Consider the following 143,577-nt stretch of genomic DNA (forward strand, 5'->3'; position numbering starts at 1 on the left):
CTATGGCTCCGCTTTGTGTTTGTTGTGCACAATTTTCGGGTGACGAAGTGCAACTGTGTGTGGTCTGGTTCTCTGAATTTTTTTTTTCTTCCCTGAAATGGGAGCGACAGGCCGCTAAACACCGGGAGCGCGGCGGGCATGACCCTCTCAGCGCCACTTAGCCCGTTACAGCGGCACCGGAAGCACGGAGCCATTTACTGCATGTATAAAACGGCCCCGCTCACATGCATTAGCATTTGATTGGTTCGGCCAGCGTATGGGCATGGAAACAACACGACCGCTGAGCCGTAAACTTTAATTGAGCGTGTGTGTGTGTGTGTGTGTGTGTGTGTGTGTGTGTGTGTGTGTGTGTGTACGCATGCTCAATTTCAAATCCAGCTTGATTTGCCAACGTTTCGAGATTCCGACTGACTGATTTGTATCACATCTCAGCGACGAACCACCCCCCGCGCGCTCCCTAAAACTCGTCAATATGTTAATTAAAAGTCTATTCAACAAACTTTGCTTTGGGCCACAAGCAAACAATAGAAAAAAAATGAAGTCCAGATGTTGACAAATTCCCGTTGTTAATTAAATGCGCCATCTGTCATGATCAATATTTTTGTATTGCGCATTTCCTCCCTTGAATGGTCCTCTGGTTTCCTGCCCGCTGGATGTTTCCGCTTTCCTCTGTTGCCGTGGAAACCAAAATATTGGCGAGCCTGCAGCGAGAGTCATCCCGTGTTTAATTCAAAGTGTTTTTATGATCAGATTCTCCCCAAAAATGCACTTTTGCCCTCAAGTATGTTCGTAGTCTTTGAGGACAGTAAAAGTCCGATTTGGATCATTCTCGATATGAATTTTAATAAATGTTTGCCTATAGTAAATCAAATGACAATGATTTGACGACTCTGAGAATGCAATCCAAAAACCTGACTTGATTAGTTGATTTTGATTTTTTTATTTTTCCTCATGAAGAGAAGTCTGAAAATAATTTCAATGAACTTCTGACTAGTTTCAATTGGAATGCCTTGACTGAGCTTTTTTTGAACGGAATGTTCTCTTCGCGCATTCATTCGCCCATCGTTGATGTCATCGATGGGCTTCAGTGATGTAACTGCTTGAATTCGCTTGATTGATTGATTGAGCATACGCGTGCAGTCCAAGATTAAAAATCAAAATCGGAAGAACGAAATGTCTAAAATGATATTTTCTTGTTGTAATGGAAAAATAAATAAATGAAAATGTCTCCTCCTGTGCTTCCTTTAGTTCGGAATCGAATTATGAAGCCTGAACGGGCCTGGATCGACGTTCGTTCGCCGCACATGCGGCTTTGAAAACAAGTGAAATCAATATCAGTAGAAATGATCTGAGTGATACTTGAGCGGGATTTGATTTATTGTGCGCTGCGCTTGTTTCTTTTTACTTCATATTCATCAAGGACAATGACTGCCCTTGTGTATGAATGCATGACGTGCATTTGTAGAAATCCATTAAAAAAAATTGTTTTTACCCAAAATGAAGCCGACTCAAAGCACAATTCAAGACCCCGGTGATGTTTTATTCATCTTTCCAGCGGTGGCTCACATGACGCAGAGCAGCTTGACTTCACATTTAGCAACAGAACACCAAATAAGAATCCGTTTTTACGACATGCTTACACTCCGTTGAGGCCAAGATACAAGAAGCAACTTGTGACACGCTCGACTCCCACCAGGCGTCAAATGATTTGTCCGGCTGGGTTATGTCAGAGGATCTCAAGTCTCACACGATGATCAACAGATGCGTTCCGACAGGACGGTTGATTTGTTATCGACACTTGCACGGAGCCGGCGAAGCGCGGCGGATTGGAAACGTAACGACCGTTCAGATGGACAGATAGCTAATGCTAGGTTAGCGCCACGCGGGGCATGACACGGCACGTGATCGACACAATTATGAGTTTTTCACAGTTACTGTTAAAAGTCAGCACGATGATGTCATTTTAAGGCCTTTTTATTTTATTATTTTTTTCTTTTTTGAAAGAGCAAAAGGTGCATTATTACAGGAATGAAGTCTCAGTGTATTTTTTTTTTTAGTAGCCAAAGAGTAGGGGTTTTTTTCCTCTTTTTGTTCAACATTGTCCTCTTCGTTTCTTCATTTTTCAGATCAAAAAGGCATATTCTTCCGAGACACGAGTCCTACTTTTCCTCCAGAGCAGAGGTATGTGGAACAGAACCAAAGTTGTCCTTTTGAAATTCACTCGTTAACACGTGACTTTCCCTTGCGAAACAACTTGTGACTTTGTCTTGGGAAAATACAACTCGATTCTCACGATGTCGGAACTTGTTTTTTTTTTTTTTTAACATTACGGTTTTATTTTTACATTAGGAGCTTTTTTTGTTTGATAAATTAAAAAAATAAATAAATATAGATATGTTTTTTTTTCTAAAAAATGAATTCATTATGGTGACAGGAGTTTTTTTTTACTGGAAAGAAAAAAAATAGAAATATATTCACACTTCTTTTTCCTAAAAAAAGAATTTGTGAGGGATGACATTAGGAGTTTTTTACTTGGAATTTATTTTTAAATAATAATAATAATAATTTTTTTTTAAAAGTCCTATAGCATTTAAGTGTTGACGCAGCGTTTGTGTTCAGTTGGCATTTGTATCATGAGAGGACCTTGATAAAACTTCTTCCCTGTCAGGGGTCCCGGAACCTATAAAATTCGCCAACCTGGAGCGGGTGCTTCGAGTGGACAAAAGATTGTGAAACGTCAAAGAGTTTTGACTCGTTCGGCTCATTCAGCTGTTTGGCTCAAGTCGTGATTGTACTTCACAAGAACTTTGTATGAGTGCAACAATCTCTCTTTTGTTGTGCTCTCTCGCCTCATGATTACCCCCGAGAGCATGTTCCCATCTTTTTTGGAGCAGCGGCGAGGGCGCATAACAAGGGCTACCACAACGGCAGAGGACACATCAAGTCTCGTCAGCCCTTCGGGGATGTCTGAGTTTCTTCCCACATGCTTCCTGAAATCAGATGCTGGAATTGTTGAATTACTCCACTCTCCGGGTAAAAGTATTGGGGCACTTAATGTCTATTTTGGACATCATTTTTTTTTTTAACTCATTCACTCCCAAAGACGTTTTTAAACGTCTTTTCAGAAGCTTTCTCAGTAAACATTCGTCCCGGACTTTGCGGTGTGAAGGCCGTCGGCCCCACTTGCGCGTTCACCCGCACGCGATGTCGTGCATGCAGCAGAAGATCTCCTTAAAGGTTTTCCTCATCTCCTGGCTCCTGAAGGCGTAGATGATGGGGTCGATGACGGAATTGCACATGATGAGGATGAGGTACATGTTGAAGTGCGACATGAAGCAGGTGCAGTAGGGGTTGCGCGGGCAGCTGATCATGAGGATGAGGTGCAGGAAGAAGGGCGCCCAGCACACCACAAAGACGCCCAGCAGGATGGTGAGCGTGATGGCGCCCTTCATGTTGGCGCGCTGCTGGACCGGCGCGCGGCCCGGCAGCGCGGCGATGCGCTTCATGTGCAGGCGCGCCAGCAGGAACATGTGCACGTACAGCGAGGCCATCAGCACCAGCATGGTGAAGAACATGCTGATCAGGCAGATGAGCACGGTGGTGCTCTCCGAGTAGACGATGAAGAGGACGCCCGACGCGATGCAGCCGGCCCAGATGCCGCCGATGACCAGCGTGGCCCTCCTCAGCGTGACGATGTTGTGGTAGCGCAGCGCGTAGAAGATGGTGATGTAGCGGTCGATGGCGATGGCCAGCAGGCTGCAGATGGACGCCAGCAGCGAGCTGCAGATCATGGAGTCAAAGACGTTGTCCATGTTCTTGACGAGCCGCGCCGGGATGTTCAGCTTGCCGGCGTTGATCAGCGCGATGACGATGGTCTCCGACGCGTTGGAGGCGCTCACCAGCATGTCGGCCACGGCCAGGCTGCAGATGAACAAGTACATGGGCGAGTGCAGGTTCTTGTTCTTGACGATGGCCACCACCACCAGGATGTTCTCCAGCAGGCTGATGATGCCCAGGGTCAAGAAGACCTCGGTGGAGATCAGCAGCTGCTCGTAGCACCCCTCCGAGGAATCCCGCTCGTCGGCTGCGGTGGGTGACGCTTGGCTCCGGTTGCGCTCGCCCGGGATCAGTCCCTCCTGCCCCGTGGCGTTCATGATTCTTCCTTCTTCCCTCCTAAAAACCTTCGTTCTGTCTCGCACCCATTTTCAAGAGGGCCACCTCACGTTCAGGGGCGCATCGAACGATCTCCTCTCAGGTTGGTCCTCGCTAGGGGAGCAGGAGTGGCCAGAGCAGAGTCGGAATGAGCTCCGCGAGCGAGTGCAGGGTGGGCAAACTTGGAGATGGTGATTGCGATCCTCCCACTTACCGCTGTTATACTTCCTCAGCTCACACACACACACGCACCACTGCCCCCCCCCCACCCCTCGCCGTCCATCTTTCCCATTGGCTGGTGACGGAGATGTGAGTCAGGCCAGAAAAGGGGAGGACGTTAATGAATGAAAACATTGAGAGAAGAAAGACGTTGTTGCTCAGCAATCGTGAAAATGGAAAAAGAAGATGCAGGCGAACACATCGCCGCTCCCTGTAAATCGTCGGCATGTAAAAGTGAAGAGGCTTTCTGAACCCGAACAAAGACTTTCGGGCTCTTAAGAATGCATTCAAGGCCGCGCGGGGGATGAATCTCCCTCCCTGCAGCGGCTCGACAAAACTGCCTCGAAGGACGAGTTCTTCAGTCAAAAAGTTTTGCCGCCTGCTGCATTTGGACGACCTCGCGGGTTTCTCAACGTCGTTCACGACAGCCGAGAGGGAAAACAGGACAAAAGACAATCACTGAGGAGGTCCGATGAGCCGTGTCGAAAATGACTTCAGATTCACTCCTTTCAATTGAGTTATGCCGTATGACAATAACAAACGAGAGTTAGTTGCAATCTGTGGAAACGCTACAGCTGGTGGATTTCAGGCTGGCACAAGATATTCATTAAAAAAAAAAAAAATCACCATGATGTGACGTGTAACTTGTACAACTAAAGTAAAAAAATATATATGTATAATGTATAAACACACACACACGAAGCAAAGTAAAAAACAAAACAAAACAATTGAGTCGATGTGGTTGCATAAGTGTGCACACCCTCTGACCACCGGAGATGTCGCTGTGTTTAGAACGTGAGCGCATTTTGCGCAATCGCGTTTTCTCTTTTTTTTTTGTGCAGTTGAGTTGTACAGGTTACAGGTGACAAAAGATTTTGAAATGATTGCTCTCGGTCTCCTTTTCAGAGACAGAACTTTCAAGTCATCATCATGACCGCTGCGCACATTGACATTCATGCATGCGCGATGCCAGCGCCACAGGAGTGAGTGTTATGCAGGAACAATTACGAGCTTTCATAAGGCTGGAGCATGCAAATTGATCCATACATAAATAGGTGAATGGTTGATTGTGCACCTGTGCGTGCATACACTATGTCTTGTTGCAGAGGGGGGGGGGGGAAGAAAAACCCAGTTAACTTGCACATGACACCCCCCCAACCCCCTCCTCCCCCGTCACCCCTCCCTCCCATGAGCCTGTCAAGGAAAATCCTTAATGTCACATGTTTGCTTTGCTTCATGGACGTATTCTTGTGAATGGAGCGGCACAGGGGGGGCGATTGTAAGAAATGTTGTCAAGAATGTCACATGTCCACAACATAGTCGCTGACGTCAGTCCAAAGATGTATTTGTTTGAAGGATGTCGTTTGAAAGCGAGTTTGTCCCTCAATGTTTTTTTTTTTTCTTCGCTCGCAGTGGTCGCGCGAGACTTTGCGACATCATGAGTTGCGCCCTAACGAGCGCGTCGTAGCTTTTTTAAGTGGCCGTTCATGCCGGCGAATGTGATGCGAGCTTGCGGGAAATAAACAGGGCGTCAACTCTGCCGAATCATCCGACAAATAAGTGCAAAGTGGTGAATATGAGTCGTTGTGTATGCGAGGCGCGGCTTGATTAACCTTCTTCACTCGGCGCTTCGGCGGCGGTTGCCGAGTGACCAAAAAAATAATTTTATACTGTATATTTTTTTGAAAACAAGGTGAAGATTTGCTAGAACATTAAAAGCTAATTTACTGCGAGTCCAATGGAGAGACAAAAAAACAGTGTGTGACCCCACCGAATACGATCCCGAAAAGTACACAGTACATCAAGTGGACAAAATGATGCTTTGGAACCGCGAAAAAAAAAACAAGCCATCGTCTCCACTACTTGCGGTTGTGGCCAATAAGTATATGCCGAAAGCTGCTCTCAATCAAATTGCATGGAGACAAAAACAGCCTCCCCGCATTTTCATCATTGAGGCCAAGCACGTCGAAAAATTGTTTCACGAATGCAGTTTGGGGCTTGTTTCACTCCGACGGTTTCGTCGGTGGAACAAAACAGATCACATGAAATTCTCCGTTCTGATGATAGCTTTCAGACTGAAGAGCCTCGGTGCCCCCCCTCACCCCCACCCCATGATTGTTCTTCCACCGAAGATGTTAGGTTCACTTAAAGTCTTCACTCCTCATCCCTGGAAACACGAAGTTGTCACGCTGCACTCGCAGAGGCAGCACAGCTTGTTCCCGCTTTCACCGCGAGTGATCAAAAAATAACAACAGCAGCAAAAAACATCTGTTTATTTATTTATTTTTAGCTACTGTCATAAACGGAAGTTGTTTTTGTTTTTTTGTGTTTTTTAAAATTCGCAGTTAATACCAGTTCCAGCAACGGACACAACTTTTGGCAGACATGTCAATCATAAATAGACCCATTTTGGAAATCCAAATTAATTATTGTGACTCTTTTTTTTTTTTTTTTGGACGGGGTCAGATGGGGTTGGGGTGATAAAATACCTTCTGGGCTAAATGCTCGATTGTGATTATGCGTCAAAAGTAAACAAAGGTGTGTGAAGTGCGCACTTTGGGAGCAGGGTGGACACACGTGCGCGTCGAATAAGACTATTTGGTTTCCATAGTAATTCGAGAGATAATACACGTGAGAGGATGAGCAATTGCACTTCTCTCAGTACTTGTCACCCTTCAAACTAGTGAATTCAAAATTTTTTTTAAAGGCAATAGTTTTGGGCTGCAGGGGCTCATCTCACAGCAAGGTCCTTGACCGCTTGTCTTTTTTTTTTTCCTTTTGGTGACATTCATTCCCTTTGCTCAGCAGTCCAACTGAGTGCATCGTCAGTGACCATATGAGGAATATGTTGCCAGGCGCCAGGGATTTTGAGTTACTGCACAAAGGCATCAAGGTCAATAACTGGCACAAGATGCCAATATATATTTAACATTTGATGTGTAGTTTATTAGGCAATGTGTTAATTAACAGCAACGACATGAATTAGACATAATGCAATGAAAAATGAGAGAGCAATAATTTATCCATATATTACAGCTTCCCGTGTCTCTGAACAGGATAAGCGCAACAATTAAAGATGAATGAATAGATTTGATTTGTCACTAACGCGCTGGCCCATCTGTTTGTTTTTATAAATAAAATGTGGCCCTTCAGTGAAAAAGTTTGCCCACTTCTGAAGAAGAAACTTCTTCTGGGAGAATATCTGATTCGTCATCAATGCTCCTGGGATCAAGGCAAAACCATTTCGCGCGAGGTCAGAAAACATTATCAAAGAGCAACTGGATGAAAAGAGAACCGTTTGTGACTCCCTTGGACTGTACGTTTTTGCATGCTCAAAAAAGGAGCTGCAAAACTAATTTCCTTCCTTTATTTTTTTGCCTGTTATAAGGGAAGAGATGAGTCAGGCTGCAGGATGGTGGAGAATATGAACGCCCAGCCATCACGGTCACACATCAGTACTCGGATTCCAAACAACAAGTACGCACAGTTCAATTCCAACCAACCAATGGACATAATGGGGAGCAGTCCACTTTTCTCAAACAAAGTCAGCTAAGCCTCCAGTTCACCTGGCACCCGAATGAGGAGGTTTCCATACATGGATGAATTAGCTAATCAATAAAAACAGATTATACAACAACATTCCCCAAAATATCCATGAGATTGATTGCGGTCTGAATACATCAAAAGTATTTACATTCTTTCTGTGCCACCCGGGTTGATGCCGCGAGGCGCAAAGCCATAGCATCGCCTGGCGAGATGGATCAATATGGAGTGCGGTGAGTGTCGTGGATTTCCGCTGCGAGAAACCCTCCCCGAGTTCTTAAAGAATGCACAAAACTAATAGAGCCCGAAGTAGTCAATGAACTCGACGGTGTATTTCATCCTCCCTGGATGCTCCTTTGTGCAACCCATGGAAGTTGCCATAGTAACGCAGCTTCAAAAATGCAGTGTGATAAATGTTCTTCTGCTACCCTCTAGAGGCTACCAAGTGAAATTACATCCACGTGTTTTGCTTATTTTCTTTAATGTACGCAGTTGTGTAGTCGTACGTCACTGCAAACATTAGACGAATGCTAAAGCAGCACATCCATGATAGTTTCATAAGGAATGAATATTGTTGTCGTCAACTCAGATGAGTATTTTATACAGTAGCTCCTCAAGATGTGCATTGTGTACCCAATATTTTGTCCGTCGATCGAAGTGTCGATATCAAAGAAGACTCGTTCCTGCCCTCATTAAATGATTAAAATGACTAAAGACCGTGGTGACCCCATGGACTCACCTATATATAATGTGTGTGTTGTGAGTTTTTTATGTGAGTGTGTTTTGTGTTTTTTGTGTTTTTATGTGTGTCCATGTCCATGACAGGCGCGCGCGGGTACAGGCATACAGGAAGTAAAACATCACAACGCCTTGTCATTGGCCAATCACTGAAAGAGAGCCCTTTGATTGGTCCATCGATGCGTTTTATCATGAACATTCCGACTGGAAACACGGAAAGACTCGTTTTACCAGACATTTGTGATAACCCGTTCACGTTCACCCTGTCCACATTTTTTGATTTATTCACGTTACGAAAATACTTTGGTGAGGTGGGTTCCGAACCGTTCAGTATTTAATTGTTAAGGTAACGTATTTCAAGTATTCTTGCTCGGTGGTGCGGCGAGCTTGCTAGTATGTTGGGTCGCTAACGTACCGATGATGTTCGGGGCTAGTTCTTGCCTCGCCGCTTTAACATTATGTCTGCATTTCTCTTTTGATTGTCATTTAATTATTGATACGCTGGACTGTTTCTGTGTTTTTGGCATCTTCATGGTGGTTGTATAAAAATCACGTTATGCTTCATAATTTGTGTGCTGCTGTCGTTCTCTCCTACGTGTTTGTCGAACTATTGAGGCGAAAAATAACTTTGTACAATAACAATGAAAAGATCCACTGCTATGTTGCGTGACATTTGTTACGTTGTTGTTCTTCAATGCATATAATATTCCGACCACTTTTTTCCCCACCCGACAGACATGTCTTTCCATCAAGACTCTGGGGTACCCAGGGGAGCAGTGCCCTGCGGGCAAAACTACAGAGCCCCCAGACTGAGGCCCCCACCGCCTCTCCCCGTTGTACCCCCTCACAATTATGACCCTCAAGCTGCCACAATGCCGGGTTTCCACGGGAACAGCGGCGGCTACATGCCACCACATCCTGACTTCATGTCGTACCCGCCTCCAGTGCCTCCCCCGACGCCCGGCTCTCTTCACCCTTTTCCAGTATGTCCACCCTTCGCCAAGCCGCCTAGCTTTCCGCCTCCCCCCTTGCCCGGTGCCCCCGTAGCCGGCTCCCTGATGGCGCCGAATGCCTACCACCCTTACATGATGCCGCCCGTGCCCCCGCCGCCCTTGCCGCCCCCAAAGTCGTCTACATCTATGACTTACCCCCCTCCATACCACATGGGATACCCCCATCCTCCCCACCCCCCTTTCCCTCCCCCTCCCTTCAAACCGGAACACATCCAGAGCCCCGGTCCATTCAAACCGGAGCAGAGCTTCCACCATAGGGGAGAGTACAGGTACGAGAAGTCCAGTGCTATCGGCAGGCGGTCCCCGGAGCGAGAATATCACCATGATGATTACCGGAAGCGGGCCTATAGTGGCCGTGGCGACAGGCACCGTCTGGACATTTTTGGCGAGCGCAAGGACCGCGGCAGGAGCCCGGACAGGCACGGCCGGATTGAGGGCTGCAGGTACAGATCCGAGTATGACAGAGGACGGTCCCCTGGCAGCTCACGTCGGAGCCGCGATAGCAGCAGGTAAACGAAACTTCCCCCAAGGCTTAAATGTACGTTCTGCTTCGTGTTAATTTCTGGGGTTTAAAAAAGGTTTGTTGTTTAAATTTGAGCCCTTCTGCCATTTTCTGGGTCCAATTGGCCCATTTAAAAGAGAAATACAGTTTAAAACCAAATTCTTTTTCTCCGTGTAATCAATGAATTCACTAACAATTGTTCATTCCACATATTTTGAGTGAAGTGGTTTCATAAAACTAAAATCAAGTAAAACTACTCAATCTTTGTCATAAAAATCAGGTTTAAGGATCAAAAACAAACCCTCAGAGGTAGTAACTCTTGCTTGAAGTTTCTCAATTTCTTGATTTTTGTGTGCGCATAGAGAGCGCTACCGCCACCGCGAGAGTCGGAAATCCCCGTCACCTGACCGACACCACCGAAAGAGGCCTCGCAGGTATGCAGGATCCGCTGGGCTGGATCGTATTTACTGTTGATGTCTCGACCTCGTATTGAACATCACCCCCCCCCCCCCCCCCGCCCCCTCCACAGTCGCTCAACCAGCAGAAACAGGAAGCGCAGTCGCTGGGAGGAGGAGCGGGACCGCCGATCCGAGTCCTCGTCGGCCCCAAGCCGAGACCGCGGCCAATCTTTCGGCCGCGGCAGAGATTCCGAGGAGTGCGCCAGCGGTGTTGAGAGAGAGCCAGGAGAAGCCGAGCGGGACAAGGACCGAGGCGAGGATGAGGCTGAGGATGATGATCTGCTGAAGCCCGCCTGGATCCGTTGCACCCACGCCGAGAGCTTCTACTCCAACGACCCCATGGATCAAGTGGTATTTACTCAAAGTGTGACAATTCCGCTCGTCTCTGTGGCTTTGACTTCATGCACTTGTTTTCTTTTCCCCGGCAGGGAGATTCGACTGTCGTCGGCACGAGTAAACTGCGGGAACTCTATGAGCGCTTTGAAGAGGAGCTGGGAAAGCGGCAGGCGAGAGCCAAGGAGTCTCGACCCAAATGGGAACCGCCGCAGACCAAACTGGACGAGGATCCCGGTATGGTTACTATTGAATAAACTAGTGATTGCCAAGCACGAATATATCGTGGAAAATTGGCCCTAAAATTATAATTTCATACAAATTATGTATCTGCGTTCATCTGTCTATGCCAGTGATTTATAGCGACAGGCAGTACAATTAAACGCCCCTGCCAGAGGGTATAATTAACGGAACCACAGTCATTGATGTCACTCACTTGACCACGCCCCTTAATTAATGGCACCCATCAACACACAAATAGATGTACGTGTTTGTGACTTGGATTAATTACATTTTATTGAACCAGTTGATTTCTTCACATTTTCACTTTTGTGTTTTATATTTAGATTTTACAATACATCGGCATCATGGGTTTTTTTGTGTCACCCCCCCCCCATGTGAACTTGAACTTGCGCGTTTCAGGCAACAGCAGCAGCGAGTCGGAGTGCGAGTCGGACGAAGAGGGAAGTTCTTGCTCCAGCAGCTCCGACTCAGAGTTGTTTGACGTCATTGCCGAAATCAAGAGGAAGAAAGCGCATCCGGATCGACTTCACGAGGAGCTGTGGTACAACGACCCGGGACAGGTGGGCTCGTCCACGTCCTCGTCCTCGTCCTCCCCCTCAGTTTTGTCCCTTTGGCATTTCGGTGCGCATCTGATCTACTGAACTTTTTTACCTTCGTCCAGATGAACGACGGCCCCCTGTGCAAGTGCAGCGCCAAGGCCCGACGCACCGGCATTCGTCACAGCATCTACCCAGGGGAAGAGGTGAAAGGAACAACCCCCCCGCCCGCCCCCACCCATTATGCCATCTTCAGTGTGGCTCATCATAGCATCTTCATTATGGTCTTTCGTGCCTCAGCAAAAACAAGACAAAACAAAAAAAATTAAATATTGCAGTGATTGTCAAATTGTTGTGGCTTCCTCTAGTGGTTGGCCAAAAATTACAAATGATCCATGAGGTGCAGGATGTTTTTAAAATGGATACACTTTGAACTCAGAGTGACTAATGTAGCAGCCTAGCACAAGTCACAATTGACCTCGTGATTTTCCAAGACTATTTGCCAAAGAAAAAAAACAAAGGTTGATTTTATTCAGTTTTGTGTTGCCTTACTCGCTTGTGATTTTGGTCGGCTTGAACGTTGGGGATTTTGTGTTTTCCAGCCTGTCGAATCATGTCGGGGGCTCAACAACAACGCTGGAAAGTTGTTCCACTACCGGATAACCGTGTCTCCGCCCACCAACTTCCTGGTATCAACTCGATGTCAAAACACCCACATTTGCCAGCCCGCCGAGCATTGACATGATCGAGACTTGTGTGATGTTTGTAGCGTGAATTTTGCTCTTTCTGTGTCCTTGCCCTGCACTTGCGTTCCAGACGGACCGTCCCACTGTGATCGACTACGACGACCACGAGTATCTATTTGAGGGCTTCTCCGTTTTCTCCCACACTCGTCTCACCAGTGTAAGCGCAGCCGTCACCACGGCACCGTAGACTCTCCGCGTACTCTACTTCATGCTAACTTCAGCCGAGCTATTTCGACTTTTCTTAACACATGCATGAGGGACCACAATAATTTGCGCACCGCTTGATCATTTCTTGTATTAATCGTTTAAACTGTAAATAGATCCCAAACGAGACGAAACTCGGCTCTGACCCAATTTACAGGACACCACTCGTCGAGCAGTCACTTTAACATAGTTCCTTGTCGCCAAGATGCGCTGCCTTGCAGAGTCACAAATTCAATTGTAAACAGAATTTTTTTTGGGGGGGTCATGAATGTCCCCTGCTTTTTCTTAAAGTGAGAGGTTTGATGTCGTTTTGAGGGAACTCTAGAAATATAAATGAATTTGTGAATTGGTGGGCGAACACTGTCTAACAGGAGTGTGCAACGTAATGTCCGTGGGCCACACGGTCCATTACTATGACGCCATACCAGTAGCCCTGGAATATTTGTTCCATTCATGAAGTCGCTTTTTTTTCCCTTGACATTTATATGTTCCTTAAAAAAGTATAATGCTCTTCTTTTTGAACAGCGAAAAGGTCAGTCCGAGCCGAGCGAGGTCACCTCGAGTACAACCAGGTGACGCAGAAGTTCATCACCTGCCGCGGTTTCACGCCAATTTGAATGTTCAACCTTTCGGGTGCATATTTCTCGCAGCAGGGGTGTCCTGAGCATTAGCCGCGATTTCAACTGGATCATTTCAGGCGTTTCGCCTTTTAAAACCCGGGTTAAACGCTTCGTAGCAGCTCGGGGGATTAAAAGGCTCGGAGCTGCGGCGTTATTCGCCCCGCTTGCTGGTTTGCGCCTTGGATGTGTCTCGCAGGTTAATCTCTCAAAGTGCCCCCGCTCGGACAGGAAAAGCGGGTGTAACCGAGAGATTAAAGCCACGGGGATCGGTCAGGCTTATCTGTTTAGTGATATTTGAGGTGTCGAAATGTCGTGAGCGTGAGACGTTCCACGACGTCCCCGGGTCGCGCTGCGGCGCTTTGCCAAAGTCGAGCTTTTTAATGAGTTCCCTTCGCAAAGCCGTCACCTCGGCCTCGCGCGGCGCTAATGAGTCAGCGCTTCCCTTTTCTTCACGGCCTCCTCTGCTCCTTTCATCATCCCAGATTCCATTGTGCCGGGTGATCCGCTTCAACATAGATTACACCATCCACTTCATAGAGGAGATGGCGCCCGAGGTCAGTGCAAGCTCTTTTTTTTCTATCTCGCAGCCTTTTTTTTTGTTTTTTTTGTTTTGTTTTTATCTGGAGTGTCTGAGCCGCTGAGCCACGCGTCGCCTCTCACACCTCGGCGCCTCCTGAGCCGAGGTGCTAATCCTTTTAGAAGATGCGAGAGGGATGATGGCGTCGATAAGGTGGCTTATGCGATAAAAGTTGGAACATTGCGTTGGCTGGCATAAAAGGCGGTCTTCATTGTGCGCCTACGCCGAGTGTTTCACGCTCATGCTGGTTTTCTCATCTGCAGAACTACTGCGTCCAAGGCCTGGAGCTGTTCGCCTCCTTCCTTTTCCGGGACATTCTGGAGCTGTACGACTGGAACCTCGCAGGTACCTTGGAGTTTGGCCTCAAGATCAGAAAGTTGCTCCACATTTCCCAGGCTGCGTTCCAAGAGTTGAATTATGCGGAGCAACACTTAAGATTGGCCCAAATGGCCCTAAAAATAACATCATGTTTTTAAATGCATTTTTTACTCTACCTCTTCAAAAGTGACAATGACATTGGTCAAAATTCATTTATTTTTTGACCTTCTGGGATTTGCTTTTCTCCTAATACCCAAACAAGCTTTGAACCAGTTTATCACCCTGCATGTTTTTTATTTATTTATTTATTTATTTATTTTAAAGAACCTTCAAAACAATACAGATTTTTTTTCGTGAGGAATCTTAAGCGTTGACAATGTCTTGCTGTCTTTGACCAGGCTCCAGGGGTCAGAAAAGATCCCAATATATCAACCACATTGCTCAATTCACAATAGTGACCGTTTTTAAATGCCCCACCCAAAAACTGTTTCAAAAAAAAAAAAAAAAAAAGTCATCGCAGGCAATTAAAATAAAAATATAAAAACAAATCGATGAATCGGCCAGACATAAAACAATGCCACACTGTGTAAAAGCTCCCCTAAATCGCTATCAAAGCTCAAAATCCTTCTCGATAAAGCTTTTTAATGATTGCTTTCTAATCACACTTTTTTGTGTGTTTTTTTTTTTTTTTGTTGCATCTCGTCTCCAGGCCCAAATTGGGAGAATGTTGGCGGATGCCAGCGCTTCCACTTCATGCCTCGTTTTGTTCGATTCCTACCCGGTGAGTCGTGAATGTCACTACTTTGTCCACTTTTTTTTTCTCCTCCTCCTCTGGTGGCCTTCAGGTTTCCAGGTGGGCTGGAATCTATCACCAGCTGATTTTGCGCGAGAGTAAGATACATCCTGGGCTTTCACTTGCAGGGCACACATCAATAGAGGGCCAATAAACACTGACAAGAATTCACGCTGACATTCAGAGGGCTCTAAACAAACCTTTTGCACTGGTGTGCATCATTGCTTTGACCACCGCAGTATTTTATTTATATTTTTTACACAATATTTCTGCATGCCTTTTTTAAGCAGTATTGACCAGTGTGGTCATCATTCAGTTCTTTCTTTGAATCACAATTCCGCAAGACGGATAACATACTGAAAATTCTTAGTCGTTGCCCCAAACCTCAACCCTGTCAGGTAGCTGTGCCAACCAATATTCCACCCAGCAGATTTTCCATCTCAGTTGAACGTTGTTACTGAAAAGAGCGCATCACCTCTTTTGCTCACTAGATGGCGCAGCTGCACTGCCACACTTCTTTCTCTCGCTGACCGCTTGTTTTGGCAATGGAGCCGCCTTCCCATCAATAAGCAATTTCAACCCCCCCCCCCCCTTCATTCACTCAGCTGGCCTTTCACACTTATACGCTTCTTTTTACAAAAAGCACAAGACTACTCCAATGCAGCGTTTGTGTGTGTGCACAGTGAGAGTGTGTGGGCATGCATTTATTAGCGTCCGAATGCATTTCCAGTTGCAAGTGCCGAGGGTTCGTGTCCATGTGCAAGCACACGATATGCAGGTCAATCAATGTTGCATACGTGTCTGTTAAAGCCCACTCTACTTGACCCACGTGCGCACTCTTTTGCATTTAAGCATTCCCCTGCATTTTATCTATGTTTTTGTTTGTGTTGTGTGAGTGTGCTCATCATGGGGTCGACATTGTGCTTGAGCTCACTCATGTAGCCGCTTGTCAATGCGCTGACTTTTTTTTTTTTTTTTTGGTTGATGCTAAAGTGGCGAGCAGCAGCAGCAGCGTCAGCCTTCATATGGAAAATAAATAATACAAGAAATGTGAAGAAAAACCCCGTGTGAGAATTTCTCAAATATTACACCTTGCTTTGTGGGAATTCGTTGTTTACTTTCAACAAATGAAATGCATATTTAATTTCATATTTGGTTAATGTCAAACATGAAAAAGTTTTTTTTCGCCGTGCTTGAGGCACCATCTGGATACTCCCTTCCCGGTTCACAGTTTATGACGTGACATTAGAGCATTGCCTGTATTGTTAACCGGCTGTATTGTTCAACCTGGAAGTGATTACCGGTGTTTGCATGATTTCCGTTGGGAGCCTTTCTTTTGAAATCCGGCTCAGACGACGTTGGAGCTGCTGTTGAACTCGAGAGGTTCCTCTGTACGTTGACACGCACGCACACACGCGGGCGAAGTAACGACAAATCACTGACGCTATGCGGTTGCACAAGTGTGCACACCTTCTTGTTCAGATGTGCTAGCATGCTTTCTGTGCTTATTTGAAACTGTTCATTGAAGACTTTTTTTTCTGGGTTGTTTGGGTGAATGGTAAAAATGTCGATTTCTCTTGGTCTCTTTTTCAATTTAACAAAGGACCGAGGATTTGAACAGAGGTGTGTCGCCTTTATATGTCCACTGTACTTGGATAAAAATAGCGTCGCGTTGTGTCTTTTCAACTTGTACCTCTAAAATTGGAAGTAAAATTGCTTGTGTAGCGTTCGGCTTTGAGCTCATAGTTGTGCTTCTGCAGATGGTGGCAAGGAGGTGCTGTCCATGCACCAGGTGCTGCTCTACCTCCTGAGCAGCAGCAAGCCTTTGGTCCCCGAGGAGCAAATCGCCGATATGCTGCAGTGGGAGGAGCTGGCGTGGCAGAAGTATGCGGAAGAGTGCAAGGGCATGATCGTCACCAACCCGGGCTCGGTCAGTAAGGCTTTGTCTTGTCTCTGGCCATAGGACGCCAGTCCAAGGGCATCCGCAACCCGTCGTACCGTTTGTCCCGTTAGCCCGTGACACCGGCACATTCACCTCTTCTCCCCAAGGGCGTCGGTTGTCACTATCGTCATGCAGTACTCCCCCCACCCCCCGCCGCACCCCTCCCGCTCCACGCACTAATGTCACCGTGGCGCTGGCTCACCTCTGTGTCGCACCAGCCTTTGAGGGGCCGTATAGTAATTTTGTCCGGGTGAAGGTGATGCGATGTCACGGCCGGCTTAAAACGTTGCATACCAACGACCTTTTGGCAAGCGTGACTTATTGAGTCAGCTCCTCCCCGAGGCAGCTCTGAATGGTCGGTGTCAGGGTTGGTGGCGGGAGGGTGGGGGGTTTCATCATCAAATCATCTCGAAACATTCGGCCGTCCGAGTTGATCCTATGAAGATATCACTTCCACTGCATTATTCATCTATTTGTCAAAGTTACCAGGGTGATGTCCATTCATTTTCGGTCACGCGTGTCCTCATTAAGAGTTACAAGTGAATGAGATTTTCCGGACCGGTTCATCCTGGGCGAAATTGTGACCATTAAAATTTGTCTCACTAGCATTCCCTTGAAAATTCAGCCTCCCCCCCCTCCCCCCAAAGCCAGTTTCACTTTCGACTTGAAATTTGGGAGGCATGTCTATCACGACCGGGCCCATAAAAGAAGTCTCAAGAAGCCGTGGCATGAAAAGCCACAGGGAGAGCAACGTTTTCATTTGAGGCGGCCATTGTGTGGTGTCTTTGACCATTTCCAGGGTGTCTTCAGACAGAAACTTATCCTTAGTTAAATTCAAACCATGTGTACTAGGCAGATGGGCAATGCTAAACAACCCCCCCCCAAAAATAGACAATTTTCCTCATGACAATTTGGTCTTGACACCACACAAACGCTTCTCTCTTCACCTGGGCTTCTCGTCTTCTTCCAGTGTCCAATTTTTGCAGGGTGACCTGGCGCTGACCCGGAAAATTCCATCAGAGCAGAGAGGCATGAGATCATAAATTACAGACTGTTGCTATATTTATATCGGAGCAAATGTATTGGGATACCTTCCACCTGTGTGGAAGTGAAAGGAAATCGGCAATACTTGTTTGTCCATATATCGCATTTTCTCCTTCGTAGTTCTCAATATTCCTCAATTTCGATTGTTGTTCAGTATAGGATTAAGATAAAATAAGATATCCTTTATTTGTCCCACACTGGGGAAAGTCTACAGCAGCAAAATTGGGGGGTAGAAAGAAGAAAAACTAAGTGTTTGCATGCACAAAAATAAATGTTTCAGCTCTCTCTGAAACATTTATTTTTGTGCATGCAAACAACAACAACAACAAAAATTACCCTCACAACATTGATAATGTATTTTAATGTGTGAAATAATCATCACGATATTCTTCTGACGCTGCTACCGTCTTACTGCATGTATAGATCGGCAGATATTTGCTCCATCAATGTTAGCGTACACTCATTAGATAGACATGTCCTCTGCTGTGTTTGGCCAAGGTCTCATGTGATCGGGGGCGGGGTGGGGGGAGTGGGGTGGTTAATCAGCTGTCAATCAAAGGGTAGTGGTTATTAGGAGCATTCACATTGTGGACGTGCAAGGGCACTGCGTTGGATGAGCGGCATGGTTCCAGGAATTATCCCTGGTGATGTTTGCATCAGAGGTGAACTTAACGGCTGCAGCAAGTGATACGAAAGCCGAAAGCCTTATCCTTCAGATTTCAAATGAGCTACAAGATACCGACGAGAATCAAGTTGAGTTTTCAAGCAAGTCAAGTCATTAACGACAATAATAATTAAAAATAAAAAGAAACCACGCAATCCTGTTTTTTTTCTCTTACTTTGTGTGGCGTGAATGCGACTATTGCAAGGTGAGCGGCGGGTCTCCAGCCATCTGCCGCCGAGTTCCTCACGCCGCGTAGGCTGCGGTCACCTCGTCTGACCTCGCCAAAGGTGCAACAGGCTACCTGAGGACGCTTCTCCCACTTTCGAGCGTCGGCGGGTCCGCTTGCCACTTGCCACTTGGCGTCCCGTGCGGCGAATGATTGAACGATGGCGCCCGGTCGCCGAGCTGGTTTACACCCCTAACACGCTCACCCTCCCGTGTTGTCGCTCCCCAGAAACCGAGTTCGGTGCGGATCGACCAGCTGGACCGGGAGCAGTTCAACCCAGACGTCATCACTTTCCCCATCATCGTTCATTTTGGAATACGGCCTGCCCAGCTCAGCTACGCCGGAGACCCTCAGTAAGATCTGTCGTTGCTTTGTACGTGCTAAGCGGCTGCTTAACTTGACTGATGATTGCGGATGTGACTATTCCAAAGACATTTTTGTCTGCTTTGTATTTGCTTGATATGAGTACAAGTTATCACACGGCACAATAAGGCGGGCTCAGTGGTGTACTTTGTGTGTTTTGTTTGTTTCACATTTCGTGTATTATGTCATTATGACTCTACCACTGCATTTCTCGGAGGCAAGTTATAACTTAAGTCCAAATTCAGCTGGTCTCGCCGCCGTAGGTACGTAACTGTGAACTAGGGACCCTCAGTGCCTGCTAATGGAAAAAAACAAACAAACTGAAAGAGACTGCGGTGAACAGTTGCTCTATGGACTTAAACTTGACACAACATGCAATTTGCTGAATATGAAAGGGAAGAGTGTCAACTCAGATGCCAATTCCTCAAAATCAAATCCTCTTAAAGCCATTTATTTTTGAAGGGCGGCGATAGAAGATGGGTTTGAAATTTGACAAATTGTCAATCAAAATACTCTCCTGCTTGGTGTAAACGGAACTGAAGGTGATTCTTCCAGTAATTCAGGATCATCATTTCACGGAAACTGAGAAACAATGTGGTCGGACCCAAGATAAATGTCATCCAGCTCCTTTTAGCTTTTTTGCCTCCCTTGTTCCCACTCCTCCTTATTCAGCAACAGTCTCCCATGACGCCGGGCGCCCCCCCCCCCGGTGTGCTGCGCCGCTATCAGAAGGTGGAGAGTTTGCGGAAGGCAAAGTGCGGGCAGACTGATAGATTAGGGAAGGGAATAGATGGTGGTAAGGATGAGCGCCGTGACATTTTCGCATGCGTCGTCACGGGTAACGCTTTCCTCTGTCGGGTGGCTCCGACACGGGAGCCCGCGCGGTTTATTTCCTGAACATAGTGATGCTGCGTACACGACACAGGGCCCGCAGGTGGGAATAGTGTATTGTGCTGCTGCATAATTAACAAAAGCGGTGCCGAAGATCATCTGAGCTGCTCTCCCTGAGGAGTTGTGATGCCAAAAAGTTGTGCGAGTTGACATGTATTGGCTTTTCAAGGAGACAATTCATCATTTAAAACGTTTCCCCCTTGCCTTTACTGCATGTACAATATGTGACATTTTTTCATCTAAATACTGAAAAGGATCAATGATAGATTTGTATCGACTGAATATTTATCACTTGTGTCTCAACAAGCATTCCTATTCACATCTATGGACAATTTAGTGTGGCTAACATGGAATGTGAGAGGGGAAAAAAAACCCTTGCAGGAGCTGGGATTCTAACCCTGAATGTCAGGTCAGTGGGGCAGACATGTTAACCAGTAGTCCACCGTGCTGCCCATTTTCTAGAATATGTCTTTAATTCTAATGAACACAATTTCTCCTCTTTGGCCACAGTTGGGAGGCACCATGAGGATGCAAACAGGAGGTCTATTAGTCAGGACTAATTTGTGCTCCCTTTGCCCGACTCGCCAGTGTCCTCACCCCTCGCCGCCTGCCCACAGAGCGCTTTCATCCATCGCACGCCCTGCCGCCATGTCAAATGGCTCCAAGTGGCACACAGCGACAAATTTATGGACAGACTGGGATATCATTAGTGGCTTTGGCGCATAGGCTTTACCCGACACCGTTAATGATCTGTGGCGCTGTGGAGTCGACGGCGAGGCCATGGACGCAGCATGCGTTATTAACTCGCTGGACTGAAGATGCCCTGGTGTGTTGTCACCCTCGCTGGACCCTCAAGCCTCCTGTGTGGCGTGCACGGAGGTGACAAGTCAAAGGCCAGGGAATAATGTGGAGGAGGAAGTGGCCGCATGGGAGCCGTAACATTTTAACGTGAACATTACTGGCTATGACGTCAAGACACTTAGAACTGAGAGAGGCTGGACCAGGTTCTTTGGTGGGAACAGAACACTCGGTAGTCTCCTACTACTTCATATGGGTGATTGGGTGATATCATGTCTTGATAAAAACAATAGTATTTTTATTCTTGGGTTTGTAAAATGCAACTTGCATGATGTGGCCCTGTTGCAGAGTACAACCCATCAAATGAGCGCTCGGTCTCCTTCATGCGTCCTTAATATGCACACCGTGGCAGCAAATACGTTGAAATCAACCGGGGCCCCAAAATTGAACCCTGTGGAGCACCATGCGACAGTGAGGCAGAGCGGGACTCGGAGCAGCCAAGGCTAACACAAAAAGTCCCGTCTGCCAAATAACAAGGCTGACTCCGCGCTCTGCAGCATTTTCAAAGCTGACTGGAAAACCTCTATGATGTGCGCATCATACTTTTTCCAGATTTTTTTTTTTCTTAATTAAAGGCAGGTATTGGGGTCTAAAATTCGACAGCACACTTTGATCAAGACCAGGTTTCTATGAAAGACGCAGGGCGATCTACGTACAGGACGTTCTGAGCCCATATTCAAGATCACAATTTGACTGACGCTGAGAGACATGAGAGCTGCAGCTTTTGAATATTCCTAATAGATTCTTCTACAGATCGAGTAATTGGGTACGACTCGATTTTGCATGAACAAGCAACATTTAGGGTTCCGATCCCCTCGTTTGATCTCTGTTGTGACTGTCAAGTGTCACTCAAGATGTGTAAGACAACTTAATGAGGAAGGCACCAAATAACAACCTTTCAGGCTAATAACACCGTGTGCAGAGGAAGCGTTAGCATATGCTAATGTAAGCTTGGAAGAGGCGAGTGCGCCGCAGAGAGATCAGGTCGGATCTCCCGGAAAGGTCACCGGCGCAGACTGGGGACGCCTGGGCCTCCCAGGCTGGATATTCGTCCCCTCGCATTCTCCTTTTTCTGCTCAGGATGCTTCCGTGCGGAGGCGGGGAGCTGATAATCGCAGCCGTTAAGCCGTCTCATTCCCTCGCCTCGGTCTCTAATGAAGTCTCCGGTATTAAAGCTCTATAATTCTTCTATTCTCCCCCACCTCCACTGCCTTCCTCTCTCACTCACGCGCACGCATACACACTCGATATATCTCTGCGGATGTCTCTCGCCCTTTCACTTTGTCCGATCGGCCAAGCCCGCGCCACCTTAACTCGCCACCCCACCAATCATAATTGAATAATTCTGGCTAAATGAGGAGAAAGTCTGCTGAATGGGAGCAGAACGGTCACACTCGGTGCATCAATCAGAAGGCCTGATTGAAAATGTGGGGGCACGGGTGTGGTGGGGTAAGAGGTGGAGGGGTGAGGAGGGTGGGGGGGGTACTCTGCGGTGGCTCCATGTCACCTTGCCGATAACACCCGACTCTCTTTTCACATGCAAATGAGCGCAAAGACAACGGAGAATGAAAGTGAGGAGCAGCCGAGGTGAAAAAAAAGGAAAGTCCGAGGCAGGTGAACCAGACTCTGAGTTCAAGCGGCAGACACGCAAACCTCGGACGTTTGCCGCCCCCGAAACAAAAGCAGCTAATGGAGCCCCGTCTGCAGGCTACTCTCCAATTAAGTGAAATATCAGGCGGGGCCGTGGATGAAATATTGATGTGTTGTTGCGGAGTTGGAGTTGGAGTTGGAATCCTTTTTAGCCTCATGGTTCCGCATTTCCTTTCCCGGTTTGCCAGGTACCAGAAACTGTGGAAGAGTTACGTGAAACTGCGCCACCTGCTTGCCAACAGCCCCAAGGTGAAGCAACTGGATAAGCAGAAGCTGATGCAGAGGGAGGTGAGCTCGTGCACAACAAAAACAAACACGCGAGGGTAGTCAGAGTTCAAGAGTCTGCATTTTTCCAAATCGAATCATCCCCATTGTTTTGAAGGGGACTGTGAAAAGTGTGATCTCAAAAATTAATTGCGACCACGGTGTGGAATACTCACGGTTGAAACTTAATGCTTCATGTCGACATTTCCAAAACATTCTGGCGTTTTTTTACACCATTCGCAGCGGGGCTTGGTCCCGATCCTGTCATGTCATTTTTCATATCTGCCCCGTAACATCCTAAGTTGGCAGCGACGCCGCTTTTGATGAAGGAACAAATGAAGGAGTTTGCTCTTTGTGGGCTTCTCTAAATGCCACCAGCTCATTTCCAGTCCTCTCTCATTTGCACGTGACAAGCTTGGCGCACTCGAGCGCATCTCGTAAATATCGCTCGTCTCTTTTCAATTAATTGTTGCTGCTCTTTTTTTTTCTCGATTTCTTTTTTTTTTTTTCTCCCCACTCACTCTCCTTCAGCGTGTACAGCTCCGCTAAGTGCCTTGTACGCTCGCCGGCTCGTCATTTTTAGATGCGTTTAAAGCAGGGGTGGGCAAACTTTTTGGCTCGGGGGCCGCATTGACTTTTAAAATTTGACAGAAGGGCCAGGTCAGCACGAGCTATGGTACATTAAAAACAAACAAACTGCATTTGTTGACAGTCCATATCAAACATCAACAGAACAAAAGCATGAAAGTACTGTATTAATATACTTTTTTAAATGACAACAGTGTTGTTGATGACCTATTTTAGCCTGTGCATTGCTGCAGATGGGTTGTGATCAGACCAGTAGAAGTAGAGCGATACAGAGGTCCTAGGTGGTCGAAAAGACCCCCCCCCCGTGTTCTGCAACTTCAAGTCAATGCGCCACCTGGCGGTGAAATGACGGTCATTACAAGTCCAATTGAAATGAATGCAATCATTCACATCGAACCTTAATTGTGGACCAACCTTCGGCGGGCCGGATTAAAAAGACCAACGGGCCGGATTCGGCCCGCGGGCCGTAGTTTGCCCACCATTGGTTTAAAGTCTTGACTGCGAAGGTCAGAGCAGGGCCGGGGATGGCGATTTGTTGTGTTCAGGTGATATTCAAAGACTTCAACACCCCCCCGCTCCCCTTTCACTCTCTCCCTACACCCTTCAGGGACTCCTTGTAACACCTCAGCTGCACGTACACATCCTGTTTGACACAAGCACACCCAATAAAGGGAGCGAGAAGTTGGGACTCAATTAGTTGCTTTCCTTGGTCGCTCTATCCAACAGGGCCTGAATGTCCTGCTGTCAAACTGCAGCAATTACACACACACACACACGGCTAGGTAGAGCACCGTGTCTTCAGCTTGCGTGTGTTAGCTGGCCCGTCAGGACACATTACCTCCCCCAAGGAGGCTATTTTTGGTCTAGCGGGTTTCCATGTGCAATATGTATCGTGTGTCTATATGTCAAAAAGTAGCTTTCGGAAGGAAACACGCACGGTCTGACTTCATTGTTTAAGCACTGTTCTAATCCCCCCCACCCCCCACACCCCCAAATACAAAAGCATGCGATAAGGGGGTCACACAGGGTCTTGTAGCTTTCTTTTGTGACCATGAAATTGACATTTTTCCCTCTTCTTTTGGTTTCAGTGGTCATTTGAATAACTATCACGTCCGCAGTCAAGACTGTCAATGTCTCTCAGCTCAAGACGACAGGATTTTTTTTTCATCGTTTGCTCAACAGCAGTCTCTCTCATTTCGAACGGGATGCTGAATGTTTTTTGATGATGCACTCGACTTTTGATAGTTTGCTAGTTCCAATTTCGCTCTGGATTTACACTAAATGCTTCTGCCCCCCCCCCCCTTTTTTCTCCAAATGTCCAGTATCTGACCCATCTTAGATATCTCACGTCATGCAAATATACCAGTTGGTGACGTGTACATACCTGCATCTGCACAAATGAACACATTCTTACGGGATCTGTGAGACGTCATATGTGGACAAAAATAAACCTTCAAAAGCCCTCATAGGTGTATTTTAAAAAAAAAATCCCTTACATGACCGCTTTCTCTACTGGCCTTGTAATTTACACTAATTAGTCCTCATGACCTTCCCCGTGCCCATGCAGCACAAATATTTCCATGTCATTTGCAACGATGCAGCTGTGCACGGCACATACGTCGGGTGTGTGTGTGTGCGCGCGCGCGCATGCTTGTGGCGGCGGCGGGGGCGGGTGTGTTCACTTTGATGCAGAGTTCAAAGTCGGTTGGCATTATTTATTCATGCCTTTGTTGTTCTTATTTCCTCGGCGAGGCAAAAATTCCTGGCGTTCCATTTGCAGCGGCTCACCGGGAGTCGATTGCGTCTTGGGCTGAATGCAACTCACACACACGCGCGTACGCACACACACTTGTATGCTGATGTGCTGCTATATGTATATAATGACTTGAGTATTTTCCTGGGGGCCGGCGTGGAGGTCTGAATACGCATCTGAACATCTGACCGCGTCCTCCAGTGGTTCTCCCAATTTTTTTACTCCATAATAGATGACATGGACGCACAGTCAAAGTTGAATCCAACTGAATTGTAATTAACAAATGGACTGCACTGGATTTTAAAAAGTTAACTATAACTAAAAAAACAAAAAACAGTGGTGTTTAATGTTCCACTAGAAGTAGCCAGCATGCCACACTTAAAAATGCAATTGGTTGGTCGACGCCATTTCGACACCCAAAGTGTGTATGAACAAACCAAGACACAAAGCCAGCCATGATTTTTGGCCTACCATTGGCGATTGTATAATTATGGGGGAAGGCGGTCACCTTTATAACGGGGATTGACACCTGTTGTCACCTCATCGGAAGCAGGCGCATCTGCTCTCGCTCGGCGCTGAAGCGTCAATACGAAAGCCCGCTGGCAGCGCAAGCTGACCAATGGCAATGCCTCCGTTAGCGGCAATGCTATCAAGGTGTGCGGCACATGCCACCTGTGAGCACAGCGTGAATGAAACGGGTTGAGATTAGCATGGGAATAAGGGGGCGTTGCGTGTGCGTTCTAGGGATGATTGCTGTCCCCGTCGGCTTTGCTGCCATTGATCAATAATTGACCGGGTGCTTGTTTGGCAGGAAGCTCTTCAGAAGATCCGTCAGAAGAACACCATGCGCCGCGAGGTGACAGTGGAACTCAGCAGCCAGGGATTCTGGAAGACCGGCATCCGCTCTGACGTCTGTCAGGTAACTCGGATTTGTGCAAGTCGTGTGCATTGACACTCACTGTTACCAGCTTTCAAGTAGGGTGTGTGTGCGTGTGTGTGTGCGTGTGCGTATATATATATATATATATATATATATATATATATATACACACACACACACATACGTGCCCATATTAATAGCTTAAACCAGTGCCTGACCGATCAATCAATCAACCGGCCGATACTAGTTACAAATCCAATAGATACTCAGCACAAATCAAGAAAAAAATCCCAGCAGATACGATACGAACACGGCAAGCTCACTGGTCAAGTGGGTTGTGGCACGCTGTCAATAATGTAGCGCTTGGTGGCATTGAGACGCGACAACACACGCGGGTGAGCTGAGGTTGACTGCTCAGCCGCACTCGAGAGAGACACTTGTGATGTTGCCACGTGTTGCGTCATGCCCCTTGCCCGAGATGCGCGCGGCCAAAGTGGACTCCCCGCTGCGCCTGTGCAACCTCGCCCCCTTCATTAAGGCCCCGGCCATGCCTCGCGCGCCGACACTTTTGCTCATAGACAACTTGACTCCCGTTTGGCGAGACCACTTAAGTCCGTCTCGCGCTCACATCGACTCTCGTCTCCATGCGTTTGCTTCAAGGCAAACACTTAAGCACGCATCTTGAACTATTCCCCTGACCTCAAGAGCGATTTGGAAATGGAAGAAACAATCCTATGCTGTTGTTGTTTTCTATAGTTGAAAATAAATCCAGAAAACTCAACAAAATTCAAGACAGGGATGCATGCAAACTAACGAACCTCATTGCTGCCCATTCAGCAGTTCAGAGTAAGAAAATGACATCCCAAATCTAAGATTATGGGGGAAAAAAATTAATAATCTAGATTATTTTGAACACAATTATTCCTTTAGTTCAAAACGACCAAAACTCAACATTAAATAAAGAGAATAAATTCTGTTCCTGCATTATGCGCCTTGACCTCGTAGGGGCAGCGCGGTGCCATGCATGCATGAAGACGCGCGCTTACATGAAGATTAAAAAGAGTAGAAGAAGAAAGTCACGCTGGGTCTTATTATACTTCAGCATTCAGCTAGCAGACTTTTTTATGTCGTTGTTTTAAACGGACAATGTGTAATTATCTTTGGTTTGATGTTTTGTTTGACAGTAAACATGAACTGGGTAGCTTGAAGCCTCAAAGTGAAATGTCTGGCACTCTATTCTGGCTTTCTTATGCCTCAGTTGCGAGTACACAACCGCGTTAGTTTGATCAAATATCACACACCATTCAGCATGATCAAAAATGGATTCATCATACCCGGTCTCAGACCTAAATGGGTCTGCGGTGGCCAAAAACGGCAGTCGCTCATAAATGTGAAATGTCACGGTGTCGTCTGCTTTTTATTTTTGCTGCTTCTTTCTCTCGTTTTTTTGTCTCCCAATTGTGGCGCCCGTCAACTATAAAGCAATAATTGTCAGCCTGGCGGTCTTGCGCGAGCTCGCATGCAATCGCCTACAGCCGCTGCTCACGTTTGGAGAGGCATGACAGGAAAGTTCTTGTCTCATAAACCAGACCTCTCTTGCAGCAAGGTCTACCAAAGAGGATCCGATCCATAATTGCCACCCAATTATATTTGCTTCAAGCTGGACTGCTGCGACTAATTGGTTCATGAATAATTTCAGGAGCTCCGCTCTGCACCGTGCGTCGCACCGCAGAGAGATAGCGGCAGATCTCGTGCCCAAACTTGCTTTATTCTACACCCCCCCCCCCCCCCCCCCAAAAAAAGCAATTCACAAATGGGCCTCGCTTGTGATTGACATCGCTCGACACCACCAAGGTTGTTTCACTTGAAAGGCGCTTCCAAGGGCTGGCCTTCACTTTTCAGGCAGAGAATTTTCACCCTTTTTTCACTCGCTGTTGTCCTCGGCATTGTGCGTCCTTCATGACGAGGCATGCGAAGGCTCTTCGGCATTCACAGGAAATAGAAGGAAATGAAGCTTGTTTAGTTTTGTTTTGCAAGTTGAAAAAGAGGCGCGCGCGCGCACCCGCCCTCATTCAGCCCTCGGCTGACAATTTTGCACATGTGCAGGAAGTTCCCATGTTTGACGGGAATTCATTTTTCTTATGTCGAGGGTAAACCGTAACAGTGTTCTTCTGGCTAGAGTTAAACTGCATGTTCCAAAGTAACCCAATGTGATTTGGTCAGGGTTATGTCAAGGTTAGAATCAGGCCTCTTCCAAATGTGCGTAAAAATCCAACATATGTATCAGATTTGGGGATGTATCCGGATCATGGCACCAATTAACTCATTCAGTACCAGCCAATTCTGGACCAAGTCTGAAAAGACGCTTAAAAACGTTTTTGGGAGTGACTGAGTTAAAAGGTTCCGAATGAATTTTCACCCCGGTCCTTTTGTCTGTCATGCTTACAATCCAATACAAATAGTAAATACTATTATATTGTTTAGTCTCAGTTGAACAATTAACTCATTCAGTACCAGCCAATTCTGGACCAAGTCTGAAAAGACGTTTAAAAACGTCTTTGGGAGTGAATGAGTGCAATGGCTGCCAGAAAGATCAAGATGTGTAGCTTTTTTCTGACAGGTGCGAAAGAAGGTCTTATCTGTCCCAAAATGGTTCCTGCGCTCGGATTGTCTTGGCTGCCCCCCCACCACACAGGAAGGTGACACTGCCGGGATTAAAGGTTAAGCGTCATCGACAACCAAGAAAAGTCCAGTTGCCTCCATTCAACTTTTGCAGGATAGACATTCTGCAACCAATCGTATCAGTCAGTTAGGCTATCAGACAAGTTCGGAAGCTCAATGCGACTTGGTTAATTGGCTCTTTAAAAATGTCCAACCCCCCCGTGACGGCCCCCAGGTTTCCTTGTCAACACCTGTTGGCGCCACCGGTGTCGCCTTGCCCCGTAGCGCTAATTAAAACATGGGCGCTGAGCTCCTCTCTCATGCGTGGGCTGGGGGTTAATGTTGTGAAAACCGCCTTTGCCATCTTGAGTCTCGCGGTCGACTCGCCGTGAACCATCGCTAATGACCGAGCCTCTTCGCCGACCATCGGCTTGCTTTTCCCCGCCGCCATTATTTTCACGGTCTCTCTTCAGAAGGCTGTCAGGGGATGTGTGAAAGTAAGTGTGTCAACACAGCCAAATGGGCTACGATCCCTCCGCCCTGCCCCAAGGTGAATTTTCCCTCCTGTACGTCATTCCCAACCCCCCTTCACGCCGCTGCCATCGGGTTTGTGATTATTTCATCTATGTGTTGCCTGGCGCCACTTAATAAATAATGAGTGTCTGATTGATTTCTGCCCGCTATCAGCTCTCAGCCTTTGCTTCTGACAATCTCTTCATCTCACATTCCCCTCCAACATGTTCGCGTCATTCCTCTTTCATATCAGACATGATCCCCACTCAGGTTCGCCCCTCCTGAGCCGCCTCTTTGAGAATTCTCTTTGTGCTCCCTACAGCACGCCATGATGCTGCCCGTCCTCACCCATCACATCCGCTACCACCAGTGCCTCATGCACCTGGACAAGCTGATTGGCTACGTGTTCAAGGAGCGCTGCCTCTTGCAGGTAAGTCGCCCGCTGCAAAAGCACACGCTTGTCAACTACATCTGGAATGATAAAGGTCGCAATGGAGCTGCTGCACAAGCTCATAAAGTTGTCATTTCCGTTTTCAGGCCCGACGCGCCTCGAGCGCTGCGGCCGAATCTTACTGAATGTTGGCGCAAATGCAGCTATCTAGCTGTCTCGCTAGCTATACATCTAGGCGTCCATATTGTCATCCGCGAGTGTTTGGTTTGCGTTGGCCCTATGGGTCATTACCGACTGTGCTGCTGGCCAAAATTCAAGATTCAATTTCAATTCCATTTTTCTGTGGGGTTCGAATAAGAATACCTTGAAACCCATCCAGTCGTCAGGGTTGCCTCAATGCTCAGGATCCGTACGCGCCGGGCCGTATTGGACTTTAGACGAAGTTGGAGATGGGAGAGTGACAGAGTGATGTGACACCACCGTGACACAGCTGTATTATTTAAAGGCTGGCATAGTTAATAACTGCAACAAGACAAAAGCCCCACATGCTGGTTTGAGGCTGCCTGCCTGCCTGCTGCCGCGGTGAGATCTGGGCTTGTATGCGCACATCCAGTGAGGCAGCAGACTCCTCGTTATTTGGACCCGCACCGCCTCTGCTCAGACAGTTCAGGCGGGAAGAGCGGCGCCCAGGAAGTCACTTAAGGTAGCCGGCGCCGACCCAAGTCACAACTTTGCTGGGTCCGCTGTGTCTTGCGGTGACAGTACATTCCTGCCAAATACCAGCTCTGCCCTGTCACAGACCTGGGTAGGTGTGCAACCCCCCCACACTTTAAAGCCCCCACAACGAGACCGAGGAGGTGACATCAGCGAGGCATGAGAGAGCGCAGCACTGTGCAGTTTTGATCGTTGAACTCATACCTCTCTTTTTTGTGTTTGTGCGAGAAGCCCGAGCGCTCCCGGTGCCTCAGCATGCCGGAATTTGCACATATCGATCGGCCATTTGTCAAGTGTGCCATGACGAGCTGTCATAATGAGCGATAAAAAGGAAACGCTGGCCAGCTAGGAGGCTCGCCGCTGGCTGACAAGCACTCATTCAGAGCCTGACATCACCTCCTCTCTCTCTCTTGGGATCGTGTACACTTTAGACGATTCGTAGTTCAACCAAAAGAAGTGGAAAAGTGCCCCTGAATTCATACAAATTGCATTCTGAACAAAGTAATGGGGTGGGAGAGTCATACAAATAGACTACAAGTTTGAGTAAATCTATGCGTAAAATAATAAGACCCCTGATTCGACTCGGCGGTAATGTGTCTGTCACTTGCGGGGGTGTAATGTACAATCAGTTCCAAATGAAAAAGTTATTCTCTGTTCACCAACTTTGTCCTTTTACTCAAGTTACCGCTCTCGGTTCCTTTATACAAGACGGAATCTGAAAAAGATGGCGGCGTGTTGACGATGGCGTGAGGCAACTGACAAGAGCCTCCGTGCTGCGCCCCCCCCGCCCCACCGCAGGCTTCCAAGCTCTTCTTCTGAGAGGCTCCCTGTTAAACATTTAGCATGTAAATAAATGGGACGGGGAGGGGGGGGGCAGGGTTATCGCAGTGTGTTAGACGGCCGCACGCGTGCGCATCCATCAAGGCCGGCCTTCATCCTGCCCACCCCCTGTTGATTCAGCCCCCCACTCTTCACTTTGGACCCACGCTGGCACAATGAAAGGCATCACAGAAGATCTCAATAATTCAAGTGTACACGTCCCCGAGCCCGCTTGTGTTGTCACCCCCCCTGCCCTGATGCGTGCGATTGTGCATGCATTGCGATTTTATTTGTTCTTATTCATGGCTCTCACCACGACATTCCGCCAGGCCTCTTGTTTGGGCCCGCATTACATTCTACCGCATTCCGGTCTTTTTTCTCTCTGTCTGTCTAAATGATAAATGGTGTTTGGCGCCGCCTCTTCGCCAATCCCGGACAGCGTGCGGTCACCATGGCGATGATGTTACAACCGCCGCGCCGGTCACGCAAGCGGAGTGCAATGCCGCTCGCTGGACTGCACGTCCTGTAACATTGACGGAGTAACTAATTCATGGTTATTGCAAACATGGACTCGCATGTTATGTTGTCGTGGCTACTTACGTTCAGAAGTAATGCGACTCGTCAGGCGCTACGTTAAAATACTCGCCTCATACATATTCATGAGTTGCTGTGTTATGAAGTCATAAAATCTCAAGTCATTTGTGTTGTCATGTAATACAGTAATAATGAGCATGCTTTTAATGTAATGTTTTGGTCAGTATAATCAGCATCCTATGTTTGAAAACACATAAGGAATTTGTAGATGCTAGTTGGTTTCTTGAGTACTGTGGTGAGATCCGAGTGCCCCCACTGCTGAATTTTTTTTGGAAACACGGAAAGAAAAGAGGCAAAAAAAAAAAAAAGAAAAGCAGCAGCAACTTGTTTTCTCTTCTTTTCTTCCAAAATTGTATCCAACTGTCATTGTGCAGCCGAGGCGCCAAAGAAATCCGCTCATCTCGCACAGACGCCAGATGACAGAAAGTACAATGGCGGTAAAATTTTGTCGGGTGTGTTCGCGGCTTGAAAGCAGCGGGACACTTGTGCCGTGCTAAATATTGAAGCACTTGCGTTCACGTTTTACATATACATCTCATTGGAGCTTGAAATTGATTTGAAGTTGTCTGAAAGGAGACAAGTCGACAGGGGAGATCAGCTGTGTATGGGGGGGCTGGCATTCACCCAATGCAGGATTGATAAATGCTTGTTGCATCTTTTTTTCCCCCCAAAATTTAAATCTCACACGCTTTGCAGGCACAGCTAAATGTTTTCTCGTGAATGGGAGGATCAATGTTTCTGTGTGAAAAGTGCCTTGTGATTAGCTTCCACCCCCCTTAATTATTGTATTTTATATTTGATGTTCAGCCCTTTGGTACAGCTGCAACTGTTGTTAAAGTGCCGTGTAAATAGTTGAGCAATATCCAAAATTTGTCAGGCGAATCTTGCACCGGATCAGGCCAAGGACAATCTCAAGGGTTTTTGTTGTTGGTGGATAATCCATGAATTGAATTATCAGTCAGCAACAGTGCGGATAGAGTTCAATATACCGACTGACAAAAAGTCGCCTTTTTAGCCCATTCTCTGAATTTTCACGATGACTCGCCTCACCCGCGGTTTGGATTCTTGTCAGCTAGAATGACATTTTGGTTTTTTTTTTTTTTTTTTGTGTGTAAAATGACATTTTGAATCAATAGCTCAATGTGTATCTAATTGACGGTGTGGTATGTATGCCATAGAAAATCTTGCTTCTTTCGACAAAGTCAAGGTTTGAAGATGACATGAGTCCATTTTTGTGGCTCATATGCTTAAAAAAAAAAAAAAAACTCACTCTTTTGCCATCAGCACATGTCCCAAAAAAGAATTTGCTTTACACCAAGCAGTACAAGTTGAGTTGCGTTCCACGACGGCGAGAATCTGGTGAAGCTTTTCGAAAGTTTCTCAAGAGGGATCGGAACTGTGCGATGGAAATAGTTTGCCATTCATGCCGATCTTCCTCTTCCTCAGTTGGCCATGACGCATCCCAGTCACCATCTCAACTTCGGCATGAACCCCGACCACGCCCGCAACTCGCTGTCCAACTGCGGAATCCGCCAGCCCAAATACGGCGACAGGAAGGTGCATCACATGTACATGAGAAAGAAAGGTGAGGAGCTTGGCGACGGATGTTTCCTCCTACCCCTTCCTTCTTTCACTGCACTTTGACCGGGGGCACCCTGCTGCTTTTTTTTCCCCTTATAGGAATCAACACTTTGATTAACATCATGTCCCGTCTGGGCCAGGATGACCCGTCCCCCTCCAGGTTAGGCCGCCTGCCGCCGCACAAATGCGTCTTCATGCTATCGCTAACCGCGGGCGCAATCAAAAGGTAGCGGCCTCGTGATTAAGATTCCCGGCAGGCCTGCTGACAGGAAAATTAACTCGTAGTCACGGAAGGACGGGAGATCTCGTCGTAAATGAAATGAGCGCGTTTTGAGGGCGGTCCAAAGCCCACTCAGGATTACTTTCGCCGGGGAGGTTTTGCCTTCGTATCTGATTGTCGGCAAGATTAAAAAAAATAATAATAAATTAAAAGAAACTTTGTGTCGATATGAACATTTTGATGTGCCTGTGGGATCTTTATTTTAATCTTAGCAACAATTCGTGACCATTGACATCATCAAATCGGAACGTGGTTTGCTTATTCTCGAAGCGAAAAAAAAATCTTGAAAATCCCCCATTATTTTTTTGACAAAAACAATCTGCGTTTTGAAAGGTAAGGCCATTCACCAGATCCCTTTTCTCAGCGTATTCACGGCAGAACAAGCAAGCAGACGTGTCGACCGTTTCTGGAGTGCCGGCCGTCGTCCTTGCGTTCTTTCTCCTTGGCAGCGAGCTCAGCAGTGGGGGAGGAGTGTCTCCATTATCTGCCGTTTTGGCTCGGCATCCATGCGCTGCTATTCTGGTTGAGTGCGCTGCGTTGCGTTTGTTCTCTCGGGTGTTTCATGTTGCTCTCTTTCATCCCTCGTCCTCAGGATCAATCACAACGAGAGGTTGGAGTTCCTGGGCGATGCTGTCGTGGAGTTCCTCACCAGGTGAGGGGGGAAAAAAGGTCTTGCCGCCACTCCTGATAGACGCAAGCGCTAATTGAAGGCGACGGCAAGACTGTCAGCCGTTTCCTTCCTACCACTTCACTCCCCTTTTTCTCTCGTCTTTGGGTGTCTGTCACGAACGAGTCTTCTCTGCACCTTTGACGTGCGGAGACAGTGATTTGCTGGTAATTGGAAGCGAGGATGTAATTCGTACCTCCCCCAAACATGCTGCAATCTTTTTTTTTTTTGTTTTTGCGCCGGCCTGCTGTCATGACAACTTGCAATTAGCTGTCTGCAACGCTCAGCGTGTTATTGACTGCTGGGTGCACGCAGTCGGTCACTACTGCCCGCCACTTAGCCCAGCCTTGGACTAATTATACGTGGCCATTATTAATCGAGCACACCACCTACGACGACCAGCATGGTCCTCGAGCAGGATTTGACCACAAAATGGGATGATTTTTTTTCCCCCCACAAAATAATATAGTTGGTAGAAAAAGCATGAAATGGGATCTGATCTTTCGATTGGAATCCATTCAACTCTGTAATTTAAAACAAATGAACAAAAACAAGTACTAATATAAGACAGTGTTTTTGCATTGAAATAAGACTGAAAAAGTGGGGGTCGTCTTATATTCGGGGTCTAGACATTCGACCCATTCACGACGCTAGATGGGGCCAGATACCATTGAAGCGAATGCTGAACTTGACTCCCCAGGCCAAAGCAAACCCCTGTCACGAAGAATAAAAATGAAAATAGCGGTAGCACAAATAAGAAAAATAAAAAATAGCGGTAAGAAAGAAAAGAGAAGGAAATAATAGAAGAGATAACAGAAAATGGAGAAACGTAGCGACAATCAGGAGATTTTCTGATTTTGACTTTTGGCCTTTCGAACATCGGCCAGGTTAACCGGCAGCTGAGGAGAAGTTATGAGAAGTTATTTACATTTCAAAAACCAGAAGCCATTCATTTATGAATGTGATTGCACTTTAGTTTATATATTTAAATGTTCGGACATGAAGATTTGAATGAGGCAAAATAACATGCTTTTTCTCTCAAATATATTGTTATAATCATTTGTTTCAGATGTACAGTACTGTATTTTATGTATAAAAATTAATTTGGTGTTCAAAAAGTCTATTTTCAAACTTGAGTCTTGAAAAAGAGGGGGTTGTCTTATAATCAGGGCCGTCTTATATTTGGGCCAATACGGTAAAAGATTCAAGAGCAGAGCAAGATTCAAAATGGCTGTTTCGGACCCCGTTGTTGGGACGCATTCACCCTTCATGCACTTTTAGACTCAAGCGTCACCCTGGACTGGTCACCAGCCAATGATTGGGCATAGAGATGAACAAACAACTGACATCTGTGGACAATCCAGAGTCTTCAATTGACCACGCATTGTTGTTATTTAGAATGTGGGAGGAAGTAACAGAAGAAAACCTACGCGAGAAATTGCCTTTTTCTTGATTTGTTCCCCCCGCCCCATGCTGGCTTAAGTGCAGATGGAAAAAAAATGAAGCATGTCTCATTGGTTCACAGCCTCTCACTTTGTGAGACAACAAAGAATTGCCCAGCACTTCCCGTCTTGCCATCCCCTGCCCACGTCTTGGATTGTTAGCGTCGGATGAGACATGCTCAGCCTGCGTTCTGGCTCTCTGAATTATTTATCAGCCTCTTGTCCAGTTAAATGGCTACAGCAGATCTAACCAAATGTCTGCACCCCTCAAAACACACACACACATACACATACACACACGCTAACGCACACACAGCATGCCGCCCCTCGGAGGCCATCTGAACCGGTGATGTCCAGCCAGCAGAATATTCTGCGCATGGGAGCAGCAATGCGGGGCCAAGCCCGCGTGGCGACGGGTTCTGGTAGTACTGTAGAGGAAGTCTGGAGGACGCTTTTAAAAAGCAGATGATGTAAAAGAAACAAGTCCTCTTGCAATATTTGCAAGCAAAATATTTCAGAGGAACGAGCGAGTCGAGTTCAGTCATAAATCATAGAAAGTAGCTCCGAGAGCAAGGGTGTGTAAACGTAAGTCTTCAAGTACTCTTTGGATTAAAAAAAAAAAATTCATAGAAGGGCCAGGTGATTGATTAATTTAAAAAAATGCTACAATGTTATAAAATTATATTTGTATTTCTATTGTATATAAGACAACTAAATATATGTAAATATGGTTTAATTTGCTCATAGTTTATGATCCATTACTGGACTCCTCTGACCTCAAGTAAACTTTCAATCATTTTCCATGGAACTGTGTTTTTTTTTTTTCATTTCAAGCGCATTGTTTCCCGGCAAACATTCCAGCACAAATTTGGGCAAGGGAACGCCACCTGCGTTCCCGTGCCGCCGTTAATTACAAATGGCAGAATTAAACGGCTGCCGATGATTGGGATGAAATCAAAACGACACGCCGCAGGTTTGGCCAACGCCGGCTCGTAATGAAAATGGAAGCGTTTGGCTGCGGAAGCCAGCTGTGAAACCGCCGATGCGTCGGCTGGCAAACTCCAACCAGCTCGGGCCTGGAAACGCCTCGTAAAGTCATCTTGAAAAGTTCAATGAATGAATCACGAGGGAGAATAACTCAACCGCCTGCCTTAAAACGACCGGCGACGGGTTGGTGTCCGTTGTGGATTCCGATGCCAAAGAACTTTTCAACCATTTTCGATGGCGCTTATCAAATTTTTTTATGGTTGACGTCACTGGTGAACTTTTTTTTCCCCCCGTAATTCTTCAAGGTATATTTGGCTCATCCTCAACACCACGCAAAAAAAAAAAAAAAAAAAAGCCTCCACTGAAATATCTGACATTTTTGGGTGGTTAATCAAGTGTGTGCTGACTTCCATTTGACATGAGGTTGAATGTGATTGTTGACACGTCCTAGTTAGAAGAGGGTGTGCTTCTTATTTCCTCGCTCAAAAAGAAAATGAATGTTGAATGTAGTTAAAGGTCTTTTTTTTTTCATGCAGAAGCTCTTGAAATGATTTCTGTTGGTCGGAGCTTTACAGGCATTTGAACAGGGTGTGTAGACTTTTTATGCTCGTTGTTTCGGCTAACAAGCGTTCACATTTACAATTAGGGGCAATTTTTGGCATGGGAGGGCAAACCTTTGTCATTTTTCAAATGGGCAGATAGGCCATTTAAAGATGAGGTTAAAAAAAGTTTTACGTCTGCAAATTTATGTTGAAGATCATTCGAATTCATTGCCTTGTAATTGTTGATACCCTGAAAACTGTGAAGCAGACACGCAAGCCACTTGGGCCCCGTGCTGCCCTATGAAAGAACTTAATGGAATGTGCGTGTTTGTTTTGGCAGTGTCCACTTGTACTATCTTTTCCCCACTTTGGAGGAAGGAGGTCTGGCCACCTACAGAACAGCCATCGTGCAAAACCAGCACCTTGCCATGCTCGCCAAGGTGAGGAATCCTGTCAAGTTTGCCATCCCCCCCCCCCCCCCCCCCCCTCCTGCATTTTGCCCTTTCAGGTTTGTAATTGGAGTTAAAAGGTTGTTGTTTTGGGAGAAGAGACCAGGGGTCCCGGGGGAGCCCCTGTTCGTCTTCCGGAAACACTATAGGGTTCAAACCTCGGCAAACCGTCATCCCTTCCCCTCCTCGTGCTGGCTGAGCTTGTTGGAGTGGTTCGCCAACTCAAGTGCACAACAGCAACGGCGCGAGAACGCAATTAAAAACTTGCATCTTTCATTCAGCTCCCCGTTGAATACAAAGATGCGGCCGCTCCAATCGGCGTTAGCGCAGCATAGCCGTCCGCCTCGTTTCGATTTGCCGCTCGTGCTAACGTGCGAGCGCCGTCCTGCGCCTCGCCCATTGCCAAGTTAGCGAAGCGTCTGCTGGAGAACGCTCGTAATTATGTGTTCAAAAAATACTGTGTGTCTATCTGCACAATCCGCCTCATGGAGGACTTGAAAGTAGGGAATGCACACTCGGAGTTGGAGCCTTCGTGGAATGCGGCGTTTGAGTCACAGGGGGTGGCATACCCCCTACGGTTATCTGCCGTAATTAAGTGGCGCCCTGGCTCTTTGGAGGCACTTTAGAGCAAGTCAAGTTGCAGTTTGGAAGTTTGCAAAAATGTCGCACCTTATTTAAAGCCATATCTTACAGCCTTCAATTTGTTCTGTGACCACATGAATGATGAAGAATCTTCTTTCACGGAACCACTGCACAATAAGTTGCTGGAATAGTATTCTTTTTTTTTTTAATAGAAAATAAAGAATATATGCCTGTGAGTATTATCTGTCTACATGTGTTGCTCCACCACATGTGTTGGTTACTGAAAAGGTTTTGAAACCGCAGCTAACGATGGAAACTGTTAGCATGTCAGAAAATGCCCTTTTTAATACAGATGTTGTTTGAATAGTATTCTTTTTTTTTTTAATAGAAAATAAAGAATATATGCCTGTGAGTATTATCTGTCTACATGTGTTGCTCCACCACATCTGTTGGTTACTGAAAAGGTTTTGAAACCGCAGCTAACGATGGAAACTGTTAGCATGTCAGAAAATGCCCTTTTTAATACAGATGTTGTTTTCCAGAAACTGGAGTTGGATCGCTTCATGCTCTACGCTCACGGGCCGGACCTGTGCCGGGAGTCGGACCTGCGGCACGCCATGGCCAACTGCTTTGAGGCCCTCATAGGTGAGTCTCTTTCACTAACAGCTCGACTAACACTTCAATTAACATTCCTGATGAATCATGCAGAAATAAGTCAATTGCGTTGTCAAATAATAATTTGCGTCGCAAGCCAACACTTGTTTTGAGAAAGCTTCAAATACGGCGTCCTCTTGAGTAAAGTGAAAAAAAACCCAAATCAATCTTACTTAACATGTTGCGATGCCTCTTCAACCTCGGTCAAATCTTGTTGTTGTCTTTGTGTCGGATCTTTTTTCCATTCTGTTCCCTTAAAACCTTACTTCGTTTTAGCTATTAAGATCTTTATCCCGAGGATAGGTTCCTGTCGAGGCGTTAGATCCCGGATGGCGTATGGACCTTTATTGACCTCGGGAGATAGTTTCACCTACGGCCGAGCGGGCAGGCATCCCCCTTATTGCCCTTGCTCTTCATTGCCTCGCGCACACGCGCGCGGCGGTCCCGGCGAGCTAAGATCGGCTCCTGGAGAGCTGCAGCGTCGGCAGCTTTTTCTTATCTTATCTCCATCCTGATTGCCGCGCTCGGCTACAGAGAGAGCGCATCGGCTTTCAAGAGATCTTCCTCCTCCTCCTTCTCCTCTTCCTCGCGTCAAGCGGTGGAGGGGGGGGGGGGGGAGAAGTGCTGACTGGCACAGTGGCCCCCCTGTCGGCCGCGGGGCCCCCGCACTTGTCACGGGTTCATTATCGACCCAGACAAAGTAGTAATCTATTCTGTCCCGTGGCTGTCGGCGGCGTTCTCATTGCGGCGCAGATCCGAGCAAGAGCGGCATGCTGGAAGCCTTCTCGCTTTCATCCTCTCCGAATCCCCCTCCCATCTCCAATTTCAACTTAATAAAAGTGATGAATAAACACGTTGTTCTGAGGGAACCTGCGTGAGGAAAAGTGCTGTCAGAGACACACTGCCAAACAAGCCACACAAAAAATAAAAAGAAACGGCAGACGTGAGGAAAAGTGACGCGCCTTTGAGGGCGTCACTTTCCCGTCTGATGTCGCCCTTTTTTCTCTCACTGGGACTTTTTGTCATCTTCATTTCAGTTTTGGCGCTCAAACGCCTGCTTCGAGACTTTGTTAGCGAGCCGTCTCCGACTTGCTCCGCGTGTCTTTTTTTTTTTTTTTTTGCTCTCGCTCGGCTTGCCTCGTTTCCGGCACTCTCATCTCTCGGCTTTTTGGCTGTTATTAGCTGGGAGACGTGCCACGCGCACGATGAGTCATGCTGTCACTTTTGCCCCCCCCCCAAATAACAAATAACACTTTCCCCAAGTCTCAGCAAGCAGTCGAGACTATGTGCAAGACAAGCACACTTTATTTACCTTCCGAGATAGAATTTGTTTTCAACAGCAGAAGGTGCGAAAGCATTTCTGGCATGGATTTAATAATCCACATTGCTGCCCCCTATAGAACTGAGAGGAGACCCCGGTAACCTCAATAAACATCGATTTGATTTCTTCTGGTAAAAATAATTCACACTCTTGTTGTTTTCTTTTTGCCGCTTTTTGTTTCATCCTCCATCCTGTTGAGGCAGCACATACGTTTGCCTTCAATTAACTCATTGGGTGGCGTTGAAGTGAAATGTCATCAAGGGGAAGCCTAACGAGCAGCGCTAGCGACGGAAATTGTCGTCAAATGACATTTTTCAATGAGCGTGGGCGGAGAAAAGTCAGCTGTGGTATGATCTTAAACCTGGGAAACATAATAACTAAATAACTATTGCAAGCAGAGGGCAGCATTGAAACTAATAACATGATGTACAAGCACACACACACACTACTAAATACTACTACTACTCACTAGCCTGCCAATAGTTTGTAAAGTTTTGAGCAGAATCGGTGATTTGGGTGTAACCAACCAATGTTCTGCAGCTGTTCTTAAAAAAAATAGCGAAAGAAGTTGGAATCTTTTTATTTTTATTTTTGTAGATGAAACAAGAGAGTCTCAGCTTTCATTTGGTAGTTTCTGTTCACAGCATAAAATAGTAGTTCATGAGCCTTGAAAGTTGAGTCAGAATGCCATAAATTGTGCGTGTTCTTATTTACGTTTCAGATAAAAACCATTGACCTTTGCTTTTTTGCTGGTTTTTTTTTTTCCCTTTGGGCATGTCGAGGCGGCACGCCTGTTGAGCCTGAATTCATGAATTGCTTCGTCTGCATTTTTTTACAACGCACTTTGTTTCAGTTAAACAATCGCCTGTCTTTTGGTTTCCTTCTGCCGCCCGTCCAGACAGTGCACCGATTGGACGCTCCTTCCGTTTCAATCGAACCCGTTCACTGTTTTCTCATTTCTCCTGAAGCCTTGTCGAGCCTGTCGCCGGGTCGTGATATCGACAGCCTCACGGCGGCAAATATTAATTAAGTTCTCCACGATGGACACAATTCCTAATTACCCGATTGATTCGTCAAGCCCTCCCCTCGCTGCAGGGCGCACACGTGCGAATTAGAAATGCGCCTGGCGCTTTTCCTCCTTTCTGCGTTTTGAAAGTCGCCGGCCCAATATGACGCGCTCCTAACATTTTGAGCTTGCCTGGCGGCGGCGGGCGCGCTAGCAGCTTAGCGCGCGTGTTTTTTTGACCTTTGTTTTATTTGTTTCTCTGGCGCGGTGACCGCTGAACCTGCGCTGCGTTGCAAGTGGCAGATAATCTGCTGCTTTGCATGGGCGCAATGGAGAATGCGTCCGTCTCCCGAGCCGGCGGCAGGGCAATTCTCCGGCGGAGAGAAAGAGGTAGAGAGAGAAAGGCGGCGAGGCAGCGAAGGAATGGAAAGCAAAGGCATCTGCAATGCAAATGGGTGCCCTGCAACCCTGAATAAGTGTTGAATGGAAATCTTGCTTTTCTGATCCTCTGTCATTAACTTTTGCCAGAGTGGGCCATTCTCATTTGGGCTCTTTTGGCCTGCACGCCGTCCTGTTCTCCAGCGCCCACTTTACCTCCTTCGTCTGCAGAAAACCCACTCGACGTCTTCATAGAAACCCCTCACCCTCCTGTTTTGCCTCTCAGGTCCTTGACTCCGATAAGCCCTCCGCGGCTTCCTTCCGACTGAAAGGAATCGAGAGAAAGCGGCGGTAGCGGCGCAAGATGAAGAAAAGAGGGTCTCTTCTCTGTTTTTATGGCCCTAATTTCCTTGTACAGTTGATCTGTGGATTATACGCTGCCAGCAGCCATTGGGGATACAGATGGTGAACCTTTTGTGAGGGCTCTCTCTAAGCCCTTCCTATTAAAAGAACGGAGAGAAAGGATTATCTTCTGCTTGCTGAATATCAGATTCGCGCACAATGCATGCGGTGTGTTCACTGAGCGGGCGCCGTTCCTTTTGTTAATTGCAGCAATTGTAGCTGCCGCTTTTTGGGGGGGGGGTAGGGTTGAGGGCTTGTTCCTCTTGACTTTTTGAAAAGCAAGATGTTTGATGTTGCAATGGCCCCGGCTCCTTTTATTATTATTATTTTTGTCGTCGCTCGCTCGGAAAAGTTTCTTTAATGTGTTGTTTTCCGCATCCGTCTGCTGCTTCAGCCCCCATTGAGCTGAGAGGGAGCTTAATATATTATTTGACGGATTAGAGTCTGAGCGTTTTTGAATAATTCATTCCGGGTTATTAATGTGACTGTCAGCCGCTGGTGTTTCGTACGTCCCCGACTCGCGCTTTTTAATGGTCACGGAAGGCTCTCAGACGTTGGAAAAATCCTGTCCCAAACATCGAACAGCCAGGCTGGCACGGCGGAATGAGGCTTCTGACAGATGTGGACATTCGTTAGAGGGAAGGCTGCTCCTGGAAAACTTGCCGTGTGTTCTCACTGACCTCTATCAAACGTACATGCTGCACTTGCTCACTGCTCCACTTTTGGCTCACACTCTCACTTTACTGACTTGTCTGCCCCCCCCCCCCCCCCCCCACCCCCTCTTTGACCCTTAAATCCATATCTAAGCATTGTCTGGTCTGTTGTCCAAGGGCACCCGGCAAAATGAGAGTCACTTCAGCGTTCAACCTGTGTCTAATGCTTTAAATGGCCCCACAGGTCAATGCCCCCTTTTTTTTTTTGTCTCTGGGTTGAGAAAAAGCAAGTAGCTGGCAGATCAAGTCAATGGAAAGCTACACTCTATGATCTCAAGATCAACACAAGAGTGCAAAGGTGTTTGTGAATCGGAATATTGAATCTCCAACTGTCAATTAAGACTTGGGGAAAATAGACACAACAGAGCTAGCTAGCTAACTGCACCGAGCTGTTGAACGAAGGCAATCAAGTTGATCTCAAGAAGGCGAGGGGAGACTCAGGCTGGACTCCAAAGTGCGTCACATGGACCCCATCTTAGCCCCCCCCCCCCCCCCCAACATCCAGAAACAGAAATGCTGAAAAATAGTTTTGTGTTATCGCCACAAATGAATACTTTGTATTTGGCAGCGTTTGAGCGTATTCAGTAAATATCTTCAAACATCTCATGGATCCCCTTGCCGGGTTTCCGCAATGCATTGATAACAAGGGATGTCCTGTGGCAGTAACTCGGTCCAGCTGTGGAAGCCGTGCGGTGGTTTTGGCCCGGTCATGCTGCTGCCGCCGCTGCAAACGCGATGCCGTCATCTTAATTGCTAGCACCTCTTTGCGGCTGCGTGCCGCGGCTGGCAGCTGCAGCTCGGCAGGCTGCCGGGCCGGACCGGAGCGCGCGCGAGCACGTTCTCCGTTTAATGATTGCACCAAGTTGTGCAATTTATTGGAAAGCTTTGGGGCACCCTTTTTTTTTTTCTTTCACACCGACAGCCTCCTTGTCAGGGCCGCTCCGGCGTGAATTAACTGCATATCTTGCTTTCTTCATCCAAAGGCCCTTTGATTGACACCAAAGGTGTTGCTTTGAGATTTTTAATACCTTTTCAAATCCCCTTGGGGGCTCCACTGGTTTCTCCCACACGCTTTACCACCCCCACCTTCCTTCATGGTAGAACTTTTGAAAATTTAATCAGTGGCAAAAAGTTTGTGTTTCAATGACTTTGACGCATCCGTTTGGGAGCTTTCCAAATGCGCCCTGTCATCAAATAATGAAGTTAACTGCCTCCTGGACACACACCCTTCGACTCATCTCGCTGGCGCGCACGCACACACAAATATATGATGAGCGGTAGTTAAAAGCCATTGAAATGCTTTTCTTACAGCTGGTCTCCAGAGGCAACATCTGTCATGTAGCAGCATCTCAAACTCTGCAGAAACCACAAATCCCCAGTGCCGACACTTAGCGGAGAGCATCCCGGGAAGAGGCCCCGAGAGCTCGATGCGGTCGGGACTTGCGCCCTCCTCCCCAACCAAAATTACACTTGACTCGCAGCACATCTGAAAAGATTTAAACAGTGAGCTGCTTTTTTTTTTTAACGCAGCGTTTACGTTCAGGCCACATGTGCCGAGTGACTATTTATATCAACACTTCTTCTCCGGACACAGGGGGAGAATACCTCAACCCACGTTGAGTTTGGAAAAAAATGTTGGGGGGGGGGGTGCGTCGACTGTGGCAAGCCAACACGTGATGCCTGAACAGCTCTCTGAAAAATCTGAAGAAAGCCACTTTTGGGAAATGCACGATCACAAAATTGCTGAATGGAGGAAACCATGATCGTGATGACTGCGGAGTTTAACATTAAAATGAGAAGTCAAGTCAAAAATTACAGCAACAATAATATGTGTTATATCCACTAGTTTGCCGGATATGAATTTAGCAGCATCCACCTCCCCTTTTTAAAATTAAAAAAAAAAAAAATTTTAGTTGACAGCAAATGGCAAAATGGCCGCCCCCTAAAATGCTTAATTCATATTTCACAAATGCAATTAATCAGAATGCCGTGTAGAAACGAGTGGAGCCGCAAAGAACATCCTTTGACATTTTGAATCACTCAATTGCATGAAAAGTGCTTTCCACAAAGTACAAATCTGAATTTTGCTGGAACTCCAAATTTTACATCCTCAGTCTTTGCACCGAGTGCGACGTTCTAACTTAAAAACTCAAGGCCAGATGCTCATTTATCAAAATATGATGTTGACGTACTTCTCAAAAGATTTAGACTGCGTTTGGTTTTGAGATTATATTAGCTCTCATTAGATTTACTTATTTTTCCCCAACTCTTGCAACCAGTCCCGGGTTTTTCCTGCCTCTCGGCCAAACTTAGCTAACCGCTGCAACCCTTAATGAGGACGAGCGCTGTCCAAAAACGATGGATGGGTGAGCTCTCTGCATCTTGAAAGTCTGAAACGACTTTCGAGATGTGATTTCCCTTTAAAATTAGAGCGGAGAGAAATGAACTTTGCCGCTTTTAGTCTTGACACAATTTTCAACCTCAAAGCGAAGGCCGCGTGACAATTATGTTTTTAAAGGCGGGTATTGACGTGATCGCGAGCATATTTAGACTACGCGTGGTGTTAGGACGGGTCGAAATGACCCGTTTGGCCTCCAATGTTGTCCTTTTTAGCTTTTGGGCTCGACGACCCGTGTACACAACAAGTGAGCCGCGGGCTGCGTCTCACCGGGTGAAAGCAAGCCGTCAGTAGACTTAATCACATTTGAACAACATTTGTTCCACGCCAGGACACACCAGCCCGGCGTGCGCGTGCCGTGTTCTATTTGTGTTTGCCCTTGTGTGTTTGTCTTATGTTTGTATTTCTTGATGGGCTTTTGCCGCGCGGCGCTCCAAATGGCCCGTTTGCCATCTGAAAGCACTTTTCCTTCCCAGATGATGAATCCCTCATATGTTTTTGATGTCTTCCATGAAAGCCGCTCGTGCCTTCCCCCCCCCCCCCCCACCCCCCGCCACTGCCGCACGCCCATTCCCCGCGCCTCATTTATGCGCGTCATAAAAAGGGCCCGCATGATTGTATACCCAATTTGCCAGGTGCTTATTACTTTTCCAAATTGAATGAGCCGCCCTAAGTGTGATGGTTGCAAGTTGCGCGCCGCTTAAAAGCACTCTGATAGTTGCAACGAGTTAAAAAGAACAAAAGCGGCGGAGGAGAGCTGACTTGCCGGTAGAAGAAAGATGAGCCAGATGCCGCAAATCATTCCCGCCGAGAGAGAAAGAGAGAGCGAGAGGCACGTTTGTGATGTTCACCCTGCCAGCAGCGTTCCTACATTCCGGACCAATCCTTTAGTCCAATTTATTTTCTCTTCTTCCTCTTTTTTTTTTTTTGGTGTCGCTTGGATGTTCCCTGCTTGCATAAAACCGTCTTTTGTTTCCAACGCCGATAAACAAAGTCGTGTGTTATTTTATGTGTTTAAATACTTGCTGTGACTTTTATTGTCCATAGTTGGAAAAATCGGAGTCATTTAGCGTGGGGTAGTGTTTTTATTGCAGTGACATGCCTTCTTCCGCTTCATGCAAGCCTTGAGGTCATTTTGCATCCCCCCCGCCCCAAAAAATAAAAATTCAAAGCAATATGAACAATCATGCTTCCAATGGAGCAATATCTCCGTCCATTTTCTCCAGCGCTTGTCCTCATTAGGCTGCCGGGTGACTTTTCGTCACTAGCCAATCACGCGCGACATGAAGATGAACCTTGATGCTCGCATTGATGCGCAATTTTGTGTCCTCAGTGAAATGAACATGCATCCTTTTGGAATGTGGGAGCAGCCCAATGTAATCGTTGCGAATGATTTCAATTGTGTGCTTATTTATGAAGTTGTAGCATGAATCAAGTCTGGATGATGTCTGGCGCAGGTGCCGTTTATTTGGAGGGCGGCTTGGACGAGGCCCGGCAGCTCTTCGGACGACTGCTCTTCAACGGACAGGTAATTTTTGCCGTCTCATCTGGAGCCGCCTGTTTTTCTCTTTCCTCTTGTCAGCCGTGTTTTGTTTTTCGTCACTCCCAATCAAGCCCGACGAACGTTACTCCAGTCTTGGTCAAAGAACCGTCATAAACACCGGCGTTTCATTCGCGAGTAAAACTTCACAGGGAGATGAAAGTTGGCCACGAGTTGACACACGGTACGATTTGCCAACGCTGCTTCACAGCTGGTACGTCTGCTCTTATTATTTTAAGCAATGCATCCAGACATGAAACATGGCTCACATTTGCATATTTATTTTCAACCAACGCTATTTGACTACTGATGCTCTTGGATAAAAAGAACGAAGTGTGTGTGTGGGGGGGGGGGGGGGTGTGAAGAGGGGGGAGCATCTGAAATGTTCGGCACTTTGAGATGGAGATTTAATTTAGTTGTCTTGCTTTTAGTGGCTTTCAATACACTTGTCAATAATGCAAAAATAATAATAATATGCACAAACACGGCCACAACATCTAAAGCCTGGAACCTAATGAGATGTCGTCCACAAGTTTTGCCTTTACAAAGTGCTCAATTTGGATTGAGACTGTCAGCTGTGCTTCCATTTTGCCAAATAGGGGAACCAAAATATGAGGCAGAAGCTCTCAGTGCAAACGGGTCCTCGCTTCCCGATAAAAATCGGGAACTGCGCGGGAACGGAGATGAGTTCGAAGGACATCAGAATGTCACGAGGGGAGTAATCGCATGTATTCACTGACACCTGTGTGAATGAACGCCCTGACAGGATGCTGTGATTAAAAAAAAAAAGCAACACAGCCTCACCCAAAATATCTAGGACGAGCACGTTTTTTGAAGTACACCTGAAAATACCCCAAATTGCCTCTCAAATGGCAGCTTCAAACCAAAATGGTCGACTTCTTATGTCTTTTCAAACATTGGTTCTTTACACTTTTTTGGGGTGGAATTCCTGGACGTGACTCCTTGGGCTCGCTTGCTAAACTGAAACATCACAATGGAAAGAAGTCAAAAGTGAAATATATATGAAGTGCAGAGGGGGAACATTGCAGTGTGCAGCAAGCTGTTGTGTGAGTGTGTGTGCACATGTCTGTGCGCGTGTGTGTGATTGTCAGACATGAATAATTGATGAATTCTTTAGTATTTGCATTTATCTTGGTCCTGAATGTTATGAGTCAATTAAACGACTGCGGCAGATCTCAAATAGGCACACACAGAAACCCACACAAGACACGAGGCGGTCCAGCCAAGTCTTTTTGATCCAGACCTGAGAAGATGTTTGACGCCGCACATCAAAAAAGTTTGAGGACTAAATATTTGAACATCCCACAGCACAAAACTAAGGAGGGAGGGAAATGATCATGAATTATGGATCGCTTCTCCCAAAAGTCAAAGCAGCTGGAGATCGCTCCAAGGATTAAAAGTGATCTTCTTAATTCAACTGAAATGTTTCAATTTACCACTTCAACTCCCCATCTTCATTATTTTCTTTGGGCTCCCCTTTTTCATCCGTTCTTATTAAACTTTAAACGTCGGAGACATTTGAACTTGATAAGTATGCCGATATTCCTCTTCGGTAAGGACGTATTCCATCCGTGCTCATTAAAGCTTTTATTGTTTGGCTTTCCTCGACACTATCACAAAGGTAATCCCTTTTAAATAGGAGTGTTTTTAATCTGACGCGGATTAGCCTGAGATTTATAGGAAAGAAGCATTTAAAATAGTTTCATTAGACAGGGGGGAAAAAGTCTTTTTAACCTACTTTCCAGAGGTAGCAGTCTTGAATTTGAACACGAACGTGGACTCAAAGGGGTACCAGGTGGGACTCCACATTTTCTTCTTGTAAAAATATGCCATTGCTCATTTCTGAAAATACCGAATGCGATCCACTCATTTATGTCTCTGTACTGCATGTTACAGTCGAGGTGTATTTTCATTTAATGAGGCATTAGAGGTGTCGAGACAAAAATATGTTCGATCTAATGTGTGTAAAATCCAACCTGAGCGCATCCCCTCAAAAGACCAAACAAAATTCTGCTGTGCGAAAGTTGTACAACTTGAAAGTTAGCGTCGGCGCCCGCCTGTGGATTGAGATGAGCTTGACTTGTAACCCCCCCACGCTGAATCCTCCTGCTGGCCGCCCTGCTGCACAAAGCTGCGAGTAGCAGACAGATGGACGCGGCGAGCAGGCAGGCAAGGCGGCCGGGTGGTGTTGCGGGCGCGGTGGGTTGGCGTGGCCGTTTGTTTTCGGGTGGTGGGGGTGGCGGCGGCGGCGGGGGTACGTGGTTAAGGAGAACCCTTGGGCTGCGTGCAAGATCCATTTCTGTGCTCTGCATCCGAGTGAGCTTCATTACCAAACCAATGAGATGCAATCGAAAAGAGGCAGAGTACACATCTTCCCCCATTACAGTGGAAAATGTCTCCTATTTGTCAATAAGGGGGTCCGTTCACACCTGGCTGAGTGGTCCCGCGCTTCCCTCTTTTGTTTCTAACAACACCGATTCACACGTGGATGCGCCTCCTCACAGCAGCATTCTTCTTCTTCTTCTTCTTCTTGCAACAACAGCAGCATGCTGGTTATGGTTACCCTTGAAAATGTTTTGCGCTGCTTCTCTCCTGACGCCTCTAAACTAGTTAGTTAGTTGTTTAAAAAGTGTGGCGCATGTGTAATTTTGAGAACTAACACATTTGACCCTTTCACTCACTTTCTTAAATTTCCTAATTTAGAGGTTCTCAACTTTTCTGGACCTCTTACGGGGGAGACATTTAACCAAGGACTCACTAATAATCAAAATGTCATTTTTTTGTTGTTGTTAATTTCAACCTAAATTGTCATGACCTGTTTAAAAGAAAGCGACTTGATCAAATTCAGCAATAATCTGTCACTGACATGGCTGCAACTAGAGACGATCTACTTGACAAAAACACAGTCACGGTTGCCAATGTAAAAAAAAAAAAAAAAAAAGATGTGTTGAATTTACTCCGTTTTATTTCATCAAGTGGTTGCCAAAATTAAATAATCTGGTTCCAGATCCATTTTTTTTAGTACTTGTTTTGTCTATCTGGATCCAGATGATTTTATTTTGTGCAACCACTTGATGAAATAAAATTGAATACATTCAGCAAAAAAAAAAAGTGTCTAGCTGAGGCTTGCTAACATGTCAAATTTTGGTTTGCAACACAAAGCAGAAAATCCACTGACGAATCGTAACCCGGCGGGCAAAGTAATTACTCTATTTGATACGACATCATGGATTACAAATTATTTTAGCGGATCTTGGGTCTTTTAGGTCCACTTTTGCCCGGGCTAGCATGAAGGAACGCATCTGTTAGTTGTCATCGCTTCCGCATCGCATCACCTTTTGTTTCCAAACAAAGCAGGCAAACAAAGTTTAGCTCCTCCCGGCGGAGAGGCGAGATGCTAATTGGCTAATGACTGCACAGTGGAGGTTATTAAAGCCTTGGTTGGGGAGAATGACAGCCAAGGCATTGGAGGGCGGCGTGTTCTCTGTCGCTCCAGTCCAACCTGGACTGAGTCGTAATTTTGCAGCGGAGATGTTAATGCCACCGCGCCGTCCTCGGGGAATTCCCTCTGTGGAGGAGCAATCATCATCCTGATGAATTCACTTTGTGCCCACTGGCCAATCTTCGTACTTTCATTAATTCTCTCTCTCTCACGCACACACACGCAGGGAAAGTTTTCTTTGACAACTTTGATGTGCTTAACGACAAGTCCTGGCAATGCCCTGCAGATATCTTCTCTGTTGCACCAAAATCGCTTTTAAAGGCATCTCGGGGAACATTTATGCGACGACCACCTGGTAAGAGAAAAAGTGCTAGTTTGCAGCCATTTTACAAAAAATAAAAAAATTAAAAACGCACACCAAAAAAATAAAAAAACGGGGAAATTTCTTATAAAGGTGGACAAAAAAATGTCTGATTGATCAACTCGGTGAGAGACATTCCAGTCTCGCCGTTCGGCGCGTCAGTTTGTTAATTGCGGGCATACCTTAAACCCTTGTCCAGCGACAAAAGGCTCTTATTTGCAACGCCCGAGCGAGAAGTTCTGCACTCTTTTTGTACTCGGAGTCCTTGCTTTTGTCACGGCAAGGCGAGCGAAGGCATTGGCTCGCGATTGTCATGCCACATTCTTGTTTCCCGCCCACACGGCGCCGCGCGCAACCAAAGACGACAGGCAAACGAGTCCAAATGAGTTTTCACCTTGATCATTCACTGACAAGCAGACTCGATTAGGCGCCCGAGTGTAACTTTTACCTGTGTATTGATCAGCCGGGCTATTTCTTTATCGATCGCTCTGCCGCACTACCCCATTTGATGGATTGATTGGCAGCGTGCGGCGAGAGACCAATTTGTCAGCGAGCATGGAACCTTGTCAGAGATGAGCGCTATTATGTCGCCATCATGGCTAGCCCCCCGGTCCCCACGAGAGCCCGTGGAGAACGTCCAGCGTTGCCCGTTCACGCTCGGCTTGGCATCCGTGTGTGCCGGCTGGTTCTCTCGGTGGGGTTTGTGCGCCACTGATTAAAGACCCCTTTGATTGAAACTCCATCTCGACATGGAGTCCAGACAGGTAGCTTCATCTGGCGTGTAATTCCAGCTCCGATTCAAGTTGTTGAAACACACATGCATGCGCTTGTTTCTTCCATTTAATTTTTTTATTTTTTTTGTAGCGTTGCCGCAGATGATTTGTGCACCCGGTAATTGCAGCAGTCTCGGGGGGGGGGGGGAGAAAATACAAGAACAGAAAACGTTATTTTTAAATCCCCACTCTGCACCGGCTTAGTCATTGTTTGCCTCGTCTTGGCGAACGGCTGTAATTGAAACATTAGCTGTTGGGGTCGGCGCAACCACTTCATTAGGCACACCTACGCAGTCTCATTCCAGGGCTCTTGTCGCTAAGTGCTAATGCTAAGTTGAGTGGCTCCCATTTCGAAGCGGCTAAGATACAGTATGATGCCGATGCGCCTTTAAAAAGATAATAATACTCCGTTGTGATGGAATCGGTTTTTCACAGCATTGGGGAATGTGTATCCTATTAAAAGCAATAGACATAAGTTGATTGATAGACACTAAACAAAAATGTTGTTCTTCACATAGCTCACACATACTGTATACTATCGGTCAAGCGTTTTAGAACTCCTAATGTTTGTATTTTTTATTTTTTCAAAGTGAACTCATTCAGTACCAGCCAATTCTGGAACAAGTCTGAAAAGACGTTTAAAAACGTCCTTGGGATTGAATGAGTTAAGCAGTGACTAGCTTGACAAAAATGGCAAAAACCAAGACTACTGGTGAACTCGAACCCCCATTGAGTTGGTTTGGGATGAATGGGACCAATGAGTGAAAGCAAAGTCACCACACTTTCATGAGGGGAAAAAAAAAACAGAAAGAAAGACCAGCAACATTTGAAAATCTCACCTCGCGTTGTCATGGGCAACAACCCAAGACCCCCCTCCCTCACCCCCCACCAGCGCTCCCATCTAGATCCCCCAGCGGGTGGTCTATTTTAGGTGTCCCCCCACCCCCACCCACCCAACCGGGCTTGAAAATGAGATGCTGAATGCTTTCTTGTCATTTCACTCCTAATCATCCCCGCCCATCCATTGCTGAGGATGATGGCACCAGCGCAAGCACGTGCTGGACTCAGCAATCCACTGATGCTCACCTTCATTTTTTTTTTTTTTTTTAATACATTTGGAACCCTCGGAACATCAACGGAGTCCTTTTTCATGGGGGGCTTTCCCTGATTGCTTCGGATGTTTATACATTTAAATATTTCGTATCAGCAAGCCAATTGTAATATGCCACAACCAAGGCAACACAAAATGACATTTCTAATTGATGATGACTTTATTAAGAGAGAAGGGGGGAAAAAAAAGTCAAGCCCTCTCCTGGCACCATGTGAAGAAGTAATTATCTCCCACCCTTGTTAAATCAGGAGGTAACTATAATTAACTACAGTTTTTGAATTCGGTTCCGTTACACACCCTGGCCTGATTACTGCCTGAATTTCTTTTTTTCAAATCCAGAAATCACCTTAATAATGCCTGTCAGACAAACTGGAGGGAAAAAAATGTCCCAATTGAAAGAAATTACTGAACAAATGAGAACCAAAATGATTGCAATCGATGAGTCTGGAAAAGTTTACGGCGCCTTTTTTCCAAGGCGTCGGGACTCCACGATGACGTGAAACATTTCAGAACGATAAATGGACAGGCAAAATCTGACAGGATTTGACTCTCGATTTGTTTCGCGTCACTGACGACTCACTGAGATTGTCAGGGAACCTGACCTATGATAATTTATCGGTTGAGTTCCGAATTCTTTTGACCATGCAATCCTTTAGGCCGTGGCGCCACCTTTCTCTAATTTGACGTATCAACACTTGTGACCTTCCTTTTTATACAGCTTCCTCTCCTTTTGATTGCAGGACCTGCAGGACGTTTGGCTCCACTACCCGTCACACCCGCTACAGGTACCAGTGCCCTTTGATTGATTGTCGTTCCTTCAATCGACGTTATATGATTTCCAAAAAATATATATATAATAAACAGGCTCTGAGGTTTTGCCGACCCCCGGCTGACATCTCGTACCCTTTGCAAATTTTTCACCCATGTCATCGGTCCCATTCGCCCTAGCCTTTTGCATCTGAAACACTGCACATGTCAAGGGTGTTTGTTTTGAAATTAGGATTGGGGAGAGCAGATCAAAGATGCCGTAACAGGATTACAGTCCCGGATCACCCGGACCCCACAGGGATCGCCGGGCTTCCTCCTCTCTGATGTGCTGCGGAGGAGCGAGCGTTTCTTTGTGTCTGTGCCGAGGCTCGTTTTGCCGCGGCATGTTCTTCCCCTTCATCTCCCCGCGTATGGGCTCCACGCGTTGCATTTTTTTGCATATCCGCGTTTGGCCCAAAATAACGGGCGCTCTTGTTTGTTTTCGTCCCCAAACACGCCACTTGTTTTTCTTTTTTCTCGCTGGATGCAAACAGTTTTGCTACCGAGTTGCGGGCCGTGTGGTCAGGGTGGAACCCCCCCTTCCTCCCCCCAGTGGTGCGACTGGTGCCTCGGCGGCTGTTTTCAGCCTGCGAGCGCAAAGCCTCATTACCGCGACGAACGTGCAGGGCGGAGGTTTCCTCCGGGTGGTCGGTCCTCTGCCATCTGTGGAACAACGGCTGATAAATTATGGCGAAACCTTTGATAGGATGACGCCATCGCGACCTTCCGATAAGGAAAAGCTGTATTCCCTCGCCGGTTCAGTTTTATTGCCGCGGCTTTTATTTACTGCACTTTCTATGAGGGCGTTGCAAGCAGTTTAATTCTCTTCAATTCATTTTCTGTCTGCAGAAAGTGCGAAATATTTCCTCTTTACATCTTCCGCTTGCGACTTTTTTTTACGGAGTGCATCTTCTTTTTCGTTTTTCTTCCCCCCCCCGGCGTCATTTTCAGGTAGCGTCTTCTTTGGTTCATGTGTGCTTCGTTTTCCCCGTCTTGTTTGGTTTAGTGTCTTCCTCGGTTCGTGTCTTCTTCCTCTGTTTGCTGTTTCGGTGCACACCAGAGAATACTGCTCTCAGAGGAGTGAATTAAAACATTAAAACATCAAGTACTCACCGAACATCAGTTTGCAAATCGTTCAAAAAGAACCAGCCGAATCTGCATCCACGTTTTGTCGAGTATTTTTACGAGATTGACTTTGTTGGCGTCTGCTTCCTCTTCAGCTTGCAGTGTGTGGTGCGCTTGTTGCATTTTGTTCCTTCGGATCAAATTAAGCAGTTGAGACTCCCGCAAGTGGACCGCTGGGCCAGTGGTTAGCGTGTTGACCTCACAGTGCAGAGGTACCGGGTTCAATTCCAGAAAAAAAATGGACTCTCCCGGCTTGTCGTGTTGTGAAATGAATTGACGATTTATTGAATAATTAATGAAGGCCTCTCCGTGTTTGCGGGTTGAACCCGTCCGCAGCTGTTGTGAGCGCGATGCGCCTCCCGTCAGGAAGAAAGTCGAGAGAGGCGAGCGAGGCCTCACCTTAATGAGCTTTGAGTGCGCAGCCATGGCGGCTCGCCGCGGTATTTAATTACGCCCGTGCCCATCTTTGGCGTACACGCATACGTTAGCTTAGTATAGCGACGTGCCCTCGCAAGCGCGGCGGGACGCGGCATGCTCGACGCCTTCGTTCACATCATCGCCTGCAAGCGCGGCGGGATAATTAACCGCTGCGCCGCTTACCTGCGCCAGCTTTTCAAAATGTCTCCTTTTGCTTTCGTCGGCGCCGAAGCAGAGTTGGACCTTTTCGACCGTGAATGTGAGCTGGCAACTGTACCGCTTTTCACGAAGTTCCGACGCTATTTTGTCTCCGAGCGAGACAGCGACGGGTTTCATTTTCCTCTAAAATCCCGGGTTTGTAAAAGTTTTCCAATTCTCAATGTGATGCTTCTCGCTTCAATTTCGGTCATTTCATCTCCGATTTAATGTCAATCATACACGGGATTTTACGGTCAACCCTTTCAGTGGAACTGTTGCCGACTGTCAAAACAGGAACATTTTAGCCGCCCAGGACCCAACCTGGGCCACAAATGTTACTTTTGACTTTTTTTATTTTTTTTGCAAAACGTCTCCTTTGCTTTCGCCGGCTTTTTGGACTGTGGATCCTGTTCTGCCTGGATTCCGGCCTGAGTTGAAAGTGAGGCTTTGAAGCTGTTTGAAAAGTGTCTTTTTAAACATTTTTTCCCCCCATAACTGCCGTTCACCCCTCCCCCACCCCTCCGATCCCTTCCTCACCCACCGCGTTTGAAGCCTCGTCGCTGACCATTACCCCGAAGGATAGCTCGCGCCCGTGAGCGCTGAACTCTTCAGATGTCGTTAGTTGTGATGCGTGACATTTAAACGCCTTCCGTTAATTACCGCAAGGGTGGGGGAAAAAAAGTGACGGGAATGAAATGTTTCTTCTGACATGTCGGAAGATGGAGTCGTGACATCATTACCGTCAGGATTCCAATTAAAAAATACGCCGTTTAAAAATACACCTCCCGCTCTCATGGCAAGGAGGCGTCGAGTCGTTTATTTGCAATTTCCACCTGGTAACGCAAAAGACAAAGCCCGAGGATGAGGGAGGCGCCGGGCGATGTTTTCTTGTTGATTGCTGCGCCGCTTTACCGCTAACGGCTAATGAAGCGAGCCAACAAGGTCACCGGAATGTGCCTTATTTTCTCCCAAAAGGATGTCTCGGTCAAGCTCGCGGTTGTAGCACGCTGAGACCAATTAGATGTCTCTCGTAGCCTCATTAAGGGGCCCATAAGGACGGGAACTTGATTAAACAAACACGCATATACATATTTTCTTAGCATATGACTTCTTTTTCTAATGAGCACCGCCGCGAGCCAAAGCAGCTTGCCCCCCCCCCGCCCCCCGTCTTTGCCGGACTCGGCGGGCCCTCGGGCTGACGTTCTAGAACAATCTGCAGTGGCCAACCCCAGCATGCTTTAAAGCCTGATCAAGGCTCGGATCTCCTCGCTAAAGTGTAACGGAGAGCAGCGCCAGTATTAATGGAGTGTTTTGAGTCGCCCGCTCCGGCGAAAGGGAAAAGGGAACTGTTTGACTTTGCGCTTAATGACTACCAGATTCCATCTGCTGCCGATCTTTTGAGTTTGTTTTGAAGCGGAGGGTAAAAAAAAAAACACCCCACAAAAAAACCCACACACACTCTTAGCGGCGCATGTTTGATTTAAGGACACTCGCGGAGGGAATTACTGCACCGAGGAAGTCACTTCTTCTCTGTGTGTTCGCGCTTGGAGGAGTCTCCCAGTTGGCCTCGCTGCTTGTGACTAGACATAAATCTGGTGAATTAACAGTATCGGCGTTATTGATATGACAAATATGAATGCGGTTGTTGATACAGCCGTTGTTGTGTCCATTGCCCCGCCCTTGCTGACCAAAACCTTCTTCGGTAACCACAAACCAGTCTCTTGTATTTGTTTCTGGGGATTTTCACCCGGTGGTCGACTGGTTAGCGCGTCAGCCTCGCAATGCAAAGGTGTGGGGTTCAATTCCGACTCCGGCCTTCCTGTGTGGAGTTTGCATGTTCTTTCCGTGCCTGCGTGGATTTTCTCCGGGTACTCCGGTTTCCTCCCACATTCCAAAAACACGCACGGCAGGTTCAGGGAACGCTCCAAATTTCGCCTTGGTGTGAGTGTGATTGTGGATGCTTGTTCGTCTATGTGTGCCCTGCGATCGGCTGGCAACCGGTTCAGGGTGTCCCCGACCTACTAGCCCGAAGACAGCTGGGATAGGCTCCACGCCCCGTGTGACCCTTGTCAGGATAAGAAAATGGATGGATGGATTTTTACCCATTCCTCCAGTAGTCTTTTGTTCTCGCCACGGACTTGACTGTCATTCTACTTGTGACATTTGACTCGGTGTACTTTGTGTGTGGACATAACGCAAACCAGGTCCAGGAGCCTCTGACGGACCGGCAGCTCATCGAGACGTCGCCCGTCCTGCAGAAGCTGACCAACTTCGAGGAGTCCATCGGCGTGCTGTTCACGCACGTGCGCCTCCTGGCCCGAGCCTTCACGCTGCGGACGGTGGGCTTCAACCACCTCACACTGTAAGTGCAATCGCAAAGCCGTCAAAGTACACCGTCGAGCTATTCAAAGGCAAAGCGGGTGCCAATGAGCCAGTCTCGTGCCCAACCACGATAAGGCCGAGTCCAGTGCAACGCGCACCAATTTCCAAGAGCATATTTTTAAACACAATGTTTATCGAGCATTGTCATCGTTCGCTCGGTGAAAGTGCCTTTGTTGTGTTGCGACAGTAAGCAAAATGCACTTGTACGTTGTGTTTGCCAATGATTGTCTATGATTATTCACTGTTAATTAATGTTTCTCGGCGAGGCTGCGCTGATTTCGGCACCTCCCACCCCCCCACTCACCCCTCCCCACTCCTCGATCAACAAGCTTCATTGTGCGCCAGCTTGTTACCACGAGTGGATTGCGTTGAAACGCTGATAACGAGACAGTTCACGCTTGTTTGTGTCGCGACGGATGCTTAATTCGCCGCGCCGTCCCGACTTTGACAGCTAAAGCAAATTAGCGTTAGCAGCACACCTGAAATCTTATTGGCAGATGGCCGCTCGCCGGTGTAATTGCTTGCTTTTCTTTAACTCGCGACCGCGACGAGACATGCAACACACCTCCAGCGGGATTTACTTTCCGCAAGAACATATTGTTTCTTATTTACGCGATTAATCTGTGTTGCCTAGCTCATGATTTGACTTGGTGATGCATCCTTAAAATTAAATCTCAGATTTGCCTTTCACAAAAATTGGATTGGTTTTCATTGAGAGAAAAACCAAATGATAATCAAATGTGTCCTTTGTTGAGTTTGATTTATCTCTGCTCCTCGCTTTGAATGTTGTTTTTAATTAGCATGAGCGTCCACAAAAATAACAAGTCTGTCTGTTTAAAAAAAAAAATCTCATCCAGGGGAGATAAAAAGTCTACACACCCCCAAATGCCATTTTTTTGTGAGATTAAAAAAAAAAGACCCTTTCCACCATCAAGCTAACCTGCAAAACAAGCAAAATCGTTTCAAGAGGGCAAGTAAATCCAAACAACTGAGAGACAGTCGTTGCGCAAGTGTGCACACCCTCTTATAACTGCGATATGACATTTCACATTTGACCATTGCACATTCAAACTCGCGTTAAATGGAATTCAGCACACTTCTGCCACCGTCTTTAAAAATCAAGTTCAGCTGTTCTCATTGGCTTTGCGTGATATTTATTTGATTTTTTTTTTCAAAGCCAACAGAAAAATAGGGTGAGTCTGTGAATTGTAAACCACACATAGGCAGTGGCTCACTGTGTTTTCTTGATGTTCATTAGCACTACACTGGCCCAAGGTAGCTCGACCTAAATAGAGGACATTTTCTCGAAGCCTGCAAACCTCCCCAAAGAGCAAAGGTTACCGTAAAGTGGGTCGAGCTGCAGTGAAAGCCGAGCAGAAGATGAAGAAGAAGAGGTAGAAGGTGAGATAAGATAGAGAAAGGTCAGACAATCAGGTAGGCAGCAGATGAGGAGACAGGACGCCGTCTGACCTCTGAACCGCTCGCCTGGCGCAGAGGACAAAGTGACCTAAAAAAAAATGGCGAGTGTGGGAGGTGACCCCGTGGAGAGGCGGCCCCTCGACTTCTTAGCTCGGCAGCGTTGCACCAATTTCACCATCTCTCGCGCCGTTGGTCTCCACACAGTGGTGGCGTACTTAGAACGCGGGATTGATCGTGATGGGATCCGGGGCATGGGAGAACTTTTTTCCAAAGGCCTAACTTTCATGCGGACCCCAAAATGCCTTTGGAATGATATATTTTAACGTTTGAGCGGAATCATTTATGACAGAATTCAATCCAATCCAATTCAATCCTGATCCAGCGTCGCGAGCTCACGAACAGAGAGGAGCGAGGTCACCAAAGCACAGTCAGTGTTGACAACTTTGCAACCAACCTAGTTTTCGGAAAATGTTCTTCTGTATCCTGTGGATTTAAACGTTAAAATAGGATTGAGGCAAACTCTGCTGTGGTGCTAATTATTTGCATTGTAGCACAAAGTGACAAGGGGTATGTTTGCATTGGTTGTTAGCTAATTAGCCTCCCGATTTGTTTATTTTGTCATGTTGTTACTTTTTTTTTGGGTGAAGATTTCACGAATAATACTTTGCCTGGGTCGACCGTAAAAAAAACCATTCCAGTGTGCCAATTTGGTTGTTTGTATGCTAGTTAGTTTGTACGATAATTAGTTTGTTCATATACCAGATAGTTTGCTAGACAGCCCTCCGTCTTCTTCTTTTTCTTCTTCTTGTCCTTCTCTCTTCTCCTTCTTCTTTGTCATCTTCTTCTCCTGTTTGCCGCACTTTGGTCCCCGTCTCTCCCCTCCAGCTCGCTGCCGCATTGTGCCAGTGAACAAAGGATGAGTGTTCACGCAGCAAAGCCTTCCTCTCTGACCTCCCTTTTTCCTCGCTTCCAAGGCATCGTCACAACACCCTCCTCCCCACCGCCCCCCTCCTCTACTTGTTCGCCTACACTTCTTCTTGTTGCTTAGGAAATGTGCCGCCGCTTTGAGAAAACCACCACGCCTTCCTCTCCACTCGACTATTAGTCATTTTAGCATGGATGTGACAAAGTTCCATCCTCTGAAGCAGTGTTACCCAAACCACTTCGTTGTACAACTCCCCAAATTTTGTTTTCCTATTGTGCGGAAAAAAAATCACCACCCCCACCCCCCATAACTCTACATACACCTTGATGCGTGTGTGATTTTTGCACCCCTCCCCGAAGAAGAAATGTCACTGTGACGGAATGACAGTTAAATGTAAAACATATCTGTTGATTGAAATTAAAAAAGTCATGATCGAATTTCCTCAGACGTTGCAAATAGGAAGCCCGCATCTTGAGCACACCCCCAGTGCGAGGAGTGACTCAGCGGGGGACTTTGATATGATACAAAAGAAATCATTTGGAGCTGTTTTTTAATTAAAAAAATGTATGTGGCCCTGAGGAAAAATCTATTGTTTTTTAAAAATAATAATGGACTTTATCAGACTTCATGAAAGATGTGGCAAGTAAACGGGAACCCAACTATTTGTTGTCAAATTCAATAAAAAAAAATCTGTGCAATTCAAAAAAAATGTGGAGGTCAGTGAGTGCTACACGTCCTCTTCTGAGGTAAACAGAGGAAAAAACATTTACAGTGGAGTGAGCAAACCAAGAACACGTCAAGCACACTGACTTTGACTCTCACGTTTTTTTTCCTTTTTTTTCCTTTTGTGACACCTCCAATTGTAAAACAAGATTGAGAAAGGACCTTTGACGGCCAAATAATTTATTGACATATCTGCAACTAAGAAACGGCCGTGAGCAACACTGACTCACTGCGTGACTCCATTTGAACATCGCTGGCTGTTTTTCATGCGGCCTTGGCCATTCACTACATGATCGGCGTCATCTTTTCTCACAATTGTGACACATAACTTTGTACAACCATACTCCGTTGACACCCTCCATGCACACAGTTCGGATGCCAGCTGCCTAAACTTGCTGCATGTCGGCGTTTCTCGCTCTCATAATCGAAGTGGCAAGTCAGATTCGCCAGCTAATCCTCATCCGTTGCGCTGATCTGTCATCCAAAGCGATGCAGTGCTGCCATCTACTGGCATCCGTTTGTCATTGCAGTTAGGTTCGCGCTCAAATTTCACAGATGAGCTGGGCGGAGACCCTTTTCCATGCCCACCTGTTGAAAAGTGCCTTTCGTAAATGAAATCGTTGTTTTGCTGACGGTATAGGTTAGGACTTTAGATACATTATTGTTGATCAGAATTGGATAATCATTGCGGCGTCCGTCATGATCTGTCTCGACGCAGTGGTTGTCAATGGTTGAAGTAGCTCACATTGGATATAAAGTCGGAGGTACAAGAAAGCCAACTACAACCTCCGACACGTTTTTCTCTCTCTCTGATGTCAGCCTCCTCTTCCTCCTCCGCATCCTGTTCTCTCAACTTCCAACTCACATGGGCGGATGGACGGCTGCTGTGCTGCTGTCTGCAAGCTACCTTACATCTGCATCATTGTGTTTAATGGGGGGTGCGGGGGGGGGGGGGTCAGTATAGCAGCGGGAGCAGCAAGCTGCACGTCCATCCTGCCTGCTTGTGAAGCGCACTGCCAGACGTCTTCCTTTCCGGAATTGTGAAAAAGCAGAAGGTTTCTTCTCGCGCGCCTGCTGGTTTCATTGACTTTTTTTTTTCTCCCCCCCCCCCCCCCCCCCCCCGATTCCTCTGTGACTTGAATCCAAAGTCAGAAGAAGTTTTTTCCAACCCCACACAAGAAGTCTGCGAGTAGTCGCGGTTTCCCCACAAGGCCACCCGATTAGTTGCATTTGGTTGTTTATGACTATTGGACATTGAAGCCATGTGCCGTCTCCCGTCTCTTGTTCCAGGGGCCACAACCAAAGGATGGAGTTCCTGGGGGATTCCATCATGCAGCTGGTGGCCACCGAGTATCTCTTCATCCACTTCCCCGACCACCACGAGGGACACCTGACAGTAAGAGAGCGGCACCCGTTGGGTGTTTAGATTATTACTTTTTTGTCTGGCTTTTTTGCAGCACGGTCGCTTCCAAAAGGGATCGGCCAGGCCTCGTAGACTCACACAAAGCAATCCTAAGCGCATTTTTTCATTCAGGGTATTCTGGTTGAGTCAGCGACACTCAGCGTGACTCCGCACGTTTATCGGAAGGAAGCGTTTTTGAAAGGTTTTGTGCCTATTTATTGACTGCCGAGGGTCAATAAGCCGCAATGGAGCCAAAGCTCCAAGTGGCTGCCCTTTAAGGGAGATGATGAGAAACACTGTGGGTTTTGCCATATGTTTGCTCACTAGATACGCGCCTGAGATCCAAAAGTCGGTCTGTCGATGCGATGTCTGATTACATCGCATCCCCGGCAGTGTGAAAGGGACACGCGCACGCACGCACGCCCTTCGTGTAGTCCCGCGCGTGAAAACATTTGTTCCTGCACGCGTGCGACAAATTTCTCTGCAGCCGTCAGCCGCTGACTTTTTGGTTGAAATGACGGATGCGTTGAACTTTTCCGTCAGACATTTGCAACAACAGGGAGGGGGGCTTATTCGCTTTGAAATCAGGTGTCACTTGCGCTTTTGTGACACCTTTGCCTCAGACACAAACATGCTTTTTTTTACATCGCAGCTTTTTGTGGTCTTTCCTCTCTTCTCGACTCCTTGTCAGTCTTTTCAGTCCAAAATTGTCAGTCAGGTAAGCATTCTTCCTCGCCGGCATGCGGTGTTTACCTTGGCGTGCCTCGTTAATTGTCGCGGGGACAGAAGCCTCCCGAGGTTTGCAGTCGCGCGTCTTTGTCGGCACTTTTTGCCTGCCGAGGCTGTCAAGTGACTACGAGAGAAAGCGAACCGCCTCGACTTTGCCTGGCACAAAAGCGAGCGATCGCACCTTTTGAAAGGCGCGCGAGGCCATTTTTATGATTTCTTTTTTTCCCCCCCTCCTCCTTTTTCTGGCGAGCATCAGCGTTTCTCTTTTTGCTCTCACGACGACGACGACTATCAGCTGCAGGCTGCGGCGTTTGAAGTGTGCTGAAAGCAGCCAGCAAGAGCCCTGTTGGAAGATGGAAAAAGGCGTGACGTCAGCCTTGTTGAAAGGCTGCATTAAGAGGCCCGATAGCCGCAGCCAAGCCACCCCAATCGAGATAAGCTACATCTGAAATGCATTTCAATAAAAGCGCCTATTCAACTAGTGTGCGTGTGAGTGTACGTGTGCGTGTGAGCGTGCGCGCGAGTCATAGCGAGAGAGCTTCACATCATTTTGCATTCTGTTTGCTCCCCCACCGCCTCCCTCTGTGTATTCATCTTGCAGCTATATTTAACATGTTTGTGTTTTTTTCCTTTTGGGGACGTGGATGTTGTACCTCAGCCGGCGGAACACGACGCCGTCCGCTCTGCCGCGAGTCAAGCATGCAATATTTACCAGAGCGACGCGCAATCTCCCCGAAACATTTACTGGGGAATTACCATTTCTGTCCGTGATGAATTATTTCACGTGGAGCGTTATTCGTCTGTTCCGTTGCGCACGTTTTGCAATCCAGAAGCCGGTTGGTACCAAAAACTGACAGGCGGTTACGCTTCGATCTGCTTTTGTGGGCCAAATCGGCAGAAAATTTCGCAGAATTCAGGCCAAGTTGGTAAACACATGCTTAGAAATTACCCCATTCAAGAAGTTGTAATGTACATTCAGCTATGCCGACACCTCCAAGTCCAACTGATGTGGCTACCATAGAGTGCCTCGTTGTTGGCCGTGAGTGTGCGCAAATCACCCAGAGAAAGACAGACGAGCGAGGAGAGGGGGAGGAAATTCATTTAAAATTTAACAGCCAGCATGCGAACTGAGGCTTCAGGCTGATGTGGCCACTTTAGAGCGCCTCGTTGTTGTTCATGAGTGCACGCACATCAACCAGAGAGAGATGGAAGAGCAAGAGGGACATTTAAGAAAAAAAAATCTGCATACGGACCAGGGCTTTGGGTTGGTGTGGCTGCTTTAGAGCGACACATTGTCTGCTATGAGTGATAGGCGGATTTTGTTTTCCAGCTCAAACATTTAATTATGTGTAGGCATAAGGAAGATGACGTAGCATCCAGTCACCTCAATTTGCCACAGGTGGAGAATTAAGCTTAAGGATGATCTGTGGAAACAGGATGGGATTGTGATGCCACATAGCTGCACTCCAACACCTATTTAACGTATTGAAATATAATCTCCACTCAGGCTCGGCAATCAGAAGAAGCAACAGCACCTTCCTACATGCTCAACATACCGCCGGTAGATGGTTGTATTAGGTTTATGCATGATTCCAACAGTCTAAGTTATTCCACGTAAATAAAACAGCGGCATTTATTTCTTTCTTGGCCCCACGCCTGCGCGGCGTCTGCTGGAAGTGGAGTCGCTCAGTCGTAATTGCCTTGACATTTTACACTACGGCAAATTGGACAGGAGCAACGCTCAAGATTGAAACTGATCAAAGAATCTTGAGATATTTATGTTCCCGCTTCGCTCATCAGGCGATGAGTCTGAGCAGAAAGAGCAGCCGCAGTGGATGTGACAACTGTATCTAAATCATAAACACGACACATATGCGGATGTCATTGGCAAACTGTATCTGAATAGATTCAAGCGTACAGTTGATGTGAATTGGATAGAAGAGTCGAAGACGAATTACCATTTGCATGTCGAGGAACCACTGCCAACTCATAATTTCCTTTAAGAAGGTTCCAGTCGTGATTAGTTCAGTGTCCTCCATGCTCGTTTTGAGTGTTTCATTTTGTGTTTGGCTGTTTATGCTGTTTAATGAACGATGGCGATATACATCATGAAATTGTGGCTTGCAACGCCAAGGGAAAATTGTACGTCGTGTCCCTTTCACGTCAGGATACCACTGTGTTTAGTTTCGCAGTCAACCGCATGTGTTACAACTGTGCGTTTGTGTTTTGTGGTAGCTTCTGCGCAGCTCGCTGGTCAACAACCGCACGCAGGCCAAAGTGGCGGTGGAGCTGGGCATGCAGGACTTCGCCATCACCAACGACAAAACCAAGCGGCCCGTGGCGCTCCGGACCAAGACCCTTGCTGACTTGCTGGAGTGTACGTGCAAACACACGCACACGATCGAAGGCGGTTTTGCAGTCTGAACGTAAACATGAGAGAGACAACATTGAACAACCCTAAAGATGGAAATACAAACAAATATCTCACAGCTGCTAATGTAAGCACTGGATTTGGCAAAAATTGGAATTTACGGTCAAGCTAATCAAACAAATTCTGTATGAATTGGAAAAGAACTGCACAACTTTGCCTTTCGACTCTCCGCTAGGTTGATGCTAACACAACATGCAAAACGTCATAGACGGGCTAGCGAGTAGCATCAGTAGTTGCGGTTTTATCACGCTTGAATAAAGAGAAGCCATCTTGGAAGGCCGCTGTGGTTGCCGTGAAAATTAAAGCTAAAATGTTGCGGCTAATAGATGGCGTGCTCGTGTAGTTGTTGATAGCGGTTGCAATATGTCCCAGAAATTGTCACTCTCTTCAATAACCTATTGATTAGCTGATTGAGTACCAAAAGCGATATGTTCAAATAAGCACAGCTCGACACATTTGGAAGCAATTAAGGAAAAAGAAGAGAAAAAAAAGGATTTCCAAGTGACAACTTTTCTCCATCATTTCTGGAAGGCTTCAACGCGTCTGCATTCAATAGCTTTTAATTAAATAGCTCGTTATTGCTCAATATTTTCCTTTCCAGTCCGCCGTCGCTGGAGTGTGACTCAAAACGATTTGGCTGGCACAATAAACAAGATGGGGCGAGTGATTCACGGACAAACAAGTGCCCAATTTAGGCTGCCGACGAGACGCGTCGTTAAATCTTCATTTTTAACAGCTCGCGTGTGGGACTTACGTCATGTCAACAACGGTCATTAGTCGTGCCGCTTCCCAGTTACAATTGGACAAATGACTGCATGGAAAGAGCAATCGCACAAATGATATGGTTGTCTAAAAATACTTTGTCTTTCTTGTGTTAATTTGATGAGGCGCTCTTATTTTATTCCCTGTCCAAAACAACTTAATGCTTCCCCCACTTTTGGACCGCTTCATCATGCCATGTCATCCCTATACTTAAGTGTTCTTGGGTCCTTGTGAAAGGAACTACTGTATATGAATCTCAGATCAGATTATTTTTACTGAATTATTACTGTTACTATTGATACCTTTTTGGAAAAAAAAATTGCTTTCATATAGTTACTCAGGCCTCCACTGTGAATAGATACATAATTTTTTTAATTTTTATTTCTAGAATCGGTAGTGTAGTGGAGAGCCCCAATGGTCATTATCAAGTGCTTGCAAGCATGCTGAGAATCAATCTCTCTCCTCGGCGAGTGCGGCGAGAGAGAAAGTCAGCCATCAGTGATGCAGGGGAAAGATAAAAACAAAACTCCTCCAATCGCTTGCCTTTCAGATCGCGCCGTCGGGCCGCCGTCATAATTGGCAGCGCGGGAAGGAGGCGAGGGTCATCAAGGGCGAAAAAAAAGGAGCGCGCCTCTTTTTCCGCATATGAACGGCGGCGCCCCGCGGCTACGGCGGCCCCGCCTCAAATATTACCCATCATTCCTTTCCGGGGCGGCTAATGGCCAGATGCTTCTTCCATTTCAAATAGGCCGCACCCTTCGACTGAGCTCCTTTTCACTTTTGACTTCTCTGGGCGCATTAAAATGGCAGCACAAGTGCTGAGCAGACTAGTTCCACTTGATCCACCGATTTTTGCCATTCACAAATTCACCCGTTCACGTTCGTATGATGTAAAATGATTGAACATACGGACAGTTCTTCAACCGTTTCCGCAATGGACCACAATTGCTGATTGGAGCAGTTGTGGTGACGTCACAGGTTTCACGGCAAAAATTCGGTGGAATTTCCAGGAAAATCCATGTTAAAATTTAAAAAAAGAAAATTCCTTTGCTGTCTTGCAGCTTTCATCGCGGCGCTCTACATTGACAAGGACCTGGAATTCGTGCACACCTTCATGAACGTCTGCTTCTTCCCTCGACTGAAGGTGAGCGCCTATTGATAGCTTTCCACCGCCAGCGCCTGATCAATGAGCCGCTGAGAGAGACCAATTGGGCGAGGTTGGGGGCGGGGGGGGGGGGGGCCTAATGGCGCCGGCCTAATGGCGCGAGCATTGACGCAAAGGCTCCGTGTGGCGCTGAGATCGTTATTTTCGTCATCCTCAATGGGGATCGCGACGGTGTCGGGAAGATGCGATTGGCTTGTTAGTCGCCGATTTTGCCATTGATTCAGAAGACCGCTTCCACGCGTGGCGGAAGGCAAGCTGCGTTTTTTTCCCCTTGTACTATGTGGGAGGTTCTGACGCAGGATGGGCAGCGTGACTAGAAAAGTATATAATAAAATTAGAGCTCCGACTGGCATCCTGAATCCTAATTTTCCTCAACATGTTCATTTTGTTTTGGTGGTTGGCAAAATCGTTTTTTTGTGCATTACCAGCAGTGGAAAGAAAGTGGGGGGTAATGCACCAAACGTATTTGCCAACTGCCAAGATAAAGTAGAAGAAGAATTGGGATTCTAGTTTTGGTAAGTCCTTTTAAACTAAAAAGGAAAAACCTTTCTATTGTCGTTTTCCCTGGTTGTTGATGTCACTGCGCATCGAATTATAAGAATGTGTCAAGACACAACGGCAGTATGGAAATGTGCCTGTCTCCCGCTTATGTGAGTTCCTGAAAGGGGCTACGGGTAAAAAAAAACAAAAAAAACCCCAAACCAACCCCCAAAATTCATAGTTTGATGCATCAAGCTTTCCTGTGTAGTAAATATACAGAAAGTCAAAAATTAACACTAGCACGGTGGTCCTCCATTATTATTTTGGTTGTAATGTACTACTTTCCTAAACCAAACATTTGTCCCGTGATTTCACCACGTGAGCATTTTCAGCATTTAACCCGCAAACGGTAAAGACGAATTCAACACGCCTTTCAAAGCAGAAACGCGGGCTAACGGCATCGGCGTTGGACAGCCGCAGAGGCAGCCGCACGATGCCTCGCACGCGACTCGGGGACAAAGCGCCGCGCGCTGAATCGGCGGCGGCGTCTTCTTGTGAAGCCTCTGCCGCGGTCTGATGTGCCGGCCTAATTGCCGTCTCGGCAAGCCTCTCCTGGGAGAATCGCCGACTCTGGACGGGCCCGGCCTCTGCATCGCGGTCGCCTCATTTCCACTTCCAAGAGAAAAAGTTGCGCGGCGCCTTCGCGTTTCATCCAATTTGGGCGGAAACAGAGACGCAATGAAGGGCCCTCCCTTGTAATGACTTCTTCGTTTTCCCCGCACTCTGTGATTACGCGCGGAGCGCGAGTGAACCGCGCGCGGAACAGCTACATTGCTAGGCGCGGGCTACTGCCGCTACCGCCGGCGCCCCAAGAGATGAGGAAGTGGGAAGGAGAAAAAGGGAAACAAAGTGCGGCGCAGGCAGACTCTGAGAGGTTGGGGGCAATAAAGCGAGAGAGCAGGCAGCAGAAGCACTCTTTGTAGAAAATTAATAGGAGCGGACAGTTCTGGATTCAAAGTCGCTCTTTTTTTATGACGAGCCTGCTTCCCTGTTAATGGAAGAGCTTTTAGAAGTCCCCCCTGGATAAGGGAAATGTATCAGGGCGGCACACCTGGGAGACTCCAGGCCGCTTTTTTTATTTCTGGACCCGGATTGGCTTTTTTTCTTAAGTAGCCTGTGATTTGTCCGCGCGACCGAGACCGGATGGAGAGTGCTCGATGTGAGGTGGGGGGGGGGGGGGGGGGAGTTCACGGAAGGGGGCACAAATGAAATAAAAGCCGGAGCAAAGCGGGGAGTTTATGATTTGTTTTCGTCTCGAAAAAGGAGCCTGTTTGTGATGCCGCTTCCCCACCCCCCCCTTTTTCGGCCTTGTTGCAGGAGTTTATTCTCAACCAGGACTGGAACGACCCCAAGTCTCAGCTGCAGCAGTGTTGCCTGACACTGAGGACGGAGGGCAAGGAACCCGACATTCCGCTCTACAAGTAAGGATTTTGCACCGCAAGATGTCAGTTCAAAAGCACTGAGACACACTCGATATTATGACATCATCCACGCGTTGCGTTAGGATCACATTGGAGCTTCATAAACGAAGAGCGGAATCACTCGCGTCCTCCTCGTCTTCGTCACTGCTTACGAAGACGGTGTTAAGAGGACCTCGGTGTGGCAGAAGTCCCCGTTGGTTGTGATAAATAAATGCCCCCTCGCACCCCCGGGAGGCTCTCACACTTTAACAGAAATGTCATGGCAAAAGTGTTGATTGAGAAAAGCGACGCTTTCCGAGTGCCGCCATCAGGCCGTACATGTTGCCATGGCGACGGACAATCGCTGTTTACTCTCTGATCAGCTATGAAAAAAAAAAAACAAACAAACCCAAAAAAAACCCCAAAGCTGCAAGGCTCAAGCCTCAGGTAGGAACTTAAAATACGGTTTCAAATTAGGGTTTCAAGTCAGGGTTAGGGATAGAAACAGCAGTTAGGATTTCAAATTAGGTTTGGGGCTCCTAGTCAGAGTTTACAGTTTCACGTGAGGGTTTCCAGCCTTGGTTGGGGTTTCAAAAGAGTTCGGTTTTAAACTCGGGTTTGGGCCTCAAAGTTAGGGTTTCAAGCCTGGGGTTAAGTTTTGGAAGTAGAATTAGCTTTTCAAATTTGAATTGCAATGCAACAAGGGTTAGCGTTTCAACTTTGGGTTTGACCCGTGATTAAGGCTTTAAACAAGGGTTAGGGTGTTAAACTAGGGTTACAATCTCAACGTTTGGTTTCAAGGCAGGGTTCTGGTTTTAAATTAGGTTTTGAAACAAGCGTTAGATTTTCAAAGTAGTTCAATCTTTGCTTTCAAGACGGTGTTAGGGTTTCAAACAAGGGTTATGGTAGAGAAATGGGGTTTTCGATTCGGGTTTCCAATTAGGGTCGGGGTTTAAAATATGGTTTCAAGCCAGGGTTCTGTTTTGAAACAAATGTTCGAGTTGGAAAGCCTTTTCATCTTTTTTTTTTTTTTTTTTTTTTTTGGAGCAGGTGTCGGCCTTGCTTATTTCTGATTTCTTTGTGCTTGGCGCTGTGCTCACCAGCGACACCGTCGCACGCCCGTCTCGGTGACTTCTCGGTGCGTCTCGTTTGCAGCGGGAGGTGAATTATTGACGAGTCGTCAAAAGTGACCAGGTTGCATTAAAAATGGATCCAATCAGTCAATTGCGCGTGAACAATTCCGGCGGGCGCGTGGCGCCTGTTTATGCAAATGGCAACATTTCAAACATCGGTTTTGTTCACGCGCCGCTCCCCCGCGCAAGAAGTGCGGCTGACAACTCCTTGTTTTTCTTTTTAGGTTGGCGCCATCATCCCTCGCTTTCGTTTAGTTCACCGGATGTCCTTTGCGCCGCCGTACTTGAGATTGAATCAGGACTGCTACCTTCCAAGTTTATTTGTTGCCATGGCGACTGTCAAACATGCGAGTCCAAGTTGTGATTTGAAACAAGGGTTAGGGCTTCAAGCCAGCGTGAGGCTTAGGTTTCAAAATAGTTTCAAGTTAGGTTTTAGGGTCTCAAATTGGGGTTTCGGTTTGAAATGAAATGTTTGTTTCAAATCGGCATCAGGGTTTAAAAGAAGGGTACGGATTCAAATTAAGGTATCAAATTGAGATTTCAAGATATGAATAGGGTTTCAAATAAGACTTGTGGTTCTAAATTATCTTTCAAGACGAGGCTTTCGCTTCAAATTTGCGTTTTATGTGTTGGTTTGGCTTTGAGTCAAGGATTAGGGTTTCAAGTCAGAGTTTGCGTTGCAAATTAGGGTTTCAAGTGTTGGTTTCAAATTAGGATTGGAGCCAGATTTTAGTGCATGAAGCCCACCTTCATGCACTAAAATCTCAAACCAAGTTTCGAGTTTCAAACAAAATCTGTGGTTAAGGTTTTGAATTGGGCCTTAATACCGCTGATGAGTTTTAAAATGAGCGTTTCTTTTGTCATCTGACCGTGTTTTGTCTTTGTGTTTTTCAGGACGCTGCAGACGGTGGGGCCATCGCACGCGCGCACCTACACCGTCGCCGTCTACTTCAAGGGCGAGCGCATCGGTTGCGGCAAAGGACCCAGGTCAGCACAACTCGCCTGAGAAACAGACGCTGCATCCGAACCTTGACCCCACAAAGTCCTAAAGACTGGAGACTTTCTTCCTTCCTCCCCGCTCCCCTTCGCGCCTCCGCCCTCTCCTTCCCTAATGTGCCGCAGAAAAACGGCGGCGCTTCATCGACGGCGTTTATTGCAGCAATTAAGCTCTTGTTGGCCCGATTCTATCGGGAGACGCATTATGCACAATGAAAATGAATCGATCCATTATTGATTTGACATAAATTGCGTTATGGAGAAGCGGGAGCGGCAGGCAGATGGCGAGAGCAGGCGGCGAGGCTACTTCCGAGCAGGTGAGAGCGCGGAGCTGTTGTAAATTCTGAAAATTAGGGTTTCGAGAACAGGGGGGAGGTGGGGTCCAATTTGTTTCAGTTTGATTGGGCCGCACAAATTAGCCGAAGTTTCCAGTCTGGGTTCGGGTTTCAAATTTGGGCTTTCGAGCTCTGGGTAAGGCGTTCAAATGAGTGTTTTGAGCCAGGTTTCGTGTTTCAAATTCAGATTTTAAGTCTAGTTTGGAGTTTTAGGCAAGGGTAAGGTTTCAAATCAGGTTCCAGTATTTAACTTGTGCTTTCAAGCCGGGTTTAGCGGCTGAATTTTTTTATTTTTTATTTTTTTTAGGGAGGTGGATTTCAAATTTTCAGACTGGGTTAGGGTTTCAAAATTAAGGGCTTCAAGCTTGCCTGTGTTTTTGAAAGTATGGTTTGGAGCCTGGTTTAGGGTTTCAAGCCAGGTCTAACTCGGGTTATGATTTCAAATGAGTGGGGTTTCAAGTCGCATTAAGGTTTCAAATTCGGGTTTCGAGCTCTGACAGCGGCTGAATCCACCTTGAATACGTCGGCGTGTCTTGAGCAAATCCCCAAAAGCGAAGCTCATGTGCTCGATAAGTTTGGCTCTTTGTGCTTTGCTGAACTTAAGCCTCCAGGCTGCAAAAATCAAAACGTATGGCGGGCATCAAGCGTGGCCCGTAAGCCGCCTGATTATGCCGCCGGCGCCGCTCGCTGCCATTGTTCCAAACAAATGAGAAGCACCTTTGAGAAGCCCCCCACCGCCCCCTGGTTAAGATTGCTTCAAGGCAAAATATGCTAAAGACCTTACCTCTCTTTTTTTTTTTTCTTGCAGCATCCAGCAGGCGGAAATGGGAGCTGCCATGGACGCGCTGAACAAATGTGAGTACACATGCGCGTCGGACCGCATGATGTGCGACTACATAAAAAGTACCACGATACCTTGCTATCCAAAACGATACCACACCTTATTTTTGATTTTAAAAAAAATTGCAGCGACAATGCTTTCCAACTATGTGCCTTGAGGGGGCGACTTTTTTTGTTTTTAGTCCTAAAGCAACGACAATTCAAATCTACGATTCAAAGGGCGACTGGTTTTTCCAATTGCCAAAACCTGCGAGCGTGATTTATTTCGTGCCGAGTCATTTTGTCGCCCGCTGGTTGCATTTGAGGAGCCGTCCCATGAATAAATTCCTTCTTGTTTTGGCAGCAATGATTTCGTTGCGCGCGCTCCCGAGGTTAGCTTTTTCTATCGTTTCAGTACCGGTATCAAGATACTCAATGTGGTATCACGTATGACGATACGTGAAGAGCAAAGTGCACACCATCGGGCTTTGCTGTTGGAGCGCCACCACCGAGCCTCGGGCGGCGTGTCGATGTTTTTTCATGTCGTCGTCGTCGTCGGTGGCGGTGCTTGTGCTTGTACTCGCTCGCGCTTCTTGTGTTGGCGGGCCGTGCTCAGTTTGCATGTTTGCGTTTGAAGGAAAGCCCTCGGGGACCCTCAGGGCTCGCCACTCATCTTTTGGTCCTCTTCACAGCGGTCTCTTCTTCTTTTCCTCCTCGCTCGCTTTTTTTTTCCCCCATCTTGAAGAAGAATGCGCCCTTCACTGCACACTCAAGTAGTTAAAATAATCCACCTTTGCCTCTAAGGAAATGCAATACGTACTTGCTGTTAAATTTCCTTAAATTTGAGCTTTGTGTCGATCGAGACGCGAGACCTGATGGATTTCGTTCTCGTGTTGGCGCTTCAAAATTCAAACTGAGGAGGAGTGGGGATTTGAAACTTGTCCGGATTGGCTTCCGAGCCAACAAATCGCTTCGCTCCAATACAGCGCTTGAAAAATACCCTCACGCCAGCGGACTCCATCCCAGTGCCTAATGGAGCGCAGTACATGATGGAAGCAAGAATGAACGTATGATGTCATACGTTTCATCTTTTTTTTTTTTTACTTTTTGAATTATGAACATAGTGAGTCCGTAATGAGGTGCAGGTGAGCGCGCGGCCCCAAACGGAGGTCAAGGTTTGATTGGATTTGTCGTGTTCAATGAGGCCTCAAGCCACGTTTGATTGATACCGTTTGCACTTCGCAGCTGTGGTTGTTTGTGAGATTCGGCTCCTGCTCCCCCACCCCGTCACGCCTTCCAGCTGATCAGTACAAGTTCTGTGTTTACCTTCATTGAAATAACACGCTTCCGCTAAAACACGACAGAACAATGTTAGCGCGCAGAATTGATGAAGATGAGCAGACAAGACTTTGTATTAGTCCAACTTGGGCACACGCGTGCTGCTAGCATGTTGCCAAAGATGTTTGTTGCGCAACTGTTGCCTGCTTCGTTTTAGTGTGCTGCATTGACATCATTCAAAGATATTCATGCGCTTGTTTACGTTAGCGCTAGCATGTTCCGGGCGCGACATTATCGTGTGCGTATCTCTCGAGGACATATTTGCATCATTCAAGGATATCAGTGCACATATTTTGACCGCTGAAGATGAGTGGCCGTACTGTGCTGATAAGAATTCGGTCCTCCCTACTTGTTTGTGTGTGTGAGAGAGACGGTGATCTTCCCATCCTGACATCATCAAGTCCTCCCGAGCCCCCGATGTTTGAGGGCCTGCGTGTCATGTGTCGCAACAGCGTTCCTAATCAAAGGACACGAGTTCTGGTGTCATTGAGCGCCCCGTTTTCGCCCGGCTCCTCTTGGCACACTTGACATCCGCCTCATCTCGCACGCCGGATCCACCCAAACATTCCCGCTGGCGGGCCGCCGCCGTTCAGCGTGTCAGGATTCATTTCCATGTATTATTTAAAGCCGTCCACTTTTCTGCAGGCTGACAGGATATGTGACTGCAGCCATGTCGGGAGGTAAAAGACGAGGAGGAAGAAGAGGCCGGCCGAGCTGCGTCCGACAGCCGCGGGCTCATTAAATGGGCCTTTCCCTCTTTTTGCTGCAGCGTGCTTGTGCGCGCGCGCGTGTGTGTTCAGCCGGTAGACTGGTGGCGGCGCTGATCCACATCTCATCCGTTTGACAGACGGCGTTTTGAGGTCTGCTGCCTGCACACGTCAGGGCAGAATTAAATGTTAACCGGGCCGCGGACCGACAGCAACATGAGTGCAAGCAAATGGAGGCGCGAGGAAGCAAGCTGGGCAAAGGGTGCTGAGGCGGGCGAAGAGCGCCGCGAGCTTGGCCAAGATTTAAGAACGGCAGGGTAGGCAAAGTGTGCTGAGGTTGGCGAAGAATGCCGAGGTAGGTGGAGTTGTGGAATTGATGGATTATTTTTTTTTTGAGGTCCATTTTTGGCAGGAAAAAAAAAATACAAATGAACGATGAATTGATATCCATAATCCGGAGTAGGTGAGGAGTGGCCAAATATGCAAATGCAATGAAATCGGCAACACGTGGCGAGGTAAGCAAGTCATTCTGGCAGCCAGGGGTGAAGGCGTTGGCGCTCGCCAACGAGCTCCGCGGACCCCTTCGGGCTCCACGCACGCACCCTTTGGGCTAAGGCCACATGGAAAGAAAGAAGAAAAAAAACACGAGAGGCTTAAACGCTCCCATTCACGGCCCGCCCGCTCTTTTACCGACAATGCGATGAGGGTTGAAAAAAAAAAAGGGGCGGCGTCTCAGCGCTAGCTCCAAGGCAGCTCCATTCGCCGGCAAGCTCCTAATCTCCAGATGAAAGGGTCTGATGTAACGCGAGCAAAGCGGAGCGTGAAGGATCGCTCTTTGTTTGCCCCTTTTTGCCGTGGAAACGAATCCCCTTCATCGCTGTTTGCCGTACGTTTGGCGTGTTGACCGACGCGCGGCGGTGCACGCGGAGAACGACGGAGCGGTTCTCGTCTTAAGCTGGGCACACACGGCTACTTAGCCCGTGGTTTTTTCTAGCCCACACACTTTTTCAATTGACCGTTGTCATGTCGCGTGTTGGGTTTGTGTGCGGATGGGAATGAAGGATGATGATTTTTTTTTTTTTGGTCAGGAATTAGCATGTCTACCTCACAGTTGTAAAGTTCAGGGCGAGAATCTCAGTTCCGGACTTCCTGTGCGGACATGCCGGAACCATTTGCTTGTGTTGAGTGGTCAGCTGATTTTTCCAGGCTAGCTGTGCTGTATTTATGATTCCGGATGTCACTTGTCAGGTTAATCGGCATGCGGATGAGGCGCGCGGTCTTTTCAGAGTGACGGACAGCTGAGAGTGGTCAACATGTCGGCTTGTGCGTTGGCGTTACGTCATTCAAGTGCCCCCCCCCCCCTCCCTTAAGTCATCACCACGACAACAGAGGGCTCATTTGCATATCGGCAGCCGGCAGTATCCGCGACTCGCGAGACGAGCGACTTGCCGCGCCGGCCAGCGGAATGAATAGCCAGACGGTGGTTTGTTGAGCGTCGAGTGCTCCCGCGGGGTCAGAGTGCAAATTAGAAACTTGCGCGCGTTTTTTTTTTCAGCCGTGGTGCCCACTTGAGTTTTTGTCACTCCGTCAAAGGGAAAAAAATAAAAATAACCCGCGCTGAGGGAAAAAAATAAAAATAACCCGCGCTGACCGGAATCGACCCCGCTTTCACCTTTAACGCTCTCAAGTACACATTCATGTGTTCACCGAGCGATTTTGGCCGAGAACATTCGGGTCAATTTAATTGGAGTGCGACCTTCCGCGTGGAAGCCCGACTGTCCAAACCGTCTCTCATTCATTCGTTTTCTCGAGTGCTCGTCCTCATGAACAAGCAGGTGAGCCCGGAGAGTCTTTTTTTTTTTTCCCAGCTGACATGAAGCCGATCGTGAGCCAAAATATTTTGAATGAAAATTAAATTCAAGTATTTCAGACGGGCTTTGTGGGCCGAGTTGCTCTCTGCTCACCAGCCCCCCAAATTCTTCATTCCAGCAGTTTTAGGAACCTCTTCGTACCCAAAGTCTGCACCTTCGTTGTTTGTTTCAATTTTTTTTTCTCCCCCCGCCGAACAACTGGAACCACTCTGCAACAAATAAAACACACATTAGTGAGGGGTGCCATTTTATTTTATTTTTTTAAATTCACCATGATGTCATGTGATCTGAAGGCCCAGGTAGCGAAAAGCAAAGCTTGTATGACGACGCCCCGCATCTCATAAAGAAGTCGTCGCTCCTTTTCATGAATTAATGATGTCTGACACCAAACAAGCTTGTCTTAATTTCACGCCGTCATTCCTCACCAAAGAACAACGTGGCGGCGGCGCCTCCCACCAATCTTTTCGCTCACTTGACCGAAGTGAGAGCGCCGCTAAACAGCCGCCCGCCACCCCCGTTTAAAAATAAATAAATAAATAAATAATTCTCGGCATGTTCCTCTCGGGTCACTCCCTCATCTCTCTGTTCTCTCCCGCCGCGGCAGATAACTTCCCGCAGATGGCCCATCAGAAGCGCTTCATTGAGCGCAAGTACCGGCAGGAGCTGAAGGAGATGAGACGGGAGCGGGAGCGCCAGGAGAAGGACGGCGACGAGACCAATGTCGGCAGGAAGTGAGGTGGCGGGAGATTGTTTCCGGTCTCGCCACGGTTTGTCACGCCGCGTTGACCTTGAAGCCGAAAAAAAACTAACGAGACTCGCACAAAGTCAGAAACACGGAGCGCTCATCGTCTTTGCTAGGAAGAAAGCGCAGCAGGAGCGAGCGAGCGCTCCCCGCAAGACAAAAACTTTTTTTTTTTTTTTGGGTGTGTTTTTTAAAGCTTGAATGTGAAAGTAAATAAATGAAATTCGAATTAATCTGCAAATCAAGTCAATAATTAAAGTTGGCTGCCGCCGTCGCCATCTGTCTCACATCTTGACACTCATCCCCTTAATAATCCAAATGGGATTGTTTTTCCTTTTTGTTCCCTTTTGCCCTCCCGAATCCGATTGGCTGTCAAGATGAGTTTAATTTGGAGGTCATCTAATTGTCGAAGAAGCTTCCAGATCTATAATAATAGCATTGGCTAATTTCCTTTTCAAATGTACACTCTGCCTCTCGGAGGACTGTGCGAGCGGGAGTCTTCTTTTTATTTCCTTGAAGTGATGTTATATGACAGTCTCCCAATTTCTTGACAGCGAGAGAGTGAGAAGAGATGCTAAAGGGATACCGTCTTTTTTTTTTTTTTTTTAAGGGTCTAGCCTGTTTGTCGTGTAATTTCGCCAGGGTTCTTGTTTCGCCTGGAGATTAAACACGTGCTGGATAAACAGAGGAAGCACCTTTTGAAGATATTTAATTGTGTCATATAAATATCCAGTACAAAATGTCACGTTGTACAAAGCAGAATTGATGGAGGCGGCGGGCCCGCCGGGCTACGGCGAGCCCTCCCGACATTTTTTTTTTTTCTTCTACGCTCACAGAGACTCCACCACGTTTGTCACCAGCGGCCCAACGGCGTCTACACATCGACAAGCACACGTCTACTTGATGGCGCCACCACAGGAGAGCGGGGGGCGGGGTGGGGGGGGACCAAAATGACCACGTGCTGAACACTCCACGTAAAAACGTCGACTTTGTGTCGCTTGGCTGTGTGACGGATGTGAAAGGAGCTCACGCACTTGCTTCGTCCTTCCGGTTTTCCGTCATCCGTCAGGTGGTTGGATCGGAACGTCTCTGTAAGGCTGTCACTTTTTTTTCCCCACTTGCTAGTATAGAGCCAAGAATGTACATTCAGCTCCTTGTTAGCTGTCGACGTAAAAGGTTAGAAGCTTCGTTGACGAGCGTTTTTGGGGGGAGGCTGAAAGGAAACAAGACAAACCACCGTTTCGATGAGAGCAGGCCGTGTCCGACTCTTTTCCCCCATTGTGCTAAAACCATCTCCAAACTCCATCATCAGTGTGGACTGGGTTCCTCAGTGGATCAAATCCACGCAAGCAAAACGTCGACGTAGCTTCATGGTCATCCGCAAACGTTGAACAGAGGCAACGTCTTGGTTGTTGAAGACGTTCGATCCCAAACTAGCGACATCAATAGGACTCCACAGCTCAAAATACAACTAAGAGAAGGCTTTTTCGATTCAAGTGGAAACGTCTTCGACAAGAATCCTGTTGCCTCCTTCCAACCCAGTCGTGAATTTTCCTGCTCGATTGTCTGAAAAGAGACCAGCTCGCTCTTTAGATGACATCGAGGAGGAAACGTTTGTCGGCTTTGGCCGCCCGCTTGATGTGACAAAGTGGACCGCCGCTCCTGGCGCCTTTTTCAAGCGTGACGACGACAGTACCACTTCCTGAAGGCTAGGGGGCGTGGCGCTGTGAGGACAAAGACGAAGTGGCTGTACAGTGTATTGTATCATGTAGCGTACACAAGCAGAAGATCACGATATATGTAGCGGGACTTTGTCGCAGAAACATTGAAAGTATGCCACCGCTCACAGCGTCCGTCGCAGGAAGAAAAACAAAGAAAAACAATGGTAGCTATGTGTGGGCGTGGCCTACATCCAATGCACAGGGGTGTCCAAAATTTTTTCTTCCTGGGGGCCGTGGACAGAAAATTGAAAGCATGGCAGAACCATTCTGACGTTCTTTGTCTTTGTTCAACGTGCAAAAACCTTTCAACGCACCCCGCGCTCCACAAATCCGCGGTTTCTCATTGTGGGGTGCGTTTGGGAAATGCCCTCCGACAGCACTGCTTCACTCACACCGTTCAGAAAGTCCGAATGTTGTTCAAATGTGCCGTTCGGTTATTTAGAGGGCACCTAAAACGGATCCCGGTGCAGGCCGTACACCGAATGTAAACAGTTGAAGCACGAGTTCCCGATGACAGGCTGCGTTCAGAATTTAATGCGAGCGGAGCGCACTCTCCCCTGTGGCAGCACGCAAGGACGACAAAACGTCTGCTAAATAACCTTCTTCAAGTTGTATTTTTTAGTTTAAAAAGACTTTTGTACCAATCTTGGTGGATACCTGCGCCTTTTGGTGCCGTAAATTCTTGTTGGTGATGCGTCGGCTAGTTGCCATGACTACCGTTCTTCGTCTTTGTCTTCGAAATGAAAGACGAAAAAGAACGGTAGTCATGGCAACGAGCGTGCGTTTCTGCAATCGGGAGTTACATTGCTGTATTCTTCATTTTGCATTTTCAACGTGAAATTTATTAAGTGTAACAAGTTTTTAAAAGGGTTGTCGTAATTTTGGTCGTAATAAAGGTGCAACAAACAAAAAAAAGGAGTTTACATGTTTTTTTTCGAAAACATCTAAAAAAAATTATTCGTTCTGTAATCCATATCAGTTATTTCAATTCATCAGTTATCATTGAGGTTTTGTTTTGAGTAATAATTTTAAGGTTTGTTGCGAGCCCCATCCTTTTTCTTTTTTGACCGGTTGTATCAAATATTTGTTGTTATGTCCTGGTAAAAAAACAAACAAATGTACATGGGCCGTGGTTCAGTCACCCCTGCTCTATCGAAAACCAAATTGTTATTTTTCTTTTGTGAAATAGTGTCATGAGCTGTGGTGAAAGCATTTTTGGAGGATATGCCGCTGCAGAATGGCCCCGCAGTTTGGACACCCCTGTCCTAACAGCAGACGGGACACACGAGGCCTACTTCCACTCAAAAGGGTTCTTCAAATGTCCTCTCGCCAGCCAACGCGGCGAGACACCGTTAGGAATCCCGGTCGCTTTCGTCGGCGCCGTACATGTCGGCCAGTTTCTTAAAGCGCGGCCCCCACTCGCTCAGGTAGTTGTAGTCTTGCTCGCCCTCCGTGGTGGCCGACTCCAGCGAGCTGAGCGACTCGGCCACCGAGCCGCTGCCCTCGTAGGCGTACGTGGCCAGCGAGTCGTAAGGCGGCGCCGTCGGGTCGCAGTCGTTGTCCTGGATCTTCTGGTTGATGAAGTCCCGCACGTCGCCGTTGTTGTCCCGCGCCGAGGGGGCCGCGGGCTGGCGGACGGGCGGGTAGTAGGTCTCAGGCACGATGTCCCGCCTCTGTTTGCCGTCCTCGATGGCCTCCGGGTTGCGCAGCGTGCCGATGTCGAAGGCCTGCGTGTCCTCCTCGCCGCCGCCCTCGTCGTTGTAGCTGACCACGTTGTCCCGCACGTCCTCCTTGGAGATGATCAGAGGCTCCTTCTTGCGTTGCCTCCTCAAGGCGGCGAACAGAACCACGATCACTGCGGGCACAACGCGACAAACTCAGAGCGAGCTTGGAGCCCCGAGGGGCGCTTGTTGATGTGGCGAGCGCTCCACTGATCTTTGAGGACTTTGTACAGCGAGCGAGCGTCAAGATGCATTATGGATTTGTCAGGCTGCTGCTGCTGCTTAACATCACAATTGAACAAAGCGCTCCTCTGATGAGTGCGACTCAAAACACGGAAAAGCTTCGTTCTGCTCGGCTACAGCACACAATATCAATATTTATGATGATTTTTTTTTATTATTATTATTTGACAATCTGCTGCGCTGAAATTCTGATCGCTCAGTAGAACAGCATGTGGGACATATAGTATACACTTGCATAATGTGAAATCTATCCCCAATATTTGAGGTGCTGTTGCAGCTTTAGTTTTTTTTTTTGTCGTAATAATATTAAATTTATCACGGTGGGAAAGAACTTTCCTGAAAATGAAATTTCGGATTCAAACATTTTCGCTGTGAGGTTCTTTTGTACAAACGTGGATTGAGACCACACTGAAATTAAAATCCAACCAAATGGCGACTGCTGTCAACACAGGAAGCCGTGAAACAAGTCTGCTCTGTACTCACTGAGCAGGATCATGACGCAGAGCAAGATGGCCACCAGCGCCCCGGTGCTCAGCCCGGCCCTGGCCGTGAGCGCCTCGGCGTTGCACAGCTTCATATTGCCTTCGCGATCGCACGTGCACACGCGGACCGTCAGCGTGCTGGTGCTGCTCTGCACGGGTTTCCCGCTGTCCGAAATGACCACAGGCACCTGGTAGACGCTCTTCAGGAGGCTGCTGTAACTGTTCCTCCGCGTCAGGATCCACGCCGTGTTATCTGAAACCATGCAAGATTGCGACGATCACAACGAGGTCGGTTCGGGAAATACGAGAAGATGGATAGCAGACTACCTTTGTTGTCGCGAACAGAGAAGTTGGCCTTGCCACTAGCCTCCTGGGCCAGACTGAAGAAGAAGCGATGTCCTCCAACCGGCTCATCTGGATCCGTGGCGCTCACCGTCTGGATTCTCTGGCACCACAAAGAACATGGCTAAGAACAATGGTAAGACCAAAAGTTGGGTAAGACTTTGGTGTTGGTGTGACTAGAGGTGTTCCTCAAGGATCAACCTTGGGTCCACTTCTTTTAAAAAAAAGGTGTTTAATCTTTCCTGTATTTTCTCAGATTGCTTTATTCAATTACACGCTGAACATTTATACCTCAATGCCTTTTTCATCGCAAATTCAAGAATCCTTACAGCATGACCAACATTTTTCAGACTTGGCTTTTTGAAAATAGATTCCTACTGAAGCAAACAAAAACATGCCATTTTTTTCTTATTTTGTAACTCCGCTGCTTTGTTTCTTCTTCCACAAGCAAAAGACCAACGTCTGCCAGTGCCAACTGCACTAAGAGCCTCCAAGAACGCAATGACACCAAGGTAGGCGCTATCATGTTCATGCATGTCGTGTTGAGAACCTGTACGTGTCACCACAAGGATGCCGGCGAGGGCGGCGCACCCACCTGATTAGCTTTGGCGTTTTCGCACACGAATGTCTCGTAGTTGGTGGCGAAGGTCGGTGCGTTATCGTTGACATCTCCCACCCTGATGTAGACGACCACGTGGCTCATCTGATGCAGGTTGTCTACAGCAGCAATATGATACATTTAATTCCCACTACTTACTGGGTATAGGCGCTCAGCCCTGCTGCCAAAATTTATGATTAATTGACACCCCACTCCACTTATCTCAAGTCACCGATGTACCGTATTAATAATGGAGTATTTGGGTAGGTATTGAATCCACGCATTGACTCACTGAATTCGGACGCAATGACTGAGATGTTGTGCCACGCGTTCTCCTCGCGGTCCAGCTCCCGCCGGAGGAACACGGAGCCGTTGATGGCGTGCACGTCGAAGACGTGGTCCATGTCGGTGTGCCGGTCGATTGAGTACCTACACGTGGGAGAAAGGTAAAGGAGGCATGTATCCAGTTCGTGGAGTCTTGCACAGCTGACTTTGGCCACGAGGTTGGTTAAAACATGGACTGGTTGCCAGTTAATTTACAGAGCACAGAGAGCACAATGACATTCAAACCTCAGAACTGCGAGGAGAATGTGCTAACCACTCCACTCGCAAGCTCACAGTTTGTATTTAAAAAACACAAAATAAGTGTCCCTTCATTCCATATTAAGTCTCCTTTAAATGTGATTCACACCACCTCGCCTTTTCTTTTCTTCCTGCTGATTTTCAAGCGCAGAAGCAAGAAAGAAGGAGGGAAAAAAAATAAGAGACTGTTTGCGTGGAGTCATCTTTGAAAGGAGAGGCCATGTTTGTTGAGCAGGGCGCAAATTGCTTTTTACAAGTCCAAGTGGAGCTACGCAAAAGACTTCATCAACACTTTGTCGCCACCTCCGTTTAAACGCTTGCAAATTCAAAACAGGATGCTTCAATTACCACACGCACACACCAGCTAGTTATGCAGTGCACTTATTTTGTTTTCATTTGAGGAGGAAAAATACGCCTCCGAATTTGCAAAAATTGACTTCAGGTAAGCGAAGGTGTGAATATTTTATTTCCGTATCCATCCATCCATCTACCCAAAGGCTCTTGAACAACATTAAACCTTTAGAAAGAAAATGAAGAAAAAAAACCTCTTTGCATTTTTCAGTTTTGGCTCTTTACAGTCATTCAAAGTAGGGAAACGAGCGCAGCTCTTTAAACCTCGCTCGTCATCCTCGTCATAAAAATAAGGTCCCTCGTGACAGCAGGCAGCTCCCCCCCGACACCAAAATGCCACGGGGCGGCTAGCCTGCTGATGATAGCCGATAAAAGAGAATCATATCCTATTTGACACCTGCAATAAAGTGCGAGAACTTCAACCTTGAGAGCCAACTCCCTCAGTGCGTCGTAAAAAAAGAAAAGGCCGAGGTGAAGGCCGCCGGTGTGCAGCACCCCAACCGCTTCCCACAATAGTTCCTGAAAATGTCAGAAGTCCAACTAAATCGGGTCCTTCTGAAGCCTCCTTCTATATTTGTGAATACTTTTCCTGTTAATGACTCACTGATTTGTTGAACCTTTATTGAATTATTAGCCAGAATTATTTCCCCTTAAGGACTGAAAGTCACACTTGTAAATTGAATTTTGCACAGAGACATACACACAGGCAGCTTGCATGCATTTTGCCGGTCTCCTGGAGGTTTAGGAATGCGACCTTAATATTGCAGTACCTCCGTGTAACTGCGGGGGCAGTGTTGAGATTGGATTTACAGAAATGGTGGAGTGAAGAAGTTGCACCCCTTTGTATCCGCCTCGCTGAGCAGGGTCAGCAACATATATCCATTTAATTTAGCCGCCCTGCACCAAAGTCCATTTGGAAAGTGCCACAGTTTACATTTGTTTATTGTTTTCCCGTAAGGCAGTGCCATAACTGAGAAACTTTCAATTTGTAAGACACCAGCACTGCGTTACAAACACTTCGGCTTTGTTGTGATGCATTTAGGCGCCGCCCCTTGTTTTTTATGAGATGATGTTGCTCACCTGACAGGACTGCGCTTGACGTCCGGGTCGGAGGCGCTGACGGTACCGATGACGGTTTTGGGGGCCGTATCCTCCTTCACATCCATGATGTAGCTGGCGCGCTCGAACACGGGCGGCTCGTCCACGTCCTCCACCGTCACCTTGATGGACGCTTCGTCTCGGAAGGGACCCATGGAGAAGAAGCGAGGGTTGACGTGGAGGTTCTCCACCTGGACGCGCAGGCTGAATTGAGGTTTGCGCTCAAAGTCCAGCGGCTGGAAAAGGGAAACGTCAGGAAAACAATTTTTTTTAGGTCGGTCAATTTTTTTCCCTTCAAAATCCATCTGACCAACCAATGTAAACATAAGCTCCCTGGTGGAGGTAACCACACATGCCCTTGGCACTGCCTTAATTTGGCATCTTTCAAGGCCCCAGATGGGACTTATTCCCACTCGACGAGCTAGTTTAATTAGCGGGTTGAGATCGAGGGACGCAGGCACAGGCTCTGCCCGCAGTGCCGCCATGGCAACAAAGGCCAATTATGTCACTGTGCTCCCACGGCCAACAAAAAGGATCGAAACACAACGACAACCGCGCATTCTAGCATGTACGCCATCATCGCCGTGTTACATAAATGACTGAAGAAGAATTATTCGGCCGAAACGAAACATTTTAACATGAGTCCGATTAATATTCTTTATTCGCCGAAAATAATATGAGAACAAAAACTCATTCAAGAATGTCACAATTTAACCAAATCAGTCTCGCCTCCGCTTACCTTCTTGAGCACCATGACGCCCTCCTGCGTGCTGCGATTGGTCGCGATGTCAAACATCCCGGGCCCGTCGCTCCTGATGATCCTGTAGTCCAACTCGGCGTTCTCGCCGATGTCTTTGTCCACGGCATGGATCACGCCCACCGCCGAGCCTAACGCGGTGGACTCGGGCACCTTGAACTCATAGAAAGCTGAAGAAGAAAAATAACAAGACACATTTTCCATTTAACTCATTATGTTCTCCAATTAAATATTGCTGAGTAAAAACAAAAACTAGGCTCTTGTCATTGGGTGATTTTCTAATTCGGGCTGGTGCTGGAAGCACCGCTTGGTTCAATCTGTGCCCGTCCCGGCGAGCCTTGTCGGGTGTTAAGATTGATCTTTCCCACGCAATCAATTTTGTTCCCGACGTGCGGATTAATTCTTCTTTTATTTGGACTTTTACAGGAAGCGTTTGTGCTCCAATCGATGGGCGCCTGTCAGCCGCGTAAACAAACGGCAGCGACCTGATCATAAAGCACAGCTGACGGGGTTCGGACGACGCTTGAATGGGCGCCGGCTGCGTGACGCGCACGCTCCGATTCCCCCCGACCTCCCTCCCGACCCCCCTCGAGATAGCGATGGCGTCAAACGGTTTATTTGGTGAGCGCACAACAATGCTATCGCTTCCTGGCAGTTCGGCTGGCTGGAAAATGACAAAGTGGCTTCAACGCCGTTTTGCCCGGGTGGGGAGTACGAGTCCGTATTACAATGCAAGTCTTTTCATCCAGATTTTTTGCGGATCTTTTTTTTTCTTTTTTTCTTATTTTTGGAGTTGTTTTCAGTTTGGAATCTCTACAGTATTGTCCACCATGACCAACGTGCACGCCGTTGCTCTGATGCAGACTCACTCTTGGTGAAGCGCGGCGGGTTGTCGTTGACGTCCGCCAGGGTGATGCTGACCGTGGTGGTCCCAGAGAGACCCCCCATCTGTCCGGCCATGTCCTTCGCCTGGATCACCACTTGGTACTTGTCCTTGACCTCTCGGTCCATGCCCGGCAGTGCCGTCTTGATCATGCCTACAACAACAACAAAAATAAAATAATTTCTTCATTTTAAAGCCATATCACGCAGCCCTAATAATTATGATTCCGATCATAATTAACTCTTTACAAAGTGAATTGGTTGTGAATTCTTGCGCTGCCGTGTAACTGACGGCGGCTTTATGAAGCGTCATCGTAAAGATAATGAACTTCCTTCCCGGCGCATCAAACATCCCAACGCGCAACTCAAAATAGTCGCCCGGAATTAACGACGTTCCAGCGAAGGAGATTTATGCGCCTCGTAATGAAGTCGCCGAGACGCCGTCGAGCGCGTGGCGCTCCTTTAATTCAGGGGTTGTCGCCCGAGTGATGGATGCGCCTCGTTATGCGGATCGTTTGCGCAAATTAAGATTTCTGATTGTTAATGACTTTTTATTGTCACGCCTTTATTCGGAATAAAAAAAAATCAAAATAAAAATGTGCCAAGAGTTCAGCAAACGTGACGTCATTGTGCTCTCACGTCAAGGACACATTTTCATGTGGTTTGTAGTTGAGCTGGGTCACATGACCTTTAACGAAAATAAAATATAAAATTAAAAATATATTTTTTCCATTTAAAAAAATAAATATATATATACAGTATATAATATATATATTTATTTTCTTTCAACCCTCTTCGCATGTAGAAAAGAAAATACTCTTTATTTTATCGCTGATACTGTGCACACCGATACCACATCCGGCATATAATTCATGGGATAATTTTAGGCAACGACAAACTCATTCGGTTTTATTTTGTACTTTTTCCCCTTTTTTGTATGTTCCTCACTTCTCTTTCTCTGTAGCCGCATTGTTAGTGTAAGCGGTGCACATCAGCGTGAGGATGCACTTTGAAAAATCAAAAATCAACATGCATGAATCGATCAAATGGGGGGGGCAAAGCATTCCCCAAAATGCAAAAGCTTTTCCAAACTTCCAGAGCTTTCACTTCAATGTCGAAAGCTGATTTCTGCAGGGAAATAAAAGTGCAAGGAGCACGTTGGGCAAAATCAAAAACGGGATGACAGCTCGGTAGTTCATTTTTGCAGAAACAACTTTATAGCCAAAGTTGGGTTGCATGTTTGCGTCGTATGAGGTAATCCTTCTCCCGAACATGCCATGTTCATCCATGTGTGTGCGACTCATGGCGGCTTACACGTCACGTGTGGCCTCAAACATATTAACGCTAATCCACACGCTAATCTGCAAATGGCTTCGTTTTTTATTTATTTATCTCACCCCCCCCCCCCCCTCTTCCTTTTGTTTGGTGATCAGGATAGGATCCAAAGCGCACATTAATGATTAAAAGTAGCAAGCTGCGACATTTGCGCCTCGCTCCTTTGACTCCAAATCCCCAGCATGACCTCCTCTCACTCCGCCGCGCCCCACCCGCTGCTGACCCTCTCCCTCCTCCCCCCTGCAGCTGCAGGACACGTGCCGCCATTTTAGCTCCATTCAAAGCAGTACAACATTGTGAATACCGTATGGAAAAAAAGAAGTAACCCAACGAAAATGCAGACGTAAAAAGAATCACATATCAATATTTATGTCACGTGCAATACGAACGTGCGGCCGTTTGGTAAAAGTGAGAAGCCGCTGACCGGTTTCGGGGTCCACCGAGAAGTAGGGCTGCCCCTCCAGGATGCTGTAGACCACCTTGGCGCTGTTTCCGTAGGTGGCATCGTCAGCGTCCAGCGCCGTCACCTGGATGACGGGAGTGCCTGCGGGGTGGGACCAAAAACGGCGTTTTGTTTCGCGCCGGCAATGGGATTCTTCACGGACCCACATTTGACATTTGTATTTTACAATTCGTGTAGCTGGTGAGTAGGATTTATTTTACGTCAATGTTTTTGCCATGTGATGATATAAATTTTGACTCCGAACGGTTACGTGCGATTTTATTGATGGTTGCTATTGTTCCGACGTGATACAAGTCCCCACTGAAGGCGTGATTAGCTAAGCGCTAGCTCCCGCGTGGCTCCGCCGTGTTGCTTCATTACGCGCGGCGCCAAATTAATTGAGGAGAAACATTTAATGGGTGAGAAGTCCAAAAATAGATGCACGAGTGAGAGCTGCCATCTTGGCTCATTGGGTGTAAGCGCAAGATGCTATGCTAATATGCTAAAACCTTGGAAACCTGCAACTGATTTTGAATTGCCTTGATGAGGTGTGAGATTTTGTTTTTTTAAATGATGACAAAATATTTTGAATGCTATTTTTCATCATTAAGTTCGAATTACTTTACGAAATATTGAGCAAAATGAATAATCAAGTGTTCATGCAAAAGTGTTTCTTCTACCAAACTGAATCAGTTATCGAATCAAGTGAACTATCTAGGTCCACGAAATAAAAACCTTAAAAATAATCTAGAATTTGGGGATTCGGGCAGGCGTGAATCATTTCCTTACCGATGTCGGCCATCTCGGGCACCCTGGCGATGTAGGGGTCTTTGGTGAAGCGCGGCTCATTGTCATTGATGTCGTGAATCTTGATGATGAAGTCGGACTCGCCCTCCAGGGACTCGTTGGTGAAACGGTTGACGGCCTTGGCGTGGAGCACGTAGTAGGCCTTCTCCTCGCGGTCCAGGCGCTTGGTGGCGTGGATGTCGCCTGAGTTTTCGTCGATCTTGAACAGCGTCCCGGCGCCGTCGCCCGTCAACACGTAGCGCACGCTGCCGTCCTCGCGGTCCGAATCCGAGTGGAGCTGAGAGGAAGACCGCAATCGCCGTCATTTCTTCTTTCCAAACGCAAACACTGACTTAAAAGTTCCAATTTGAAAACCTCTTTGATTTAAAATCCTGCTTAGTAACCCTAACCTTGGCTTGAAGCCCTAATTTTGCTCTCAAACCTTACCCACGATTTGAAACCCTATTCTACATCTTTTCACAGCAACTCAGAGTTCAAACAAGCAACGCTCCCATGTTGGCTTGTGTCATTCCTCTGCGCCCTCGCTACTCCATTGATCCCCTTGATGCCCTACCCGGCTCACCAGGAGGCGGAACAGAAGTCACTGCGGGGGCCTTCACTTCGCCGTACCCCACATCGGATCAATGTCTTATTGAACATACACTTAAAGTGGCACAGCTGGACGAAGCATTTGCTACATGAGCATTCTGGGAGCACGACTAGATGTTACTAGCAAAACTCAGCGCGACTTGACTCCGCGCTACTAGCATCCAAATTGTGGACCTTGACGTGATTGGTTAATAGCTTGGTCACAATACTTGCGTTAAGTGGGCCTTTTTTTAAAAAAAATAAAGAATTTAGCATTGTCAACAGAAATAAACGGTGTTGGGAAAACGTGACCGTCGCGGTCTCGCTGCTTATCAGACATCTGCGCGTCGCAACTTAGCAGCCAACCGTCTTTGTTTGGGAAACAAATCCGCCGGGAGCGCGGCAAATGCTAACACCCGATCGATGCAGGCGTCGCTCGAGTTGAAGTGAAGATGGCACGAGAAAGGGGCGAGGGCTGGCGTGCGGGTGGGGAAGGGGGGGGGCACTCAGGGCAATTAGCCAGTTAGCCTCGCAGGCCTCATGTCCTGGCCTGTGGAGAACTGGCAGCCGTCAAGTGGCCAGATGGTCGCCTCACTCACAAATCGGGCCAGCAACGTGTGGTCATGTGGAAAGTCAAGCAACAGTGCACCCTAGAAGGTGCAATGGAGTTACTTTTTTTTGTTTGTTTTGTTTTTAGTGCACTACATCCCCCCTTTCGAAATGGTGCTAACGTGAGCATCTTCCATGGTTCATTGATGTGTATGGATTTTTTTATTCCTTTTTTTAAACCACAGGAAACAATGTCAATGTGCCTCACATTTCTACACATGGATATTTCCGAGCAAAATGTTACCAGAGGAAATTGGACAGGATGACGGTTGCAGCCCAGAATGAACCCCCCCCCCCCCCAAAAAAAATCATAATTTCCCAACGCTTTGCCCTGGCTGGTTGGCTGTCTGTCTCGCTGGTGTCCTGTTATGTGTAGTTTGATCGCGGCAGGTTCAAGATCACAGAAAATAAGCGCACGTTATTATGTTCATTATGATATTAATATCATGAGAGGGCGGGAGGTGGGGTCATGAATCCTCATCTTAGTGCCTCCTTGTGCTACAAAGGAGATGAGCGTTATTAAAAGTGAGCGCCCCCCTGTGTACCCCTCCAGTCGACTCACCCCTCCCACTTCACCCCCCCCTCCTCCTAGCACACACTCTTATTATGCAATGATGAAGATGATGTTTTTTTATTATCTATCTATCTATATGAGGCTAAAAAAGAAGATGGTGGTGGTGGGTGGTGGGGGGGGGGGTTGCCATGGAGCAGGTAGAGTGGGGCCTGTACCATATTGTTTGTTCCGTGCCAAGACGAGCAGCTGGTCCTCCGCCACCCCGCTACACACACGCACACACACACACGTATGCCTGCGCATGCTTGCGCACACACACTTGCTTTGGGCCGTCACAAGACATTGCCGTCATTGCTGCTGCCGCTGAGTCACGCGGAGCTCGCAATCTTATTTTATCTGCGTTCGCACTGTCACGAGATCAATTTTAAAATGTTTGCTAAAAAATATGTATTTTTGGTCAGTATCCCTCAAAATCTTAGTTAAGAGCGATTATGTCATTCGGCTAACGATATATCCAGCGACAGAAAAAAAAAAGACGAGCATTTTTCGGTGACAGTGTTAAGTCAGTACAGTTCAGTTATATTTAACTTTGCAGTACAACCATCTTTTGGAGGTGTTTGCTTGCAAACACTTCTTGAGGAACTTTTTTTTAAGATGAATTTGAATGTTGTTATGATGGCACTTGGGAGATGTCGATATTTTCTCAGGTGCGACTTGGGGTGAAACATTTGACGGCGGGTAATCACGTAATTGCCACGTTATTTGACAACTTTTAGCAACAAATAGACCTGCTAGCCAGCAACATGCCCTGAAAATGAGTTGGCAATGCTGCAACCCCCACCTCCCCCTCCGATCCCAGCCGCCCGTTTGCTAATGCAGACAAACACGGCAAGGTCTGCCCAGTCGGCCCGTGAGCAGTGGGGGCCTATCAGGGGCTGTAAATACTTGATGAGATATGATAGTGCAGCACAAACACTGGCATTCCACCACAGGCCATTAAGCGTGTGCACCGCACACACACGCAAGCACGCACGCACGCACGCAAGCACACGCGTGCCCTTTGGTGGAGTGGCCCCGTAATGCAAGAAACAAACATTCTCTTCCCCCGGTGACAGGAAGCCGAGGCCGGAGTGAGGCTGGCCTGCTAATGAGAGCCTGCGGGTGGCAACGCAATGCCGTTGGGTGACGTGGTAAGATTAGCCCCCCCCCCCCCCCCCCCCCCCACGCACACAAATCCCACGGACCCCCAAACGAATTGCTGCAAGATTCGATTTGCTTGAGTTTCGCTTGAGTCTGGGTTTCAGTTCGAGGTGCAAACTTGGGTTCGGTTTTCAAAGTTGGGTTTTAAAGTAGGACTAAGGTTTTAAAGAAGGGTTTTAAATTCAGGTTTGGGTTTAAAAGTAGTTTTAAAATGATGATTGTAGGGGTTTAAAGTCGTTTTTTGACCATAAATGATTAGATTGTGGTTACAGCGCAATTTCATCACTCAAAACAATTCGGAATGTGCCGTCTGCGGTTTCAATCTTGCGCCCTCTCGTGTTCGGGTATTTCTGGAGCTGTGACGTCACCGACGTCGAACAATTAAGCTCCCGTTACAGGTGTTGTGTTGTTTTGAGGTACGTCCCCCTTGCTTCTTCACTTTGACAGTGGTTTATTCATTGTGTGACAGTTGTTTACAATGACGGCAAGGGGAGTAGTAAAAGTTTCTTCAGCTTTCCAAAGGATAAAAAATATAAAATTCCATGCTCGGAACTGAAACGGCACGGAAGAAAATCGTGGACAACTGTCGTCGCCAAGCGAGTACTCAAGCTCTGCGGGGTCCTTCAGCAAGCATTTGGCGAGAGCATCGTATACACGAGTGGAGCTCGACCCGGGCTGAAACCAGCTTCTGTGCCAACGTTTTCCCTTCGGCAAACGCAACTTCAAGCCCCAGCAGCAGGAAGAACCCCGGACGTCGCGCTGCATTCGAGAAGCAGCGCTGGCGAGAGGTGAGCAGTTATTTACACGCACCTGCTACGCCACCTAAACATTTTCATTTTGAATTGAACCGTTGAAAGAAATATATTCAGTGAGTGCAATATGTACTTATTCTGCCCGACACGGCGATGCCTTTCTGTACGGCGTGTTTGTAGGCTACAAAACCCCCCACCATTCAATGTTTAGTGCTATCGTTGTTTTTACTGTGCATATGATATACATCTACAATTTTCAAGCATGGAAAACTGCAGCTTCAGATTGTCCCCGTGTTGGAACATTTCATATCCGGCCAACAAATTGTTATGAATCCCACACGCTCAGCGCGGCTGACTGTTCAGTTCTCGAAAGCTGTTGTTGTGTTACTGAGTTGAGGTTGCAAGCGCAAACGTATGTGGCGTTGTCACAGTCCATCACTTTTATTTTTTACTTCCGGCTCCGATGTCCCGATCGGCTCAAACATGTCGGGTTTGACAAAACCCGTTTCTGTTGGCCCTTGTGTGTAAAAAAAATATATTTAAAATGTATCCCTCGACTTCCAAAACATTGCTTGCCATTGCATGGACTGCGTTGTGTAGCGCATGGAAATTGTACAGCATCTCTTTGGTGTAGTTTGCTGATCGTTTACGAACACGGCACTTTCGGGCACCCTAGCGGTGGCGAGAGTAACTACACCCACGATGCTTCAAGCTTCCGGTTCGGTAACCCTCGAAACCCGATTCCTAGTTTAAAAGCCGACTTTAAAACCCTAACTGTTATTTGAAACCCTACTTTGAAGCCCCAATTCTAATTTAAAACTCAATTTAGAAACCCTAGACCGAGTTTGAAACCTTATCTCAAACCAATTAAATTATGCATGTGTATGTATGTATGAATGTATGTATCTATATATTTTTACTTACACTGTGTGTGTGTGTGCGCAATATACACAGTTCTCGATCTTTGTCTATTAGCGAGGACGCACGGCGAGCGATACGCCGCTTTTGAGTCACGCTTTGTTTTCTGGCTGTCTTCTTCCGGACGTGTTGTGTTGTCGGCGATGTAATCCTTTTAGAGGCTCACTCAAAGTCACGGCTCGCTCGCCGGCCGCCTCGTGGAGGAGATACATGTACGTGGCCTCATCTCATTTGCTGGAAGGAGTCTATCCTGAGTCCTTCCATGCCGGCGGAATGCAAAGTGATCGAGTCCATTCAGAGGCACGCACAAAAGCGCTTTTCTTCCGTCGGCCCGACCTTGCCGGCGTGGCGTCGTCACCCTCACGTGGATTGGGAAACGATTCTCTTGGGACTCGCTGCTGCCAAAAACCACCACCACCACCATTTGGACATTTTTACCATCTTTGTCTCTTTTTACATGTCATGTGACCAAAGCCAGAAAACAGGCCAACCGTTTGCAACGCGAGCCCGAAGGCATTCTGATGCCTATTTCAGTCAACAGTAGAGGGCGATCGAGGACAAAATGAGAATTTTTCTGCCTTGAATTCCCCTGAAAAGAGTCATCATTAAATTTGAAAGCCGGCGTTTTACCTTGCCGACATACTGCAGGTCGTTGCCAGTGTACTCTTCCAGCAGGAAGAACTGATTCCACATCCATCCTCGCTTGGAGCGCCTGAGCGGCACCCCGTTGGCGTCCTGCCCCGTCAAGCCCGTCGGCATCTTGTGTCCCGCCGAAGTCTTTCGCGCCGGCCTCAGCCCCGTGGCTGGGGCCGTGCCCACCTGGGCGGCGACCCACAGCGCCATCAACACGCACAGCGTCTGCATGGCGACCGGGCTTTGGCTCCTCAGCCCCTTGCCCCTCCTCCTCCCTCCTTCGGCGTTTTGTTTCTCGCGGTCTTCGGGTCAGAGTGATGTGTCGGTCGTCATACTGGATCCGTAAGCAGAAAGTGAGCCCTAAGACGCAACCTGGAATCAGGAAAAAGGATTTTCAGATCAAACCAATCGAGTGAAGATGGGGTTGAGGTCAATCAGTCAAACAATCAATAAATTGGTGCAAGTAAGCCATCATAGGGTTCCATACAAGCCTCTTCTCAATTTTCTTTGTGTTTTCATTTTTTATTCATGCTTTTGGCTCCTTGTCCCATTCACTTAGCGGATGAAAGTGCATCGGCGACTATTGTTGTTGTTGTTGTTTCCCTCTTCAGATTTGCTGCCGCTCGAAACTCACGAGTGACAAAGATTCCGTCCGCAATACATCGCAAAAATCCATCTGATGATCATCTTGCGCAATTATTTCCATTTTAAATCCAGCCTATGCTCGCTGTCTAATCAAGCATTTTCTCAACCTTTTATCAGCCAACAAAATTGACGTCGTTTTTTTTTTTCTCAGTTTTTCTTTTCGTGCAATAAAAATACGACATGATGAGTAACGGTTATGATTACAGTATTGATGACAATAGTTAGGGGTAATTATTATTTTTTTGGGCCATAATTGTGCAAGTATTTTATACCGCTTACCAGACATTTGTAGGTCAGCTTTCTGGAAGCAGACATGAGTGCTAATGTACGGCTCGCCTGTGATCTTTGTGAAAACTTCTGTTTTGATGTGGCCGCTTTTTGTGGTAAGTGCGGCAACAAAGTCAACTTGAACTTGGATTTTTGTGGAAACTTATGCGCGATAAAAGCATTCCAACTTCTTGCGGGCCTTTTGATGGGCACTTCCTGCTGGGCGCCGTTGCGCCTTCATGTGTTTGCCGTTTGATGGACAGGCCTCTGGTGATAACACCAGATTGGAAAAGTTGCACGTGGTTGTACGCGGATGCGACTGCACTTTTATCTGCATCGAGTCGGAGAATGAGAATCATCAAGTAATGGAACGGGGGCGGGCGCCTTTCGAGGGGGGCCGGGAGGAGGGCGTCGGTCTGTATCTGCTGAAAGCATCGCACGTCGTTATCACGCGCGGCAGAATGACCATGGCGGTGGCAACCTCACTCCATTTACTCGGAAGATAGCGCTTTACAGTAAATGCCTATTTGCGAAAGGCGACGGGCGGCCTCACAAGGCCAAAGGAAGCGGCGTAGGATGCGAGGAAAAGAAAGAAGTTGGTTGCGGACACAATTTTCAGTCCCCATTATTCCGTTCTCGCTCTGAGGTTGAAAGGAAGGTTATCAACGGGTCCGCAAGGGGGCAGCCTGCCGCGGTGTGAGAAATGAGGGAACGGCGTCTCCGCACATGAATTAAGTAGCCTGACCTGCACGGTGAAGCGCAGCCGAAGAGTCAGAGGGGAAGGCGGGAAATGGAGCGAGAAGTGCGGGGCGAGGAGACGTGGGGGACGGGTGGAGGCGGGGCTGATCCTGATGATGTCACTCGCAGCGCAAATGTTTTCTTGGTTGAAATTCACCACGTGTGGGCGTTTGAACAAAGCTTTTCAGAACGTTTCTAAACAATAGATGCCAGGGTACTGTCAGGTGCCACAAAGCGAGCAAGCTGACTAATTACTGACTTGAACCGAAAACAATAACGAAAAGTTGCTGAGTTGGGCCTTGTGTTGGCAGATATTTCCCGAAAAGTTGACTTTTATTTTTTTTTAACATCCTAAAGTAAAATCTAAATGAATCCAGTCAAAGATGTGGGTGAGGGGAATAAATTGAGTGTATGTCATCAAGAGTTGTGCAGAGAAAATTGCAAGGCTGCCTCAAAGATCACAGCATCTAAAATGTTGGTTGGCTCGGACGAGAGCTTCTACTCTTTCCCCATCGAGAAGAGCCGGTTGAAGTGGCTCAGGCATCTGATTCGACCTTCTTGGACTCCTCCCTGGTGAGGTGTCCTGGGCCACTTCCGACCGGGAGAAGGCCACAGGGATGACTCGGAACATGTTGGAGGGAAGATTTTGTCTCCTGGCTTGCAGAGCTGGATGAAGTGGCTGGGGAGAAGGAAGCCTGAAAAGAGCCGGTCTGAAAGTCTAACTCTGAACGAAGGGAGGAATTCCCAATCCCGTTCACTGTTCCATCCTGCGTCGCCAGGTTTAATCCTACCCAAGCCTCACCCCAATCCGCCGGATCCTTCAAGACTTGGTCCAAGTGCAAAAAGCTTTGGAACTGTCTCGACGCCGACAGCTCCGGTCACCCCCAAATCTCTTCATGACCGTATTCGCCAATGGACTCCCAACGTGAGCGTCAAAAGAAATTTGTGACGGCAAGATGAGTTTCTCGGCGATGGCGTTAAAAGGGACGTCCTGTCAGAGCAGCGTCAGCAGTCCCGACGTAGGACGCGGGTCCATCCATTGCCGTCTCTGCCAGGCCACCGTGCCCTCATTTCTCCTTATGAGGCAAATTGAAGGCTCTCTCTCTCTCTCTCTTTTTTTTCTCCCTGCGTTGCACTTTACAGCATTCCCCCCCACCTCTTCCTTTTTCTCCCCGGCCCCCCAGCCGCCTGCTTTGCTTGCACGGGCCAAAGCTGATATGCATGACGGCTCTGCTTGGCTCTGAAAGCCACTCACTTTGCATGTGTCCTCTGCCGGGATCAGCAGCCGCTGCGGGAATTTAAAAAAAAAAAAAAAAAAAAAAAGAGAGAGGAGAGGAGCTTGGGGTCACTGACGGAGGTGCTGATGGAAGCAGGTGGAAGTGAGCCGCTGGTTTAATAATGCCCGTGGAGGGATGGACTGTGACCACCACTGCCGCTCCCCCTTTTGCTATCCAAATCCTCAAAACGACCAGGCGGCTTCCCTCCCACAATCGAGCGGGGTTTGACCTGATGAATATATTTCATTGACAGCGCGCCGGGATAGAAAAAAAAAGTGACGAAAATGCGGAATTTGCGATCATGACACAAATCAACGGGAGGCGGAAGAAATAAGGTGGTGGATAAAAAGTATTGGGACATGAAATGGAAGTGAAAGGTCAAGAATGAAGAAAAATTTGAAGACAATCGGAGTGGGGGCAAAAGTATTGGGACACTTAGAAGACGGAGAAGATGCGCAGCGTGGTCTGAAGTATCGGTCTGAAAAGCCAAGAAAATGTCGCGTTTGGGCTAAAAGCATCAGGATGCTGACAGGAAAAAAAAAATGCCTGGCAAAATTACTCTTGGGATGCCGACAGGAATAAAAGCAATTCATTGCACGTCCCTCGCCGCTCTACTCGCTATCCAAATCCTCTAAATGCGACGGCGCGGTTTCCCTCCCGCACACTCGACTTTATGAATTGCCTTAATTGACGGCAGCTCGGAGCATATGGGACGGGCGAGCTATCGATTAGCTGTAGGCCTAGACTCGGTGGAAAATACCAGCGGGTCCCTGGGGGGGTGGGGGGAGGGGGGGGGGGGGTAAGGCAGGCTCATAAGCTTTCTGCTCGCCGTCCCCGAGCAGCGGCGCGTCGGCCTTTTCCATGGATTTCTTCATAATGTCACTGCGGAAAAGCTAATGCCTTGCGCCGTCGTGAGCGGCGCCGCGCCCCAGAGGAACACTCGCCCCTTGACCACATTTGTCAAAGCCCGCAGGTCATGTTGCGTCGCTCCTTGCCCTCCCCCCATAACTCTCCTGGCAAGCTTTATTATCCCACGTCAAAAGACACACACGCAAAAAAATCAAAATGTTACTGCCGGTTAGGAATGCTATGGGGAGCCGCGTGTCGCCCGGCGGCGATGACAAAATGCCTGCCGTGCCGCATTTGTGCCGCGCGACGGAGGCCAAATGGAAGGAACGTTTCGCTCGTAACGTTACAGTTGACACTTTTTATTGATCAACGTGTCGTTTGGACAAAATATTGCGAAAGGTACTCGGAAGGAAAAGTGTCGGGGATACTCACTCGAAATGAAAAAAAAGAAAAAGAAATGGATAAAAATTGGGGTTTGTGAGTATTGGGACCAATACAGGAATCAAAAAGTAAAAGTTTGGAATGCTTGCGTGAAAAAGGAGGAACGTGACTTTCTAAGCACCTGCTGGACAAAAGTATTGGGACACCTGCAATGCGAAGAAAAATGAGTTTGGACAAAAAAGAAATGTTTGGCACACATTGTGGAAGCGAAAAATTTTTTTTTTCAAGACAAAGTACTCGGGAGTCAAAAATGAAAAAGTGAAATGTGGACAAAAATATTGGGACACGGACAGGAATCAAAACGTGGAGACAATAAGCAGTTGGGACCAAAGTAGAAGGAGGGAGGAAGTGAAAAATGAGAATGCATGGAGGTGGACAAAAGTATCGGGACGCGGACCCGCCGTGCTGGAGCTTCCCAAATTTTTCCCCACTCAGTCGGAAGCATCCCGTTAAGAATCGGGCCGATTGTCCGCATGGAATATTTGCGGCCTTTCTCCCAGTTTCCTGGAGTCCCGCTCCATGTTTGACCGCGTGGCCGTCGGTCCGTGAACAGATCGACTGTGTCAAGCGATCAATGGGAGCCGGCGTCGCCATGGCAACCCAGGACCAAGTCAAAGCGTTGCAGAAAAACGCTCCACTTAAAAGCAACAAATGTGTTGTGTGTGCTTAAAAGCTCCGTAAATGAGCCTTTTATTTTTTCCAACGCGCCGCTTCACCTCTTTGGCTTTTATCCCCACTTAATAGCGTTACGAAGAACGAGGCTCGGCAGGATCATGAAGTGGCCTTTAAATGAATCGTGATCATTATTATCGTTGATTTCAAAGTGATTTACGGCCTCCCGGGAGAGGCAAAGTGAAGCGTCGGTGTCTTCCTCTGACGTCTGCGGCGATTTCGCAAAAGGCGACGCGGGTCTCGCCATGACGCGTCCGCTTCCCGGAGGAGCGCGGCCGTCACATTGAAGGTGTGTAATACAACATGACACCGTAATCATATTCTCTCATTGAAAGGGCCGCTGTTTACACCGGGGCGCCCTTTATTTTCTCGGCCCTGGAAGAAACACTGGCGGCCTCTTTGTTTCGCCGCGGCCTCATATCATGTGCCGCCTAATTGCATAAAAAGACAAAAAAAAATGAAAATGAAAAAAGCAAATTGCTTTAAATTGCGTGTCGCAGGCTGCAGAGCAATAAGACCGGAGTGCTCACGCTAACTCGTAAGCGAGATTAATGTGTCTGCTGCCAATTTTCCCAGCGTGCACCCCCGATGATTGGACGCTCGCCGCCGCGCCCGCCGGAACATTTACAATCACAACAATTAGCCATGAAAGCTAGCTATCGGTTTTTGGAGAATGCGGTCGCCGCCACCGCGGAGACAAAACGCGTTCATCAATACGCCCCGGATGCGCGCCATCAACGGCCTTTTACGGGCCGGGTGGCATTTTACATTGGATCTCCCCCACCCCACCCCACCCCACCCCCTCCCTCTGAATTTGTATTTCTCCTCTAACGAGCGACGCGAGCGACACGGCGAAGCACCCTATGGCGCCCGGCGAGCCGCGGCAACCACGCCGCAGCCCCCGGGGGTGCAATTAAAAGTGAGGGAGGAGAATGTCAGCCAGGTGGGCGAGCGAGCGTGATGGAGGTGAGGGGGGGGGGGAGGGATGCAGGCACTGATGCCACAGATGAACACGAAGACGTTGGGAGCTGCAGGGAAGGTTCTTCACCTGTACATATTGAGGGGGGGGGGGATGAAATGTAATTTTCACAATGAAGTATGTTGATTTTCCAGTCTCACACACACACACACACACACACACGAAAAAAGTGATTCTTTTGTGCTGCATGACCCATTTTTGGACACCGCTCATCCTGTGCAGGGTCCCCGGGGAGCGCTGGAGCCGATCCCAGCTGACTTCCGGCGAACGTCGGACCGCACACTGAACTGGTCTCCATCTACGCCGCCACTGAGCGCGACCCGATTCCACGCCGTCCGCACACAAGTCAGGTGAGTGTCCCGCCACGCCATCGGCTACATACCCCAGCGTTTGTTTTCGGTCAATCTGAATCTCCAAAGTGTGAAGCATTTCCATGGCGACACCCCCAACATTTCAAACGGCAACGTGCACCTTTTGGTCTTTGAAGGGCGAAAAAGCAAAAAGGGCAAAACAGCAGAGGAATGATCATCCATACAGAGGTCATGGCGAGGTCAAAAGGTGCAAAAACAGCCACCCGCGGTGTTTTCTTTGAAACATTAAGAATTAATTATGCATTTATTCATGACAGAAAGGCTATTATTATGTCCATGGAGGTGGACGATTTGGTAGGGGGGGGAATAAATTGTCACAGCAAAGGTCCCTAAAGGGCACTAATGTACGCAGGTTGGTTGCCATCTATTTTATTTTTTTTTTGTAAATGCCGTTGGTACTATGGAGGTCCTCATTTATCACAACAAGACTCATCTGCGCTCCTCTTCCGATACAAACGGAAATAAGTCCCTCCGGAACTTCATCAATACGTATTGAACGATTGTACCGCCGTCTAGACTCCTCGGCGCTTTGTCGCCCCCCCCCCCCCCCCCAAAAAAACTTCTGTGACGTATTGAGGTGAGGACGCTGATCGCGTTCCCGCCGCGCCTCCGACAAACGTTGATGACATGAACCGCAAAAGTCCAACGAGACAAATCGGGCTCCAAATTGATGAACAAATGAGAGCGAGAGTCATCGAAACGCGAGACGCTGCGAGCACGTGCGGACAGGACAATCAATCAAGTGCGCCCGATCACTGTTTGGTGAAATCGCCTCGTTTCGAATGACCACAACGCCTTTTGTAGGTCAACCAAAAGCCAAGCCAACCAGCTAAAAAAAAAACAAAACGTTTTTTGGTCTAAGCATGCACGTCCTGCATCAACGCCATTTCCACATTCTGATCATCCTGCCACATACCCCGTGAGTGAGTGAGTGTCAGCCACTCGTGTAAATGCGTTTGCCGCCGCCAACTCTCTCCCCTCTCGCGCTCTCTTCTCGCCGCCGCATAGCAAATGAGTGGAATAAATCACACAATCTGGGCCAAGTCCTCCAGAGCCCCCAATTTTCCCTCCTTTCCTTTCTCCCCCTCGCATCCGTCAGTCCGACGCGGCGGAGTGGCCCACTTCGGGAAGCCGCGGAGGGCCCCGCCCGACTCGCCCTTTCATTTTGTGTCTGGACGCCGCGCAAGGTTGGCGCTTGTTTTGTCATTTTCGTCACCGAGCCAACCGATTGCAATTGCTGGATCGGTGCAGATTTTTTCAAATGTTAATATATTTTTTTTTAAAACGCGATCGTAACAATGCCCTTCAACTCATTCACTCCCAAAGACGTTTTTAAACGTCTTTTCAGACTTGGTCCAGAATTGGCTGGTACTGAATGAGTTAAAATCGAATTGACGTCAAAACACGGCGGCCTGGTGCTGAGCACATGTGCCCCACAGCCCAGAGTTCTGCGTTCGAATCTTGGCCTTCCCGTGTGGAGTATGTGCGCTGCATGTTTTGGTCAACGACATTGAAGGACTGCAATTGGCAGAAAATTGGGCCGAAAACAACATTTGTGAGCCAATCGGCAGCCCGGAAAACTTTCTTTCATGTGGAGCTCTCGGAGAGACGACGTCGCTGCCGAATGAATAGAAGCCGTCCGTTTACATCAAAGGCGCGCTTGGGCTCCTTTATCTTCTGGAGTTTGCCACCAGCGTGCACATGAAGGGCTGACAAAGGTGGGCGGTGTTGTGGGGGGGGGTGTACAGGGGGGGGGGTCTACTGGTTTCCTGCTTCCCCCGCTGCGGTCTGTGTGGTCATCGGCCAGTCCTGCAGGGCGCTCGCTCGATGCAAATCAATAGGTGAGACGACCAAATGCAAAAAAACGTCCATTTTTTTGTGATCTACGCTTGGCTTTAAAAGTCAGCGACCGTGACTCTTCAGTTGCCATTTATGACAATATGACATCATGGGGCACTCGGGAAGAAGCAGACGTCTCGGGGGTTACTTTGACCCCACACAAAGTGGACTTGTGTTCCCGCGTTGGTCGCCACGGTTACCAGGGAGGGGGGAAGCACAGGGGAAGGGAGGAAATTGGAGGGCGGGCGACGTATTCATGGGGCTGCACAGTAACTGTAGCAGAGTGTCAATGGCAAGAAAACACAATTGGCACATAACACTAAATAGTACATAGCGCTAAAACAAAGGCCCGGCTAAAATACGGCCGCAGTAAAACGCGCGCGTGCAGAAAATAGTCCCCCCCCGTTCCTCCCCCCTACTTGACAGAGAGTAACGACCTTTACGCCGCCGCCTCCATAAAAAAAAAAAAAAAAAACACGGCGACAGTGGGGAACGCACGTTTTTTTTGCGTTATTAACGACTTCACACGCCGCCTTTTTACGCCTCTTAAATTGGAGCAAATTTCTCCCAAACTGCGTGCCGGCGCCGAGGCGAGCAGGTGTTGGGGAAGTCGTTTGTCACCAGCCAGCCTCCAATGCACGTGCACAACCAACAAGCAGACTTGTGCTTTTTTTCGTTAACCCTCGACAGGGAACTCCTTGCACATGTTTTCATTCGGTCTTCATCCTGCTCACATTTAAAAAAACATTTTTTTTTAGCTTAATCCTATGCTAGCTAGCTTTGGGGCGAGACACACCCACACTGCTCCCATGACAATTTATTTTAAAATTAATTTTTCTTTGTAAAAAAAAAAAGAAAAAGTGCCCAGCATGCATCGACACATCACACCTAAGTTGCCGTATTTTAACACGATACTTAAAAGCGCTAGTTGCAGATCCAGTGTCTGGTGTCATGCTCTCTTGCCGAGTCTCGCGGCCATTTAGCCTGCTCCAATGGCAGTGGACACGAGTGAGGACTTATATATAAATATAAATTTTAAAAATCCAGCCATGGTGGTCACGCTTGCTCGTTCTTGATTGATTTTTCATTCATATTTTCCAGAGTAATGCGGCATTTTACACTTGTTGACAGCTCTAGCTAGCTCTCGCTAGCTCTAGCTATGTTAAGCTAAATTAGCTGGTGAAGCTTGAACATGCACCGAGACAAGTTGAATTGGTCATGACAATTTAGAGGGAAGATGTTTTGCTCCCGGAAAGCAGTGATGGCATGTACTTTGACGAGGCGTTAGCTTGTTCAGTGCTAGCTTACTTCTAAAGCGCCAAATATTTGTTCAGGCTCAGGACCTCATCATTGTGATGTACAAAGTCTGTTGCTGTTATTTGTTCTTGCTGCCGACTGGCTGACGCAATCCAGATGATTCATTTTGAAAAATACACTCAAAGCAGCAAACTCGAACCTCATTAGAGTGTCCGCGGCCTCGACCGTTTGAGCTTCCTCGGCTGAGATGCGCTTTGACCTTGGCGGTGACTCACCTTTATTTACATCGGCTAGTTGGCCCCCGGGGGCGCCGCCCGCTCGGCCAAATGAGGCCTGTGATGGGCTGTTTTGCTTTTATCGCCACCTCGCCAACTCCCACGGGAGCGCACCGCTAATGAACAAAGAAGCCCGATTGATCGGCGCTAGCGTCGGATTCCCGAGCCGCGGCCGGGCGCACGCTTCGCTTCTTGCGATGGTTTGGCTCGCCTTCTCTCCGGGAGGCTGAATTGCTGATTGTTTGCAATGAGGCAGCAACAAGCCAGGGGCGAATTCGGGGTGGCTTGAAGTGACCATATGGGGGGTGAAAGGGGGGGGGGTAGGTGTCAGAATGTAATGAGACCAAAGTGGACTGTGGGAACGCGGTTGACATTTGCCCTTAAATTTGAAGTGAAATATGGCCCATTCAGATGGAGTCGAGGCGATGACAACGGCCTCTTTGTTACTTCCGGCACATTTCATTTCATCAAAGCATGACGAATGATTGATGTACTTGTTTAGAAAGGAAAAGATTGAAGTTGTTTTAAAATTTGTCGTATACACTTTTTGGAGATTTTTTTTTTTTTAACGAAAAAATGTCCTAATCTAGTTTTGGATGATCATGTCACCATCTGGAATGCTTTTGTGATCAGCCAGCTCAGAATCCCTCAAATTTCCAATAATAGATAATAAACCGTGCCATGAAGCGTTCGATAGCATAATAATTTCTCCGAATGCAACTCTTCAAAATGTAAATCTTGAAAAGATGACTTACATCTCCGATTAGAAAAAAAAAAGGCTAAATTTGTTGCAGTGACATTTAAAGCGTTCATTTATTTTTTTTAAAGCATTTTTGTTTCGCATCGTGTGACTTGAGCACTCCCAAAAAACGAGGTATGTCCTACACCTCCAGTAAGACCCGATGAAAGTTCAAGGAAGCTGTAAACGACCATCCGGGCGAGCACCGACGAAGTTCTCGTTCCGGGCCGGATGAGAGATTGAATTTTTTTTTTTTTTGTCCTTATCGCGTGGCCACCACATTGAGGCCCAGTTTCTATTTTCCCATTTCACACCTGGAATGTCGCGAGATAGCCGGTGTTCCTTTTGGCCCCGATTGACAATCGGCAGTGAAAAGACGGAATTATCCATCGCAAAGCTAACGCCCACATGCTCCGCCCCCCCCCCCACAACCCGCCCCCTTCCTCCGCCGGGCTTCCTCGACGCGCTGTTATTCGAGATAAACAATCAATAGTGCATTAATGCACCCCTCTCCCCCGCCGGCCAATGTCACCGGCTCACTTTGAGCAGCTAATCTTGCTCAGCAACTGGAAAAATGATATATTGCAATTTGACTGCCTTCACTTAGTCACGTTTGAGGTCAGCGCGTTTCGCTTGCTTCCTCTCGCGCCGTTAAAAGACTTGCGCTCGCCTTCTTTACAGCAAAGGTGACCATGTTTATTGCGGAGAAAGGAGTGGGGGGGAGGCGGGGTGGCTGGCAGGCAATCGATTTAAAGCGAGGAATGGTACATTTTAAACACGATTCCCAGGTAGACGTTTAAAAGCATTGCGGTGCTCTTGATTTGATGACCCCCCCCCCCACCCCACCCCGACGGAATTCTGATGACGTTCCTGTTCCTGCAGGAGGGAGGGGAAAAAGGGAGGAGGGGCAAAGGTCGTTTGGGCCGCGCTGTGTTCCCACTTCCTCTTTGCAATGCGTCCATGCGGCAGATTTGCATCTGCATTTCCAAAGCTGCCATTGAGGGGGGTGGGGGGGGGGGATAGGGGGCTTTTTGTTGAGAAAAAACCCAAAACAAAGGCGCACTTATGAAGAGGCTCGACTCGCCTCTCCTTCCTCCAGACGCCAATCAAACACTCCCATTCCTTACCATTTCATTAGGATATGCCACCACCCCCTCCATCACCCCCATGGCTAGACTATCGAATAAGAACCAAAATAAAAGACTTGGCTTGGTGACTGCGAACGCTGTTTACCAATAGCCAAGACGAAACAAGGGCAGGGAGTTGGAGGGCGGGGTCGGATGGCGGTGTGAAATCGCTGTCTGGTGGAATAAAAACGAGAGGGGGGGGGGGGGGAGAAGAAAACTCCCGTACTCAGGAAGACGTTCCACTCGCTCCCGCTGATTCAGTCTGGTCGTGTGAAACTCCCCTTCGCGTTTTCGGTGAAGAACCTACAACGGCTGTTATGACAAGTGCCAAGTTTTCAGTTTTACGGAGAAGCAAGCAAAGGCGGGGGGTGGGGGGGGGGGCTTCGACGGTGAGGCTGGAGTTTTACACTTGATGTTGGATGAGCTTGCATGTCAGATTATAAACAGGAAAAAGAAGACACCGCCACCACTGACTCGCTGTGGTTGTGTGAAACCTCCCCTCGTTGTTTTTGCGGAAAAACTCGCAACCGTCAAGGTGTAGTGCCAAGCTTCCAGTTCTCGGGAGGAATTAGGGTAAGGAGCTGGAGGGTCGGGGTTGGTGCAGAGCTATTGGTCCCATTCAGCACAAGATGAGAAAGGAAAGCCCGGCAAGATGTCGCAGGGGCAACACCAAGCGCCTGCCGACCTTCCCCGCCAACTTCCGAAGCCTGACCTCCGACTAGTTTTCGATGGCAGGAGTTTTTCCGATGAACCTCCGCTGCCCCCCGACGCCTTGTTTACGTCCACGCGCCTCGTCCGCTGATTTACGAGGGTCCGTGCATCCTCCGACAATTCTTCTCGGGCAGGCTCGGCGGACAAATTGAGTGGCTTGTCCTCCTCGCTGTTTCCATAAATAAAAACAGCCGCCTGCTTGCTGTCCACCGCCACTCCCCCCCCCCCCCCCTCCTCCCTTGGTCTCCCCGTTGAAAACACACACGATTCCCCCCGAAGCCTCGAGAGGCAGTACGTTGGGGAGGGGGGCGGTGAGGAGGAAGTAAACGCGCACCTCCAGCCACACGCCAATACGGTGGCCGCCATTTGACATTAACGTCGGATTGGGAGTTCTTCTTGAACACAGGCAAGAAGGTTTCACGCCAAAATAAAATCGCAACATCTGTCCCGGGGCCTGTGTGATGTCATCCGTCGAGTCACTTTACAGGTGGTAAAAATAAAAAACGGGGAAACTGGCAGTAGCTGAATGAAATGGAGGTTATATTGTAATTTACTGAGGTTAAAATTGTATGGCTATAAATAACAATGATTATTTCTATGATTATTATGGCACCACCCGCCCATCCTTTGACCTCCGGTGCGTCACCTAATCCCACTTGCTCCCCCATCGAGGCCCTCCAGCCCCCCGTCAGACTCTCTTAAAAGCCACTTAGAGGCTCCCAGGCCGCCGGATTGAATTAAAGCTTCGGCGAATCAAATTAGCGTTGGAGTGAGCGAAGTCTCGTCGGAGCGTCGGACGTCGCTTGTCGCGGGGTGACATCATGACCGCCTCAAACATTCCGGATCGGGTGCCTTGAATGCCAATTTAGATGGTCCAAGTGGAGCCATTTTACGATTTGCCCAAACCAGTTCACATCCAATATGGTGGATGCAAAGCAAGAGTTCAACCCGCCCATTGAGGCTTCTCTCTCCGTTTCTTTCTCTCTTTTTAGAGATATAGAATACTGTATGTCTGTAACCCTCGGAGCGGCGATTCTAATTAGATTATCATTATAATTAATACAAATGGAATGTTTAATGCCATTTTTCCATTTCAAAGAAAGTCCGGCGGCGGCATTGCCCAAGCACACAGTGAGATTATCCTCTGGCAAACAAGAACCCGAGCTTGCCTTCATTAGATCAAACTAGTTCTGAGCTCCTGACACTTGAGGGGGGGGGGGGGGGGGGCTTCACAGCCCCGCCAAGGCTACGCTGGCAGGACCTGCCCCACTTCCGGGGCCTTCCTGGCATCCTCGGTTGAGTCGTCCAGTTGCTTTTTTTTTTTTTTTAAAAGGACAGACTTGATCTGATCTGTGGTTCAGTCTCTGCTCCACACCGCCATCCAACCACCATATTGTCCTCGCCCTCCCCCTCAGCTGCCTGCCTTTGTTTCTCCAGAAAACTGGAAACTTGCCACTTGCCACAAACATTTGCAAGTTCTTCACCCCCCCCAAAAAAACAAGGCAGCTTTCACGCTGCTCGAGCGAGACGGCGGGGAGGGCAAAATGGCGCGGCGTCCACTGGACTGCCTCTTAAAACCGGAATGTCCTTCCGGGACTTCGTGGCATCATCAATTGAGTCTTCCTCTGGTTTTAAATCCACTAGACTCTGATCTGTAATCCAATCACCGCCCCACAACGCCATCCAACCCGATACCGCCGCCTCCCATCCCCAGACTCGCCCTACGGGACTCTCTCGAAAACTCGAAGCTGACCACATGACATGAACCGACTTCCCGAAAGCCAGCTAGGAAGGCTTCCCGCTTCCCGACGATGTCAGAGGGGAAGAAAATTGGGTTTCTTTTGCGACGGGAATGTCTTCCTGATTCTTGGCGGTATCATCGGTGGCGTCTTCCACTTGCTCTGATCTTTTGTCATTCTGCCGCTTGACTTCATTAACCCTCACGAGGAGTTGTTACTCCAAACGTTTCACAACTCCAGACAAAGCCGGCGGGGAGCCTAAACAGGAAACATGTTGTCGAGCGGGGCTTCATGAGACGGCGAGCGTCCGCTGGCAGGACGTGCCCCATTTTTTTTTTCCCCCTGCCCGCGACTGTGCCGTCAAAGCATAATTGGAGGCCTGCGAGACCCCCAAACATCCATTTGTCACGCGTTGCCCATCGAACCGGTGCGTCACGGCGCCTCCGAGAACGACCTTCCCTCAAAGCGGACAACTTTCGACGGCACGGGCGTGTGTGCGCGCGCGCTAGCTTGCTTGCTATTATTAGCTCAGATGTGCGCATCGTCACCATACCCGCGCGTGTCACCGCGCTGCCGTTCGACAGGTAGTTTGTTTGCCGCGCCTTCCATTTTATTTCCTGGCTTGTCAGCGAAGCGCAGTCACGGTGGAGCGAGGGAGCCCACAGTGACGCCCGGTGTGCCGCTTTCACTCGGGAGAACGGCGGGGTTTGAAAGAAAAAAATAAAATAAAAATAGGAGCTTTGCTGATGGGCCGCCTGTTCATTTACAGGAAGAAAAAAATGATAAGAAGAAAGTCACAAAGGCTTTTTGTGCACACAGTGGAATCCAGATATCATTCAGGAAATAGACAGGAGGCCATTATCCATAGGAGGAGGGGTGACAGGCCCGGGGGGGAAGAAGTGTGCGCACCAAGACAGCCAACCCCCTCCTCCCCTCCCCCCAAGCAGGGATAAGACTTATTTTTATTCTTTATTTTGAAAAGCTGCAGTGTTTCTGTCACACCCGTCATTCCTCCTGCGGGCCGCTGCAGAGCACAAGCAAATCATGCGCGCGCGCGCACACACACACACACACACATACTTTGTGGCGTCCGAAGCGACAACCTTCAGCATCGTGACCGCACACGGCAGGCAGGCATGACCAATCGATTGACGATTCATGTCCATCCCGTGCAACGAAATGCACCGCCCGTTGCAGCCCGACGAGTTTGCACCCTCAACAGGCAGCTGCCGCTATGGCAGGTGGCTTTGCGATTGGCAACACAGACCTGCCCAATCGATGATTGATTCATCCGCGTTTTGTCCTCTGTGTCAAATTTGCGGTGTAGAAGACGGACGGATGACTGAGCGCATTTCTCCGCAGGCCAGCGGCAAGGTCATTGCAGCCCAACTAGTTTGCAGCCTCAACATGCTGCCGCCGCTGCCGAAATGTGACATTCGTTTTCAATATGAGATCGCACACGATTGCAGATTCATGAAGTGCCAAGGATTCCCCCCCCCCACCCGCCCCCCTCGGTGAGGCCAAATTAAATCCATGCGTTTCACCGCAACCCAACCAGTTTGCAACCTAAACAGGCTGTGGCACCTTTACCCTCCGCTCAGCAAGGCAGCGGTGACGTAAGATGCTGAGAGAAAACCATTTCACATTAAAAAATAAAAATAAAAATAATCAGAAAAACGGAGGAGCTTTTTTTTCCCTAATGACCCCCCCCCCCCCCCCCCCCTCCAGGCGGGAACGTGACTCTCCGCTCCGCTGTGCAGCTGTGCTCATAGTGGACTCTCTGATCCCCTATTAGCCCGCTGTCATCCCTCGGTCAATATTACCCCGCCCTCACCGCCGCCACCCAAACGCGATGCGCCAGCTCCCGCCCGCGCCCTCGCGTCGGCCGTGCGCTCGCTCGCTTATTAACCGGCTGTCACGTTGAGCGGCCGGACCCCAGACAGCCGTTAGAGGCACCCGCCGTCCGCTCACTATTGGGTCGCTTAAGCCTGCGGGGCTTTGCACCGACAAGAACCCGGTGGAAGGGGAGTTGGGGGGGGGGGGGGTTCTGTGGACATGATCTAAACACACACACACTTCTGTACACACAAAAATGGTGCAAGGACAACAGAGAAGAGAGTTAAAGGATGGAGTTACACTGCTAGAGTGTCAAAACCTTGTCTCACTGCCGCTCTGGCTTGAAATCCCAATTTAAAACCCACACATAGAAAGCATCATCCTTGCTTGAAATCTTCCGACGCATTTCAAACCTTTTCTTTTCCAAACCAAAATATAAAATCGCGACTCTTGTTTGAAACCCGAATCTAGGTTCCAAATCTGAATTTGACCCCTGGAACTTTTCTTCTTGAAGCCTTAACCCTGACTCAAGTGTTCTACTTTTAATTTTGTGAAGCACATTGAGTTAACTTATGTATGAAATGCGCTGAATGTTGACCCAATCATGCCTTGAAAATCTAACCCGGTCTCACCCCACTAATTCAAAACCCCAAACCCACAAACCAAAACTCTGACTTTAAACTCTTATTGGTCACGCTAACTTAAAACACATTTAAGACCTGATTTAAAAACCCGAACCTTGAAACCGTTGCTTGAATCATTTCGAATACCGACTAATGTTGCTTATATTAAAAATGTCAACATGCGCAGTTAAAAAAAAATCATTTTCAAGTGTTATAAAAAAAAATAAAAATAATAATAACAATAATAATCAAAACCGGGTCTATTTCCGTCACGACAACCGGACTTCACCGAAGCAAAATGTTCCAATTAGGGGAAAGGTAATTTCTCTGAGTTGATTTGCACGCGCCGTGGTCACCTCTGCCGCTCAACAGGAAGCATGCAAACGTGAGCCGCAGACGCGCCCGCAGCCTTGCCAGACTTGATTAGATTTTGATAGTGATCTGGATCCGTGATTCCCACTATTAGATTATTACCGTGCAGACACACACACACACATACACATACATACACACACGTTGGATATAAGGGATTTCATTCCAAATCCAATCCAAAAGCCCCCCCGCAACCCCCCCGCAACACATATACGTGCATCGCCGGGTCAAAAAATCGATTTCACCTTAAACGGAAGACAGACGGATGCTCAGTCTCCTTGAGGGAAGTGACTCGCCTCATAGTTGGAAAAGGAGCTTTCCTGCACCTTCGGAAGACTTTTTTCGAGAGAGAAAAAAATCGCTTTCCTTAAAATAAATCAATAAATTAAATAAATCAGGTTCAATTTCATTTGACTTACTTCTCCTACGATTGTGTTCTTTTGTTTGTGGAAATTTTTTTTAACTATACCCTAAGATTGCAACTTTAATCAGCAAAAATACAACTTCAATGTTAAAAAAAAAAATAACATGTCCTCCCTCGGTTTCAAATTTTCCACTGTTTTGGAAAAAAAACCAATTTGGATTTAAAAAAAAAAAAATACAGTAGTAAAAGCTCTCTCTGGAAATAGACAATTTCTTCCCGCAAAAACTTTTCTTACTTTCTATGTAAAAATAACCCCCACGTTATTCTCTTAACATTATGACAAAAAAAAATCATTTTTACAAAACAACAAAAAAAAAAAACAACAACTTCATTCTTCTTAGATAATGACTTAAAAAATGTCTTCATCTCCTTTGCCTCACAGAGAAAATGCCGCCTCCATTTGTGCAGTCAGGAGGTGGATTAGTCCATTGCGTGAGAATGGGCCAAGAACTAAGTACCCACCATGACAAACGCAATCATTAAAACATGCTTTAAAATGCCGAACAAAATCATTTATTTGTCATGACAAGTTTGTGCGTTGACTCCAAAAAAAAAATGGCATCCGTTTTTTTATGAGATGTTTTCGGGACGTTTCGCCTCGTTTGTTGACGCGTCTTGCACCTGAGAAGACCGGCAGCCCGGCTGACAGTCGGTGTGCAAGTTGGAGGTTGCGGGGGGGGGGGGGGGGGGGTTGGCTATTGGCAGCCACTTCTTCAACATTGGCTGCACGTTGCCACCTCCCACCCAAAAGAAAACAAAAATCCAAAGTGATTGAATTCTCCAAAGCGACTGTAAAGACAAACGTTGATCTTCAATTCTTCCAATGTGCATGTGGGTTGCTCAGTAGGCGGCGCCGGGGCCAGAAATTGACCCACTGTTACACTATTTTGGCCAACGCCTGTGATGAAACCATTGCGAGCTGTTTGGCATTTACGGTTCTCTGATTCGTCGTAGACGATGACGCGAAAAAAAAAATTCCCCGAAAAAAATGGTACTTTTTCCTCAAATGTTTTTATTTTTATCCCCGAATTTTTTTTTTTAACACCAGACAACTATCTTAATTACAAATTACCTCAGCACAAATACAACCATATCTTTAAAGAAAAACAAATCTGACTTTATTCCCGTAACATTCAAAAACATTTTTCTCAGGATTTTTTTTTAACTATAACATCATGAATCACCTTATTCTCCAAAAATTTGGCATATTTATTTCATCGAAAATCTGTCTCAATAATCTTGAAGAAAAATCAACTTTATTTTTGTAAAAGTAAGATTTAATTCTTGTAAAATTGTCTTCTTTTTAAATGAAAATAAAAATTTTAAAAAGTAGTTTAATTCTTTGAAATTGATGATTTAATTATTTGGACTTTTCTTATTTCACAAAATAAAACAAAAACGTTCTTCTTGAGGGACTCCAACTTTTTACCTGAGCAAATATGACCGCTTCCATGCACTTTATTTCCACAAATTTAATTTTTTTTGCCATACTTGCGTTCAACTTTTTGATGGAGCAGTTTTTCTTCAAAAAGAAAAAAAATCAACCTGCTCCCCGAGATGTAGAAATCAATCCTAAATGCTAACGCTAAAGCGACTTGACAGCAACATACAGCATGACATTATCCCAGCTCATTGCATTATCTTCTAGACGTTTTCCACGAGTGGAACTCTTTCAATTGACTGCATCTGCACGATCCTGCCAGCTTTCGCCGGCACTGAGCGCACACACACACACACACACACACACACACACACACACACTCTCTCCAGCCAGTCTCTTTGGAAATAGATTTAGGATTTGAACGTAAGTGCGCCACAAAGCAGGAGAGCTAATGAGGCATTGTTGAGCTAGGTGTGAATGGTGGGATCCGTGCATGTTTATCTTTTTACCACATGGGGAGACACAAATGAGGCTTTTTTTTTTTTGCAGTGGGGGGGGGGGCATTGAGATTTAGGCGGACTCGCCGCTGAGCCGTTGTCTTGGTCGCCATCCAGCCTCGAAATCCCCTCAGCGGAAGCCGTTGCGGCCACATTGCCGTCAAGTTCTCGCGGCAAACGCGAAGGCATAAACGCATCAAGCCATCCCAAGTCGCGACGACTGGCGGGCCTAACGGAAAACAGAAGCTTTCCAGGCAGGGTGGAGAAAAGGGGGCGTGGTAAGAAATCGCGGGGTGGGAGCCCTCGAGCAAACAAAAATGGCGGCCGTGCAATGAGGCAAGTGTGCCACGGTTGAAAAAATGGCATCACCAAGATTCGACACAATAGTCTCAGGGAGAAAGAAGCTGTTCATTCGTTGCTCCAAAGGGGCAGTTTCGTCATTTTGGGCAAACTGTGCATTGCTAGCGTGTCGGGTGCGCTACTGTGTTTTTCGGTAGTCTGTAACATGCTGGTTCTGGTTTTTGGGAATGTAAAATGACACCATTTTGTTAGCAAGTTAGCTTGGGAAAAAAAAAAAAAAGAATTTCTCCTTGCAACACATAATTTGAACAAAAGGTGCTTTCCTAGCATACTGGGTGCGTGATTTTTATTCTCAACAAACTGTCACCCAACGACATGTTATTTAGCTCCAAAGTTACACAATTATCAGACTACACATCTCCAGATGGGTTGGAAAAAAAAATCTTCATGCATGAACCATTGCATGCGCGCCCACAACATTCTTAGCAAAATTGCCATCCCTATAGTGTCGGGTGTGCGATTGTTTTACTCAGCAAACCGTTACACAATGGCACTTTTGTGTGTGTGGGGGAGGGGGGGGGGTTAAGCTCCAGTGTTACACAATTGTGATACACCACAAGTCAAGTTAGCTTGAAAAAAAAAAAAATTCTCTATGCAATTTCTCGAGCTATTTGGATGCAGAAACGCTTAATTTTAGCCTAACACGCATCCCTCACTTAGACGGTGTTTTATAGTTTTATGTGGTGGCACTTTGTTTTTTCTTTCCTTTTTTTTTTTTTGAAGCTCCAAAGTTGCAAAATTTTGCGACCGCAGAAGTCGAGCAAGCTTAGAACAAAAGTATCCACACGACTTCGCCTCTACGGGAACAACTTTAGCACAGCATGGATCGCTAATTCAAAAAGATGCGTGGGTGTGCTCTCGGTTTGGTCAGCAAACCGCGACACGTTGGATTCCCACCTCATCGCAGCTCGGGTGTGCGACTGTTTTCTCAGCAATCAGTCACATAGTGGGACTGCTTTTTTTTTTTTTTTTTGGGGGCTCCAAAGGTTTCACCATTCACATTTCATAAGCCAGGCTAGCTTGACATTTCTCACACAAAGCAAGTCCAGATGTTTTGCCCTGGTCTCAACAATCAGTCATATGCTGCTGCTGTTGTTTTTTTTTTATTTTTTTAAAAATAATGCCAAAGTTGCACAACTGACACCTCATAAGTCAGCCCGGCATGGAATTTTTCACACAAGTCCAGCTCGGCTGCGCTACTATTTTCCCTCAGCAATCCGTCACATGGTGATGTTGTTTTCTAGCTACTGAGTAAAACGCTTTCAAAAGTCGCTTCAAACTTCGAACACCGAGACTCTTCCTCTTTGTCTCGTATTTCCCTCTTGCTTCCCTCCATTTTTTTTTTTTGTGTAATTCGTCACTTGATAGTGCTTGAGCAAACAAATGTACGTCAGCACAGCGCCAGCCCCCTTGTGGTGGCGCTGTTTTGTTTATATATTTGTGTTCAGCGTGCACAGTTCTGACAACCCATAAAAACCGTCATGCTTGAAATTTCTCACTAAAGCCCAGTGTGACTTTTGGTTACGAAATGTTTATAAAGCAAAATTTCTTTGCTTTTGAAATGTGACCTTTTGTGCAGACCTTTCGTCAGGTCATTGTCAAAACTTGAACAATATCGAAAAATGGCGTGCGTCTCACATGTTCAGACCCAAAGGCCACACCCCGAAATCCGCCTTTCAGTTGCTAAGCTAAGACCGGATATTTCGGAAAACAAGCTCGCTATGCCTTAAGGGGCTATTTATGTCTCCAAAAGAATCACCATCCACTCGCTCCAGAAAAGTCAGGGGTGTGGAGGGGGGGGGGGGGGATTCTCCCCCACGGGGTGACGGGCGGCGGCCGCTGGGATTTTTGACGTTATTAGCTTCAGATGTCAGGGCCACGCGGCGGCGGCGCGGTGCGGCGGAAAGAACATCGGCCATCATCGCAAACGACGTGGCCCATCTGGAGCGCACATAACATCATCAAGTTGGGGTCAGCGGTCAGCCCCGTTGCCGCCGCTGGGTACGTGCCACCACGGGTGACGTCATGGCCCCGCGGGGGGTGGGGGTGGACGGGCAGATGGAGACCTTTTCTTTGGAAACCTAATCTGCTGAGTTGGCGAGATAAGATGCAAAGTGAACATGGTGTCTTTTAAAATCTGCTCTAAAGGACGCAAATGGCTCCGATGGCGCTTTGTTGTTTCCAGTCACCGCTTGTCACATCAGTTTTTCTCGCTTACACACACCTACTGTATCTATACATACACACACTCTGGACCCAACATGCCCATATGAGCCTGTGCTATTTGCAGCCCCCCTTAAATATTCAGCACCTGCCGTGTTCCCCCACTCGTCTTTGATCAGCCTCCGATTCCACTGTGCCCGCTTTTATGTGCAGGCATCAAACCGGCGCAACCCGCGCTCTGCGCCTGCCCCCCGCTCGCGCTCGTTTCCTCTCCCCGGGCTGCTGGCCATGGCCAGCTCCACAACAGGCAACTTGTGTCCGCACCAGGGCGAGGAGGAGCTGAGGAAATAGTCCAGCATGTGTCCAGTCCTCATTAGTGTGTCAGTGTGTGCCGCACCAAATCGCAATCCCAAATTCATCTTCACAGTCGCAACCCCCACCAGGGGGTGACGCGGTGTGGGGGGGACGGGGGGCGAAAGTTACCACCTGCAAGCGGCATGGAGAAAAGCCCTCGGCACCATGCCGGTTCCCTGAAGCTTCCACTGCGGCCAGTTTTTAGATAAAAATAAATTCAATCTAGACACCGGACATCACTTTTCAATGCGTAGCTGTGTGTTTCATTCAACTCTTAAAATCGAATTTCCCAGTCCGAACTGGACGCCAGTCAACAAACAAAAAAAGACAAAACAAACAAACAGGCCACCGCATCGCGTCAGCGGGCTCCGCCTGCACCGGAGCGTCGCACCCTCACTGCAGGAGGGCCGGTTAAGAGGAACAGAGCACCCCCCCGTGAGAGGGGCGGGGGGGCGATCAGTGGATGTGACCCAGGCTGCGCGATGCGAAGTCCCCCCCCCCCCCCCCCCCCCCGCGCGATAAAAGAGCACAAAGTCGGGCTCGTGTGCCATCGATGAGCCGCGCGGCTACTCGGGAATCACTTTCGTCGGGGAGAGTCGCGGGTGAAGTGAAAGTTTAAATTAAACTTAAAAAAAAAAAAAAAAAAAAGCTTCAAGTTATTTTGCCGATGATTCTGAACGAGGTCGTTTTGTTCCACAAGCCCGATGATGACACCCCCCCCCCCCCAACCCCCCCATTGAGAGCAGCGCGTAATCATAACGCCAGGCCCGACCGATGCGAGCGCACACAAACAAAGCCGAAACGAGAGCGTCTCACCTGGGCACGGCGGGAGGAGCCGCGGCGGCGGGGATGTCGGGCTGGAAGAGACGCGGGCGGGGAGAGTATCCGATTGAGAGCGGCCGACGTCGGCCGCGCGTCCGCAGCAACTGCGTCCTCGCTGTGCGGATGACACGGAGGCTGAGGGGACGCCAGCCGCCCATTGGCTGTCGAGTCCCCGGCACCAGGCGGCGGGGAGAGAGGGGGGTGACTGAAAGAGGGATGGAGGAGGAGGAGGAGGAGGAGGGGGAGGAGGAGGAGGAGGAGGAGGGAAGCGACGGAGAGGGAGGAAAAAAAAAGACGGCGTTCCAAGTTGAACGCGACTTTCGCTCTCATTTCATGTGTTCCTGAGAAGCAACAAGCCACTTGATAAATGTCACCACTCGCTTTTCTTTCTCTCATGTGTATATATTTTCTGAATTACTCTCGTATATTCAGGTGGGACAAAACATTTGCGATTAAAAAAAAACACTCAAAAGACATAAGTCCTTTTATTTTGTTAGTTGTGTTTTTTTTAAATCTGAAACCGACAAAAAGTAATGGTTTTTCATTAGGGCATAGTAATTTGTGCTATTTTGGATGCTCGTGCCAAGATTTGTGCTTGTTTCGCTTAGATTTAGCTGTGTGTGTCCTTTGGATTTTGTTTCCACCTGTGCTGGTAAAGCTGGTTTCTTTGTTACTTGCCTTTGTTGTTGTTGTTTTTGATAACTTGGTTGCTATTGTATTTCGAGGTTTCCCTTGTGAAGAAATTGACACCCTGCATCCCTGCCCCCCTGCGAGTTGAGTTTGTTTGTTCCACAACACGAGGAAATGGCCACCAAAAAAATGGGCGCAGATTACCATCTTTCCCTGTAGCTTGATTGAATCGAGCCAATTAAAGTGCTCCACTAACTTTTATTGAGCAGCTTGTTTCAGTTATGGATGGCATTCTTCAGGGTTGCCTACTCGGACTCCTTTGGTTTGACCAATTTCACCACTTTGCAATCGCCGCGGGTCAATGACTTTGTTTGCATCTTTAGCGATGTTTACAGTCGAGCTGCTTTCATTTCGGGAGGCCGATGACGGGGTGACGAGGCACGGGTGTGCCGGCCAGAAATCAGATTAGCGACCCAACATGTAAACTGCTGGGTTAGAGAGTAATCAAACTAATGCAGCTCATCACTGCTTCATCCAGCACGCGCTGCCTCCACCAGATTACTGCCCTCTAATCTCTTATGTGTGTGTGTGTGTGTGTGTGTGTGTGTGTGTGTGTGTGTGTGTATGTGTGTGCGTGTGGACATATACATGTAATGAACTCTTAAGCGCTCTCTTAGCGGACTAGAAATAAAATGTTTATGAGCGGAACAAGTTGCGGATGGAAATGAGGTTGGGGGGGGAGTATTGTGTCGTCTTCAACAATCGACCATGTGCGACCTCAACGATTGCTGCTGTGCGCGAGAACTGTTTTGCGACGCAGATATGGAGCTGCGAAATTTGACAAGGACAAAAAAACCCTAACATTCGTATTTATTTATTTTTTTAAATGAAATTATCAAATGTCATTTCACCTGATGGGAAGCGCAGATATCTGCGGCGGGGATCAGACGACGAAGGTGTGATTCCTTTGGAAAGTGTTGCTTCCCGATGACAAGATAAGGAATGCTATTATCACAAGAAAGCAAAGTCATTAAGTTGTGATACGTGCAGCATAATGAAGTCGAGATTTAGAGATGCGCGGCGACAACTTACTTCATTGACTGCACAGATAGGGAAGATCATTTTTCCGCAAGTCTGCCAGGGGGAGTTTCGGGGAGCGGACCTCTGCCAAGGCTTCGGCATTCCCGCCAGTGACCAAACTGGAAATATCCGCAACAGACAATCAAAGAACCAAAAAGACTGTGTATTCAAACATGTGAATTTGATTTGATGTGGATTTTGCGGTTCAGTGTTTTTCTGTACATTGGCACTCGAAGGAAATCTGGATCAAAATTAGTTTGACATCGCAGCGTCTGAATGACCTAGCAAAATGATCTTTCCCGATGGAAAGTCAAGTGATCAATTCTGAATCTTATTTGGATTAAGAAATTCACTTGAAGTGTGCACAGGTTGAAGCGGATTAAATTCTGGACAATGGCACTAGGTGGTTCAAACCGAATTGAATCTGGATCAAAATCAGCTTGAAAGCACAGTTTGAATGACTCGGCAAAACGATCTTCATAATCTCTTTCCCGTTGGAAAGTCAAGTTTTCAATTTGGAATCCTATCGGGATTAAGAAATTCAGTTGTTGAAGTGTGCGCAGGTTGAACCAGTTTAACTTTTTTCTGGACAATGCCACTCGGTAATTGACACCGAACTGAATCTGGATCTAATTTTGTTTGACGTAACAGCATCAAAACAACAACAAAAATAATCCGGACTTTCATTCAACGTCCCGTGGGAAAACAATCTTCACCCTAACTGGGATTTCCCATGGTGACCCTCAAGTAAATGTTCCAATCTGGATCCGATCCGGTTTGCGAGTCATGTTGGAAAGTGCGAGGCGTGTCGTGTCCTGACAAATGAGGTCAAAAGTTGACGCCGATGCCGTCGCCGGTGTCTTGACTTTCTTACCTGGCTGGAACTTTTGGAATCTCTCCAAGCGAGCACTTAGCCAGCGTCAATGTCAGGAGAATCAGCCTCCAAAGACGACAGCCCCGACACGCGACGGCCGCGCGGTGACTCCGACGACGGGAACGCCTGACCAGAGTTCAAGGCCGTGGAGGGAATTTTGGGCCCGATCCGGATCGGCGGCGAACAATAAACACAACCCACAATCAAATTGTCCCACGTGAAATCATGTAAACACAAAGAGTCTTTTCCCAGGGTCACACTGTCACCATTTTTCATCTTTTATTAACTGCGCAGGCAGTGTTTTAACCTTCTCATTGTGTTTGTTTCTTAGCAACAGCACTCTTGGGTCAGTGGAACCTGCTCTAAACTCCGCCCCCTCACCCCCCAAAATAGAACATGGAAATTGAATTTCTTTAACCTTCATTTTATAAAGGACATAAATAAGGTTATCCTCACGAGGGACTCAGCAAAGTTGTTTCCATCATCAAAAACAATTGTTTTACTTTTGGGTAAAACCCAAAATATTCAAGGAATTAAATACATTTGAAATTAAATAAGTAATTAAATAAAATAATAATTTTAAGACTAATTTAATCAAGATATTTTTTTAAAATTAAAAATAAATTCCTAAAACATTTGAGTCCAAAAAAATGGACTGATCCAGTACTTGGATCAATCCCCCCCCCCCCCCTGCCCCCCCCCAAAAGGGTCATTTTGGACTAAACAACCCTGAAAGTTCAGTCAAATTGACCCAAGTAGCAGGTTCGTCAATTTTTTTTTAAAATTCAAATCGGGTTATTTTTGACCCACTGTTTTTTAGAGTGCATTTGTCATGCAAGTGTAAAAAGAAGCTCACCAAATCAGAGATCACTCACAGCCTCACTAGCCAGTGAAAGGGTTCAGGCGCCCAACCCAAACGTCTAAATTTGAGGTCCACAACACACGTGAGACGTTTTGTTTTGGAGACTTTCACGGTCTTTCTTCCGCGGCCGCGTTCTTGGGGGAATGTTGTATTATTCTGGTGTTCCACTTTATCTCTCAGACGCTGCCCAGGGGGGACACGAAGGAAGAGTTTCGGTCGGCGACGGCCTCCGTGTGACCCCTGCGGCACAATTGGGTCGCCTGTCACGAGCGACGTTATTTATGATGACCTCAGAATGTACATGCGACATAAACGCCCGGGCGTCTTTGTAAAACCTCAGCCTGAGATTCGGCTGTGACTAAAAACTCAAGAACTTGTCTTGAAATGTGAGGTGGTGTGTGATGATATATATATATTTTTTTCCCCCAAAATCTTCTCCAAGTCTTCTGATGTAGCAGTAGCTGGACAAAAGCGTCCTTGCGGTTCCCCAGACATGATGTCAGGGTCAAAAGTAGCGTTTCTAATGCAAGCCCCCGCCCCTAGAAAGAAGGAAAAAAAATGGCTAACTGAGTTTGGTTCTGCCCGCCTTTATCTCCTTCATCCATCATCAGGCAGCTCGTAGGAAAATATCATCCCCCCTCATTGTGTTGAGCAACTCGTGATTTTGCCGACTCCGGAGGGGTGGGGAGGACAAAGGCTTTTTTTATTTGGTGGTTGTTTTTGGTGGGTTTTTATTTTAGCTAGCTTCATTTTCTGCGTATCGAGGTCAAACCTGCAAGGGATACTTGTGATCATCAGCTGTTGAGGCGGGAAAAACACAGCGGCTATTCAAGCTATGTCGCTTTGGGGAAACGCGGAGGAGATGACGCAGCTTTTTTATGGTGGGGTGTGTGGGGGGGGGGGGATGTTTGCGGTGATCCGCGTTGGCGTTCCCGGCCGCGCATCGATCTCTAAGCGGGTTGTTTGTAGCACGGGGCCGGCCGCGTTCTGAAGGTGCTCCGATCGATTGTTTCCGCGTCCGTCTCGAAGTCTTCCAATTAAGCGCGTCATAAAGTCAGTCGCATTCATCACGCGCTGAATGAGACCTCATTAAAAAAAAAAAAAAAATAGTCTCCTGGAAAAGTACTTGTCCCTCAATGTGACTTCACAAAATGAGCCTTTAGCATGTTTCAAACCCTGCCTTGCCCCAAAAGTTTGATTTGACAACCCTAACCTCCGTTTGAAAACTATTTTTTTTTAACTTATTAAAACCAACCCTAACCTTAGCCGATTGAAAACCCAACCCTATCTGGAAATGGCTAAAAACCTTATTTGGAATTAGCTTCGCAAATGTCAAAGCCGTCAGTCACAGCAGATTTAAAACGCAATCTGGAAAACTGAACCTGAATTGAAAAACACTTATTTGAAATCCAAAAAGCAGGCTTTGGAACCCTAACCCCTAGCCAGAAACCCTAATTTACACTCCCCGCAAAATTTGAAACCTTAATCTTGGCTTGAAAGCCAATACTTGCAACCCTATTTTGAAAATTTAACCCTGCTTCAAACTGGAACCCGACTTGCAACCCTCAATTCGAATACTTCCATCTCGTTTTGAAACCCCGATCCTGCCTTGAAACCCTAATTTGAGAGCCGAGCCCTGTGATCAAAGATGAATTCAACTTTGGGACCCCTCCGCAGATCGCGGCGAGCGCCGGGGATGACGTTCCGTGCGAGGACGACGGCGCACGGGCGGGCGGCATCGTCGTGCTTGGTGGCGGGATTAAACGGCGCAGATGGACATGTGAGTAAATCCCCCCCCCCCCACCCCCTCCTCTGTGATGTCGTACATTCATGCGCTCGCCTTGTTCTCATCAATTTAGCGACGCGCTTTATCTGCGCGGCTACAGCTTGTCAAATGACGTGATGAATTCAGACAGAGGTTGAGGGGAGGGGCTTGATCTTATTTCTCTCTCTTTTGCGTAATTCTCTTGCTATTCGCAGCAACGCTGAGGGTTTCTTTTCTTTTTGGGACGACCGGGCCGAGGGGGAGGATGGTTTGATGATAATTTGAGAATCTGGGGTTGTGGCGCTAATCCGGCAGCATTACACTTCACAGAGGGATTAGTGAGTGACAAGTCGAAGTGAAACGGGAGATGTAAGGGCCTCTTAAGCCGTGTTCCTATTAAAAGCCGCGGCGCGCTGTGACACCGCGCAAGGCGAGCTCGGCTGCGCCCTCGCCGGATGCTCGGGAAGAAATATCCTCGCCGCTCCCTTCGCCCCGAGCTTTATCCTCCCATCATCCCCCTTCATCACCCCACCCCCCCCCCCCCCCCCCCCCCGGCCCATAAATGCTCCCTGGCTCATGGCCATTTCTCCGTCTGTCTTTCTTTTCCTTTTTTTATTTTATTTTATTTTTTAAATCCGCCGTCCTCGCGCTCTGCAAACGATTTCTACTTGCCCTCGTTTGCGGAAACGTGCGCCTCGGGAAGATGCTTTTTCCGGTGTACGCGGTGAAAAGGATTGTGGATTGTGTCTCCGTGGCAACCGCATAACTTCTGATGACTCAGCTTCGCATTTTTTTTAAATGTATTTATTTTTTTCTGCTGCTCACTTCAAGAATGATTACATTTGATGGCCGCGTTGCTCTTTTCAACAGCGCGCGATCATAAACGCCGACGCGGACCGAATAAATCGTAACGTTGACGCCGCCATGAAAATGAGACGGAGCTCAAAACGTACGACGCGTTGGGTAGCGAGGTGTCTTTTCGCGACCCCCGCGATATTGGATTCGGGAACCCCGATGGTTGGTTGCCATAAATGAAATAAATGGTAGCCGGTGGATATTTCATTCCCATGTTAAAAACATTTGACGACGGCAAAAGTTGTGTGCTCGGTTTGAATGATCTCAGGTCGCAGCGCATGATTCAAAGTGAACTGTTCCGACCGCGAAAATAATGAAACCTGCCAACGATTTTGAAACGAAATTCTTTACACGATGCCTGTTTATGAGCAATGTGCATCTAATAGAATTTTCCAGTGACTTCACAGCGGGAAGTCCGTATACATGAATCAAACACACACACATACACACACAGGCGTGCAGGTTTAAAACGAGGAAAATGTCCAAACAAATTTGTTTTCCTCCGGCACTGACCTGGATATGCGCGGCTTCTCTTTCCCCGCGTGCATCCCCGGGGAGGCGAAACGTAAATGTTCAATCGCAGGTAATTAACTTCAGGCCGACCTGGGGAACCCTCGCACCGGACGCCGCCATCTTTGAAGTGTGACGCTGCATTAGGGGGCCGTCCCGCAAGGAACACTGTCGGTGTGGGAACGTTATTTTGAAAAAAACAAAAAAAACCACACACAGGGGGCTTGCTGGGGGCTTGTCCCACTCTCATGTCATCACTGACACGCAGTTTAAATATGTCACTGACATGTGACGCGCGCAACACGCCGAGTGGTTTCTTCAGTCTCGGTCTGCTCGGCAGCTTTGTCTCTTCTTTTTGCCCCGGAGTGTCATGTGTACTTTTCATCAACGCAACCTCATTCAAACGCGCACACGCGCAAACATTAAGGCGGTATAGAGCTGGATCAGGTCCTCAGTGTCAAATATGTGCTCGAGGCAGCCCTTTAGCGAGAAGTAGCGGAAGCTAGCCAAAGCTGTGTTTGCTTTTGTTTCGATTGGTGCTTCCGAATGTTTTTTCATTGGATGGGAGTGAAATACAACTGAAATGTAATCTTCAAACACGGAGTGGAGAATACCTCGGCAGAAATGCTTTGGAATTTGGATTTGACCCTCTGTTTATGTCGGCTGTTATTCGGATGAACCCTCCTGTTGTATTTTGCTAGCCCAAAATGGCTGCTTCGAAACCAACATGGCCGATTTTCTGTTCGAATTTTGGGTGTGGGTCCTTGAGGTTATTTGGTCCTGCTATGATGCATACCCAACATTGACACAATCAGTCAAACTGTTGTCTCTTTAGCTAGTTTGTAGCAAAGGCGCTAACAAAGCTGGCCGTAATTTCCAGTCGCTTGTTGCTAGGCAGTATTGGTGTGACCCGGTCATGACCGAATGTACTTTTAAATGCCAGAGACCAAAGTTTGAAAAGTTTTCCTTGAGACCTCTAGTACCCCTTTACAGTGCATAACTATTGAATACCGAACAAATGAAATCCATTTGTGGTTGCTTGCGGCCGTGCATAATTAACGTGGCAAAATTTGGAGTATTTTATGATTTGTCCATTTTTTTGGGGGGGGGGGGTTCCCAAATGAAATAAAATAAATAAATAAATGTCATGATTCATGGTACATCGACGCATATGAAGAAATATCTGTGCCTCGTTCGGGTTTGCTTGTTGCTCGGCAGAATTAATGTGGCACATTAATAATTATTGTCTGATGGACTTTGCTTTTTTTTTTTCTTTTAATCCAGCATGAATCGACAGACAATAAATCTTTGACATGATTCCTAACACAACAACCCAAATGAACGTGACATTTTCTGCCAGCAACAACAGAACGGGTTGAGCTGTGTGTTGCTAGGCAGGATTTATGCGGCATAATCACATTCACACCTCCATTTAAAAAAATTGAATAACATAAAATATTCACTCTCCCTACTCATAATTATAAAATAACCACAAAATGATGAGGTTTTCTTACCATCTGTTGGGGCACTGCCACAAGCCGCCTGAGCTAAAATGTCCACAAAACAACGTAAAAAAAAAACACATTTAAAAAATAAACACTGGAAAAAGAAAGTATAATACTTGATTTCCGGTTTCTTTATTTTTTGGGAAAACAAGAGAAAAGGAAGATCTTTTTTTTAAATGTTATCACACGCAGGTGATAAATGCATCGCACATTGATGTATTCAGATATTTCGCAATCAGCGTTAAAGCATCACTGACTCACTGCCACCTGTTCTCTCACACAAACACACACACACACACACACACACACATATATATGTTGCAGTGATATATATATATATATACTGTATCTATACACACACACACACGTATATTTGCTTAACGTGGGTGTGGGGATGACATTTCACCATCGCCAACGAATAAAAGAAGGCAGTGTTGAAAGAGAAGATAAGAATGTTAAGTGCATAATTTGTCATTGGAATTATTGCCCAGGAAGAAAAAACAAGCTCTTTTGGAAGCACGTTTGTCTGACTGCACATGAAATATTCATGCAGCAATGAAACACAGTCGACGCGGTTTGTCGCGTAACACGTCGCAAGGAGCCTTCGAAAAACAGCTGACAGTGAATACTACCTCCAAATAAACGTACATGTTAGTTCTGCTCTCATTTGTCACAACAACAACAAATATATGGGATTGTACAGTCAGTAAAAAAAAAAAAAGTTACTTTTGGCATTTCAAGAGTATGTCAGCCATGCTCATGCATTAGTTAGCTAGCTAACTCGGCTAGCTACATCAGCGTGATGTTTTATATGGGACATAAACTTTCTAGCTTTTTTCAACTTTATGAAGTTGTAAATAGATACAACGTATGGATGGATAGATCAATAGATAGATAGATATGTATGCCGTATTTAAAAACACGACCAACTGTATGTCAGCCATGGATATAGCTTCAAGCTAACTGAGCTCTCTGCTAAAAGTGGCACTGGGACCTCATTACAACTCTGTTAGCGAAGCGTTTCAAACAGTAAATTGAGATATAAATAGTCAGTGTATAAGTAAACGTAAAGTGATTTAGTATGTACGACAACTGTGGTGCATACTGTATTTGTTGAGTCTTTCTATACCTGCTATCATGTAAACAAGCCCTGCGGGCTCGTTTAGCATCCTATGGATCAAGATGAGGCCTAGGCTGATACAAGAGCGCCAAGACAATCAAAGCAAACTAATACTATAATGCACAGAGGCGCGAGGAAAATCAAACTGCAATCCAATAAGTCAGAATCATGTATTCAGTCCACAGAGTATCTGCAGACGTCTCCCCGATCTAATAGGTGTATTGAAATTTGATGGCGACAAAGCGAGCACCTGGAACGAGAGGAGAGCAGAAAGTGAGGTCTGTCGCTGCAGTAATTATCTGGCTTCACAGTCGGATAATTAGTCCATGGGTGAAGGTGGCGAGCGCGGAGGAAAGGGAGGACGACGACATTGTTTAGCCTCAGACGCGGCTGGACGGGAACAAAAATTCGGCCCTTGAATTTTTGGCTCGGACCGAGACCTCAGAATTAGCGAAGCACAACCGATTAGTAATTTACATCCAGGTTCCCAAAAGGATTTTCATTTGACTATTTTTCCAAACCCAACTCTAATTATTGTGGTGAGCTGTATATCCGAGATGTTAAATGCCCCTGTCGTCTGTCTTTCCTCTTCTGGCTTGACGAGACAGGAAGAGAGGCGGAGCTTCGTCCAACTAATAAAGTGACACGTCGAAAACGTACTAAATACAAATGCTTCATAGTCACGTATGACAGCAATAAGTGAAAAGAAAGTGCTGAAGTTGGCTTCAGGCACGCTTCCAACTAAATAAATGGTAATAGTCGTATCATAAAAAAAAACAAAAACAAAAAAAACCCCAAAACAAGAACAATAGCAGCCTATTAGAAATTTACAGCTATTCATTACTTGAGATGGCGGCAAGCAAATCTAAAATATGGGAGGCCGATATAGCGTCGATTGTTAATTTCGGGCCATCGAAGATGACGGTAAAGGTGATAGACTGGCCAAGGATGTCTCCAAACCAAAACCCAATTGACCTTAGCGGCACTTTCATTTGAGTTATGCTTGCATTTGTCGCCAGTTGCTTTGAAGGGGACAGTCATTTTACGAAAACGCGATGGTGCCTTGAGATACAAGAAATGGCCACAATTGCTCTGCAAGCTTACTTGTTCTTTGCAGAGGATAAAGAATAGCACATATTCAGATGGGTATTTGGGATTGTTGGCCTTGACGGACGTCTGTGTTTAATTTTTGACGATGAGCGACCCCTCTTCAAACTTCCCATTGTTGTTCCGGCATATCGGCGGCGTCTATTCACCCGCGCAGAACTTTTGCTCAAAAGTCATCCAGTTGAAAGAGCTTTTAAAAATCAGCATAAAGAATCTTCCGACATCAAATCGGCGCAGGCAAACAGGAGCTCGGCGGTTGAAAAGGGCATCGCCATCCAAACGGGAGACGAGTCGGCGCGCGGCGTCGATCAATAGCGAGCACCCCTTCCGCGCCGCGGATCCCCCGCATCGTTAAATGCGCCTCGACGCCCCATCTGCGACGGCGCCTTTTATCTCGCTGACACGCCTTCTCCGCTGACATTTACATGAAGGCCGTAGGACGAGATGGGAAGCGGCCGCACCGAAGGGAAAAGAAAAAGAAGCGCCGAGCCTGCTACGCCGCTACGCACTCATTAGCAGAGCTTATCGTGCATTCTGTTGAACGCTCACAAAGGGTTCTGATACTTTGACTTAAGAGTGCCCCCAACATATGAATCTCTTTTCCGATTTAGAAAATAAAAATCTGGGGGAGGGTTTGGAAAATTGTGAAGAAGAATAAACCTCACTGCGTTCTGATCGAAAGCTCAGCAGCGCAAGGAAAATGTTGCAAAGGCTCTTTATGGATATGTCCACTGCATGCACCACATGCATGAATCTGCAACCGAATTGAGTGCGTGACTTTTTGATAACACACAAATGCTATAATTTATTTAACAAAACAATTCATTTGTAAATTGTATTTTTAAAAACAAATTGTTTAATTAAATAATAAAATGTCATAAATGGAAAAATATTTCATAAATAGAAAAATAATTACATAAAAAATAATTGAATGGATAAAATTAAACAGACAGATCATTTTGTGACATAAGTCTCATCACTATTTTATTACTTCCCCCAAAAAGTATCCACAATTGACGCATATTTGTTTTTTTTTTTACTCGTACTTTTTGGGACAATTTATAGTCAATCAATGACCAATTATTAAATGAGATAAATGAATTAAAAAAGAATGATGAGTCTGAAATGATTTTTAAAAAAAAATCCAAATTTAGAAGAAATCATGCCTCACTCAAATATGTGCAATGCATGAAGTGCTGCCTCCGCGAATGAAAAGAGTTCCCCTCCCCCCACATGGTAAACTTGATGTCTCCAAATTATGCTTTTGTGCCTCTATTTTCATCCATCCATCCATCCATTTTCCGAACCGCTTAATCCTCACTAGGGTCGCGGGGGATGCTGGAGCCTATCCCAGCTGTCTTCGGGCAGTAGGCGGGGGACACCCTGAATCGGTTGCCAGCCAATCGCAGGGCACACAGAGACAAACAACCATCCACGCTCACATTCACACCTAGGGACAATGCTAGAGAGTTCAATCAGCCTGCCATGCATGTTTTTGGAATGTGGGAGGAAACCGGAGTACCCGGAGAAAACCCACGCAGGCCCGGGGAGAACATGCAAACTCCACACAGGGAGGTCGGAGCTGGAATCGAACCCGGTACCTCTGCACTGTGAAGTCGACGTGCTAACCACTGGACTACCGGGCCGCCCCCCTCTATTTTCAACACCTTCCAATTGATCATATGGGGTGGAAAAAATGTATAAAATTGACAGAAAAAAAAGCATTCTCGTGCATGGCAACGGAACGACAGCACAAGGAAAACAAGAATTCTGCATCATTAGCTTCCTAATTAGCGGCGTGATCGGCTTGGCAACCGATGAAGCTTCATGAGAAACCTCATTAGCCGGTGGCATGCGTCACTGCTAAATTACACGTTGCGTACCCACGTTTCTGTTGCGCAGCTATCGGTATGTTTTCTCATCATGTGAATTTTAATTTTTAATTTTTTTTTTTGTATATTTAGTGTTGTGAAAGTAAAGCAAAAAAAACCCCAAATGTCAATGGACATCTTTGGAATGAGGAGTCGTGCGTGTGCGTGCGTGTGCGCTGGCCTGTCAACCTGACATCACACCGGGCGAGCTCGTTCCATCAGGACATTGCGGACGTGAGGCCGACACCCTAACAAGCAAAAAGTGACAAGAAAATGTGCGCCGATTCACCTAGGTAGAACGTTTAGGTGCCCCACTTTGCATCCCTGCGGCTTTTTATTTTTACTTCCTTTGCCTGGCGACACTGAGTATTGATTTATGGGTGACGGCGATGTTTCAGACTACAGGAAGATATGTTTATTTCCTCACGGGCAATAGACGGAAAGTCCAACTACTACTTTTCGATTAGCCATTTAAGTGCGTTTGACTCGGGGAAAGGTAGACATAGACATGCCTCCTTTGCAAGCTATACAAATACATATTACTACTTTCCTATTAGCCATTTTAGCACGTTTGACTTTATGAAAAATACCGTGTCAACTCAATGCAACATTTTTTTTGACTATTCGAGCATCAAGACAACAAGCTTGGGCTGCCAAATACCGAGACAACCTTTGTGATCGGCGTGACAACAACAGCCGCCCGTGATGAAGCTTATTAAGCGTCGCCGTGACATCACAGTTCACGAACCCGCTCCCGGGGCGGGAAAGAAAGTGGAGGCCTGTCGTGATCTTGAAGCTTCAACAGTGAGCATCTCAAGTGTGACGGAGACAAAAGGAGGAAGAAGAAGAGGAGGACGAGGAGGAGGATGACAGCCCTTCTCCGTGCCGAGATGTCGCTCTAGCGCGCTAATGACAAACTCAACGAGAGCTTTGAAGAGTCGCGAAGATGAGAGGTTTGTTGACGAGAAGATTAGGGTGAAGCCATCTTCAAACTTTTTCCGAACAGCATCGAGGAACAAACGGGGGCGGGGGATGGGTTGATCTAGAGGGCAGGTGAGGTCAAGGTCACTGTTTTTGTACATCGCAATTCGATTTTCATATCTTGAGAAAAATCGAAAAGAACTTTGACGTAACGACATACACGGTGAGATGCAGCAAAAATGAGAAATGCTCATGATAATGTTGCGTCGGCTCAAAGCGAGCACCCCGCGCCTCTTTTTCGTTACGCTCTAACCTGATAACATGATAAGTTGTCCGCCGTCGTAACCGCCGTCCCTGAAAGGGTTAACGGTCTCTCGGATGGCAGATGGAACGCATCGCTCGACCAGTCCGCAGTGAGCCAGAACAATGACACTAATAAGGAGAAGTGCTCGAGAAAATGGATGGTTTTTTAGGAACCCTCAAGTCCAATCAGTGGGTTATTATAATTATTATGATTATCGGAGCTCGAGAGACAACGTGCCCCAAGAACTCCGGAGAGGGAAGGAAGGTGGTCTATCTTTTGCCCCGACAAATCAACCTCTAGTTTACGACTTCCAGGCGAGATGGAGGGAAGCGCGGCGGCTAACCTCAGTGACGAAGGCTCCCCGCAGCAGACGCCCTTTGGAATTCCCGCGGCGGGCTGCAGATGCCGTTAAGTACCGCTCGCCGTCCGACGCTGGGGACTGATGAAAGCGTCCACCTCCGCCACCCCGGCGTAGGCCCGCGGTGGACCGCGGAGAGGCGTCGCCGACGAAGGCGGGCCATGTGGCGGCCACGTGCGCGCCGGGTTTCCGCGCCTGACAAAGAATATCATCGGGGGGATAATTGGGCGCTCTTACGGCGGCGGTAATTGCGCACAGATTGTTTCAAGTGAACAAAAAGGAAGCCGCCACCGTCCCCCGGAAAATGCACGGCAACCACAACAATGGCGACATTGTCGCCGGAGCACAACGGCAATCTTCCTCCTCCTCCTCATCCACCTTCTTCCAGCTGCTTTGGGCCTCTGTCTTTGAGAGTCGGGTGCAAACGTAAAAAAAAAAAAAACCCAACAACAAAAAAGAAATTAAACATGAATCCCATCGGCTTCCGTGTGCTCGGAGAGCTCAGCTGCTCAGCAGGAAGTTTCAGAAGTATTCCTTTTGTTGTGCGCGCACAATGCGGCGTTCTTCCGCCAAGAATTTTCGGCATTCTTCCCCGCACGAGGTTTAAAAAGGCACGTGTGTCGAAAACTCAGGATCCGAAGGGACAATTCTGGCCCGCCACGTCATTTTCGAGTGTTCTAGCCCTTTTTCGCGATATTACAAGCTTAGCATGAACTGAACATTCCCATTTATATTTTGATGTCACGAGTTTGCCTGACTTCGGTTTTGAAAACTTCATTTTTATGAAGAATGAGTACGATGAAATGCAGGGACGAGTGTGTGACTGCAGTCATGTGTTGACTTCATTAATTAAATGATTGTCACAGTCCCAACGGCCCTCTAATTCCGATGGAAGTCGTGGGATTCGGCTAAATCATTCGTGAAATAGCAGACGATGACGAACTGGACTTGTATTCCGTTGAATCAGATCAAAATGAGACAGAAGTCCGTATGGGACATTTTCGGTCATGAAGATCTGAGTTGTCAGAGTGCAACCTTGCGAAAGCGGGAAGTCAGCATTTTTACAGTTTCGACCAGATGGTACTTGCTAGCTATCTACTGGGTTGTCGTCCCATGATTACGCCTAGCGCTTTGCTCTTCTTATACCTTCCGGAAAACTTTTGGTGAACTTGCTGCCAATCCGCGTTGATCAACACGGAACACTGAAGCTAATTCAAGTTTTTGTGGGGTCTAGGTGGCAAGGGCTATCCCGCCGCTAAATAGTCAGGATTTGGCAACTCTTCATTCATAGCTACAATTTTGACAAATGAAGCATTCCGTCATTTGTTCCAGAAGCTGTAACTGCTCTCTGAAATCTCCTATGTGGCACCTGCTACGGTTTGTTCTTGTGTCCGAAATTGGGGGATTGTGCTAGCGTAGCAGTACAGCACGGATGATGTCCACCGATGGGCCCCAAACACCGGACAGGTCATCTGCTCGTTCCAGATATCTAATTCCATCTTATCTCCACGGAATGCCAACCATGTCCAGGATATTGGATGTGTTTGCCGGCGATGTCTTGCTCGACTTTGCCTTTGGTCGCTGATGAGCTGAGGGAGACTCATTCCCGCACCAGATTTAGTCCGCTGATTCGCAACATCTTCCCTCCTAAAAGTCGCTGCCTCCTTCTTCTCCCCCGAAGCTCATCACGCAATATTCGCTACCACCACCAAAAAAAAAAAAAAAAAAACTCAATGGAAACACCGCGTGGAATCTCACTCATCAATTACCGGTCTGCGAGAGGGAACGTGAGAGCGTGCTGAGACTTGTATCTGAACGGACAAACAAAAAAACTCCATACCTCCCTCCGCTTCGTGATCCGAATGATTTCAAATGAACGAATCTTCGAGAATGAGTTTAATGCGTGGGGCAGAACAAAGCATTGGACATTGGAATTACTTGGCATGCTTCTGTGGAATTCGCCCCACAAATAGCCTTGAATTCTCCTGTCATGGAAAGCCAACCCTTGACGATCACTTTTTCAGATGGGGGGGGGGGGGTATTTCAGGTGGGTTATACCCCCGGCCTCTCCCACCCTTTCCCATTTAGGTTGCTTGTAGCAATAATCATAAATGGTTTAGTTACTCGGAACACAGCGTGGGAGACCAACCTTGTGCGACAAGCCAAATGCTGCTACACCACGATGATGGGAGCCCACGCGGCTCTAGTTTCAGCCCACTTTGGTTTCTCACCACAAAGGACGCAGCATTTGCATTTTTTTTTAGTCTACTCCTCTTGCATTTGTGGATCAGCGAGCAGGCAGGGAACGCCGTGGTGCTTTCCCGTAAATGACCTCAAGAGTGTAAATGCCAACTGAGGTGAAGTGCATCACAAATAAACTCAGTCATTCTTTGTTTTTTTTTTTTTTTTGTTTGTTTTCAATTATTGTTTGAAAACAAAAAAAATGGAAGTTTTGCCCAAAGGTCGTTGACATTCCTCCCAAGCTGCAGAGTTTATTCATGTGTGCAAATGCTTCCACTCGCTTGCGTTTTTTTTTTCCTTTTGCTCTGGCTGTCCAATTACACGTCAAGCTGCACCCCACACCCCCAACCCACAAAAAACAAACAAACAAAAAAAAAACCCCAAAACAAAACAAAAGCAGCTTGTTATCCGGACAGCGCTCAGGTAACCTGGCAGGTAGAGATTGGATGTTTGGACTCCCAGCGAGCTTTGCTGAAAATGAATTTATTTGTTTTTCCTCAGAGAGTTAGCTGGCGCTCTCTGGACATCACATTATTGTTGTTGCTACGATTGTGAGAATACACTGAGGGAATTCTTATAAATCATCCCCCGAAAAAAAATAATGACCAATGCGCGTCTTCTGGGGAGACGGTTGCGGCGCAGGTTGGTAAACAATGACTGGCAAAAGACAATAGATTGAAGGTTGTCACGGGAGCGGTTTTATCGGAACTAAACAACAAGGCGTATGTTAATTGAGTTGGTTTGTAGAATGTAAAAGAGCGCTCCGGATTATTCAGACAAAAAGATTTGAATCGACCTAACTGACAGCAAACCAATTTTGGCTTGCATGCGTATTCGGGGACACTCACTCGACGGCGATCAATTTCGACAGATGACCCAAAAATCGACAAACGCGCAACTCTTTGGTAACCCGACATACCAAAAAAAATAAGTCTCGGTACCCCAAATTCAAAAATTTTGGTTTGAATCAGCCGTTCGGGTCAAATTCCTACAAGTGAGTTTGCCCAAATAGTTTGCCCATTCAGAACCTGTTAAATGATCAAGTTCTTTGATTAGCATATCCTCAAACTTGGATCATTTCAAGGAAAAAAATGAGCAACACCAAAAAAAACCCAGACCCTAATACCAATTCTATCACTCAACAAGAAATTGTCTCAAAATATTGGTGACAAGAGTCTGCGGGGGTTGCATCTCCAAGACCCTCAACAGTAAGTCAGCCATTTTGGACCATCTTCCAAGACTCGCACTTTGCCAAGATCTTTCTCCAATGCCGAAAAATTTCGACTTCCCATGAATTAAAACTTAAAAAAAAAAAGGATAATGGTCAGGCCGTCACGAGATTTCTACATTTAGATTCTTTGTCCATTATCTCGACATTGTGGCTCATATTTTACGATTTCCATCTTCCTCTACAATTATGGCGAGAAAAAAAATATTTTTGATGGTCACAAAATTTGACGTCGTAGAGTCACTTACGCATTTTGCAAGCCGGAGTGTTGCGGAGTCAAAGGACAAAGTATTCGTCCCTTGCCAACTTTCACGGGGAAAGTGCTTCGCGGAACAACTCCCATCACAAATCCAACTGTCGTGTCGGGTTACTTTATAGCAGCTCGCCCATAAAGACAAAGCCGCCTGCGGGGCCCGTGATGGATGGCTGGCATTATTTTTATCACTGTAACATAATCAGCGCCATGTCTTTGTGCGGCGGCCGCTCTGGCAGCGCAACTATAAATACCGATGCGCCGCGTCTCCAACGATCGGGTGTGACGGGAGGAGGCCAGAGATCGGTTTGCGCGTGAAATGCGCACGCGTTATTAGCGCGTCCGCAAATGGATCGCCGACGTCATCGCACAGCGTCAACGGCGCGTAATGTATTGCTAATTAATTCTGAAGCGTTCGTCTTCCTCAGATCTGATAAGTTCCATGTTTGAATCCTGGCTCCGGTCTTCCAGTGTGGATGATAAATATTGATTTTGTGACGTATTTAACGACCGATACAAAGAAAGAACTAGAGATAGATCCTGTCCAGCTTTGTGACGTCCTACGACATAAAATGACGAACTTTCTCCCGTTCAGAAAATGTCATTTTGAACGGGAAAGAGGAACGCTTCAACGAGCCCGGTAGGAATCGCATCTTATGACTTTTTGAGACCAATTGCGGCGAGGCTCACGGTTCATTTGTTACTTTCTTTCGGCCGCTAAGGTTCCCCGTCGCGGAAAGGTCACGTCGGATGAATTGGAGAGGTAGTGCGGTCCGTGCGTGTACAGGCGATGTCGCGGATGGCAAGAAGGCAGCTTAGGGTCCATGAATGGAATCCATTCATCCATTTTTTTTTCTTTTTAATATTGCTACTTCTCATCAGAGTTGCACCTGAGCTGGAGTTTTTTCCTTTCGGATTTTTGGCAAATAGCGCCATAGATCTCGGACCAGCCGCCTGTCAAGCGCCAAGCAACAAGAAGTCTGTAAGGGCGGGGGTGGGGGGGGGGCGTCTGGACTCTGTCAAGTGTCCGGTATGTTTGGGAAGACTTCCTGGCCCACACGTGTGGAGCTGCGACTCAGATGGCATGTGACACCTCCCTCTGGAGCGAGGTGTCTGCACTTGCTCAAGGGCTAATCGATAATTGCGCGAACCGCTAATTGCTAAACTGGTAATGACCCACCCAATTCGGTGAACTTGTCCAAATAAAGGACGGGCAATTCCCCGGCGCCACACGCATCCCGTGTCCTTCCTTCTGCCAGATCGGCCATGACCGGATCTCCGATTTTGCGCGGCCCCATACCCCCCCACCCCCACCCGCCCCAACTTTATTATCTCCAGTGGCTGAGTCTATTAACAGACACAATCATGGGCTCCATGTTGGTGTTCCAATGAGTTTGGCCTCTTTGAGCCCCTCTCCACATGCCCCCCCCCCTACATCCCCCAACCCCGAGTGATTCAATCCAAAGCCTCGGCCGGCTGATGCCTCCTGACCCCTTTTGAAAGTCTGCGTCTCAGCACTCCCTCTGCTGAGATTGAGAACTCCTCTCTGCATGAGCACCTCAAACCCCCCCCCCCCCCTCACATCCACCCCCGCTGCGTTTCCAAGGCCCCCCACCGCCGGCTCCCCGCGTGGCCCAGGTGGGAAAAAAAAATGGCTGAAGTGGCGGCTGGGAGATTTGCCTTGGGTTCAACCCCCCCAAGCGCAAGAGCAAGGTGACTTCCTCCCGCCGAGGAGTCGAGGATGCCGCAAAGACATCGGCAAATGGAAAAAACCGAGAGTCCGAAGGTGCGAAGGAAATGTCATTTTTCATCCAGCGCATTTCCAGTCTAATAACGCGAGCAGGCGAGGACACGCCGCGATTAAACGTTCGCCCGGATTTCAGTTTCCGGAGAAGGACGCAGAAGCAGCTCTCCCGCTCTTCTTCCGGACTAATTATCCCGATGTTGTCCACCTCGTGACGGCGAGCAGTGGGACATCGACTCGCCGGCTGCAGAAATTGTCAAGATGTTTTAATCCGAGTGTGCAGATGTAATTGGTTGTTGATTCGTTAGTTGAGATTTTTTTTTTTTTTTTTTTTTTTTTTTTTTTTCCCGCTGGGATTGAACATAAATAGTTGAGCTTCGGGCAATATTGGAAGTCAGTCATGATTAACTTTGACGTCTTTGCACTGACTCGCCGACTGTTCGTTTTCCGTACGGTTCATTTTCTGTTTTCCACACGCACACGAGAACGTCCGCATCGTGCTACTGTCGTTCAGGTTTAGTCGATGAAACATAATCAGTCTTATGTTTTTAATCTGTTGTTTAGCAAATATCCTTACATGTCAGAGTGAAGGCATAACATTTGGGGTCTTTTCTTTATTTTTATTTTGGGCTGCAGCTAAATTTGTCTCAACCCAATGTGTGATGGATAATGATGAGGTTGTGACGTTTACGCATTTTTTTTTTTTCGCGTGAGCCAAAAACCCGAGGGATGTGGTTTGGGATTTTTCGTGGTTTGGGTCACGCGTACAGTCGGCTGCTGTAAAATTAAATCTCGCGGTCGAATGCGGACTGCCGCCAAATGCTTCGACTTTGGTCAACGCGGATTTTCGAATATATCCGATCTTTCTGCGAAAGACAGACAGCTCTTCTACGCCACTTTTGATGAATCGTGTCATCGCTCAGAGCGAGCGGGGGGGGGGGGGGGGGCGGATAGCTGTGAGCCGCCATTAGCATCAGGGGCGCTCGTCGTGACACTGACAGCTGACACTGACGCGGCATCCAAGGTGAATCGCAAGCCGAGACCCGCCCCCCCCCCTTTCCCCGAGGCCGAGAGCCGCGTGTTCGATGCGCGCCTGTTTTCTTTGCGGTCGCCGGCCCGCAGCGTTCTCCAAATGGCCCCCCGCTTCCCCGACACGCGCACGTGACTTTGACCTCGTCGCAAGCTCTCTCCCAACACCCCCCCCCCCCTCCCCCGCCCCGACTCAAGGGCGTGTCGCGGAAATCACTCAAAGGGCCTCCTCGACGTCTGCGATCCGGTTCGTTGACTCGGCCGACTCTGGCGACCCAAAGATGTGCGTCGGCTGCACAACGTCGCGCCCGAGTCGTGTCAACAGAGAGCACGCCGGCGCACTCGTTCATTTGCTCGCCACGGCAAACATATTGTCGGCATGGTGGTCTCCCCACTCATCACCCAATACACACACACACACACACACACACACGGGCAATTCCAGCAAGGACAACGCGTTCTGGCGTTCCAGTTTATGCGTGCGATGGCTGTTATGTCCACATGTCAGCAAACCACATGGAGGCCGCCCGGGCGTGTTAATGAGGTGAAAATGTCACTTGACATCACACCCTCACGGGGGGCGGAAAGCACTCGCCGCCTGAGATGCAAGCGCTTCCCGAATATCATCATTCCCGATGTATCAAAAGCTTTCATAGAGATCATTCGATTATTTGAAGTCAGGCGATCATGAGAATTTACTGGTCACATTCAAATTGAACCCTTGAAGGGGCAGCGGTTACTACAGCGGACATCTTATCATGTTGTCAGGTTACAGGGTGAATGAAAGGCTTAAAGTGAAGATGATTAAACACCGGGGAAGTTCTGATGGTCTAGTGAGCTTTTTATGATATATATATATATATATATATATATATACAGGTATATATATATTTTTTCCGGACGAAGTCGAAGTGAAAGCAATTCTCAACAGTTCAAACGGTAGCCAGTGTTGGGAGACAGAATAAAATAGCTTCCTCTCAGGAAAAGACTACGAGAACATCTTGATCAGAAGCATTTCAAATGCTCGCAATTGTGTGCCGGCGAACATGAGCTTGAACGTGATTGATCAATTCGAAAGGTGGCCAGTTTTAGTGGGTGTGCACACTTACGCAACCGCATGACGGCGGTTGTCGGTTTTGACTTCCTCTCTCGGGAAAAAGCATTTTTGATTGCCTTGCAGGTCACATTCATCGCGTCGCGTTTTCCCCAAACGACAACAAAATGGAAGAAACGGTCGCGCGTGGCCTTTTTCCATCCGCTTGACATGTGAGGCGGCGGGTCGTTGCTCGCTTCACCTTGACGCGCATTCCCTTTCCGCGTTGAATGCAGACGTCCACCTGCAGCGCTCTTCATTTGCATTCTTCTCGCTCTTTGACGTGAAGGAAGCGGCGCGGTGGATGATGTCCTGTCCGTTCCCATGACATCAGAATTGGACGTTATTCCCAGCAGCGTGTGCGTGCGTGCGTGCGTGTGTGTGTGCGTGTGTGTGTGTGTGTGTGATCAAATGCGCTTGTCAAAGGAGTGGACATATGACCCGCCCCGGGCAACGTCTCATTCGGGGGTGGGGGCTGGTGGGGGGGGGGGGGATGCGATTCCACCTGGCAAGGTGTCGTCTTTGCCCATTAGCCCAGCAACCAATCAGGATTAATTGGGCCGTCTCGCGGCGTTTGTGGAGCCTGAAAGCGTCGCTGCGTTTGTTGCCTGAGCGTGTGACTCATTTTTCGAGCGTCGCCGAGTCGAGATGCGTCGGAACGAGAGCAATATTTTATCCCCCCTCCTGCCCCCCTCCCATTTCATTTCTCGCTTAACAGGAAATATCAACATGAGAGTGGTGAATGTTAATGCGCACGTGGGGAGGCAGCTCCTTAATTCATCTGCCATCTGTTTGTTCTTCCATTTTGTTCAACTTCCATTTTATCGAGCTGCTCACATCCTTTTAAATGTTGTTGTTGATTGACAGTGTTAATGCTGCTGCGCTTTGCTGGAGAACAAACACGTTGTTTACACTTGGATGTACGGTTTTTTTTTTCCATTCGCATGCTGACGAGAGGGACTCGCGTGTTTTAAAAGGAAGACATGCGATTGAATCAAAAACATGTCATGGCGGACGAGAGCGTCCTGCACTTTCAAATGCATTACGTTTGACCCGGTGGATTAATACTAGCAGATTTTTATTTTTAAAAAAAATTCTCTTTCCTTCGTTTGTTTTGAACTTGAGTGAGTCACCACGGGAAGCGGTTGACTGGCAATCGGCCATCGTAAATTGCCGCCGATCTGCTCTTAAAAGGGACACGCTCGTGATCATGGAGTGCTGTGCGGGCGTCAACTTGCCCTGACCCCCCCCCCCCCCCCCCCCAACAATTTCGAGGCAGGGAAATATCTCCAGAAGCACATCGAAGGAAAATCGCAAAGGCACCGCCCACACAACTCGCGAGGCGACGCGGCCTGCTCGCTGGCTCAATTACACCCGTGACCTTCATTAAGTCAAGGTCACACGGCGCTAGTTTCACAAAGAGCAGATGGCATCCAAACGACAGTCTAATTGGCTGCTTATTTATTGACGATAACAGCGGGTCAATCAAGGCAATTGCTCGTTTCGCCCGGGACGCTCATTTATAAACCTGCGACTGGTCCATTTGTTATACGGCGAGCTAACCTGTCATACGGATTGTTTGTATGTACCGTACGCGGTCATAATGTCTGGTCGTAATGGCGCTTATTTCCCTGCGGTTTTACTACAGTGGTACCTGGACGTACGAAATGAATTAGTTCTGGAAGAAATTTCAAGTAGAGACGCGTTTTCCATGTAAATGCTCTAATCCGTTCCTAGCTCCCCCCAAAATTCAGACCTAAATGTTTTCAAAAGCATAGAAATGCATCAAAACCTGCAACAAATACATGTTACAATTAGATTAGTGCACAATAAACGAGTTGCGGATAACGTAAAAAAACAAAAAATAGAGTAAAGAATAAAAATGACGTTCATTGCACTTTTAACTGCGTCCTCATCGCGTTTATTTATTTTTTTGCCATCTTTAGTTCATGTTCTTTCTCAGAAGTGGTTTTTGCCTGGCGTTTTGTAAAGAACTGATCCAAGGACGTTTGCCTTTGTCGGCTTGTAACAATCTTTCGAAAATGCCCAAGGCAAACATCACCATAGTGAGCGATCGCCCGACTGGTAAACACTTATTCGGGGTGATTCACATGTATGTAAAACTATCGGAAGGCTGCGTCGACACATACCGATCGATCTACACACACAGTGAAATACGCTAGAGGTTCCTCTTAGCCAATGGGATGCCAGGATGATGCCCGGTAGTAGCCAATGGCAGAGCAGCTATGAGTATGTTGCGTTCAGGAAAGTCGGAGCTGCGAGTCGCAGCCCGTACTGTATTTTTACCTTTTCGTATCTTGAAATTTCTTTCGTAAGAAGAGGCAATATTGTCCTGCTGAGGCGTTTCGTCACTTGAAAATTTAGTATGAAGAGAGACCGTTGTAAAAAATCTATTCTAGCGTACTTGGAAGGAACCCTTTGGAAGTTCCCTAAAGCAGGAAACATTCAAGTTGATTCCAAGGTTCAGCATCCATCTCACAGACGGTTTTGAAGGTGGATCCACACGGTGTCTTCACCCCCCCCCCAGACAGAAGTTGTTACCCTCTTCCGTGGCGAGCTGCAGTTTTTCCACCGGGTGCCAGCGTGATTCCTGGCACCTCATCCTAATGAGCAGCTCGCTCTTGGCAGCACCCTCACGCCTTTCTCTCCCCCCCCCGCGCGCGCACTTGATTGTGTTTATTTCTTCATTAACTCTTGTCTTGCTCAGTTTCGAGCAACGGGAAACGGCGGCGCAGTCTCTCGCCGGCGTTGAAGGGTAATGGGCCCACCCACCGGCTGACGGATCTAAAAGGGTGATTAACGAACACCCCGGGGAGAAAAGCGGCAGGCGGGCGGGCTGCTGCGGCGTTTGTCTTTGTTCTTCTTGCCGTCGTCAGACTTTCTCCTTTTTCGACTTTTTTTTTTTTTTTTTCGCCTTTGAGAAACAAAACTCAGTCACATCAGCCGCCATCGCTGGCCCAACGGTTGGCATAAAGGAAACTTGGAATAAATCGTTTTTTTTCCCCCGCTGGGGCTTTAGTTTATTTTGTGTTTCAGACAAGACTAAAAGATGCGCCACTTCCAAATTTGGACTTTCCTGTCCATAAAGTTGTCCTGCAAAATCCCTGAAAGGACGATCTCTTAGAAGTCAATAGAGCAGGCGTTGGCCGAATCATTATTACGACTCGACGTCAACAAAGTAGCACTCGGCCGAGCTTTCCCAAGATAATCAAGCTATTTTTTTTTTTTTTCCCTTGTCGTCAGACAAGGACGCGTCCATCAATCGGGGACGATTGCAGCGTGACGAGCCTCGTACGTCCTCAAGACAAGAGTGGAGTGAAGCGGAGGAGGCCTATTTTCACCGAGCTATATTTAATGCGCAGGTTGATGGCTTCTAAAAATATGAGGCGCTTTACGCTTCTTTCACCTGCTGCTCGTTCCACTTTGACGCTCGGATGAGCTCGCTCGCTCCTCCATCCCGGTGGGAGAGCGTCGCCCGTGAGCGTCGCCTCGTTGCGTTAGCATAGCGTCAGCCCCTTCGCGTCCCGGGTCACGCCCCCTCATCACCTGACATCATTCGGCAAGGACGGCGGACAATATTGGGTCGAAAAACACATTTGAAACCCTACCTTGAAAACATCTGAAATCTTTTTTTATTCTTTTTTTAAATATTTTTATTTTACACGCTAACCTTGACTCGGAACCCTATTATGACATATCGATAGAAAAGTAGCCTACTTGGAAGTATTACTTTGCTAGTTATTGATGATGATGGTTGTGAAATGAAAGCCCGAGGAGATCAAAAGGTTCAAGTCCAGATGGCAAGGGGTTAAACGTCGGCCAGCCTGCTTTTTTTTTTTTTTGTAAGATGATAAACAAGCCCACCTAATAATCCTCCGCCTCCTCCCCTTCATCATCCGCAAGCTTTCTGCCGTTTCGGCAGGATTACGAAAAATAAAAAAGCGTGTTGTTTCTGGAGAGGGCCAACATATGCAAACGTGACATCTGTCACGCCACTTGAGGACCACGCCGATTGTTCCTCGCTGCGCTTATTGTGCTAACGGCGCTAAGCTGCCAGGCCCCGCGTCGATCCTCCGCAGGCTCGGAGTACCCGTTGCTCTTTCAACACGGCTTTTCGCGAATGACCTTGACAGTCCCCCCCCCCCCCCTGCACCCCCTCCCAACACACACACACACACACACCGCCACCGCCACTAACGACAACAACCGCAAAAGCAACAATGGCGGCGTCCTTGACCTTTGACACTTTCAAACTACAGCAAGCGGAAAGCGAAGCTCGTCGTCGCAACGTGTGTTCGGCAATCACGAGTCGTAATTTCTGTTTGCAGCGAACGTGCGCCGCCGCGCCGGCATGTAGCGGCTCGGTCAACACAAACATGACATTTTGCCGCAGAGGATGAAAAAAAAAAATTACATATGTGTGGGTGTGGTTTTTTTTTTTCTTCTCGAAATGACAGTGGCTGGAGGCACCGCGGAGAACTTTCAATTCACTTAGCAGTGGGAGAAAAATGGAATGTAATTTGTCGGCTGGAAATTGGCCATTGTCTTGTGCAAAATTGCTCCATTCATGCACTGACATTCAAACGACATTGGTGCAAGTCTGCCGGCTGTACAAGGACACCACGAGGGGGAGGAAAAAAATAAAAATAAAAGAGACATTCTAGTCCGAAAGATTTTTTTTTTTTGTGAGCTCATAAAAGAATAGAGCTTGAGTCATAAGCGTATGTGGTGAATGGCACTTCCCTGATTCACACTGCAAAAACAATCACGCACTTCAGCTGGGCTCGACCCATTTTTTTGGAGCTTGTTTTTCGATGCTCTTTTGCGCTCTAATATTTGCACGTTTCCAATATGTGCTCATTGACGTGGATTTCCCTGATTGTTGTGCGGGCAGCTCGCCGCTTTCTCTCCCCGCGAGCATGAATTTCAAAATTGAAAAAGCAGGCAAAAATGACCTTAATCCGCGCCGCCGTGCCGCCGCAAACGTTGGAGCTCCGCGGGGAACGGGTTTACCGCTGCCATCTGTTGCGGGTTTTTTTTTTCTTTTTTCATTAACAAAATCTATTTCTTCATTTAGCCATGCATGCTCAGACAATGCCGCCGCTCCCGCCGCGCCGCTAAATCCTGGATTGGAGAAGAATGACGATGCCAACTTGCGCACTGAGCGAGAGCTTTCAGATTAAGGCTGTAATTGCAGGTATAATTCGTCCGGGATTACCACTCCGACACGTTGTACGATGGAAGCGCGGGCCGGACCGACGCTTTCATTTGATCTGTCCCTGAGGGACGCCATGTTGTGGTCAAAGTAGAGAACAGATACATGGGCGGGATTTAAAATAATTGGTTCTGTTTTCACTCTGAGGTCTACTGAAATACATGCGGCGTAACTAAGACCAAGAAGAAGCGAGGAGAATTCATTCCGATGTTTGTATGTGTTGAAGCAGTTGTTTCGAATTACCGTGACATCAATGCTAGTTTCCATTAGCCTCAGGAAGCGTGCGAGTTTGGCCTTGTGGTTTGGTTTAACATTTTGGTGCTTAAATATACAATGTTTAATTCTCTTTTGATGTATGTGTGCTCTGTTGGAATGTTGCGGCTGCGTCACGTGTAAAAAATAGCAGTTGCTTGAAGGCTTATGTTATCGTAGCGGCAATGCTAATGGGTCAATCTTGGGGCATTTCAAATTGTTATGCTAGCATTAAGTGAACAGAGTTTCGCGAGATGAAGTAATATGGTTTGGTTGAATGTTGTAGGTCCTTAAACACGCATTTAAATTTTCTTTTTTGTCCGACTTGCAGTAAGGACAATAACTATGGCAAAACATTTGAAGTGTGTTTTCGCGTCTTGCATGAAGCTAACGTCAGTGCTTTTTGAATAGTGGAAGCACTCCCTGGACACCCGGGGAGTAAAATCCGCAAAGTTTAAAAGCTCCCGACCCAAAGAGCCTTTCCTGCCGAGTCAACGAAAACAAGTTTAAACCTCCGACTTAAAGGCCTCCGCAACCCTCCATCTTACTCAGTGTTTATGCTGTAAAAAACGACAAGTAGAGATCAAGTCAACTTTTTTTC

At 47.4% G+C, this 143,577-nt stretch overlaps 3 protein-coding genes across 4 annotated transcripts; 1 reads left to right on the plus strand and 2 right to left on the minus strand.

The window, feature by feature from the left end:
* Positions 1–1,542: 1,542 nt before the first annotated feature.
* On the minus strand, positions 1,543–4,321 carry mc4r (melanocortin 4 receptor). The gene has a single exon (XM_086101572.1). The coding sequence runs from the start codon at positions 4,152–4,154 to the stop codon at positions 3,192–3,194; it is 963 nt and encodes a 320-aa protein (XP_085957698.1). The 5' UTR covers positions 4,155–4,321; the 3' UTR covers positions 1,543–3,191.
* A 4,544-nt stretch (positions 4,322–8,865) lies between these two features.
* On the plus strand, positions 8,866–77,067 carry drosha (drosha ribonuclease III). 2 transcript variants are annotated; one of them, XM_086101566.1, is made up of 32 exons: positions 8,866–8,998; positions 9,388–10,174; positions 10,530–10,601; positions 10,697–10,976; positions 11,054–11,195; positions 11,601–11,761; positions 11,863–11,943; positions 12,340–12,426; positions 12,554–12,640; positions 13,790–13,861; positions 14,148–14,229; positions 14,912–14,983; positions 16,756–16,925; positions 19,100–19,224; positions 22,822–22,921; positions 26,050–26,157; positions 29,615–29,722; positions 33,257–33,395; positions 33,491–33,551; positions 34,264–34,323; positions 37,650–37,749; positions 38,883–38,985; positions 46,670–46,740; positions 53,201–53,245; positions 57,212–57,369; positions 61,747–61,852; positions 64,823–64,964; positions 66,842–66,924; positions 68,803–68,906; positions 70,913–71,005; positions 72,158–72,204; positions 76,689–77,067. In XM_086101566.1, the coding sequence occupies exons 2-32, from the start codon at positions 9,390–9,392 to the stop codon at positions 76,817–76,819; spliced, it is 3,975 nt and encodes a 1,324-aa protein (XP_085957692.1). In that variant the 5' UTR covers positions 8,866–8,998; positions 9,388–9,389; the 3' UTR covers positions 76,820–77,067. The 2 variants fall into 2 exon arrangements, with proteins under 2 accessions (XP_085957692.1, XP_085957693.1); XM_086101567.1 differs by lacking the exons at positions 66,842–66,924; positions 68,803–68,906; positions 70,913–71,005; positions 72,158–72,204; positions 76,689–77,067 and having other exon boundaries at positions 62,844–64,883.
* A 451-nt stretch (positions 77,068–77,518) lies between these two features.
* LOC147187006 (cadherin-6-like) lies at positions 77,519–116,266 on the minus strand. The gene is made up of 12 exons (XM_086101570.1): positions 116,133–116,266; positions 93,378–93,752; positions 88,170–88,464; positions 87,363–87,482; positions 85,591–85,758; positions 84,704–84,891; positions 83,947–84,200; positions 82,226–82,362; positions 81,931–82,052; positions 81,321–81,438; positions 80,995–81,246; positions 77,519–80,402 (listed from the first exon to the last, which is right to left on the minus strand). Exons 2-12 carry the CDS (start codon positions 93,609–93,611, stop codon positions 79,900–79,902), a joined length of 2,391 nt encoding a protein of 796 aa, XP_085957696.1. The 5' UTR covers positions 93,612–93,752; positions 116,133–116,266; the 3' UTR covers positions 77,519–79,899.
* Between the last annotated feature and the right edge of the window lie 27,311 nt (positions 116,267–143,577).

Source organism: Hippocampus guttulatus, chromosome 21 (genome assembly GCF_054856545.1).
Source record: "Hippocampus guttulatus isolate MCC_2025c chromosome 21, RoL_Hgut_1.0, whole genome shotgun sequence".
In the NCBI taxonomy this organism is placed as follows: Eukaryota; Metazoa; Chordata; class Actinopteri; order Syngnathiformes; family Syngnathidae; genus Hippocampus; species Hippocampus guttulatus.

Coding starts and splice junctions, on each gene's coding strand:
- mc4r (XM_086101572.1), bottom strand. CDS start 4,154: ATGAACGCCACGGGGCAGGAGGGACTGATCCCGGGCGAGCGCAACCGG.
- drosha (XM_086101566.1), top strand. CDS start 9,390: ATGTCTTTCCATCAAGACTCTGGGGTACCCAGGGGAGCAGTGCCCTGC. Junction 46,741..53,200: donor GACTGCTCTTCAACGGACAG/GTAATTTTTGCC, acceptor TTTTGATTGCAG/GACCTGCAGGACGTTTGGCT. Junction 57,370..61,746: donor GGCTTCAACCACCTCACACT/GTAAGTGCAATC, acceptor CTCTTGTTCCAG/GGGCCACAACCAAAGGATGG.
- LOC147187006 (XM_086101570.1), bottom strand. CDS start 93,611: ATGCAGACGCTGTGCGTGTTGATGGCGCTGTGGGTCGCCGCCCAGGTG. Junction 82,363..83,946: donor GTCAAGCGCAGTCCTGTCAG/GTGAGCAACATC, acceptor TCCCACGTGTAG/GTACTCAATCGACCGGCACA. Junction 81,247..81,320: donor CTCTGTTCGCGACAACAAAG/GTAGTCTGCTAT, acceptor GCATGGTTTCAG/ATAACACGGCGTGGATCCTG.